Genomic DNA, 144,179 nt, shown 5'->3' on the forward strand with positions numbered 1-144,179 from the left:
GGATTGACTTTATGCACTATTCACATAATTTGTTTTGACTTCGTTTTGTAATTTTCGTATTGAGAAAAAGTATGGTCATGTGGGGTCTTGTTAGCATGGTCCACGGATCTTGAGCAAAAAAGTTGAAGGGGGCAATGTTTGATCTTCCAACCTTTTGCTTACAAATAACAATATTTAACCGCTATGCCACAACTTTTTATATACAATTATTAGACATCATATTACTTATAATCTATACTATGTATTAAAAGGCATTTCTTTTAAAGGAACGGTGCCACGTGGCACTCTTCAAAGTATGTGTGCTACGTCACAGTGCCACGTCATCATCGTAAGTTAGCCACTTCATTTAACAAAATAAAATATGCTTTGAACAAGATTCGAACCCATAACCTCCAATACATGTAAGTAATACATTCACCATCTCAACCAATTATTATTAATGTTTCAAGCTGCACATAATATTATATATTCCTTTCATTTATTAATTAAAATAAAGGTTATATAATTTATTTATTTTTCACAAGATTAGAATATAAACACATATGATGTAAAAAAAAAAAAAAAAAAAAAAAAAAAAAAAAAAAAAAGACATACGAGGCAACGCTCGAACCACTCACACACTTACTATACAAATAGTCGAACATAATTGCTAAATTAAAGCAAGAAGTACACAAACTAACAACCCGGGGCATCGCCCGGGGCACACACTAGTTAATAATTAAGAAATGCTTAAAGGGGGTCAAGCCTTTACCCGTCCAAACAAAGATCTGCTCCTAAACATGCCTAAATAGAGCATGTCTTCTAATGTGAGACGGAAGAAGTATATGTATACCACCTACCAAGCCGTCAAGGTGACAAGGACTTAAGGATTACCTTGTTGTTTAATTCTAAAACGACAATATGAAGCAAACCTGATATGCACTTAAAATTGTACTACCTCCGTTTTTTTTAGTTGACACGTTTTGATTTTATCACTATTCACACACTTCCCTTTTACCGTGTTTTGTGATATATACGCAATGAAAATTATAGTCATGTGGAGTCTTGTTAGATTCATCACAATTCACGATATATATTTTCAAAATATCAAGTTTTTATAATTTTTGCTTTCAATAATTAAAGATATTAACGGTAGAATATATGCATTGACAAACGTAACTAAAGAAACGTGTCAACTAAAAAGAAACGGAGGAAGCACACCGCAGTAGTAGGCTATATTTAGCAATTGGATTAAGTGGTTCAAAATAAAGTGTTGGCTAAAGATTGGCAATGAGTTGGTTCAAACATAACACACTTTACATTGGCCCGTTAACCTCAAGTGGCCCATTCAATGGTAGGGTCGACATTGGACCAGTCCAAATCTACTGATTTGAAAGTGGGTGGTTTAATGTTAGGAATTTAGGATAGTAAGTTCTATTTTGCACTTTTGCGCCTACACCACACTTGGGTACAGCCGTATGCCCGTATGGGACTACTAATGAGTCATGAACCAATAACTTATAAATTATGGAAATTCTATGATTAAAAAGACTTAACTGGAAACATATACTACCTCCGTTACATATTATTTGCAACTATTTGACATAAAGTAGAGAGGAAAAATGTCTAATCGTTGCACATAACATGTAACGGAGGTAGTAATAGAAATTTTTATAAGTGGATATCCCTTGGATTATAGCTTTTGGTTGAGAGGTTTCATCTGTAAAGGATAACGATATTATCAATATCATTATCCCTTTATTTACCCCTTGATTACTCACTTTGATAGTCAAAGTATATCCCTTATAATTAGGTAACATACCTAGTCATATATTCTACCTAGTCTTAATTTGGTATGTTCAATGTTCACTTTTGTATATTCATCTATATAATCTAAAGTTTTCAACATTTTTTTTCTCATAACTCTATCATCATCGAGCTTATTCGGAGTAAATAAGTATATATTTCCTCTGTTCATTTTTACTTGACTTGTTTCTTTTATCACGGTTGCCAATGCAAAACTTTAACGATCAATAACTTAAATTCTCCATAAGTAAAATTATAAAAGTTATATATTATGATAGTACTTATTGAGACGAATCCAAAAAGATCATACATGAATATATTTTTCCTTACATGTTATTCACAAAAGACGGTCAAAGGAGGGGTAATGAACAGTGTAAAAGTCAAAGCGGGTCAAGTAATAAAGAACGGAGGAAGTAGATATTGAAATTTAAATTTATTTTTCGATTATATGAAAGAAGAAAATAGGCGGATGTATGGAGGAGCACATACATGACACCAAAATTGAATATATTTTTTTTTAATAGAAGAGGAATTAAATTAATTAATTAAAAAAGTTCAAATACATGAGTACACAGGCCCAAAGCCTCAAGCCAAAGATGAAGGTTCACTAAGAAAAACATACAACTAAAAGTAACTAACAAGGGAAAATTCTCCTCTTTCAAAATGTGCCAAAACCAAACAGCAGCACTGTTGGGGTAATCAGAAATTGCTGTCGAAAAGATCCTCCTCATAGGCCCCTCGAGCGCTAAAGGGTATGCTGTTATGAATAACCTCATCCTCCTCCATTTCAATAGCAAACTTGGCTAAGTAATGAGCTACAAAGTTTGCCTCCCTTGGGATAAAACTGAACTCAACCTCTGCTCCCATCTTTATCATTACCTCTAAGTCTTTAAGGATGACTGCCATTTCATTTGTTCCGTAGTTTTCCACTTCCTCGATGATTTCTTTTAGAGCTACCGCATCAGATTCCACAATTATTTTTTTGTATTGAGCTCCCAAAGCTGCTGCAAGACCATTACGCACAGCAATTAACTCGGCCTCACTAGCATTTTTGGCATTTGTCTTCCAAGACCTCCCAAAGATCCATCTGCCATCAGCATCTCGAGCCACGCAACCCACCCCATTGATATTGGTGGTTTTCCAAGCCGCATCAGTGTTGATTTTGATGAAACCATTTCTTGGTTTACTCCATTTCAACGGACTAATAGCCGTAGCAGGCTCCTTACCCTTGCTTTGGAAAGCATTGACATTGGCCACTAAATCACACATGAACCTGTTAAACAAAGATATAGGATGCAAAACTGCAAACTGGAAGACCGTGTTGTTTCTGGCTCTCCACAAATTCCATAATGCTACGATGAAAATTGTTTTCCAATTCTCACCTCTTCCTAGATTGTAGTTTAGCCACTCCTCCCAATTAAGAGTAAAAAAAGTGAAAATGTCAAAATCATCTTCAAGTTTATTACCTCCAAACACCCTATCCCAAAAAACTCTGGAATTAATACAATCTCGAAAGAGATGTAGATGGTTTTCCGAGTCCAACTCACATCTTGTACAAATAGGATTGAAATTTTCAATTTTTGTGGCTAGAATAGAGGCAACTGGAAGAATGGCATGACAAGCATTCCAAACTAGCATTTTGTATTTGTATGGGATGTTAAGGTGCCAAATTTTTTTCCATTTGATCTGGGGAAAGGTAGAATGGGCAGCAAAATTAGAAGCAAGGGAGTAGGCACTACTAATTGTGAAACGGCCTTTAGAGGAAGGGTGCCAACAAATTGAGTCTTTTACTGAAGCAATAGTAGGCAGAGGGATATTTTCTATCATAGCACATAAGTGGGCAGGAATGATGTGCTTTACCCTGTGCAAATCCCACCTACCATTTCTAATCACACTACTAACTCTCCAATGAGCGAAACAGTCTGGAACTTCTTTATTAATGACCAAGTAAAGGGGGGCATCTCCCACCCAATGGTGATACCACAAGCAAATATCTTCACCATCCCCCACCCTATAAGATATACCTCTCATAAGCAAATCTTTCTCTTTTTGGATATCCTTCCATAAGGGTGAGGCACTAAGAGGAGCATAGCTGTTAAGAAAAGAGGAACGTTTAAAGTATTTGGCTTTAAGGATCCTAACCCACAACTTCCCCGGCTCATGAAGAATTTTCCACCCTAACTTAGCCATAAAGGCCAAATTCCAGTTTTTGAGATTGCGGATGCCAAGCCCACCCAACCCCGAGGGAAGGCAAATTTTCTCCCAACTCATTCTAGGAAGATAATGAGACCTATCCACCTTATTCCACAAAAATCTTCTGCAACTTTTTTCAATCTCATTGAGAATAGAACTAGGAAGAAGGGAGGTTTGCATGACATAAAGAGGATAAGTGTTGAGAACGGCTTTGATGAGAGTGCACCTTCCAGCCATATTTAAAATTTTTGACTGCCAACCTCGGATTCTATCCTTGGTTTTTACAAGGAGGTCATTATAATCAGCTTTTTTCAATCTATTTGGGCTAATGTTGACTCCTAAATATTTTCCAAAAGAAGGAGCACCCTTAATATTTGAAGCGTTTAGGATGCTTAGTTTTAGGGAAAGACACATTTTTGGAGGAAAAATGATTTTAGACTTAGAGGGGCTAATGAACAAACCCGAAAGGTTTCCAAACTCCAAAAGGGTATCCTTAATGACCTCAAGGTTGTCAAGGGAAGCATTAGCGAAAAGGGAAACATCATCGGCGTAGAAGAGGTGGGATATATGGATATCATGATCAATTTTAATCGGGCACCAACCTCCCTCACTCACCTTTTTTTCTATAATCAAGGAAAGCCTTTCTAGGCAAAGAACAAAAATATAGGAAGATAAGGGATCCCCTTGCCTTATGCCTCTAGAAGGAGTAAAGCTCTCCGTCCTCTCACCATTCCACAAAATGGAAATGGAAGGAGTAGTGATACAATTCAAGATGAGTTTAATCAGAATATCCCGAAAATTTAAGCCCATAAGAGTTTCTCTAATTAAGCCCCACTCTAAACTATCATAAGCTTTTGTAAGATCAATTTTAAAAGCCATTATTTTCTTTTTGCTTTTCCTTTTAAACAAATGAGCCACCTCTTTTATGACAAGAACATTTTCCTCAATCAACCGACCCTGAATAAAACTTGACTAGACTGGATTAATAAGATCATTTAGGAGAGGTTTGATTCTATTAGAGATGATCTTTGTAAGAAATTTGTAGATCGAGTTACACAGACTAATGGGTCTAAACTCATTCATACTAGACGGGCTATCGACTTTAGGAATAAGGGCTATGAAGGACTCATTTAAATCAGGATGTATGACTCCTCTACTAAAGAAATCAGAAATGATGGAAGTAATGGCAGACCCTACAACTTCCCAGTGTTTTTGGAAAAAAATAGGTTGAATGCCATCCGGACCCGGGCTTTTCATGGGCATCATAGAATATAAAGATTTTTTTATTTCCGAAATGCTAACTGGAGCAGAAAGATGGTCATGATCCAAATCATTGATGACAACATTAGGAGAAAAATTAATGTTCCTAGGTTGAGAGGATTGAGTGGAGGTGAGAATTTTTTTAAAATAAGAGATGCAAATTTGCTTTAGCGTCTCCTGATCACTCACCCAATTGCCCTGCTCATCTTTCAAGGTCAGAATTTTCCCCCTACTATTTTTTATTTTAGCAAGGATATGAAAGTATTTGGTATTCCAATCTCCGAATTTTCTCCAATCTATACCCGCTTTTTGAGCCCATTTTATTCTTTCCATTTTGAGAGTGATATCCAACTGCCTAAGAAGATCTTTTTCTAAATTAATTAGAAAAGGGGAAATTTTTTTACATAAAGCCTTTTGCACTCCCAGAATACGAGCATATAAACGCTTTTTATTCTGGAAATCCCTTTGAAACACAATTTTATCCCAGACTCTAACATCATTTATGAAAAAAATTTTACTGGAAATAAAATCACCCCCTCCCCTTTCGACCATGATTTAGTGAAGAAATCCAGAAATTTTGAGTTTTGCAACCAGTATTCCTTGCACCAAAATGGATAATTACCCCTATTTAAATTAACATTAGTTGTAATTAAAATAGGACAGTGATCCGAGTATGTTCTCGGAAGATGATATACCTGCGTTTGAGGGTAAGAGTTGAGCCAGGCAGCATTTGTTAAGGCCCTGTCGAGTCTTTCTTTGATGTTATCCTCACCTTCCCTACCATTATCCCACGTGAAGGCTGGACCATTGTAGCCTATGTCAATAAGCCCCACAGCATCTACCCATTCGGAGAAACAGGTACCCTGCGAATTTGTCACCGGACGACCCCCAACTTTTCCCTGTTGATTAAGCACCTCATTCATATCTCCCACCACGAGCCAAGGGGTATTCAAAGGAGGGGGATCGTTTTTGAAATCGTTCCATAGCCTATTTTTGTCATTTGAGGCGGAAGGAGCATGAATACCAGTAAGGAGAATTTCCGGATCATAGGGAGAAAATTTGAACAAAGAGTGAAAATGGAACTCTGAGCCCGCCGCAAAAGAAATTAGGCTAGATGGCTTTTTCCACAAAAGCCAAATACCGCCTTTTAAGCCCTTTGCCCCGATAGTAGTGCTACTATCAAAACCCAACTTTTTACACACTTCTTGTGCCCTGCTGTCTTTAGCCTTTGTTTCTAGAAGGATAAAGATTAGAGGCTGGTGAATTTGGACAATAGTCAACGCGTGAGAAAGAAATTCTTTACAGGATGCCCCTCGAACATTCCACACTATTATCTTCATATTATTGATTGGAAAAGGGGGAATGGGAAAATGTCCCAAAGGAATCGGAGCAGAATTAAACATTGGTTCCACGAACTGCTCCCATTCCTTCCATGTCTCTTTGCTCTCCATCATCTCTACTTCGTTCAACAGGATTGGTGACATTGTCAAGCTGATTTCCGGGATCAAATTTCCGGTTGGAATGTAATCCAGGGATAAATTGAATCCTATCACTTCCTTCTTTGATACAAATACTGCTAGCAAGTTTTGTACTAATGACAGATTTACTCTTATACTTTCTAATTGCAGGGGATAAAGAGTGGGGTTTTCCGGAGGGATTTGAAATTGCAGAGGCATGCCTTCAAACTTTTGATGAGATTGGGGGATATGAGAAGCCATCAGAACTTTCAGAGATAGGTTTAGCCTGGCTAATTCCTCCAGGGGAACCGGTCGTTCCGCTAATATCGGCCACAAAGGGGGGGTTGGGAATGTCAGGAAGAGGTGGTGGATATGAGAATTTTGTGGTGGTGGTAGAGATGGAAAGCTGAGCGGTGATTGGGGTAGGGGTTTGTTGGGGATCGAATTGATTTGTGATGGGTGGATAGTCGGTGCAATCGGTAGGGGGGTAGGATGCTCCGATGCTCTTAATTTTTGAACATGAATTAACTGGAGGTTCGCTATTTCCTGGCAAAGTTTGCTGTTCACACTTCTCGGCGAAAGATTGTTGTTCGCACCGCTGGAGTTTGCCATTTTCAGGAGACAGAGGAGGTCTCACCGGAGAGGGAGTAGATGAAGAGGCTAAGTGTTCAATTGGATTTGCATCTAGAGAAGGCACGGGCGTTCTCTTTTTATCTTGAGATACTATCCTTGGGACTACAAGATTTGTAGTAGCCTTCATTCCCAAAATATTGTACCTACTATAGGCATTATTCTCCTGTCCTAATTTATTCTGTGATGCTTTGCTTCTAGGAATGTTTTTTTCCTTACCATTTTCACTTTCTTCTCCCCCCAATGACAATAAATTCCATTGAGTGTTTTTATGCTGCTGTTGGCGGCTCGCTTGTTCCCTAAGAGCTCCTTTTTTTCTATTTTATTTTTCTGATGTGTTTCTCTCCCTCCAACATTCTGCTTTCCTTCCCATTTTTTATTAATTTTCTTCCTATTTGCAGCAATAATCCAAGGCCCATATTCTTCCTTATATTTTAATTCCCCTGGCCCAACTGTCTTCTCCCATTGCTCCCTTTCTGCTACTGGATTTTGTTGCTGTCCTTGCAGGTTCATTATCTTAACATGCTTTTCCTGTGTTGCAATGCTTTTTTCAGACATACTAAAAGACTTATCCTTAGTAGCATCCTCTTTCTGAAAAGCAACACCTTCCCCGCATTTTTCTTTTGCATGGCCTATCCTTCCACACGCAAAGCATAAGCTATGGATCTTTTCATATTCTATGCGCTGCCAAGACCCTCCCACCCATACTTTGGATATTAGTAGTTTAGCCAAATCGATCTCTATGCAAACTCTAGCATATCGGCATCTATTAATTTTATCAGTAGAGTAGTCCACCCTGATTGGTTTTCCGGCCAATTGAGCTATGCTATATAGGGCTTCTTTCTCATAATACTCGACTGGGAGCTCTGGAAATCTAATCCAGACGGAAATATATTGGAAAGGATTGGTTGAAGGACGAAAATTTGGTCTCTAGCTTGATATCATAAGGTAGTGATCCAAAATGAACCACGGTCCTCCGAATAATGCTTTTTCTAGATCATCTTTCAGAGTAAAACGGAAGAGGAAGGTTCCATTTTCCATTTCAATAGTTTCCAATTCTCCCTTTGGATTCCACATTCTCTGAACCCGTTGTGCCATGAATTCAACCCTGATTTTCAACCCCAAACATTTCCCCGTTAAGGTGAGAGACCAAGGTTTTCTTAGTTCCTGCAGTTTTTCTTTTGGGAACTTAACAACCAGTGCATTTTCTGGACTGCATTCCTCTTCATCTTCCCATTCCTGGGAATTCATTACGATTTTCCTGGCTTCCGTAAACCACTGGGAGGACTTCACCACTGCCTCTCTGAATGATCCAGTGGACTTACCAGGAACATGGGAAGATTTGGTTTCCATTGACTCTATGCCCTTATTCTGGGGCTCCACTACCATAATTTCAGCTTTGTTGGAAGGTTCCAAACCTACCTGCATTGCGCCTACCGGCCCATCTTCTTCCATTGCATCAATGTTAGTACCAGTAGCAGACACTACTGATAAGTCCCCTGAAGGGACGTTACTTGGCATTGGAAAACAATAGAAAAGAAGGAAATTATTCACTCTAAACCTAGAGAATGAAAGCAACTAAATTAGAAAAAGACTAACAACAAATGCTCAGACAAGAGAATGAACATAAGCAAAGACTCGCACTCCACTAGGAGCAAGCTCCCAGGGCTCAAATCACCCAAGTGATTGAGTTAGTCCCTGATGACTTAAAGTCCTAGAGAGAGAAAATCTAGAGAGGTAATGCATTTACAACAAAGATGAACACTTCTCTTATTTCTACCAAAATTGAATATACTTCATATGATTTATGTAGTTTTGGACAAATGTGTTGAATGACGACTAGCTAGTGTAAGATTTGGTCTGTTAATCTATCTATACTTGAATTGATTGTTGCAGCCCTCGTTAATCTAAAAATAAAATCCTTAATTAGTTTTGCATGGCAATTCAGCCCTCATAATATAGATGCCTTGTACAATTAAAATTAATAAGTTTATGATTATGAATCGATCAATTCACAACTTTTAAGAGTTGAGAATTTTATCGGATATCACCAAACGATTTATCATGACAAATTATTCACATTTATTTTATAAGTCTTAATCTTTTTTTTTAATAGTATTTTGTTTTTGAGGGAGAGGTAAGGGTGGTTAGTTAAGATAACCATTGCAACAATATTAAACCTCATAAACAGCTGGCCAAAGACGTAGTCAACTTAAGGATGATGTAAATTAGACCTGGCAAACAGGTCATTCGGGTCGGGTTCGGGTCGGGTCAATTCAGGTCGCGTCAAGTTCGGGTCAACAAATGTTCGGGTCGGGTTCGGGTCGAGTCGGGTCAACTCGGGTTTCGGGTCAAATTCAGGTCAGCACTTCGGGTCAAGTTCGGGTCAGGTCAAGTTCGGGTCGGGTTAAGTTCGGGTCGGGTCAATTCGGGTCGAGTCTTTTCGGGTCGGGTCAATATTTAGGATCAATTTTCGGGTCAATTTCGGTCGAGTCAACTCGGGTCGGGTCTATTCGGGTCAAGTTTGTGTTGGGTCACCAATATAAATTCACTTTAAAAAAAATAGTTGGAAAATAAAGTAAAATCGTTAAAAAAAAAAAATCGTGAGTACCTATTACTTAGAAAATAAAGAAGTCTTAAAACAAGTAATTAACCATTTCATCCTATTCTCTTATTATTCGGGTCAATTCGGGTCGGGTTGATTGGGGTCAATCAATTCGGATTAAAATTGGGTCGGGCCACTTCGGGTTTCGGGTCATTTCGGGTCGGGTCAAGTTCGGGTTTCGGGTCAATTTCGGGTCAGGTCATTCGAGTCGGGTCACTTCGGGTCATCGGGTCATGTTCGGGTCAACTCCATTTCGGGTCGGGTTCAGGTCGGGTCGGGTTAGTTCGAGTTCGGGTCATTTTCGGGTCAATGATTTCGGGTCAACTTCAGGTTACGGGTCGGGTTATTCGGGTCGGGTCAATCGGGTCGGGTCAGGATTGCCAGGTCTAATGTAAATTTAACATTGTTGGAAGGAACTTCGTTCGATCATCATAATAAACGTGTGTATAATTCAAAATGTAAATACTCTTCTTTTTCATTTACTCTTGTTCCCCTTTCTCTCTCACACTGCTCTCTCTCGATCTCTCACTTATATATATGTTTTCTTTACACTTACATGTTTAGACATTTGTTAAATGATAATTTACGTAGTCAAACTAGTGTTTGACCTCCATTCCCAAAAACATGCATGCATGTTTCTACATCAACTTTGTAGAAAATATAGAAAATACCAAAAATTATCTATTAAATTGTAAATTGTAATAGTTTCCTCAACTGGCTGAGCAGGTTGAGGTCGACAAGTTTATATAATCTGCTCGATCAATCATGTTGATGCTTCACATGTGGTAGATATCCTGGACATTTAGTAATAGTTAAGGTTTTTAGTATTTGCTGTACTCATTTATATTTTAATCTAAAAGTAACATGTATATCATTTACTGTAAACAATGATATGTAAAATGTAATTTAATTACATATTTAGGTTCTTTGTTGTAAGGAAAGTTTACATTAAATCTTGCTAAGGGCATGTTCTCCTCGGTTTATTTTCATTTTAGCTCAGTTCACTTCAGCTTCAATCAGTTCAGTTCAGTTCATTAGTTCCTAATTTAATTTCCTTCTCTCATAAAATATTCAGTTTTGTTCAGTTCACTTAAGCTCCAATCAGTTCAGTTCAGTTTATTTCATTTCAGTTCACTAAATCAGAACAGGCCCTAACTCTATTTTTTTTTTTTTTTTTAGGAATAGAGCCATACATTCAACAGTTGTATTTTGGGTGATTAGTAAAGACATTGGAGTATATATATATATATTTTGGGTGATTAGTAAAGACATTGGAGTATTTGAAATTTTAGTTTAAAAAACATACCAACATATTCTAAATGCACATATGACTATATTTCATGAAAATCCTACCTTGATAATGTTATTGATTACGGCCGAACAAGTGTAAACTATGAATGTGATACAACTAGTACTCCATAATCTATAGCTTGAAAACAAGCTAGAAAATGGCCAAAAATCTAGCACCCTTGTACCGTACGAAAAATCGTTTATTGTAGTACCTTTCAGGCACCAAGTTTCCGGCCAAAAGGATAAATAAGCATATAATTTAATTAGTGGAAGATTCGACCTAAAAATTCATGTAATATTTATAAAAAAATAAATAAATAAATAAATAAATAAAAAAATAAAAAAAATAAAAAAAATTAAAATTAGTGGGGAAAATGAACACTTTAAAGAAATGAACTTTTGGGGCCCAATGTCATATGTTAGGTTGGATCTATAACCCCACCTCATTCTTTGGGGAGATTTTTGGATCACAAAAAGTCTACACTTTTGACTAATTTGCGCTTATCTTAACATAGAGATTAAGAAGAACTATTGATTACCCTAATTATGAGCCTTTAATAGAAAACTTAATTTATTGATTAATTAAAGTTACATCAAATTTTATGTAACGTTATATTATTAATTATGGCATGATGATCTATTCATTAAAGATATGCTGTGGTGCTACGGAACCTTGAGTCTTTATTTAATTGTGTAATGATTTAACATGAATGGAAAAATCTTTGCTTTTGTGAGTATATGGGGACACATGTTGTTTGAGAACTTGACAATGGTGATCCTATTTTTCAACAATTACTTGTATATAACTTGTGTAAACAGTCTGGCATCCTAGGTGCATAATCAATTGATATATAAAAATCGATCTTAGAAGACTTGACTTATAAGGTCTTCTTTCGTTCGGAATTGATCGCTTACTTCCTCTGTTTATTACTATGTATTTGCTATTACGACTTAATACGATATATGGGGTACGAGTCATGTAAATTAAGAAATGAGAAAGAAGATGGAGATGATGAGTCCTCGATGATCACCTACTTAATAAGAAGATTGAGAACATAATTGAAGCAATGTCGAAAAATTAAAAATGCTGCAATTTGGTGTGAACTTTTAAAAGAGTTATACGTTGCAACAAGAAAAGAATGGATGAAGTATGTTGACAGTTCTCTTTGTGATGTATATATGACATATTTGGTAAGGCGACTTACAATTCCATATGAGAATAAAAGAAACTAAGTAAACTCGCCATATGGATAGATAGTTTATTTAGAGCTACCAATTTGAATTGTTGGTAAATTCCCTTTTGGAAAAAAAACCATTAAAAAAACGATGATGGTTCATGAAAATTTCCATAGAAAGACCCCTTAGTGCTAACAAATGAATAATGAATTCAACACTAGTGCACTTGAATTCATTTTGGATTACTTGTGATGCACGGAGTAATTAGTACCGAGTTAAATACTTGAAACACAAGTAGTACGTACTACTTATCGTATAGTATAAACACTTTGCGTTTGATATAGGATGATACATCTAACTGATGATGAAATGTATTTTCAAAGACTTGTGGAAAGTGGTGTGGGTAACTCTTTCTTTGTACGTCAAAACGCATCATGCCAACTGCCAAGGTAAATTCCCCTTGAAATTCTTAATTTGTAAAAGTAAAATACAGAGAAATTCAATGTTAATTTTTAAAAAAAGATGGCATATATGTTGAATTCAGTCATATTAAGGCTATTTTTTCACCTTAAATTATTTCCTAGTAATATTTAGTAAAAATAAAATAAGTTAAATAAAAATAAGTTCATTTTAGTTAAATAATTCAAATTAGTAAGAATAAAATTTAATCCGTGAAATTCAATAAATGACAAAAAAAAAATAGTGAATTAGTAAATATTAATATAAGTTCAGTAAATATAAATTAAATAAAAAATAAGTTAATTTTAGTAAATAATTAAAATTAGTAAGAATAAATTTTAATCCTTAAAATTCAATAAATGACAAAAAAAAAAAAAAAAAAAAAACAATAGTGAATCAGTAAATATTAATAAGTTCTGCAAAAATAAATGAAAATTGAACGAGCCTAAGGGCTTTTTCCAATTTACTAAAAACAACTGAGCAGAACTGAATTGATTGGGGCTCAATTGAACTAAACTGAACTGATTGGGCTGAACATAACTGAACTAAATTAAATTGTTTAGTATGAAAGAAGGATATTAGGAACTAAACTGAATTGATTGAAGCTGAAATGAGCTGAAATGAACTGAAATTAAGCTGAACATAACATACCCTTATCTTTTACGTCTCCCCATACATTATATAATCAATGAAATTATACTACGGAGTAGAAAATAGAAACACTTTATCTTCCTTCAAATTATACTCCGTGGCAAATATGTAATGGATAAAAGCTTATATAATGATTATTATTGGAATTAGAATAATAATCTAACATACCTTGCATCAAACGGATATGCTGTCAGAAGCTTGATCATTTACGCATATTGATGACTTCTTTTTTTTTTTTTTTTTTTTTTTTTTTTTTGCGTAAAATAAATATGCCATTTTCTTGGGCGCACAAATAATAGTAGCCATTGAAAAATAATAGGAACTTTTTCTAAATAGTTAGTACTGTATATGCTATGCAATTTTACTTTTTAACAAACGCTTTAATAATCATTAGTCATAGGAAGATAGAGTTTGTTTTAAGGCAGTGATTATCCCCAACATTATACTATTGTTAAAATACAAACATATTTATGTACGGATTAGGAGTACTAAACTTAGCTTTATATTGAATCAATCTTTGTTTATTAGCATCAACTTTCGTACTAATTAAATTACAATCACTTAACCTAGTCTTTTTAGCAGATAGCAAGAGTAGAGTAGCTAAATGTTCACTTTTTCAATTGGAATAATAGATTAATTAAGAATTTAACACATATAAATTAGACAAATCAAAGAATTAAAGAAATTTTACAAAGTTTTTTATAATCTTCCAAATACAGTACATTATCATCTTCCTAATCCCTTCATGTACAATTCCCAATATACACATTCTTTTTCATACAATTAAATTAAAATAATTTAGCAGAAACAAAATAAAAAGAAAAAAAAGAAAAGAAAAGAAAAGAAAAAGACAGGTCGACATACATACCAATATTTTAATTAAGCTCACTATTATATTCAAGAAAATCACTTTCACAATCACCCACTCCCCAATCTTACTTGATTTTCTCCCCTACTTCTTTCCATAGCTAATAGCACAAAAATAAAGTAAAAAATAATAAAAATAAAATAAGATATCTAACTAAGCTAATTAACTAACTAATTAAAATTGCTTAATAATTAATTAAGCTCTTAATTCACCACCTTTTTTTGTATCTTATTTTGTAATTTTTTTTTGAGAGTTTTACAAAGTTCTAGCAATTAATTCTTGGTATCTTCTGTAAGATTCAATCTTCTCCAACCTGAATTTCTCATGACAATTTGCTATAAACAAATCAGCAAGTTTATCTATTTCATTCTCAACATTTTCTAATTGATCTCCTTCATTAAACTTGTCATTTTTGCCACCTTTTTCTTCTAACCATTGAAGATAACTTGAGAGCTGACCTTCCTCTTCATGTATCTTAATACCATTACTCTTACAAACTTGATCATCACCTTCCTTATGAAGATCACGAGTTTCGTTGTCGGTGGAGTAGACCGAGTTCCACGTAGAATCATAGTAGATATGGCTAGTAGGGGTGTTGACACCCTCTAGTATGGTGGGTGAAGGGATAGGCAATACGTGAGCCGAAGAAGAACACCAATTGTAATGAAGTCTAAATGAGCCAAATAGTATTTTCTTCCTATACTTGTTCTTCTTCTTGGTTTGTTTCAAGTACATGAGTTGATTCTCCCGGAAAATCTCTAGGAAGATGGATTTGGCCTTGGAGAGTGCTCGAATAACGCGACAAATGTGGGAGAAAATTAGGTTGTGGATTAGGGTTTTGACCTTCATGGTTGTAAGAGAAGATGAAGTGGTAGAAGTTGAGGAAGATGAAGGTGATGATGATTTGTTCATGTTGTTAGAGAAAATGTGAATAGAAGAGAGAGGGCTTTTAGGGTGTGAGAGGCTAACCATATTATTAATTTTTTGGTGTTTATAAGAGAGAGGGGTGTTATTGAGTGTTGTTCAAAATGAGATTTATAAAGGGACTCGTTTACCAATATGCCAACAAAATGGTGGGGTAATTTGATTTTTAAAATAAAATTTTTTTAAAAAAAAAACTAATTTGTTGTTAGCCACTTTTTTGCATGAGATGTTGTTCATATCTTCTTTTGCTTTCTTTTTCACTTTTTTCAAGTGTTTGATTTCCCTCCATGTTTGTTTTGATGTTGAGGGGTAATATGATTGTTTATTAAAATATTCGTTTTTGTTAGAATTTGAAACTATTTAGATGCTTTACTATAGATAGGTATATATACTTTCCTTTTTAATGATGAGATGAATTTTGATAAATCAGTAGAATTGATATTAATTTCTCCCTTTGTGTGGCGTGTTGCATTAATAATTACGTTGATAATGTACTTTATTTGAACTAACTAGTAATATATACGATGACCCAAATTTGACACTAATGTATATCTTATTATCTTACAATCAACATTTAATGAAATATAAAAGGATCATTGACAATGACACAGTAATCTTAACAGTGTTAATTATTATCAAATTATCAATACATTTTTCCCTTAAAATTAAATGACATACCGAATGACAACTTATAAACGTAAATTCAAAGAGAGAAATCATCTTATCGATTTGTGCCTATAGGAGTATTACAAATCATATCAATAACAAAATAAAGTATTTAAACATGAAAGGCCAACCATGTTCATTTGATGTGTTACTTCTACATGGAAAGAAGAGATTATTAACCGAAGTAACGGTGGTCCTAACTTTAGTTAATCTACTTGATATTACATTAATAATAGATTAATAACAGTAATTATAAAAATTCCCTTTGGTGTAACGTTGAAGTTTTATTAGGACTGTAATAAAAGCTAAACACATCCCAAGGGCAAAAAAAAGTAATCAAAATTACTAAAATGTGAATCTCTGACACTCGATTTAACCGCTTTAGTAGGAGTAAATTCAATAGTGAGGTTAAAATGGTAATTTTAATAGTTGCTGATGCACAGCCGTTTATGCATGTAATTCTTGCTTCATATGCATATAGACATTGACCGAGTCTCCCGCTTCATCAGTTTATCAGCTAGTATTTGGCCTTTGCTCACATTGGGATTAATACAAGTTAAGTAAGAACAAAATGAAGATATATTAAGTCAATTTTTTCCACCAATCTAGGGATTTTTTTTTTTAACCTTTTGAGATATATATATGGAAATTCATGAAAGAATGCATTCACTCTCATGTCTCCATCTACAATTTTACCTTATCAATCAATCAAGAAGTCCGAGGTATAATCAGTTGTATCATGCACCATGTTACAATCAATGCTATTTCTCGACTTATTTATTCAATTATAGATCTCCCAAATAAGCAAAATTGGGTTAATAAGTAGCTTTGGACCTTTGGTTGTACCTTGCACATTGTTTAACCTGTTGTATAGATAGATTGCCCAATTCATAGCTAGTTGATCGGAAACTTTGTCACATTTTCTTATAAATATAAATAACGAATGTATTTTCAAACATACTTCTATTTCAATGAAATTGATAAAAAAGATGGGGAAAAACATTTATAAAAATAGATATTTTGTAATCATCAAATTTTCATACAAGCATATGAGATACAAACACATTGCCTCGCTTGGTAAATGTACGACTCTTCTTTAAATTATCGATCCAAACATATTGAACAAGGGTAACCCATATCAAAATTAAATCGAATAAATTGTACCTAATACAATCTTATGTATCTTACCATACATATTTGAACTACTTTTTGACCGTTTGTCTGAATTAATTATTTTTGGCGATTGCAAAACTTATTTTATATGAACCTAACAAACTTATTCTTATGGTTTAGCATAGTACTTTGATCTCTTCAGTTTAGAATATATGTACAGTTGAATGGTATATTTGTCACACCCTCTGATTATCAACAAAATACCCTAACTACAAACAATTTTTTTTTTTTTTTTACAAAAATGACATGAACTAATCAAAAGTACAAAAATCAATTAATGAATACTAAACTTTGATGATGTTACGGAAAATCATGAAGATATAATCAGATCCAAAAGAAATGGGTAAAAGGTACGTGTTCCAACAACATAAAGAATCTTGGAGTGTCACATTTTGATATTCCCTCGATTAAAGGTGGAAATTATTTTTTATTTTACAAAAATGTAAGATAAAAAAAAAATTATAAATAACAAAATATAAATTAAAAAATAAAAAGGTTTGTAAGTCAGGACAGTGGTATACGCAGTTGGATAGGAGAGGCAGCCGAGTCTGTCGCCTCTTAATCCGGCGAGCCAAAACTCGATGAGGCAAATAAGCCCGATTCTACGCCGATCATTTTTTTTTTTAATTTTGGCTTTAATCTACAACATAATGACAAATTATCTATGTATTTCATTTTAATTAACTTTTTGTTAATTGTATTTGTTTCATCTTTTTGGTATGTTATAGTTTTGGCACTAGTCATATTCTTTTAATAAAAATGTTACTATGTATTATATATTCAAGTATATTGTAATCTAATCTAATCTAATGTTATTATTATTTGTTAGAAAAATGGAAGATGATGGATAGCGTAACATATTAACATGCATGTTGATCGATGATTGACCTATGTTTGCAAAATTAATTATACGTTTGGGTGTGCTTAAAGAAAGGTTAGTACATTTAGTGGAGCTTGTTGTTAGACACTTGCTTTAAATATCGCTATGGTAGGATAATCTATAGCCCTATTTATTTCAACGTTTGATGTCTAAGGGCTTGTTCTTTTCAGCTTAATTTCAGTTCAGTTCAGTTCAGCTCCAATCATTTTAGTTCAGGTCAGCTTCTAATTTCCTTCTCTCATAAACAATTCATTTCAGCTCAATTCAGTTCAATTCCAATTAGTTCAACTCAATTCAATTCAGTAAATCAGAACAAATCCTCAATTTCTAAAATACTATTGCTAAAAAGGATCAATGCCATTCACATGACAACAAGAACATGACATGCATGCATTAGACATGCATGCATTACTACAAGATGCATGCATATCGTTGAGTGCAAGTTGAGATGTACTATCGTTACTTGACCTGATTTGAAACCAATAAAATCTAGTACATGATACAATAATACTAATAGAATAGGGCTAGAGTTTATTTGAACTTGATCATTTATGTTGTAGCAAAGCTTCAATTATTTTGTCAGAATTTGAATTGGTCATGAATCTCACGATATATTATGACATTATGAAGTGTGTCGAAGTAATATGTGAGTAATTGGTCATATATGACTGAAATTCTTTCAATGCTTACGAAATTATTATGTTTGGAAGAGTAAAGACTTGTAAATTTGTAATACTTCATACCTAAGCTAATTAAATTATTATTATATAGACTTTCTAAGTTGCTTCAGAAATGCAAATAGGACACGTAGACAAGGAGGAAAACAAGTAGGACGAAGTAAGTATAAGAATAGGCCAACTAGAAAAACGACACGTAACACATACACGCCCTAAATCTCTCCTAATTACGAAGTACGGAGTATTAAGTAGTGTGGTATTGTGCTTGACTGCTTGAAGCAAGAAGTCAAAAGATTTTCTACGTACCATAAATGGAGTTTGGAGTGCTTAATAAGTTGTTTCATCATAGTAATGACCAATTTAATGTTTGATTAGGTAATATGCGACTATTCCTTTAGGTGCTGCTACAATAAAGGGCTTGGTTTTCTATCAATATGCATCTCAAAATTAATTAAGACCTGGTATAGACTTGTCTCACGGAAAATGGCGATATAGAGTGGCCTGGATCGGTGTATCAAGATGTATGCTTAATACTGAATTTCATATGTTATGCTTTAGGCCTTGTATATAATCTCACTCGAAGATAATACCAGAGAATATGCTAAAAATCTATATATATCACGATTCGAGTATTTTGACATTGGATCTATGGGGTGCGCTTTTGTCTTTTGACGACGAGGACATCAATCAGGTGCAAAGGACACTTGTGGGCACAAAGCAACACATGCAAGAGGGAAACAATTTTAAAGGATATTCTTGTCATTTTAGGATATCTTATAATTAAATTTATCTAATTTTGAAGTACTTTAAAACATGTGGCGACATAATATCTATAAATTCTCACAACAGCACACAAAATTATCAAATTAATAAGAGCCAACTATGGGTACATAGGTTGGGTTTAATTAATCATTTTCCCTCTAAAAAGCGTACTTTTGGTTTTACAATATTCTCCTAGTGAGCACTAAATTTAAAGTAACAATAATTTCTTCAAGGACCTATAAAACTAAGTAAAAGACCTAAAAAGCTTGAAATACATTCAGAGGGAGTTGAATTCTAACACTATGATATGACACAAAAACAAAGTTAATGACTCCATCAATCATGATTCATTAGATCATTAAGGTTAATTAGGCATAAAAATCCAATCAACGTTCGTTAATTTGGAGGTTAGTAATATATACTTGGTACATAAGTTTATATATATTGAGTAGCTTGACCGCTTGAGGTCGAGTTCCAACATTTAATTTGGTACACAAAATTAAAAGTAGCATAACAAATAATCTTATAATGTTTCCTAGTATACTCGTAACTAATAATTGCCATGATTATGTATTTGTTACTCAAAGCACTTCTCATCTACTATACCTACTTTGCCGTGAGAACTACCAGTAGTGATTAATACCTAGAGATAAAGGAGTATGTTGTATTCATAAATCATAATGGTTAACTAACTTTTAGCTTTTACGCACTTCATGTAACTAGATGGCAAATGATTAATAAGAAATGGATTGCCAAATTAACTGTGGGAATTGAACTGTAAGACACAATAATGATGGAAGTATTGGAAATATAGTAAATCAATCAATTTTCAAGTTATTGTTAAGTGTATCTTCTTAGACAATACATGTACGTACTTTACCCTACTGTTATAAAATAGGAGAGAGTAATATTTTTTATAAGTCTTGAAGGGATGTGACACTTATTGCCATATAGTTTTGGAATAAAACCTCCACACTAATATTGTGAAGTGAACTCGCACTTGATAATGGGTATGGCGCACATTCGTATGTAATACAAAGTATTGGGTGTGACAAGCCACACTCAATATTTCGTGTGGCAACAAACTGTACGTATTCTCTATCAATTAATAACACATATCCTCTAATAAGTTGTACAGTTCCTCTATCAAATAATACATATCCTCCACAAAATACTACATATCATATATATTTGCCGCAAAAATTCTTGGGTGCAGCTTACCTTACCCAATACCTTCTCTATTAGTATTTAATACGGTATCAGAGGCATGCCATGATTGGAAATATCCGTTTTTTTCAGAGAGACACAAGGGCGAAGGTGAGAATCGATTCCAGAATTTCCTGGAATCGGGAGGAAAGCTCTAACCACTTGACCTATTTTTCACTCTCTCAGCTCTTATTAGAATTAGGGGCCGTTTGGTTGGAGGTATTCATCAAAGGGAAAGAAAACCAATCACCCTGGTTCCCTTTGTTGCTGTTTGTTAATCGTTTTTTCCCATTCCCTTTACCCCCTCCATTCCCCCAAATCCTTCTAAGTTCATTCCCCACCCCCTAGGTATTTCCATTCCCATTCCCTAGCCACCCCAACACCACCATACCACGCACCATCCTACTACCCACACAAACCATCGTAAAACCTAACCACTACACCGCCGCTCGTCTCCCGCCCTTCGCCGTACCTCCACTACCCCTCGCCGCCGCTCCCCGCGCCTGCCCTGCTCTCCTCCCCCGAAAAAACCACCCCTAGCCCCGCAAAACCCTAGAAACAATCTCCCTCTCCCCCGAAAATCGTCGCCTGGCCCTCCCACCACCCTCGAAACCCTAGCAGCTGGGCCAGGCGACGGTTTTGGGGGGAGAAGGAGATCGTTTCTAGGGTTTTGTGGGGATAGGAGTAGTTTTTTCGGGGGAGGGGAGATCGGGGTAGGCGTGGGGAGCGACGGCGAGGGGCGAGGGAGGTGCGGTTAAGGACGGCGAGTGGTGGAGGAGGTGCGGCGAGTGGTGGAGTGGCTGGAAATGGTGGGAAGTGAAGCAATGTCGTGGTGGTGTGGTGGTTGGATTGGTGGCAATGTTTCACTTTCTTATTCAAAACAAACAACTCAGCAAAATTGGGGGATTTTCATTCCATTCCTTGTCTTTCCCTTTGTTCATTCCATTCCGATCACCTCGTGTGAACCAAACGACCCCTTACCATGTAATAGCTTAGGAGTCATCGTAACTCGCATGTGTTGTTTAAGAAGATTTGTTTAGGGTAATTTTACCCCGCCACGTGGTCTAATCAGAGGACGACACGTGTCAGCTTCAGGGTGGTCCAAAGTGGACCAATGTCTGCCTGACACGTGTCGCTCCAGAAATTAAAGGGAAAAAAGGCGGCCTTCAGGCCCAAATCCCGAGAAAGCCGCAAAGCGGCGCAGCCCACCAATGATTAGGGTTAGTGACCTAATCAGGGGCACAAATCCCAAAGACCCTATAAATAGGGAGATGTCCCTCCTTTTGAGGGCACGTTTTATCATTTATTACAAAGTCCCTATGATAGAGACATTTGAGCTTGGAATCCGAACAGATACCCACCTAAATTTCCGCATCTTTTCCTTTCTCTACAAGTTACTAACTTGTGCGTCGGAGGCGGAGCACCACCCAACAGGTGTCTCCGTTTGTTTTGTAGGTACAGCTTACGCCGGATCAGTCTTCGTGTTGTAACTCTCTCGAGGGACAAAAACACCCAAAACATTTGGCGCCGTCTGTGGGGAGAGTACCTCGAAGATGGTTCAAGAGTCTGTACCACCCCCTAACCGTCTGGGCGATGACCCAGAAGTCTTTACAGACCAGGAAGATGAGGATCCTCAGGTCGAAACCTTTACAGCTGATGATGGCTCGCTCAGAATCAAGAGCATCCGGCCTAGAGATATTCTGGAGCGGGGTGCCTCCCAGGCGGGTACAAGTCGACCCCTTGGGCAGCCGGAGGGGGAAACCCATACGGCCGCTGGATCAGCACCTGCCACCCGAGACGAACTCATGAGGTTCATGACAAGTTTCAAGGGTGAGATTAAAGAGCTGATCACCTAGAGCCGGGCTGGCCCAAGTAGAGGTCAGTCGGCCAAGAAGGCTCCTCTGGAAAAGGGGAAGTCAGTCAAAGATCGGCAGCCAACTCCCCATCCAAAGGAGAAGGCAGCCGGGACCATTGATTGGTCCAAGATTCTTCTTCCTAAGAGGAATAACAGTAATACCCGCCGGACTCAACAGCCGGTGGGAAGTAAAAAGTCATCTCTTGATGCCCGGGAAATAATCAACTGGAAGAGAAATCAACAGCTGTCTGAGTCGGTTTCAACGTCGAACTTCCCTGACAGCTTCAACAATACTTCTGCAGGGAATGCTCTCTCCCTGCATGAGAGCCAGACGGGTGGTAATACCGTCCATTCTGGCCCTCAGATGATTGGAACTGTGCCGTATGTACCTACTCAGGCTTACGGTCAGTATCCCCCTCACTTCATGCAGCCGACCCTCTTCGAGGGTCAGGCGGCATATCAAAATGTCCAGCCACTGGATTGGCAGCTCCGTCTGCTACGCCTGGGTGAACAACCTTCTGCGTTCACCCGGGAGATAACCGAGGCGGCACAGCCGGCCAAGGTTAAGAATGTATTGGTGGGGACCTATGATGGTACCACCAACCCGGAAGATCACCTTATGGCATACACCAACCTCATGTACCTACAGGGGTTGGACGACGCCACCTGGTGTTGATGCTTCCCGGCTACATTGAAGGGCATTGCCCAACAATGGTTTGGCAACTTGCCAGCCGGGTCCATTGACAATTTCAGGAAGCTCGCCTTCCTGTTCGCTTCCAACTTCTCCATGAACATCCCTGCTAAGAAAACAAGCCTTGATTTGAGCACTGTTAAGCAGGGGGAGAGAGAAAGGTTGCGCTCCTATGTCAGGCGGTTCAATCTGATCAGAATTCAAATTCAAGGGCTGTCTGACGAGGTAGCTTTTACAGACTTCTTCAAGGGTCTGAGAGACGGGTCGACCTTTAAGTTCGACCTAGTCAGAAAAGGGGCTTTCACCTTACAGGCGGCCCTGAGGGAGGCGGAAAGCTACATTCAAGCTACCGACCTCTGCTCGCCTGGTAACCAGTCGGACTCCAAGAAGTCCGACAAGCAAAAAGACAGCCGGTCTGCTCAGCCGGCCAAAAATAAAGAAGAGAGCAAGAAAAGAAAAGAAATCTGGGCGGTTAATGACTCTGACCAGCCGTCCCAGAAGAAAAAGAAAGAGTTTAAACCGTACATTCCTAGGTACAAGTTTAACAAGGACTGCAACTCCATCCTCATGGAAATCAAGGACCGGCCGTCCCTAGAGAAGCCGAATCCAATGAAAAGTTCCATTCAGTCAAGGAACAAGAACAAATTCTGTCAATACCATGAGGAGGTTGGCCATGACACCAACGACTGCTTCAGCCTACAACGGGTGTTGGACCATCTGGCTGACAAGGGGATGTTGAAGTCTTACATTTCCAAGTCCCCAGCCGGGGCAAAGAAGAAGAACAAGGGTCAGTCATCCAAGACTACCCCCCAGCCTGCTAGTAGCTCGGATACCGACAAGGATCCGGTCTACACAATAGCAGGCGGGTTCTCCTGTGGTGGCCCTACCATCCGGGGCACCAAGAGCCATCTTCGAAAGATGGACAAGGATGATGATGAGCAGGCGTCTGCAAGCACCTCCTTCCCAGACGCCTTGATCACTGAGAAGGACAGGGGCAGTGTTCGCCGTCCGCATGATGACCCGGTTGTTATTGAATGTAAGGTTGCCAACCAGCTGGTTGGAAGAATCCTTATTGACACCGGCAGCTCATCAGACATCATCAGCCTCCGGTGCCTGCAAAAGCTGAAATACATCGTCAGCAGCATGCATCCGGTCACCCACCCCTTGGTTGGTTTTGGGGGTGGGATGGTCTACCCAGCCGGAAGAATTGACTTACCCATCCGGCTGGGAGAGAAGGGCCAAGGACGACATATTATCGTCAGATTCTTGGTCGTTGAGGAGTTGACCGCCTACAACATTATCCTTGGCCGGCCAACCCTCAACGTAGCCAAGGCAGTAATCATCCCGTCTCTCATGCTCATCAAGTATGAGAGGGATGACGGCACTGTTGGTTCCCTGAATGGGGATCAGAAGACGGCCCGAGAGTGCTATCTCTCAGCCGTCAGAGACACTGTGGCCCCAGGCGGCCAGGAACCAATAGACCTTGACAATGTCAAGGATGTCGACCCAGCACCTGCCCCACCAGCAGCTGGGAAGAAAAGAAAGGCATCTCTGCTGGTGGAGGTGAAGAAAGAGAAAAAAATAGCAATCACTGATCGGTGAACGGTCAAACGAGCTTCGTCCCCAACCGGCTGGTGAAAACATTGATCTCGTTCTGGATGACAGCCGTCCAGAACGTACTGTAAAGGTTGGGACGGTTGCTCATGCTACCTTGGGTGCAAGCTTGCACCTTCTACTGGAGGAATTCAAAGACATTTTTGCCTTTGAAGTGGAAGAGATGCCAGGCGTCAGCCCGGATCTCGCTGTCCACAAACTCACCGCGGACCCCAAAAAGAAGCCCATCCGGCAAAAGAAAAGAAACCACGGCAAGGAAAGAAGTCAGGCAGCAGCTGCCGAAGTCAAAAAGCTGCTAGACGCCAGGTTCATTCGGCCCTGTAACTTTCCCGACTGGGTGGCCAATGTGGTCCTTGTTAAGAAACCGAATGGGACTTGGCGCATGTGTGTTGATTACACAGACCTCAACAAGGCGTGTCCAAAGGACAATTACCCGCTTCCAAAGATCGACAGTCTGGTCGATTCTACAGCCGGTCACGCCTTGATGAGTTTTATGGATGCCTACTCCGGCTTCCATCAGATACCCCTGTAGAAAAAGGATCAAGAGAAGACGGCCTTCGTCATTGATCAGGGGTTATTTTTTTATACTGTGATGCCATTTGGCTTGAAAAATGCGCCTGCCACTTTCCAACGAATGATTAATACGGTCTTCATTAATCAAATTGGGAGGAATGTGGAGGCGTACATAAATGACATGATAGTCAAATCCAAGCTACAGGCGGATCACCTTGCTGATCTCCGAGAAACATTCACCACCCTCAGGCGGCATAAGGTCATGTTAAATCCAAAGAAATGCGTCTTAGGTGTTGAGTCTGGGAAGTTTCTCGGATTCCTGATTGATCAAAGGGGGATAGAGGCTAACCCCGAAAAGATACAGGCGGTGATAGACATGAAGTCACCCCGTTCTGTCAAGGAAGTTCAGAGACTCACCGGTTGTCTGGCCGCCTTGGGGAGATTCCTCAGCCGGTCAGGCGACAAATGCCTTTACTTCTTCCAAGCAATCAGGAAGAAGACCAGATTTGAATGGGGGGATGATGCTGAGGCGGCATTCCAGAGGTTGAAATAACATTTACATTCTCTACCTAGGTTAGTCAGTCCTTTGCCTAGGGAGACGTTGTACATGCATTTAGCCGTCTCAGATCATGCCCTTAGTGTCGTTCTTCTTGCTGAACGAGACGGCGTGCAGCTCCCGGTTTACTTCATTAGCCATGTTCTCAAAAATGCTGAACTCCGGTACCCCATGGTTGAAAATTTTGGCCTTGCTTTATATATGGAATTCAAAAAGCTGAAGCCCTTTTTTTTGGCACATTCGGTGGTGATTTACACCGACCAGCCACTCAAGCGGCCAATGTCTACATTGGAGTCATCCGGGAGAATGTTGAAATGGGCTATTGAAATGCAAAGCCTTGAAATCACTTACAAACCAAGAAAGGCAGTGAAAGGTCAGGCGTTTGCTGACTTCATTGTTGAAATGACTCATCCGGTGGCTCCGGATAATCTTGACCAGGTTTGGAAAGTGTACGTAGACGGGAGCTCTACAAAGAACGGCTGTGGTGCAGGCGTAATCTACGAGTCTCCTGAAGGGGACAGATTTGAGTATGCACTACGCTTCAAGTTTCAGGCCTTTAACAATGAGGCAGAATACGAAGCCCTGCTAGCCGGCATCCGTATGTGTAAGGCGGCAGGGGCCATGAAAATTGACGCCTACTCTAATTCCCAATTGGTCGTTAGCCAGTATGAGGGAAGCTATGAGGCAACTCATCCGACTATGATCAAATATCTTCAGGCAGTCAAAGAAGAGGCCGGGGCACTTGAGGAATTCCGGCTGAATCAAGTGCCTAGGTCGGAAAACAACCAGGCAGATGCATTGTCAAAACTGGCGTCTTCCGCCTGCCATGATACGTCTTGGTCAGTGTTTTGGGAAGTTCTTGAAAAGAGAAGGATCTATGAAGATCCCATTGGAATTCTGGACCGAAGCTCTACCTGGATGGATGGCATCCGGGCCTATCTTTCAGACGGTACACTTCTTGATTCGCCACAGGAGACAACCGTCCTGAATAAGCGAGCTGAAGCTTCGAGTTGAAAAATGGAGAACTCTTCAAGGCGGGATTTCTTAAGCCCCTGTTGAAGTGTATCACACCAGAAAAGGGGAAGAAAGTTCTCGAAGACCTGCACTCGGGATTCTGCGCCTCCCACATAGGCGGCAGGTCCCTAGCCGTCAGAGCCAGACGACATTATTTTTGGCCTACTCTTGAGGCAGACGCCAGGGAGTTGGTGAAGAAATGTGACAAGTGCCAAAAATTTGGCAGACTTATTCACCGTCCGGCTACTGATCTGACGGCCATCCACAGCCCTATCCCGTTTGCAAAATGGGGCATGGACATTCTAGGTCCTTACACGCCTGCTCCAGGTGGAAAGCGCTACATCTTGGTGGCTGTGGATTATTTCACCAAGTGGGTGGAGGCTGAAGCGGTTAAAAACATCAAGACCTCAGACGTAATTTCCTTCATCTGGAAAAACATTATCACCCGGTATGGGGTACCTATATCTATGGTGTTTGATAATGGTCCTCGGTTTGAGACGCCTCAGCTAAAAACTTGGTTGGGAGATCAGGGGATCTCAAGCTGTTTTGCATCTGTCGGCCGGCCCCAAGCAAACGGCCAGGTTGAAGCCTTCAACAAACTCATCTCAGACGACATTAAGAAGAAAATTTAAATAGCCGGTGGTTTATGGGCAGAAGAGTTAATCCATGTCCTATGGGCCATCCGGACAACAACAAAGGGGGCAACCGGTGAAACCCCATTTCTCATGGTTTACGGTGCTGAAGTCGTCTTGCCCATCGAACATTACGAGCCGACTCTCAGAGTCATGCTATATGATGAAGAGGCAAACTGGGAAGCAATGCGCCTGGAATTGGATTCACTCCCAGAACGCAGGGGCAATGCCGCCTTGCGTCATGAGATTTACCGTCTGAGAATGACTAGAGCCTACAACAAGAAAGTACACAAGCGTCCCTTGAAAGTTGACGACTTATATATTGTTACAAAAAATGGAGGCAACCGGTAGGGCCAATGACCTGGGGAAGCTAACTCCAAATTGGGAGGGCCCCTACCGGATCTATGAAGAAGTAAGGGACGACACCTATCGCCTGGAAACCCCAGACGGCAGACGCCTGCCTAGAACTTGGAATGTAGACAATTTGAAAAAGTACTACTTCTGAGAATACGGACTTTTTGTTTAATTAACTGAGTTCGATACTTAGTTTAATTCAATAATGATCGACCAATGCGCCGATTAAAAACTAAGCACAAAAACGCTTAGTGGCTATACAACCGGTCTCAAAAAAGACCAAAGGCTAAAATGGCCGGATGGTTGCTCATTTTATAAAATCGTCTGTCCCAACATGGACAAAGGCGTCCGGCGACACCCCTCCGGGTGCAATCGTCGCAGAGAGCAGACTATGTAACGGCTCTACGTACCTATGCAGACGGCAGAAATTGAATGACCCAGTTGGTCAACTCATAGCCATCTGACCAGAATGATCTGAGAAGAGCGATAAGTTACCGCATACCGGATGCCCTAGGGCATTAGTCGATCACCGGCTGAAGTTCTCACTTAGGTTATTTATTCCAAGTTGCACTTTCTAACCCCTTTGGGACAAAAGAATTATGCAATGGCTACGAAACCTCTACCAAGACGGACAAACTCCGTCTGGTTAGTGACTGGAACGCCTGTTGGTGTACGGCTGTGCACTTGGTTTGGGGCAATCACTATTGTGATTTATTAACTTACAAACGTATCATGCTCTTTGCAGCATCAGACGTTCCCAAGTCAATCAACCAAATCCATTTGAAACCAACCACACAGTCATCCAGGGGCAAGGACAACCGGCTTTTAATAAGTTAGGCAAAAAATTGTCGCATGCTTTTGATAAGTTATGTAAAAATGCAAAAATTGAAATTCAAACGCAAACGCAAAATGATCAAAACCGACTCATTCGGCGCATTCATTAAAATTCCACCCAACCAAATGGTGGTAGTGGATCAAATGTTAACCGGACCCCGTCCGGGAGAAAAGAGAAATTGTTAATTAACCCGGCTCCACAGCCGGTAAATACAAAGATACTCGGCACGCAGGCCGGAAAAGTAAGTTTTGGCATACTGCCGCAGCATCAAAGAAAAGATAAAAGAGATTGACATACTGCCGCTAAAAGATCACTTCTGGCCTGCAGGCGGTGCCCCCTGGTCCTCTTCCTCATCATCTGAGGGAATCTCTTGTGCTACACCTGGACCAGGTAGCTTAGGCGCGGGGAGCTCATTGTTGGAATTGACCCAGGCATCAAAGGACTCAGGCTCTGGCTCACCTCTGTCTCGTAAGTACACCACGTACTCGGCATAGCTGTGAGCCAGTGCCCAGATGCTGTAATCCGCGTCTGGGTACAAGGCAGCCCAGGCGATCTTCATACGGGCGTCATTGTTAGCATCACTCTCAGCAACCAGGCGGTTTTGCTCCGCCTCCAGGGTTGCCGCAAAGTTTGTCTGAGCCTGAGCAGCCTCCTTCTCCAGCCTCTCAACCTTGGTCTTCATTTTGGTGTTCTCTTCAGAAACACCTTGAAGTGTTCCAAGGTCCGCCTGGGCCTTCTTGAGCGCCTCATTAGCCTTCTTGAGGCTCTCATCCGCCTTTTTCTGGGCCTCCTCCGCTTTCTTCTGGGCCGTCTCAGCATCGCCCGCCCGTTGGTTGGCCGTCTTCAGATCCGCCTCCAGCTGCTGGATTTTTGACGCCTGTGTCATTATGATTGCTTTAGTTTCAAGTTCATTTACGATAGTTGAGTATAAAGCAACATTATCAGCGTCTGTGGCGGACTTCTTGGCCCTTTTAACCTCTTCCCGTTTGCAGGAATAAGGACGCTTGAGCCCGTCTACCCGCAGCATAGCCTGCAAAAAAGCAAGCGGTATGAGTATTGCAGGCGGGGTAAAACACTTGGAAAAAATAAAATTGTCAAGTCTCCAACCTCAGCCAGAAGGGATAGAATGCGTTCCAGATTGAACGTCTCTATCCCAGGGATGTTGTCTTTATCCCTCTTTCGGACGGCGTCAAGCATGGCCTTGGCATGCTTCTGGACGTCTGGCCAGCGGGGAGATTGATCTGCACCATAATCAATACGTGATGAGTGCGAAACTAAGGCAGCACCTATCTGTTGCCGACCGTCTGAAGATGACGTCTGTTGAGAGTGGGATTTCACCCGCAAAGGCCACCCCAGCTCAAGCGGGGATTCAAAAGGGTTCTTACCTTCAGAGCCGGCCAAGCGGGAACCACTTGCAGGCGTGGTGAACCCCCCGGTCGCTGATATGGGGTTGACGAGATCGAGGCCCAGGCTGCCGCCTACCCTCTCGTTTTTCCCCGCTATCCGCATTTGTTGATTCCCGGCGGAGGCGCCAGAAGTTGAGGCGGAGGTGGAATTTTTGGTTTTGTTGAGAATGGAGGGGATTTCCTCCCTAGCCCGTTTGAGATTTTTCTCAAACGTCTTCCCAACCTCCCCCCCTGCAAAAATAACCAAGTTAAAGTTAGCATCCGGGGAAAATAATCGTTGAGACCAATCTAAGAAAGGGTCAGGCGTTTTTACCTTGGCCTTGAGTGCGGCCGCAGCTTTTTCCGCAAGCTCCTTGCGGATGACTGCAGAGGACCGCTTGGGAGTCTTCTCCGTCTGCAACATATCTAAAGCTTCTTCTGCAAAAAAGAGAAAGATTGATCAATATCATAAATCAATTCCGATACGAAAGCACTACATGCGGATATAAATGCAGGCGCATACGTTTGGTAAACATATTTCCTAGCCCGCAGGCGGCTAGGAAACACTCATCCCTGAGCCAGGCGCTCTTGGGGATCCAGTTCTTGGGAACTTTTATTGTTTCCCCGGTTGACAAGGTTGCGTCTGTGAGGCCGAAAAAGTCTGCCTCAATGATCTTGTCAAAATCCTCCTCTAGGATCTGGGGAAGAGCGCACTTCCTGCCCATCAGGTCGGGGTTCTTATTGTACTGACGGAATTCATAATTCTCCCGCCTGCTGGGAGCTGACATCAGGTAGAACCTGTGCTTCCAGCCGTCGAATTTCGAGACCTTGTCCAAGGTCATCATGTATTGGGGATGTGTGGTTAGAGTGTACCACGCCCTCCAGCCGCCTGGGCTTCTGCTAAGATAATGCATACTAGCAAAAGCCTCCCATCCGGGGTTAAGCCCCTGGAACTCGCAGGCGGCAACATACCCCAAAATGTTTGCCCAAGAATTAGGGGTAAGTTGCCAGACTCCGAGGCCATAGCCTCTCAATATTGCCTTCACCGCCTGATGAAGGGGGAAGCGAAGACCAGCCTTGAACGCCGCCTCATAACAGCCGAAGTAGTTGTTGGCGTTCTCTTGATCATCCTCCCAGGCGATGGTGCCTTTCTCAGGCGGCACCCGGATCCTATACCCGTCTCCTAACGGGTGCATTTGCGTAAAGTTCTTTAAGTTCTCCTCCATTTGGATCCGGTCCTTGGCGGAGACGTGGATGTTGAAGGGATCGTCCTTCTCATTCCACTTCTTCCTCTCTTCCTCCTCGCTATCCTCAAGCGGGGGTAAATCGTCGCTGCTCTCAGAGGTGGAGGCGGAGCTGTCGCTCTCCATCTCCTCCTCATTTTGGGTCAAGGGGGCTGAGACGACCTCATCGCCGCCTTGGTCACACTCTCCCAAAAAGGAATCAGCGGGAGTTGAAGGGACGCGCGGAGGGGATCTCTCCAAAGCCGTCTGGTCTCCCTGACCAGACGTTTCTCCCTCAGGCGTTTGGCCGCCTGAGCCTTCGCTTCTATTGTTTGGATCGGTGGCCGTCTGCATAGTCCAAGCCATTGTGTCCTGCACAAACACATAAATGGTCGGAATCCAAGGCAAAGGGTGGTCCCAACACCCCGAGACGGCACTCCCAGTCCTAGACTCAGCCGTCCCAGGTGACCGGCTGGACTCTAACCTTGGTTGTGCCGTGTGTGTTGGTGATGCATCCATTTATTGCAAGAAATATGTACAAGCGGTGAAACAAGAAAAAGAGCTGAGAGAGGCAGAGACGGTACCTTTGGATTTGATATCTGAAAACGGACGGGTCCGGCTGGGTTGATGGAGTACGAGCTTCCTTGCTTGCGCCTGACTCAAACGGACGACTTCTGCTCTCTCAAAGTTCTTTCTCTAGAAAATTTTTTGTAAACGTACAAAATGATGAGGGTGAACGACTATTTATAGAGGGTAAATACAGGGGCATTCCCGTAATTTACTCGGAAGGTGAACGATTACTTCTTGATGGTAAAATTACCACCAATCGGAGCGTGACACATGTCACAGATGCCACGTGGCGTGCCACATCACATCTGTGAGGGGCAAATGTTTAGGGTAATTTTACCCTGCCACGTGGTCCAATCAGAGGACGACACGTGTTAGCTTCAGGGTGGTCCAAAGTGGACCAATGTCTGCCTGACACGTGTCGCTCCAGAAATTAAAGGGAAAAAAGGCAGCCTTCAGGCCCAAATCCCGAGAAAGCCGCAAAGCGGCGCAACCCACCAATGATTAGGGTTAGTGAACTAATCAGGGGCACAAATCCCAAAGACCTTATAAATAGGGAGATGTCCCTCCTTTTGAGGGCACGTTTTATCATTTATTACAAAGTCCCTGTGATAGAGACATTTGAGCTTGGAATCCGAGCAGATACCCACCTAAATTTCCGCATCTTTTCCTTTCTCTACAAGTTACTAACTTGTGCGTCGGAGGCGGAGCACCACCCAACAGGTGTCTCCGTTTGTTTTGCAGGTACAGCTTACGCCGGATCAGTCTTCGTGTTGTAACTCTCCCGAGGGACAAAAACACCCAAAACAAGATTAACTTTGCTACACTAGTAGAAAATACATAATGGCAAGCGGTTCAAACCCCCTAATGGGAAGCGGTTCTGAACCGCATGCCTTTAGGGGGCTTGCCAATTGGTCTTTAAAATGGCAAGCGGTTCAGAACCGCTTGCCAATTGTAGTGAAAGGGCAGTGGTTTGGTGCCAAAATCGCTTCCCATTAGGGGTATTAAAAATAAATTTATTTTTTTTGGTTTTTTTCAATTAAATTGATACATAATCAAACCAAATGTAAAAACATTAATATTTTTATTAATTAATTGTTATAATATTACAATTTCTGATTTTCAATTACAAAAAATAAATTAACAAAAAATTGAAATAATTATAATTTCTGATAGCTCTTTTGTAAAAAAAAAAACAAAAAAAAAATTACAATTTGTGATTTCCAACCACCAAACACCACCAGCCACCACCCTCAACAACAGCCACCACCAAACAACAGCCACCGCCCCACACCACCAGCACCAAGACCCCCTACGCACTCACCCACCACGACCCCCCACCCAAACCATGACCTTAACTGACCCTACCAGACCGAAACTACAACCCCCACCCACCCTCACCGAAACTACAACCCCCAACTGACCCCCACCCACCAAACCTTCACCGAAACCCACAACCCCCACCCACCACGACCAAACACTAACCCAAACCACAACCCCCACCCACCACGACCAGACCCCCACCCAAACAACGACCAGAAAACGCCGATTTGGACAAAAAAAAATTCGACCCACCTTAAAAAACACACCATCTAACCCACCACGACCTCCACCCAAACTAGATCCCCGCCATGAAAACGCCGATTTGGGCTTGAAATTATGGTTTTAAAGGTCAAATTCGACTATAAAAACTCTAGATCTAGAGTTTTCATGGTCGAATTTGACCTAAAAAACTTGAACACCCACACACATGCACAAATTTGCTTGAAATTGTTCGAAATTTGCTCAAAATATGGTCGAAATTTTACTTGGGGTTTTGTTCAATTTTGCTCGAAATTACCCGGTTTTGGTTCGAATTTAAGGAGATGAGAAAGAACAAAGAAAAAGAGAAAGTGAGAGAGAAGAAAGGGGCGAATTAGGGACGAAGAGAAGAGGAGAGAGAGGGAAGACGGGAGTAAAAATGAAAGAGGAGAGAGATGAAAAACGGCGGAAATGAAAGAGGAGAGAGAGAAATAAAAGAAGGGGAAGGGCGCGCTGATTTAGGGTTTTTTTTTTAATGGCAAGCGGTTTAGGGTTGAACCGCTTGCCAATATATCTAATGGCAAGCGGTTCAACCCCAAACCGCTTGTCATTATATATATTGGCAAGCGGTTCGCGCCAAAACCGCTTGCCATTTAAAATTACAAGATTTTTTTTAAAAAAAAGGTAAATGGCAAGCGGATTTTAAAAACCGCTTGCCATTTGGGGCTTCTGTAGACACATAAAATGTCTCCCCAAAACCAAACCCGTTGATGAACACCTTTCACCGCCATTATTGGTCGAGTTGAGTATTTAATCTTTGGAGTGCTTAAATCCATGTTCTATCCAATATATTTCATGAACCAATCCAATTTCTAGCTCATTTCCCTAAACCATAACCTATTTTCCACTTTTCGTGTCCATATCGCAAAACTGAGAGAAACTGATTTTATGGCTATACAATTTTGATCCAATTATTATTTTGTTGGATAGGACTTTAAATAAGATTTCCAACCATATATCATAATCCCAATTCCGAGCTATAACGAAAAAGATATGAGCAAAACACTAAACTCGGCCTAAAACCGACACCCTTCCACTAAAATGACCATATCTTAAAATTTACATATCATTTTTACTTGATTATAATTGTGTTGTAAAGTAGACTTGATAAGCTTTCCAATGATATATTATATGCCTTATTCCGAGTTACGGATCAAAAGTTATGATTATTTTAAAAACGGGTAAAAAACTGAAATTACCGCGCAGCAGCAAAAATGCCGCGACGCGGCAAAAGCTGACGTGTCATGGGGACTTATTCCCGTGACACGTTGCCCATTTTTGTAATTCTGCACAATTTTCTCCCGTGTCACGGGATTTTGCACCGTGTCATGGTGCAATTTCCCGTGTCACGGTGCCCATTCCGTGACACGGGGATATTCCGTGTAATTTCCGCGTACTTTTTACATCGTGACACGGCATACTGCACTGTGCCACGGTGGACAATTCCGTGTCACGGCATTTCTTCCCGTGTCACGGTGCACATCCCGTGCCACGGGATTGCTCCGTGTTTTCTCCGCGTAATCCCTAAACGCGTTTTCATTTCCCGTAACTTAATTATTTCCCGTGTCACTCAGTTTTTCCCCGTGTCACGGGATCTTCCCCCGTCTGACGGTGCCTGTCACCGTGTCACGGTGCTCTTTGCCGTGACACGGTATTATTTTTTAGGGTTTTTATCTTTTTAGGGTTCCGCGTGTTCCCTATGCTCATTTTCCCTATAAATAGGACCCCCCTTTCTGCAGTTCGGAGCAGCAATAATCATTCTCTCTCACCTGAAACCAAAAATCATTCTCTTCTCCCTCTTTTACCTAATTTCTAGCCTTCTTATTCTTCCATAACAATTCCCCTAAGCACTCCAAGGAGTCTATACTTAACCCAAGGTTCCGTCCTTAAACCAAGGCGTGAAAGGTACAAATAACTGAGGGTTTGGACCAAATCAACTCTACTTTTAATTTAATTTAATTTCCATTTACTTTATATTTTTTATTGAAGTTACTAACAGTTTATTCATGATGTAGCAATTCAAGGAAACGCGGAAAGTGAGTAATTAATCACTTAATTACTCTTATTTTTATTTTTATATTGCTAGTATCATGATTAGGTTATTTTATATTTGATTTGACTAATAATTATTGTTAAATTGCTTTCAATATTAATGTTTATTCTATTATTATTTATTGATCGCTATATTGCATGTTTAAAGGGAATATGTAATTGAAAATCACGCCTAATAAGATAATTTGGACAACCGGTTTAGGTTCCTTTTTAATCTTGTTATTAATTCAAGTGATCACTAATATTTTAGAATTATGTGTTGCATTAATATTAAACCAATTTAGCCTAATAATAGTTTGGAGCGAATTGAATATTTTATTTGTATGCCTTTGAAATCGCAGGAATCACTTTTCACTATAAGAATCGAGTAGAGGCCAATACGGGCGAATGTGACTCCATGACTCACTTCGTACCATCATCCCCGATCCTCCTTTCGTGGTTTCGAACCATATGGAGTTAGTAATCTCATGGATTATGAATGAGGTGTAACCTTCACGGGTCAATCGTTGTTGCCTTCGTTGTCCCTTATCGTGGTTGCCTATTATGATCCGTGAACGGTTTACAAGTTCCTTAAAAACTTGTTGGCGACTCCCTACTTTATTTGTCCCTAATCGTATTGTGTCAATTCCCACTTCCTATGAGTGCCAAGCATATTCACCACATGTTTTTAATGTAGGCGCACTTCGAGCGACGCCTACAGCTTCCCATCACTTATTTTCTACTAGTGCTACTTAGGTGAAACTGGAAGACTATTTAATGGCTACAATAAATTGTAGCTATTATAATTAGTTTTAATCTTAACCCTATATTTTTAGGGATTAATCTTCTCCATTCATCCAATTGACTTTGATTGTTTTTTTTTTTTTAAACAGCTTTCTTCATAATGATTAAAAAAAAACCAAAATAGTTTTTCAGTTTTTAAATGATTAAATTGAACTTTTCCATTGCGGAAAATACTTGCAAATTATAAGTTTAATGATTCTCCAATCTCCATTAAAAGCTAACATGTGATACTCCCTCTGTCCCTATTTCTTTGCTCCATTTGACTATGCACGGTCTTTAAGACGTATCTTAAAACGTCTATATCTTTATTTCCATACACGTAAAAATTACAAAAACGTGATATTAATAAAATATACAATGAGACGAATCTAACAAAACCACTCGTGACTATATAATCTTTTATAAATTAACGGAAATTTATGGTCAAAATTTTTAAAATTTAACCCAAAAAATGGCAATGGGGCAAAAATAAAGGGACGGAGGGAGTAATAGTTTATTCTAGGACAAAACGGAGTGTGTATTACTAAGCTCATAATTTTTGCATCATATTTATCAAAAAATGATTCATCTATCCTCCATCAAAGAAACCAGAGAAAGGAAGGATAAAATTTGAGAAGAAGATAAATTATTGTGAGACTTGCCTTTAAATTTCACTTCTTAAGAAACCAATCATATGACATTAAAGATTTAAAAAATTGAAAACATCAAGTAGGATAAATCACAGTAAGTTTTATCGTTGAAATTTTTTTTAATCTCATTTAATTGTTTTTTTTAATAAGGTTTAATTTATTTTAAAGTCAACTAAATAGATGGATATGACAAATTTTATTAAATGGAGGGTTTGAGATTCATTCAGTTACAATGACCACAATTTTATTATAGCCATTTGAAAACTATCCGGTGAAACAACTCACTTAATTATAAACTTTCTTTCACATTTAATTATTCTTGACCATTTAGATGTAGCAAGATATGGTACAATTTCAAATATAGTAATTGAAATATGATCGTACTCAATATCATTATTTCACCCAAGTTAATCACTATTACTCGACAAATATAGTGTCTTGTGTTGTTGTGTAGCATGGAATATGATTAAATAAATATAAATATCTATGCAAGTAAACATCACCGCTTTATAATTTAACCGACCTAAGAAAAACACGCCATTTGTATGGATAATAAATTGATATAAAGAAATATAAATATAAGTCTCGTCATGCAAATCGGATCATAATCCTCGTAGAATTAAATTACCTACAAGCAAAATCCAACACCTATATCAAATGGTCACTTTCAAGATCACACGGATAGGGAAGGGAATAGAAAATGTTAGCCTTATTTGGAGCAATTATCTTTGTATTTTGTGCTTTAACTTGTTTATAAGTAATAGTTAACCTAAATTAATCATACAAAAGTTATGTTTCACCTAATTAAGAAAAATGCAAAGCTCTTTATCACTCTTCTCCTTTTTATCACGCCTAATTAAGAAATACAAACCTCAATAGGCTAGGAAACATTATTAGAAAATGTATGTATCTCATTTTTATTGGAAACCTAATCGAATGGAGACGCAGATTGAATATTCTATGCTAGTAAGGTGTCTCCTATCCCTAACCACCATGTTTTGTAGAGTTGAATTATGAGCTTTGTGAATTAGTTTCTGTTCTGGTTGGTACATTGTAGTAGCTTTTATTATTTTCGGTTTGATTTTCATGTAAGAAAAAATATACTTATGGGGAAATGACAATTATAACTATATAAAGAGCATTATCTAGTTAAAGCATTGAATTCAAATACACCATAAAGTTGAGATGTTATTACATACACCCCGGTGTATCGTACACCCATGATTATTTGTTCTCGTTTTAACGATTGTTTTTCATTTATCATCAAATAAAGAGCAAAAGCGAACTAACCATAAGTTAGTTGGGTGTATGGTACACCCTGGTGTAAAGTTTGTCACAAATAAAAAAAAAAAAAAAAAAAAAAAAAAAAAAAAAAAAAAAAAAACATACTAGTATTAAACACTTTAACTCAAGTTGCGAATCCTATATGAAGTAGGTATATATATTTTTATCGTGATGGCTCTTATAAGAGCATCAACACTCGTGGTATAATTTTATACCACGGTGTAAAAACTCATAAAAACTTGTAATTTTTCACTACATTGGTGGTATAAAAGTATACCATTTGATGGTATATATCATCTCATGGTAAACATTTGCTTCAATCCCCGTGCAAAATGGCAAATGCCACCGTAAGACAAATCCTATAATTTTATACTAGTAATCCAAATTTACAAATTGACCAATTGATTTAAAGCAAAATATCATTCCCAATCCTCTGATGGATTGTCGCCCTCTGATGCTCTCCGTGCAGTGCTCAGCGAGGGATCAGAGTGTTCACAAAAATTTAGGACAATATATTACCCTTAAATTCCCTAATTTTTTGCTAATTTTTTATTTCATTTTTTAAGCTAACATGCAATAATTTCCTATTGGTTCCCCTATTGTAGGGAACAATCAGAACAGTAATAAGATTAATATATCTTGTAAAAAAAAAAAAAAAAAAAAAGAAGAAGAAGAGATCCCCCCGATGCTAAGAAGAAGAAGAGATTAATATTAATAATGTAATGAATCGATGAAATTAATATAAGCTACAAATTAAAATAATTTTTATTAGGCCCAAAAAATGCACATAAGTTTAAAGAGACCAACAACTAGTTTCTAGTTTAAGCCTCGGTTTAATCTAAGGATTACCAAGATGTACGGCATGTGTTTCTATTTCGGGCTTGTTCATATTTTCTGAACTGAACTGAACTGATTAGAGTCGAACTGAACTAAACTGAACTGATTAGAGCTAACTAAACTGAGCTGAAATGAATATTTTATGAGAGAAGAAAATTAGGAGCTAAACTGAACTGAACTAATTGAAGCTAAACTGAACTGATTAAAGCTGAACTGAACTGAAATTAAGTTAAAGTGAACAGGGCCTTTAATAAATTATTTCTGGTATAATCATTACTGCTGTTATTATATCGATGACAACATAAATTTGGATATATTTGCCTAGCAATCTAGCACGTTTTGATTTTTTCAATATACTTCACATAATTTTTTATAATTTGCCTAGCTAGAAATCTTATTAATTTTTTTTTACAAGAAATCTTATTAATTCATCGGCATATATGTCATTATAATTTATTTATGTTACGAATTAAAGATATAATTACTTGTAAAGATTTGATTTTAAAACTGTGCATTGACTATCATATGTAAAGTCCACAAATATCAAACACAGTAAGAAAAGTAAAATGGATGTACATTGTATTATCCCTCTGATTTCTTGTGTGTGGCTGGGCACAACGTGTGACCACTTATACAAGAATAACCCCTATAACACTGACCAAGTAACTCCTGCAACACTGACCGAGTAACTCCTATAACATTGACGAAGTAACCCCTTTAACACTGACCAAGTAACCCCTATTACACTAACGAAGTAACCCATATATTGGATGGCCACACCGTATGACCAACCACATACAAGACTTTGTGATATTTATATAATAATATTTTTTGTAGTTTCGTTTGTAAATAGATATCTATTGTATTATTGACTTGAAATTATTTTTAATGAACTTCAATTATTTAATTTTTATTGAACCAAAGTATTTTTACCAAATTAAAATATTTATTTTTAACCACACCATCTAGCCGGACAAAGTAACCCTTATAAATTTGACCGAGTAACCCCTGTAATACTAACTGAGCAACCTCTAACACTGACTAAGTAACCCTTATCTATAATACTGATTGAGTGACCTATATATATATATATATATAACACTGATGAACTAGCCCTGTAATACTAAGTAACCCTTATAGCACTAACAAAGTAACTCTTATAATAGTTGGTGATACGATTTGGCTAGCTACGTATAAAAGTTTGTAATTGAATATATTATAAATGAATATTAGTTTAAAGAACTCTTTAAAACGAGTTTAATAATGAAAATAGAATTGAGTTATAGGATATTTATTAAAAAAATATGATTAATTTTGTATATTTGAAATATTAGAATTTTATCGATAATAAACATCTATACAATAATTTTATCTTAAAAAAATTATCCAAAAATCGCTTATTTAGCGTTATATGTGTCACAATAATACATATTTATCTCCTACGTAGCGCGACACTTGACGAAAAACTGAAATGTCAAGTGTCACTATCTCTTAACCTGATTGCGAGACCGACTTTATATATTATTGATATGATATATCACTAGCAATATTAATTTATATATACCACTGTTAATTTAATCTAGGGCTTAAAATCAGAGTAGAATTTTTAAAGAAACTTCTATAATTTAAGTTGCACCGTGCAAGGCATCAAGCAAAGTTTCAATGAATTTCCAAGAATATCACACGTTTACATTGCAAAAGAATTGTAACTTTGTGCTATAATTAAATCATTATATTATTATGTGACCACGTAATTAAAGAATACGTACTACTTCGTACGTTTTATGGTATTTAACTTACAAGGCAAGTTGAAACCAAAGGGAGAAGGATAAAATTATTACTGTAATACGTAAATGACAAGTAAATTACCAAGAGGCGTGTACTTTAAATAAATAAATAAAATAAAATAAAATAAAAAACCTAAAAACTAGACACTAATAAAATTAGGCCTTGCTACCTTAAGGGAACCAATTGGTCTTGTATGGACCCGGTCTACAATAAATTATTGTAGACCCAAATTTGACACTTTTAAATAATATAATCACATTCTGGATGATATAATCACTTTTTTTAAGATGATATAATTATCTTTTTGTGAGTCATATTTTGATCTCATATTAAACCATTTAATGAGATTATATAATTATCTTTAGGATGATAAAATTTAAAAATCATCTTAATGATGTAATTTACTATTTGATACTTTTTATAATGATAAATTCACTTTTTGACTGATACATTTACATAATAGTTTCAAGATGATATAATCACTTTTGTAATAATATAATCACATTTCGTATGATATAATCACATTCGTATGGTACACTAGAAGGTTGGGTCTACAATAAGTTATTGTAGACCGGGTCTATTATAGTCTTAATATAAGGGAACATATCTTGCTATTTCATGCATTGGTTTATTGATTGAATCCCAGGAGCGTGTGAAATGATAATTTTAAATCCCATGTAATAGAAATGTAGTTTACGGGTAATTTGAGATCATCACTAAGACTTTAACCAACTAATCTATTTAAGGTTAATATTTCGTACTACATTGAAAGCAATTAGCAAATTTTTGTATGTATCGAAAAGTTAAAGGAGTCATTAGTCATTACAATGGTAAATATAGGGTTTCATCAAATTATCTAGCTTACTCATGAGATAGAGTAGATTAGATCAGATTAGAATATAACAAGCAAACTATCGAAATGACAAATTAGTGAACTCAATAAGAACCTACCAAAATCTAATCCTTTTTACAATGATCTGTCAAGTTACAATAAGCAAAAATTAAACTTGGATACATTTTTTTCCCCAAAAAAAAAAAAAAAAAAAAAAAAAAAAAAAAAAAAAAAAAAAAAAAAAAAAAGGGCATAAGGAATCAAGAACAAAGTAAAAAACAATGAAAAAAGCATAATCATAGAACATAAATAGGGAGGAAAAACCCACAATCTAACTTTAGACCAAGGACCTTCAAGTCTAGTAGATTTTGGAATTTATCAACTTTGTTTCAAATATATTTTCAGAGAATATAGAATAATTATTAGTCAGCATCACAAAAAGAGCCAAAAATAGTTCACTTTTCTGGGTTTTAAAACTCCAACAGTAGTTTTATCTTTCCTGTTCAAACTTCCTTTGATGCTTGCTACTCTGCAGATAAACTTAGCTTTCAAAAAAGAATTTGTTCCTCATGTTATGTACCTGCAGCATCATCTTCACTTTAAACCAGACATGTATCTCTTTAGAACGTGCCACAGCAGAAGCCAATTGTTATACTGACATAGCGCGACAATAACTTATCACCGGTTATCAACATCTGCTGTCCATCTTAAATCAACTTCTGATGGCAACCCTTCATTTTCTGCAGGGTAGATGTATCAACATAACAAGTTTAAAATTAATGGAACTGTAGGAGTATAAAAATATCATAAAAAATTGAGTATGTTTGAAGATGCTGCTTTTAATCGCGTATCATTTGTGTTACACTTTGAATGATTTTAGGATTGCAAATTGTTGCATATATGTTCCTCCTCAGAGCAGAAAGAATGATACTCCCACTTGTATGTTCTGTGTACCTACAATGCACGAACGTGGATGCACATTGTTACAGAATTATCCAGCATGGGTGTGTTCAAGATTTTTTCAATATATTCGAGGGATCAAATTCATGTACTCCTGTCCAATCATAGGCTCAACTGCCAAACCCGTGTTCAATAACCAAAAAAACAGCAGCGCAAAGCAGAGTTTGAAAGTGCATTTTGATATCATATTTGTTCTCAAAGAAGTGACAGCCAAATATAACAATCAACAGATACAAACACAATGACTAAACTAGTCAGGATACTAATTTAGCTGATCAAGTCTGCATCATATGACGCGACAAGCTAATATTATGCAAATCAATGCTGATTTACTGATTCTGATTCTGGAAGTTCATGGAAAAGTCTAGTAAAATAGCCGACTGATTATGAGACTATACTTTTGAAACCACATAACAGACTTACAAGTGCTTGAGTAAGAAATTTGGTAAAAAGTTTGATTATGTAATGAAACATGATCCGACTTCATTCCAGCCTAGCTGTAAAGATTAAATAAATCATCTTTAATGATGCAGTGCAAGCTGTGCTTACATCGAAACACATAAAATTTAAAGAGTCGTAACAAGCTTCATACCAATTCAATCTCAACAATCATTGGCACATGGGAAGGCAGGACATTGATGGCAGCATGACATGTTCCAAGTCCAAGTTCAGCCCCAAATTGATTTATATAGATGCAAGCGTAATTAGAATGATATCAGTATCGCCTTATGACCTACTTTGTAACACCCACAGGCATCATGATTATGTTAGCAATCTGACCAAATACTAACAGCTTACTAATTACGCTACACAGTCCATGTTGGTGTTCATATTACTCTCGTCATCTTGAAAGATGTATTGAAATAGCAATTCACCAATGAAATTCATCTGTTGATTACAAGTCAAAGAAAATAAAAATCATCATCCAGAAGCAATCAGAATACGAAGTATTAGAAATCAGTATACTTTGTTTAGAGGGAAAAACATGATACAATATAGTCAAGGATGACAAACTTTTACCATCTTAGGTAATATAGAGGACTCCAAAGAGTGGACAAAACCAATCAACAGTTGTACATGTCCTGATTTTATACTAAGTGATGAAAATTGAAATTGATGTAAATTGGACAAAATTTAGACAGAAGAATATGAACTTCCAAAGAGGCAGTTCTACTGAGCCGCAGAAACAGCTCACATGTATCATACAACAGCAATACCAAAATGCTTATGTTCTTGACTATGAGGTTACAGATACTAAAGGGTGTTGCTCCTATTTGTCACCCAAGCACCATAAACCTGGATAAAAAAGAAACTGATCAAGCTAAGAAAACAGTCCTAGGCTCCTAGCCAAGTAACAATTGCTTTTACGAAATACTTACCCAAAATGCTGTGCTTCTAATCTCCCCTTATCACACCCAAACCAAAACCTTTGTTATCTGGTTCTGGAACTCATACTGAACACAGTTTAGCATCTAAGTTTCAGACTTGACTATTTGGCAAAATAGGCTATTAGTCTCTGATGAAATTTTGAGTTTTCATACAATCATACCCATGTCAGAGTGTCTAGGATCTGAAACTGATAGCTGAGGTGAAGTATAGCGTTGTCTGAGCAGCATAGCTGAAAACACTAGGATGGTGCTTTATCTCAGAAATATAATTACAATTATTTTCATAAAGCAAGTAAGATCCGAAACATGATCTGCATGATCTGAAGCAGTTAGCAGGGGTGCAAAACAAAGAGTCACAGAAAGCATCAGGCAATTTGCACGTTCCAGCCTATATTTGAGTAGAACACATTTTCTATGTCTACAGAAGGCTGTAAATTAACAAATCAATGAAATCCTTGTACCAACCACAACCCCAACACAATAAGCCAGTAAAGAGTGATTTTACAGCGTAATAGCTCAAAGCTTATAGTCTTCCCTCATTTACCTCCACCTAAGCCTCAAGAAAAATCCATTTCATAATGCCAAGATGGTGCTTTTCCTGGGGAACCAAATTACAGTGTCCTACAGCATGAGTAAAATCCATAACATTACAAAGAAGCATTAAGCAAGGGTGTTCAACAAACTAACAAACACACACACAACACGGAGACAGCACAAGGCAACTTGCATATTTTCTGCCTGTAGTTTAAACACAAAAATTACGGCTATAGAAGGCTGTAAGGTAACAATATCAATAAAACTTTGTACTCATGCTGTCATGCATATCCCTGAAGCTTGATAAAAATTGCAGGATCACCTTCAGGGATAGAAATTGCCCGAGTACAAAGTTTTATTGATATGCTGTAAGGCAAAGCATCAAATATGTGTTACCTTCGTTGTTTGAACTTTCAAACTGTCTTCAATCCATGGAATGGAGGAGGTAGAATGGGATAGTGGCAATTAATCAGTAACATTCAAAGAAATGCATGGATCTATTTGTAAAGCACTTGACTAATAGTCCATTACTTTTGAATCATAATTTTCACTTATAAACTTAAAAATGATACATTTAAAAAAAAAAAAAAAAGAAAAGATCCAAGCTCAAAGAAACTGATTTCTACAATTCTCAATTATCAACAGCTACTCATAACAATTAAATTTCACAGGAAGTGCCTTAGACAGCACAGTAATTTTATTGCCTTAACGCTCATATCCAATGAGAATTATTATGGAGATAAACATCTCACAGATTAGTTAAAGCGCTAGCGAGCGCACACACACACAAATCTTTAGTGCCTCAGAACTCAGAAAATTACACAAGATTTCAAGAACAGGAAAGCTAAAAGTGTGCAGAGTAATACCATAAAAGGTTTCTTGGACAATTATTGTGCTGTAAACCAGAGAAATAGGATAAACTTAAGAAACATCTCCAATCATGCAAAATTGCAAAGTAGATTAGGCAAGCCCTCATTTAGTTATTTAAAATTTTAGACAATGCCAGACTAGGGTTGGTTGATTTTTGTTGGTAAAATCATGAAAGTGAATTGTACTCCTGACCCTCCTGTCAACAAAAGAACTGGTGATGAAGATGGGAAGCAGACTGTACTCCAACCTTTAGTTGCAACCCCTTCTCATCAGAGACTGGTCTCCTAAAATGTAAAATCTCAACCCCCCACCCCCTCCCCCCGCTGCTTTGCTACTAAAAAACGGAGGAAGTATATTTAAATTGTAATAAATGATTTCAGAATAAATTGTCTCCCCACAGCCCCACCATTCTTTACTGGTCTAAATGATTACAGCTTTGTACTTCTTCAATTCTCATAGCACATTTCTTGAAATCTTCCTGTAGAATTTGTGCCATCTGGTAGTTAAAAGATAGTTTTCAACAGGAGTAATAAAGATACTAATACAGCTTATTATCTGCAAGAAACTGGAAGAAATTTTCAAGAAATTCAAACATTGATAAAAATTCATCTTTGTTAAGTCCGAGGAAAAGGTACACTGATTATAAGATTCGTCCATAAATCAAGCTTCCCAATACAAAAAGATATCCAATAATCTAATCCATAGCATTACTAATTTCAAATGGTTTTAATCAATAGAATGATTCTAATAATTAACAATGATTGAACAAAAGCCATTGAACAAAAATTTAACAGAGAACATTACCAGTCTGTACCATGGTCTACTAATCATCATTCTCACACTCATTTCCAACAGAAGACATGGTCTCTTTAGTCTCCATACCATTAAATTCTATAAATCTGTCAACGTAGTTCTGCCCTAAACATTCTGCAACTCTTAACTTCATCTCAGTGATTAGTTGCATCACAATGCCAAGTGTCTTGTCACACTCCATTGCTTTGCTGCAAACATCCTCGAATGCCACTTGCATCTTATTATACCTTTTCAATTCTTGTGTGCTAGAAGGATCATAGTATGCAACCTTAGTCCTTGAATGCTTCCTATGTATTTCTTTGGGATTCTAGGCAAATCGTGCATGAAATACAGAAGTATACAGTGCCTACACAATATTCCACTGTGCTCAAATAGCTTGCATTCACATGAAACATCATTTGTTACTGTGTCAAACTTAACTCGGAAAGTTCTTCTGTCTTCAGTTATGATCCTTTCACTTCTTCCAGGCACCTCAACCCATACTCTATCTTGTATGAGATGCTCTACTTCCGTGTCTGTAACTGTTTTCTTTTCACGGCTATGGCAATAAACCACACCCTGGCACTCAAATTGCAACTTCTTGAATTTGGCATCCGTGTATATCTTCTGGAATACTATCTCTGGGATATAGGCTGTGGCCAAACCCCTTACCTGACGTGCACAGTCCTCATCTGAATCCTCTTCTATTCTCACCCTCTTCTCCATGAGTCCATGGCAAAGCAATAACCCTTAACAAACTCACATAATGTGGTGTGTTTTTCAACAAATCCATCAAACAAACTTTGAAACCGCTCCACCCTCATAGTTGACCAAATTCCAGCAAAAAATAAGTGATTGGTGTAAGCAGGAACCCACATATGCCTCTCGTGAAACAAGCATCGTAACCATTCATTTTCCTGAAGCTGATACTCACTGATCACACTTGTCCAATGCCTCTCAAACTCCTCAACTGTATAGGAGTTACAAATTGCATCCTTTAACTCCTTGTTAAAATGCTGATACCTTGGAACTGACCCCAAGTTCTGAGGAAACTTCTGTAACATGTACCATAAGCACCATGCATGCCTAGTCTCTGGCATCGTAGTTGCCAAAGCCTTCCCCATGGTGGGAGATTGATCAGTTAGAATGACCTGAGGTGCTCTATCATCCATGCACAGCAGCCACTTTCTAAACACCCACTCAAATGTCTCTTCTCCCTCGTGTGAGATCAATGCACATCCCAACAAGATTGTTTGACCATGATGGTTGATCCCAACAAAGTTAACCAGTGGCAAATCATACTCATTTGTCAAATAAGTTGTATCAAAATATACCACATCACCAAAATCCTCATATGCAGCCTTACTTCTAGCATCAACCCACAACACATCTTTTATACACCCATATTCATCATGCCTAATAAAATGGGAGAAGTTCTGGCTACCGCATTGCATTCTCATGACAAAACAGAAGATTGCATCTTCATCTCCATCCTTAAGCTTCGATCTTCTTTCCCCCATTGTAGCCGTAGCATAGCTCATGTCAGTTTCTCTAGATGTTACATTATCAGATGCATCTTTCTCATTTGCCAGATAATTGTGCAACTTTCTTTTAGCAAACATTCTCCTCTCCAAATCTGGTAATACCTCCTCATACTGATTTATGTCCTTCCATTTGCTAGGCTTAGGATTGTGGTTCGTGTGCTCCAAAACTACTTTGCTCAGAAACCAATTTCCTTCAGGAGAGGACTTTGCATAAATCATTGCACCGCAACCACATTTCTTTGACTTTCCTGGCTTACTGGTTACTTCTACTAAAGACATATCACTTAATTGAACCATCTCAACAATTCCTTTCCTTCGTTTCCTCTGACTCGTGCCTCGAAGATCTGCACATTCACATGTCCATGTTATGCTTCTTCTTTGATCTTTGTTCTTCTCACTAAACTGAGACGAAGCCCTGACCACACCAAAACCCTGCTGCTCTCCATATTGTCGGTAATACATATCAATATCCTCCCACTTCTCAAACACCATCCCTACTGTAGGAGCGTCAATAGCTGCATTTTGATCTGGTTCATTTTCTGGACGTAAAATGTCTATGCCTGCATCAATCAACTGATTTGTTTCATTATTCACATCAATGTTAACAAAACTCCCATTTTGGAGCATGGTGTTTGCATCTGTCAAGGAAGCGTGTTCATCTCGTTGCCCCACATGATTTGCCATTAAACCTTCATCACACTCTTTCCCTATCATCATTTTTAGCTGTATCTTGCTACCTGATCTGATATCGCCCCAATTTCCTGTTCTGCTTCAAGCTATGTGTATGGTTGTCTAAATGCAGGTAACCAGGTACAACTGCTTCACTTTCTACCCAGCCTACATGCAAGTATAACTCGTAAACACAACATATTTTGTAACTAGCAACGTGAGTATAATGGTTACTTGCCTAGATTCAAATAAATATTTGCACCAACCTACAAATTAAATCACTCAAACTTTTAGATGACTATTCACATGATAAAGTGTTTAACTTACAGTCTTTATAGGGTTAGATAAAAAAAAAATGAAATAACAGAAGATCAGATACAATAAAAAATGGGCAAATGCTAGACTGTAATTAAAAAAAAAAACTAAGAAGATAGTATAACTTTCACACAGATATATTTAAGAAAACTTAGCAAGGTTGTGGAAAGTAAATAGTTTACATCTATATAGCACTAGAGAAACAAAATGAATTTCTCAGTAAATGTATAACATGAGTTGGAAGGCCACATTAGGAATTTTGATTACATAAATTGCATTCAGCCAAATGAGCCAACGGTTACACAGTATGATGAGATAGCCCAAGCAAGATTTTGACTTTAGGCTTGTCTAATGCATAAATCTGGATGCATAAAGAACTGAAAAACAAACTGGTGAAATATTGTCATCGACTCATGTACAAACAACAGCTCCATACTCTTGACTAATTTGTTGTCTAAGCCAATGCAATTTGCATTGCTCCTCCTATTGGGAAATCTTACGGTCTTAGCTTATAATAAATGGCATTCAAAAGTCCTTCAATAAAAATCCCATTGCTCCTATAATTCTTGTCTCTAATTAAACGTTCAATTTCTCATTTGGGTGCAGTTCATCATCCGCTAAATTCTTTTTTATTCACTTTTAATCAACAAAATTTAACTCCACTATATTTTCTCTTAAAAAAATAATGATTCCCACTACTTTTTTGTATTCAACTTTAATGACAACACACTACATTCCCTCTCCCATAACTATGTGGGGGAGAAATGAGGCTTTTATTTAAAAACAAAGGGAGTACATCATATTACCAACCAAATAGCATAAAGATTAAAGACTCCTACATAAGTTCCGTTTCAAGGGATGCTTAATCATAGAATTATCCTCATTACATCTCTTATAACCATAATTTCATATTGCTTGCCAAATAAATATATCTATGTCTAAAAATCATAATTGTTCCAAATAATAATTCAATAAATTAAAAATCATCACACAACTTCCATCTTCAACAAGTACACTTAAAAATTACTCATAAAGTCAAACATAGATGGGTTTCAAAACCCACATTAACTTATAAACAAATGTACTACCTAAGCTACTTCATATCCATTGTAATTGCAAGTTGCTATAATCAACCCTAATGGTCATAAAGTTGAACATAAAAATACCATTTTCTAGGAAATTTGTAAGCATTGTTCATTCCCTTAAACTTAATTAACCTTACCAAACGCACCAATTGTTTGGTTGATTATAAAAAGATGAGAATTTCCACTTACTTAGAGGTAACCAAGTAAATAAATAAGTTCTTTGGGAAGCCGAATATCCTACAAAGTGCAAAAACTAATAACTTTGTCAACCAAACAACTTTTCATGGTTCGAGTTCTTGTGCACGTCTATGTTAACCAAACAAGTAGAAAGACATATACCCATTACCAAAACCCCTACCATTTCCGAAATTCCAACATTTTCGTGCTAATGAAGCCCATATACCCATTACCAAAACCCGAGCCGTTTTCGTGCTACATAGATTGATGATAGATAATTAACCCCAAATTAAACCTAGTGTAAGATTAAGTAAAGTATTAAAGAAAATACCCCATTAGCCCAATTGCTCAATATACCAATTATCAAAATTCCTAATGCATAACACTAATCAAAATAACTTCATTAAAAAAAATTAAAAATCAAAAATTGAATAGAATTAGAGGTAACCTCACCTAAAATGATGGAATTATGAGAAACAGATGATAATTAGCCAAATTATATGGTGTTGTTGGGTGATAAGACCATGATTACTGAAGATTAGTAAAGGCGATCACTAATTCAATATTTAGGGTTTGCAAACCGTCTTGAAAAGTGTACACATTTTGGCGCGCCCACTTGCATTTTGGCGCGCAAATTGTGAAGCCTTACATTGGCATTGGCAACATTGGTGCTAACATGCTTGTTACGACTTACGAGATTGTTAAGAATTAAGCCCGACCCGAATTTTTAATTTTTTTTGTGGGCTTGGGAATACATTTTACGCTATTTTAGTTTATTTTTTGGCCCAACTTAAAAAGTCTGCATGGCCTGATTATTTTGGGTGGGTTTGGGTATGAAAATTTTAATCCAAGTCTAGCCCGGCCTTAGAAATGGGCATATATTTTTATGCCTCGGCCCGACTCATTCATTGATCATGTCTACCTGTTATTTCGTAAAAGTTGTAAAACTAGTTATTGCATAAAGCTTTAGGAAAATTATATAGTGAGGTCAATGAAATAATCACTCTATCCATATTTTATTACTTGACTTCTTTTGACACAAATTTATTACCTCCGTCGGTGGCCTCCACCCTCACCGCCCATCCCCTCCCTAACCCCAAACCGCCAAAAACAACCCTCCTCTCCCGAAACAACCCCCTCCCTTCCCCCCACCCTCGAAACTACCGGTGGTTTCAAGGGAAGGGAGGGGGGTTGTTTCCGGAGCTTAAAGTTGGGGAGGGGAAGGGGCGATGAGGGTGGAGGCCACCAGTGTAGGTGGCTAGTGTTTTTTTTTATTATTTTTTTATACTTATTTTGTGTTGACACGAAATAAATATTTTTTTAAGAAAATTTTAACCCTTCCATCATGCTACGATTTTCAAGACTGAAAAAAGAACATGCACCCAGAGTACTCATTTTTTTAAAGGAAAAATTGGTTTTAGTAATCTCAACTTTGCCTGATTCTCTTTTAATAATCCCAACTTTTGATTATTTTGAAATAATTCGAACTTTGAGGGATTATTTTCTATTTTCAATCCCATTGACCGATGACCGATTGAATGAGTTCTTTTTTTTTTTTTTTTAATGACACCTGTCACAACTTAATTAGTTAAAAAGTTAATTAAAAAAAAAAAAAAAGAATCACACTCAGCCCCCCAACTTTGTACAGTTCTCACCCTAACCAAACATCTAGCCACCCAACCATTAACGCCTGTCGGCCGCCCCCTTTCCTCTTTTTCCGCCTTTCCACCAACATTAAAAACCACCCAACCTCCACTTTTAAACTCCGTTGAAATCCCCTCCCTACTCTAGAAACCCCCCAATCGTCACTGCCCCACCACCGAAAACCCTAATCGCTAGGGTTTCGTGGTGAGGGAGGGCCAATTGTGGGTTTTTGGGGATGGGGGATCGGGAGGACTTGGATGAGTTTTCTTGGGGTTGCGATTGGGATTGGGAAGGGGTTTTGAGGAAGAGGGGATAATGCTTCCGATGGAAGGGGTAGCCGACAACTGGGGTTGGTGAAGGGCGGACGAGCGATGAGACTGGGTTGGAAGTGGAAAGTCTTGTGGGCGAAGGGTACTAGGGCTGAGCAAAACAACCCGAAAAATCGATCCGTAACCGTTCCGAAAATTAGGATACCCGTTCCGGTAATTTGTTTTCGAGTGTGGTTATTGGTTATCATTTTAAAATTACCAGTTACCCGATCTGATCCGATAAACATATTCTTGCTGTTGTTTCCTACTTAGGTCTTATTTTTAAATCTAAACTCTTACTTTACTCCATAATCACTTTATAATATCAATTATTAGTAATATTATTAATATTTTGGTCAAGATCATATGGTATTGTTGTTAATTAGGGGTAAATGATATTGTATCATAATAACTACATAATTAAGTTTAATTATCATTATTGGATATCTTATTGGATACCCGATAACCGATCCGAAAATCCAGGTACCCAAAGTCCGGGTACCCGAACTTATCGATTCGGGTTATGGATATCACTTTTAGTGATTTTGGTTATCGGGCATCCGAACCGTCAGTGCTAACGAAACGGGTACCCGTCCCATGCTCACCCCTACCGGGTACATGTTTTCAGTTTTTTTTTACAATAAAATATTTCTTATTTATTAATTTTTATATATTTGAATCGATTACAATTTGACACGTATTAAGTAACTGGTATGAAAATAAAGAAATTAAATACAAAGTATTTCAAAATTCAGATTATTAAAACAAAAATCAGACGAGATGATTAAAACCAATTTTCGAGTTTTTTTATTAGGAAAAATAAACTTTAATAATCCCAACTATGGACGATTTACCTATAATAATCTCAACTATCGATTATTCTACAATAATCCTAACACTACTGGAATTTCCGTGTATTTTCGACGCTTTAAAGGCCTATTTTCGACGCAAAAAAGCGTCGAAATTTTTTTTCTCGACTTTTTGAAAAAGCGTCGAAAAAACGTGAGTCGAGAAATTTGTAGGACATCAAAAAGCGTCGAGAATCTCGAAGCTTATTTGCGTCCAGATTTGGATTTTTCGCGCATCTTCTAAAAGTTCGCGACGCTTTTTCATGTCTCTGATTATAAAGTTGTCGACACTTTTTACTGTCCTTAACGCCTAGTATATAATTTATCAACTTGTATATATTTTCCAAGTTAGCGACGCTTTTTAGCGACCATGTCATTAAAAAATGTTCTATACAATGAAATGCTTCGACAATTCCTTATAGAATATTAGGGCAGGTGGTTGGAGACATAAAAAAATTCCAAAATAATTTTTTTTAAAAAATCTCATTTTATTGTATATAAATTAATTAGTAGCTTCCCTAAGACTCAAATATTCATACAAGAGCAAAAATACCTAGCACAACAATGTTTCTAAGAAATTAGTTCTGATATTACATTCTTTGTTATGACTAACAGTTCGTTTAATTAATTCCGCAAGAGAGTGGCGATATTGGAGGCAGCTTCTCCTTGGATTACATTCACAAAGGCGTTCCCAGTGCTGCAAGACAAACAAATTAAACAATCCAGGTTCTTCAAATAGTACATAACAGATGTTTTGACAAGGCCCTTTTTCCAAAGCTGCTCCATCCCATTCTTCTCTTTTGTAAAGACCCTTAGTAACTTCTTATTCATGTAAGGTGCTACTTTAGCATCACAAACAATCTGTTCATATCACCAAAATAATTAAAAGAACTAGGAAAACACATCCACACACAACAAAGCTAACAAGCAGAAGTCAATAAAAGTGGAAAAAAAAAATTGGCATCTTAAGATCACCCCCGACTCTTCATTTCAACTAAAGGATGTGTATAAGATCCTCAACAATCTGACATATATTATTTAATACCAAGAACATATTTTCACTCATCATGTCAGAAAATTAAACACTTCTGTGCCAAACACAAGCACCAGTGTCACATTCTTTAGTATATACACAGAATTATTAGCAATCATGTTCTCAGAAATGACAGGCCCCATATAGCTATGAGAAATATGTTTGTAAAGAAATTCCAATTATTAACCAAAAAACAAACACAACGAAACATGGATTGTAGGTGGCAAAGGTATACTGCTCTTGACAAGAAAAGAACTTATCAAAAAGGGAAAAAAAAAGACAAATACTGACTTAATTATTACACAAAACTCAGCCTTCTTATACTCCTATATTGTTGAAAACAAAATAGTCAACAAAAGGACCCTCTTGAAGTAACAAGATGTTCCAAACAATAAAAATTAAAAATAAAAATAAATAAAAAATAAACCTAGTGAGTGGTCCACTATACAGACCATACCACACTAAAATCTTAGCCTCAACGTAATATATATATATAGAGTTCATTTAAGTCAGCCAACCTTAACAGCCACACAAAGCAGCTCCTCATGAGAAAGTACAGCAGGCTTATGATACAGTTGATAGAGTTCTGATCCAAACCCTCAATGAGTAGGAGCAAAATTAACAGCCTCAACACAGTTCAAGCCTGAAATATCAAATGACTCAATATTTTTGATCTTAAATCAACATAATATATATAAAAAAAACTATAGTTTAATCATGTATATTCTACCGTAATTGCTTACCAAGACTGAAACCTCCCATGATAAGATGATTAAGATCTAGGAAATGTAATCACAAAGTTGTCTGGCTCCTTGCAGAGAGGAAGCACCCAAGGAAAAAGAAAAAGGCAGTTTACAGCATAAGCAAGCCATTGAAAAAAAGACAATATACAAGAAATAATCAAAGTAATTCAAGTGATGAAGATTAAGCAAGCTCAAACAAATATAATCAGAACCACAAACAATATGATACCAATAAAGGTTTACAATAATCATCACAAAAGTTTAAATAAGCCAGGTATTAAAAGAAAAGGTATGAGAGCACAATTGCATACACTCTAAATATCCAAGAGCTGAAATTTACATAGGAAGATAAAAAAAATGAACACTAAAATGTAGTTGTTGATAACTATATAATCAAAAGTATATATAGTTCATTTTAGCACCCCACTAAACACCATACACCGAAATTGGTGCAGTGCTTAGCACTCAGAGACTATTTAAGTGCAAGTTGATCTGAATTTTTATCCATTTGATAGCAGCTTATTTGATTAACTTGTTGATAGCAGCTCGTTGCCATTGTAAAAGATGCTACAAGCTAGAAAGCATAGGAAAAGTCAAATATTTTTTCATTTTCTACATAATTTTGTAGGGGGTTTAGAACTTTCATTTCTTGTAAATACACAAAGCTGACATGTATTCTGTAAAGTGGCCGGTAAAAAACTTACATGTATCTTTTAGCGTGGTACAACCAATGACTACACCTTAAGCTTCTTAAAGGTATTTCTTTCGACGATGAATGTTTGGCCACATGTCCATGTCATGATCATAGACCATAGTGTGAGAGCCACCTGAGCCAGAGATATAATTTACAAATTAAAAGAGAAAAATATCAAAGAATGTTTTTTACCAGCTTCAAATGCAGAACAAAAAGCTAAACTTTCAAATTTGAGATAAAACAGAAGCACAATGAAACATATTAAAACCAAGTACAGAGGTCTTCCAAACTAATGTGACTATTATAAGGTTACAAGAAGCTAAGCTAGCTAGCAGCACAAGCATACTTTCTAGAATAAGCACAACAAAAACAATCTTGTTCTCCCTTTTTTTTATACTCCTTAATAAAGATATATAGCAGGTTAACAATAGAAAGTAAGTTGTCATAGAAAAAAGAAATAAATAATTGACAAGCAAAAAAGAAAAGTTAAATAAATATATCATCCATGTTTAAGGGTAGAGAAGTCCAACTAGACTATAATAACTAAGCAATTAATAGTAGTCATATTCAGACATACTAAGAAAACAAATATAAAAATGCAATCATATCTTGTATCTAGAGACTGATATATAGAAACTTAGCATGAGTTGACCAAAAGTAGCAATATAATTTAGACAACATTAAGAATCAATAAATCATTACCTTCATAAGATATTCACAAGTGATACCTCAATTTGTAAAGAGATGCACGAAAGTCAAGTAAGTTATGTAGGATTTGGTAATACAAGGTCTTCAATTTAATATCATACTAGCATCAAATAGAGAGAGATTATGCACTGTGGGGCATTTTAGGATAAAATAGATAAACACGCAGAGCTTACTTAAACCAGGCACCACAACAACAGAGGTAACAAGTGCTATATATATGAGCTGTCAGTTCAGTTAAAACAAAAGTAATATTTGAACAAAATTAATGCAAATCAATATAACCAAAATTATGAAGCTGAGTATTTTAGAAACTAATACTATTTTTTTTTTTTTTTTTTTTTGAAGCCTTTAGAAACTAATACTATATCTGAAATAAATCTGCAATTGAAAAAAAAAAAAAAAAAAAAAAACTAACACCAAGAACTTTTCATACCCAGAAAAATGAATTCATCTCAGCTAAGTTGATAAATCACTAATAATAATTCACATCAAAGAAACAAAATAGAAATCAAAGTTTCATATCAATTTTATAAACCACAAATTGCAAAGAGACATATATTCAGCAATTTTCGCCTCTGTTGTTATAGACCCGGCGATTCTACTGCCTACCATTTTCCTTGAATATAATGAGAGGGTGATCTTTGGTTTCAAAAACCCCTTCTTCTTCTATTTGAGGGCCAAACTCTACTTTGGTCCGACCTATAACTCTGAAAGAATGGAGTAATAAAATCAATGTCAAGTTTTACATGCCGTAATGAAATAGATCTAACAAATGAAATTAGCAATCAAATAAATCACTAATGTGTAAGAAATATCCAGAAACTAAGAGATTCAATTGTAGAAATAGAAATTCAACAAGATCTATAACCTAGGGTTTTACAACGAGTAAAATTGGGTAATTGCGACTTGCAAGTATCAATTAAAATCACACAAAAAATAAAAGAAGCAATTTATATCTATTAAGAGTTAAGAATTAACAAAGATATATGTAAAAATGTAACCTGTGAGGAGAACGAGAGCAATAGCTATCAGCAAATCAAATTTCAATGCGCACCACTAGATCTGATAGAAAGACAATATTTTTCGGCATGATGTATAAGTTATTGTGATAGAATTACGAGAAACGCAAGGAGAAAGATGATCTGAAGTAAAACTCTAGGCCATGACTTCATGAATCTCTGTAAAGAATTCAAATCGAATGAATGGAAAAAAAGAAGAAAGTAGGTTTTCGCGATGTTGGGCGGTTTTTTGAGTGCAGTACAACTAACTAAGTTCACGTGCAGGCCACATGTTAGTGTTCTCGACACTTTTTGTAGTCTAAATTTAATTTCGACTGTAAAAAGCATTAAGGAAATGCGGATATTGTAATTACCTGCTGACGCCGCTGTTCTAGCGTCGAGGCTATAGCGTCGAAAAAACACTCTTTTTGTAGTAGTGTAACTATTAGGTCAGTTTTCCTCCAGCAGTCCCAAACCGGTCAACAACCTATTATTGTAGGTTATTTGACACGTGTCAGTGGTTCCAGAAAAAAAAAAAAAATCCGGCAGCCACCATTCCAACCCTAACCTCCACCTCTTGCCGCAACCCTAAAACACCACCTTCTCCAGCCACCCAAGCCGGAAACGACTCCCACAACCAACCGCACCCCCAAAACCAGCTAAAACACCCAACCCTTGTCCGTGAAACCACCAGCACCCCCAAATCACACCAAAATAACCACCTGGAGAAGGTGGTGTTTTAGGGTTTGAGGCAAGAGGTGGAGGTGGCGTTTGGGGCTAAAGAAGGTGGCTATTGAGGTCAGTTTTAGAGGCGGAGGATACCGCGGTGGTTTTGGAGGTGGTGGATTTGGTTGCAATTGGTGACTGGGTGTCTGGGTATGTGCGGCTGAGTTGCGGCAAGCCGACAACGATTTGGCAACGAGCAGGCGGTGAGGAGGGGTCGTGGTTGTGTCGGCGTCGCTGGCCGTGCAGGAGGATCGGAGTAATTGGCGTCGCTGGCCGTGCAGGAGGAGCAATTGGGGTTGGGGTGGATCGCGGCCGGTGCTCTAGGGGATTGGGAGGGCATGCCGGCTATTTTTCGATGGTTTGCGAGTTCGCCGGCCATTTTTCGGTGGTATGGAGGTTGGCCGGTTAGATTCCCAGTTGGCTAAGGGTGGTTTCCGGTGGGCTAGGGGTGGCTGGGATGGTTTTTGTTTTTTTTTTCCTTGTTTTTTTAAAAAAAAAATTATTGTAATATTAGGCCACTCATGTACTGACATGTGTCATTTAAAAAACAAAAAAAAAAAAAAGTTTACCCTTTCCGCAGGTAACCGATTTTTGGGACTGCTGGAGGAAAGCTGAACTTCTAGTTAGGATTATTGTAGAATAATTGACAGTTGGGATTATGCTAGGTAAATCGCCTATAGTTAGAATTATTAAAGTTTATTTTTCCTTTTTATTTTGAAACGAGATGAATCAAAACTCAGAAATGGCCTTATCATTCCAAATTCTGCAGCAGATACCCAGTGAAAAAAAAAAGAGAGAGAATTTGAATAAGTAAGATTAGGTTTTAAGAGTATCGAATTTTGTAAAATGCAGAAAAAAGGCAATTTAGATTTGATTCGAAAACAACCTATTGTTAATGACATTAGTGTGTAATATCAAACACATTAAACACTCAATTATTTCCAATCTACGATTTTTAATTATTGGTGGAACCAATTGCAGTAAAGTCGTCGTTTCGGCGATTCCAATTATCTCTAAATCTCCTCTTTTTGTGATCATGGAATGGATTCCTCCATGAAATGCAGTCAGAGCTCCAATTTTACATTCCCAGAGATTTATTAGGTATTTTTTTTAATGCTCTATCTTTTAATTATTTATTTGTTTTAACCTTTTGACATTTTTGATATAAAATATTCTTAAATACTTTTATAATATTAATACGTATATTTTTCCACCCTAAATTAGTTTTGACACTCATCAATATGCATAGTTTGTGGTACTTCAAGTTGTTGTTAGTTATCAATTGCTAATTAATTGGAAAATTATTTTTGATTGAAGATTGTGGGTACATAAAAATGGTGGGATCATATATAATTGGTATGAAAGAAAAATTATGGCAACTAAGAATGAAAATTTAGGGATTAGAGGGTTGGGAATAAGAATTATGGTTGAAAATTCAATCAAATATTGACAATCCTTTATTGGGAAGAGAATTGATTGAGAATAAATAGCAACTTTACAATAATACCCTTACTAATGTTATATCATTATGCTTTCATTAATGGCAAAATGGTCTTTTCCTCTTTATTCTCAATTTCCATCTCTATTACTTGCCCCCTAGGTAATAAAAATCACGGGAATAAAGCAATTTTATTCCCAATCCCAATCTCACCTACAATTCCCCTTCCCACAAACAAAACAAGGAAATATATATTCCCACGGTCTCACCTCCTCAGTTCCCATTCCCAAGCCCCAATTTCCACATACCAAACACCCTCTAAGAGTCCTAACAACCAAAACTAGTAAAGTATTACTCGTAGATTTTAATGATTGTACCAAAACTAGTAAAGTATTATCTTTTCTAAAAATAAGAAAGGTCTAGTGGGAAAGATTGCACCGGGGGTTCAATCTTCACTAGAGGCAATTTGAGAGTGTGGATCACTTACCCTTCCCCCCTCACTCTCAAATTGCCTCGCCAACAAATACCGTGCAAAAAAAAAAAAAAAAAAAAAAAAAAAAATGTGAGGGTTGAGGTTCGGTTAGGGTCCTCCTTACCTTATATTTCCTCTGTTCTTTTTTACTTGACCCGTTTCTTTTATCACGCTTGCCAATGCACAAGTTTAACCATCAATAATTTACATGAATATGCTTTTCTTTACCTATAATTCACAAAAGACGGTCAAAGGTGGGTTAGTGAATAGTGTAAAAGTCAAAGCGGGTTAAGTAAAAAAGAACGGAGGAAGTATGGAAACTGAAACATTAATATATCCTCCAATTTGTTTTACTTGCAACATTTTTGACCCGTGCACTATTCACATACTCTACTTTGAATATTGATGATTTATAGTTGATGAAAATATAGTTTTGTAAAATCTATATATATGCTTTAAATTTCTACTTTCATGATATCAATATTTTTAAATTGTTAATAACTAAATAAGAAGCGCAAGACTGGAAGTAAAAAGAAACTGAAAAAATATGAGATAGAGAGAGTGCTAATTTATTTGAGTTAAGCACACAATTAGGTACTCAATTCTTTAAAATTTCACCTTTTAGGTACTCAATTCTTTTTACTTTGCTTTTGGGTACTGAGTTAAGAATTCAAGCCAAAAAAATTAAATTAGCCAAAGAATTGAGTACCTTGGGTTAAAGAATTTAGTACCCTTGGTTAAGTATGTGGGCCCCACCCGATTAAAAAATTAATATTATAAAAAAAAAAAAAAAGTATTTACTGAAGTAAAACTCTCTGCTGTAGGTCTAGATAGGCATGCAAACTGATGCTCGATTGCTCACCCTCCATGCATTTCTTGAAGGCGGAAGTACTCGGCGTTCCAGGTGCCAATCTGATGTGAATATGCAGCATCTAGACATGTCATCCTTTCAGCTTGTAATAAGAGATGGTTCTCTTACTGCTAGAACTATGACCAATTTTAACAGTTTAACTGTTGTTTTTTTGTTGCATTTGCAAAGAACCAAAAAGGTTGATCATTTGAAGTAGATTTGCTTATTGTTTTTGGTGATGAGATTATGAGGTATTGGATTCTATTCTGTCCTTCCTATTAATAAACTCACATTGGCACCTTACATCTAAGACACTTTTATGAGGTAATAGACACTTTTCATAACTGCTAGTACTGCTACACCTTGCATAAGATTTTCTAAATGTTGAAAAACAATTAGACTTGACCTTATAAGAGAATTCAATCAAAGCATGGCTAGTTTGTTTGATGTTTGTTGCTAGTCTAGAACTTGTAATAAGGTAGCTGTGAATGATATTCTAAGCAAAACTTTCCCTCAATTTGATTGAGGAGCAGCTGTGGATGGAGGACTGCCCATCTGTTTCTTTTAATCGAATGCCTGCAGGTTTACACTAAAATTTTTTTTGATGAATTTTCTTGCTGTTTTTGATGAATTTTCTGCCAGGTTCATGCCTAATTTCTTGCTGTTTTGGATGAAACCAACGGCTAGTTTCTTAGTCTAATTTAATACATTTTTTTTATAAATATTAATTTTTTAATCGGATGGGGCCCACATACTTAACCAAGGGTACTAAATTCTTTAACCCAAGGTACTCAATTCTTTGGCTAATTTAATTTTTTTGGCTTGAATTCTTAACTCAGTACCCAAAAGCAAAGTAAAAAGAATTGAGTACCTAAAAGGTGAAATTTTAAAGAATTGAGTACCTAATTATGTGCTTAACTCAATTTATTTTGTATGCAATTTTGAAATTGTCTTCTCTAAGCATTGATATGTATTAAAAAATAATAAGGATTTGTTTTGTATGTAATCTTGTGCTTCAAGTTAACTGTCAAGGGCCGTTGTTTTAAATATACGAAATGTTAATTAGATGATAGTTTAATTCGAAGAATGTCCTTAATTACTTGTTTTCTTCATTGTAGATTCTTGTTCTATTTATATATGGGTTGCTAGTTTGAGTAGTGTGCCAAGCTACAAGTCTACAACGTTAATATGTTACTTAGCTAGTACCCCTCCTGAGTTCTTCTTGTGGAATGGGGACAGTAAAAGTGTAGAATCACTTCAATAGCCATTATTAGCTAAGGGATTTGAAACATTGGAGATAGCTCATGAATTATAACCCTTTAACAAGTGGCAGTGGAGTTACTTTTGCTTATCTATAGTAGCCGCTCCATGTTCATATGTGTATTTTAAGGGGAAGAAGTATTTGAAAACTTGAATGTAAAAGAGAAAATGCGACGTGATAATCAGAATTAGTCGGTTTATATGCACTAACAAGTTTATACACCTAGTAGGTTAGTATTCCTGGATTATTTTTCATTAGAGGTCAGCCTGAAAATTTGAAGTCATGAGGCATGGAGGGTGGAATTCCTTTAACGACCACAACAATTCAGTATAAGTCCCAGCATTCAAGCTTTGAAAACTTGCAGAGGCCAGAGTATATTCTAGGGGCAGGCGAGTAAGGATAGTTATAAATTTAGAGGGCAGGCGAGTAAGGATAGTTATAAATTTAGAGAGCAATAGTCATTTGAGGTATCACCACACAGCCACACACACACTCCACTGGGGATATATGACCACAATCATCCGAAGTACCATTACAAACTTATATCACTGTAAATATATGCAAAATACACCACACCTATCCAAAATGCCACTGCGCCTGTTCTCACTTGGGAGAGGATTGGATTGCTTTGCACCTCTCTGGAATTAATAAAACATGTCTTGTTGTTGCGTTACTTTAACTAGGACGAGCTAGCATAATGGACTGTGTCTGTTTCTAAACTACTCTTTGAAAAGTTTACTTTATCACTATTAATGTTTAACTTAGTAATAGATTTTCCAGAAAAAAGTAGTTACAATATTGATTTGAAATGGAAAGTGAACAATGAAGTTTTTCCAGAAAGTATTTACAGACTTACAGTATTGACAATTGAAAGAGTATTAAGAAACATTGGATGGAATAAAATATTATGACTCCAAGATCCATGCCAGTTACCAAACTTCTATCACTTTTTGTTTTTAAAATAAAAGTATTGTGAGGTAACTATGAAAGCAAGTTTTCAGAAGTTTGGGCTTTATTAACATGTTTGTTACTTTTAGTTCTCTCTTCCTTTTTTTGATTGTTGATGGAGCTCACATCAGGATTACGTTTGTGTATTTTAAGGGGAAAATGCATTTGAATGTAACATATTTTATAAAACACTAAATGAAAAATACAACCTGATAATAAGATTCATTAAGTTTATGAATAGTGATATTACATTATGGAATGTAATTCTTACACAAATCATGGAATAGAATTGGGATCAAGGATTATATTCTAATACATGTATTTATTTGAAATAGGCTTACAAAAAAATGTTTATTTCAATTTTTTTTTTTTTTTCTCTGTCCTTAATTAACATATACATTAAGTATTTGTACAGAGATTAAGGAGAGTGATAAAAAAAAAAGTGGGCGGGAGAGGCCCAACTTTTGAGAAAAAGTAAAGCGGAAATTTTATATAAAAGAGTGTATAAATTAATATGGGCTATCCATAATAGGAATATGTATAGACTAATATGGGACGGAAAGAGTATTAAAATAAAATTCTATGTCCCAAGCAATTAGCTTATATATTAATCTTTATCATGCTATTTTGGCAAGTTATATTAGGAATGGCACTTATTCTTGTATTTTTGAGCTTTGCAAATGCTGTACACGTAGGAGATGGACTGTGTAGTTTGAATTAGTTTTGGCTTTGTTTCATTGTTTATTGTGATGAACCTTCTCAGTCTTTCCATTATAAAAATGTCTCCTGAACAAATCTTGAAGATAATGTAGCAGCGATTCTATCAAACAGTACATGAACATCTTTAATATGCATTACCATTTCAGGCGTTCAATTGTACTTCCTTTCCATTTTAGCTAAATAGTACTCACTTGTACTTACCATTGCCTTGAAATTTTCAGGTATTCTACTTTTTTGAGGTACAAAGTTTCTGGAAAGCAGGACAGTTATTATATTCATGACTTGAAGAATATGTGGATTTTATTTATATTACTAACAAAGGTGGTGGTGGTATGCTTTCTCTTTTTAGGAACCATATGCTCCTATATGTTATATTTTATCCTCTAAATTTCCATTATCGGCTGTTATTATTTTTCTGAGTATCCATGATGGGCATAATCATGGATCGTCGATAGGTGTGAATTTATGCCAGTATCTCCTACAACATTATCGAAATAATGTTGGCCCTGTAAAGATTCTTCGACCTTCCAATGCTTAAAGACTTGACTTTAAAATGTTATACTAGTATACTCCCCCTGGCAGCCCATATTCCCTGTGCTTTTTTAATCTGTATAATTTTTGTTAGTATCTTCCACTTTATTTTTTTTATTTTTCAAATTTATTTTATATTGTTGATTGAGATGGTTTGGAAGCACAATGAAACCTTCTCAATATAATATTGAAAACCTCAACACCATTAGCCAACTTGTTTATCTTGTATAGACTTGTATTTACTACATATTGACAAGGACCATTGCTCATTGGCCTTCCTTCAGGATATGGTCTTGGTATATAAGCTGGCAGAGCTTCCATTTAAAGTTTTGCGGAATAACATATGAAATTTTTTTGTGGCAGAAACATTATTACAACTTTATCATAGTGGCGTTGCTTATCTTTCTGCTTCATTTTTTTAATTGATTTTGCGTGTGTTCTGCGTATGGCTCCTTTTTAAATGTAATTCACAGACACAAGGATTGATATTTACAATCTGTTTTGTTATATTAAGCAGTTTAGAGATAAAGAAGTTCTTGGCGTTGTCTTTGTTTTGAGGAGGTGATTTTTTTTAGTTCTTTCAAGTCATTATAAATGAGCAATCAAAAGATTGACTTTCGGGAACAAGTTCAGCAGACTAATGGGGTTATTAATGATTGTATGATAGAAATTGGGAGCCGGGATTCCCAGTTTATTAGTGTTCGGCAGCCTTGGAACATGGGTTCTTGCATGGGAGGAGGAGGGGTAGAGTCGCAGCCTCAGAATATTTTGCCTGCTAATCTTTCAAGCACTGTTATAAGCCGCTTTGGATCACCAGTCCCTGATTTCTCTTCAGCTGAACGATATGGTAGCCTTCCTTATGCTCACCAAATCAGCAGCCCAACCTTTTCTTCTCAGTGCTCAAAGAATTATGATTTGGATTATCGATCATTTCCATGTTCTACAGAAGGATTTTCTGCTCAATTAGCAGAACAAGACGCGAATGAATTACAATCCAGAACTACGTTGGAAACAGCTGCAAAATCTCTACTTTATGGTGATCAGAGTCAATTTTATGCTTCGGGTAAAACTTATGCTAGTCCATGTGGCAACTTCCAAGAAAGTGAGCATATTCAGCAGCTGAAGAATAAGTTGCTTGTTGATTATGCTAATTCAGATGGCAGAAACTATATTTTTCCTATAAATGAGAAGCAGGATTTTAGAGTAAGCTCTGAATTCTATTTATTTGGCTGTGATATGTTCTTGATAACTCTTATTAATTATCCTTTTTCCTTCTTGCAGATATTGGACAAATCTTATGAATCTCCTCATGGTCATTTCAGCTTTTCCTCTCAAGGAGAAAAACAGGTGCTTAGACCTCTAGGGGTTTTGCCCTTGAATTCTGGCAATTCTTTCTCGTCTGGAGCTGCTATTTCAAGCAAAACGCGAATTAGATGGACAACAGAACTTCATGAGAAATTTGTGGAGTGTGTGAGCCGTCTTGGTGGGGCTGACAGTAAGTCTTTTTGCTTTATTTACTCATCCATTAATGATAAGAATGCATCATTATATTCAGTTGATTGCTTTGATTTTCAGAGGCAACCCCAAAGGCAATTTTGAAACTAATGAACTCTGATGGATTGACCATCTTTCATGTCAAAAGTCATCTACAGGTATTAATACTTAACAGAATGCATTTACGATTCATGATCAATCCACAGATAATTAGATATATACTTCCAGGATTTTGACTTTTTTTTTCCTTGTTCCTGCAGAAATATCGAATTGCAAAATACATGCCCGATTCTACTGAAGGTAAATATTGTGTTCTTCAAGATGATATATAACTTACGTATGTATTGTTCTAGTGTTAGGTTTGTATATTCTTTATTATTTTTATGGTTGTGAACAAGTATGGTGATAGCTTGAGTTATACTATATGCTTATTCATATTCTGCTGTTTAGAAATGAAAAATAGAGACAATTTGTCAATCAAAGCCCTTAGGCTTGTCACAGGCTAGGAATTTAGGGTAGAGTTGACACTCATCAATTTATTTTTTCCATATTTTGATAATAAATGACTAATAAGATCAGCATATCGAGACATTGATTGAATAAGTGAAAAACTCAATGTATGTATGGACCAAGAGCTTCAAAGCGTGTTTGCCATGTGCCCACTCACGCAATACGCTTTTTAATTTTTTAATTTCTCTGATTTGGCATCCTTGCCTTCCAACAAACCCAAAGTTCGGTCAGGATTATCTTATGTAGAAGTAGTGCTCATTGTAAATGAGACATGATTCATATTTAAGGTGCCATTATCCGGAAAAAGATGCATGCATGTTAGAGCTTTAATATTTGATTAGCAGATTTAGCACCTTGCGGAGTTTGCTGCTTGTGTTTGAGCACTAAACTCATTCCAGTCGAAAAAGAAACCAATGAGTCTATTCAAACGCCTGTTAGTGTTGTTAGCCTGTTTCCATTAGGTTTTTAGAAATCCTTAAGACAAAATTGATTCTTTGCTTTTAATGGCATCAAATAAGAATCTGTTGTCTTCATTATCTTCAAAAATTTTATTATTGAGACACTTCCTAAGAGTATCCATTCCTATTTTTAGTTACTGACCCACTCCGTATTCTATTGCTTTAGATACTGATATGCTTAACCTAGCCCCTTATTGGTGCTCACCAACCATTTGTGAAATCTTATATGCTCACTAGTCGCTACAATTATATTCTTATTTAGGAAGAAACTAGCTAGTGGACTCTGATATTGACCTTGCATTACAAATGTTCTTTTGCACGTTTTTGCACTAGATTCAAGGATTTTGAGGTGAAATTGGCCATTTCACTTTCATATAGTAGAAGTGACTTGTAAATATCTTAATCAAAGTTATCCTGAAAGTCTGAAACGAATTTAGTCTGATCAGAACAGAATCAAACTGAAATCCAATATGAGTAATAGTGATTCTGCTCTCATATTAAACTTTTTGACAGCATAAGTATGTATGGAAGAATCACATTTGAACCATATGTCTCGTATTCTGAATATTACGTGAACTGAACCAGTTCTATTTGAAACTACTTGTTTACCAACTCTAAATCAACCTAGAGTAGATTATCTAAGCTAGTTGGTGAATGTTCTTTTATTTTAATTTCCCCTGTATATTGCAGCACTCACATGTTATCTTACATCTGATGAATAATGTGATTTTTGGAGTAAAATAACATACTGAAATCTCTTCCTAAGTATGCCTTGTAATTTCGAGATCAAGCCTTTGTTTATACTGCTTGATAGAATGCATTTCCGATGATCTGCCTAGTTCCTGCTATACATGTTATGTACTACATTATCATCCCCATGTTATTGTTTTTGGTAATTGCAATTTGGTGTATGTATAAAACAATGATTATAATTATTGGAGCAGTTTTATATGAGATAATGCGCGCATCATGTATCCCCTGTGTGAGAAATGGCCAAAAGGAAAGTGACTAAGCTAAAAGAGGAAGTTGTGGATAATTTAATATTGAAACTTTCTTGAACCCATCTGATAAGGTCAGGAGGTTGCTATCAATTATAGTAGTTTTGGAAAACACAGATTCGCAATTAGTTGGCAATGCACCATTCTCCAGGTTATTTTAAAGGTCAATTTGTTCCAGGAGTTGAAATTGTTATTTTGTCAGAAAGAATGCTTAGTTAATTATTTGCCTACTTATGCAACTAGTGCTTCCCACATCACATTGTTTATTACTAATTGGAGCTGGTTAATCTCGTAATTAAGAATGGAATATAATAATATCATGGGACCAGTTCATAAGTATTTTTTTTTTTTTTGTGTTTTTTGAGCATACGTGTCGGACATAGGATGCTTGATGAACGGGTGATGTTACCTGAAGGCTCATCTGTTAGAGGAAATATCTAGTATGAGACGGTCTCATAATAAGTGATTGTGTGATTGAGTTGAATTTCTATCTTAGGATAAGACTTGTACTTTTCGCATCTAAGTTATTGTGAAACCATCTCATCCAAGACTTGGTCTCTTTTTCAAATTATAGTTTCTTGGTCACTTGGTGTTTATCAGTTGGATGAATATTGACTTTCTCCATTTCGTTCAAATTTTAATTACTTGTTGTATATCCATTGGACTTGGATGAACATAAGGAGATTCACGTTACTACGATTAGCCTAATTCTGTCAACTCTGTTGCAGGAAAATCAGGAAGGAGTGGTAGCAGCTTGAATGATGTTTCTCAAATTGACATTAAAGAGTAATCCCTTCAACTAATAACCTTAGAACATTTTGAACTTTTTATTATTATTTGTAAATGTTTTGCTTAGCTTATTCCTTCGTACTTATCATGTAGTGGCGTGCAACTCAAAGAGGCCTTATCACTTCAACTGGATGTCCAAAGGCGTCTCCATGAACAATTAGAGGTGTAGCTCCTAATATGATACTATCTGCCTTTCATTTCTGAAATTCCTGAAATGAGTTTTTGTTGCTTCTAATCTAACTGCTTGTAGCTGAAAAATGAAATTGTATACCATAAAGTTACTGCTCAATGTGATTTTTTTTTTTTTAGGACTAAATATGCTGATGAGGAAATTATTTATGCTAATTTATTTGGTTTTGCAATGTAAATCAGATTCAGCGGAATTTGCAGTTGAGGATCGAAGAGCAAGGAAGACAGCTGAAAATGATGTTTGATCAGCAACAGAAGACAAGGCAGACTCTTTTAGGAGATCAAAATTCAGATAACATGTCTCCAAATGGCCCCACGTTTAGCCTCGACGATGTTCAAGTTTCAAGTGAAGAAGGTTCGGGATGTAACAACTTCCAAACCAAGACTAGTTAGCTTATTAACCAACCTAATGCAGCCTCATTTTCCCATTCCTCACTCTTAAAGGATTGAGAGCCATGCATATTGCTGCTAAAGGCAGGAGCTACGATTTTCAAATCGAGTGGATTCAAATGCTTTGGAGGTGGAAAAGTAGGGGTCGCGCTACCTATGATCAAAGTGGCGATGATGGCATGCTTTGTACTGTGTTGCTGAGTGTAGCTTAGTGCTCATCTTGTCAAGCCAACATGTTTTTGTTGTCTTTAGTTTAACTTTCCCCTCTTTCTTTACTTTTGCTTCATATTAGGGTACCTTTATTTTTAGTCACAAGCTTAAGTTTGACATAAGAAGTACAGAATTAGTTCCTTTTCGATTTAAGGTAGCAAAATGTTTGTGACAGCCAGTTCTTTTATTTATTACATAATGATTACTTATCTTTGCAAAGTATTTTTCAATCATGAAAGAATACTTTAGGAATTCGATTTGTAAGTTCATTATTCTGTATTTTGTGTAAGGTGATTGTATAAAACTATCTTGCAAAATGATTAATTTTCTCCTTTGAATTTGACTATATTTTTTTTTTATTAAATTCGACTAATTTGCTTAAATGAAGATGGATTTATTGAGACTTTAGATTTTCATAACCCTTGAAGTTATACATAATAATTTTTCTATGATACTCACGGTTTAGTTTTGAACGTTTAATTTCTTTATCATTTTGTATACTTTAGAACTATATTGTTTAACGCTGATGCTTACATGCAACATTGCAACCAACTCAATAAAGTTGACGATAGGCATGCCATGTTTGTGTTTGGTTTCATGTTCATTTTTATGTATAAAATGTAACCTAATTGCTTATTTTTCTGTGTTTATATTGGGTTCATGTCGTGTTGATGACTTCGTGCATTCTCTCAGTATTTTCATATTCGTGTCGTGTCAATTTCAGTTATGTTGTGTCATATTGATTTAAATTGTGTTCTTGGTCGTGTTAGAGACTTGAAACTCTAGTATTCAAGTCTGTCTTTGAGCTGGGTACTTAACCTCAAAATGGAAGATACTTTGTTGGCTGGCCATTTAACATTTTCATAAACTGCAAAAATAAAATTTGTCAAGTAGGCGTTATAGCGCGGATGCATATTTCTCCTTGTTCAGAAAGAATTTTATGCTTCTAACACCAACCACTGACATAGTGAATTAGACAAATCGAGAATTAATTATAAAAAATTGCCGAGGAACCAAAGTTATTAATAATATGCAGCTTATATCTTCAATAGGATAGGATTTGCTATAACTGCAGCCTAGAGGAGTGGGGGTTCAGATTGTATCTCGGCTTCCCACTAATTTTTAGGTCTCAGATATAATAATAATAATAATAATAATAATAATAATAATAATAATAATAATAATAATAATAATAATAATAATAATAATAATAATCCATATGATTAGTATTATTTTAGCTAATGGTTAATGTGTTTACTTTTAGCTTTTTAAATTTAGACAATTAGCCCTTAAAGTGTATAATTATTTTTTTAATAATTATTATGTTTGATTATATGCAATCCATAAACACCTTTAAAATTACTGATTTTGTCCCTATTTCCTACCCTAGATTCAGTCCTAACGTTTCGTTAAGAAATATTTTTTAATTAAAAAAAGAAAAAACGAATCGCGCGGTCCTAAACCATCACTAAAATCCTACAACTAACCAAATGATAATAATAATAATAATAATAATAATAATAATAATAATAATAATAATAATAATAATAATAATAAAATTTGTGTGGTCCATTGTCATTTCTGTTTAATAATTTTGTGGTTTGGATGTAATATGTATGATATGATTATTAAAACCATCATTGATTTTATCATAGTTAGTAGCTAGTAGTTTACAATAGGAATAATTAAGTAATACTAATTAATAATTAATATTCCTTGATATTTCTAAAATTAATTAATACTAATTAAAAAACAATATTTCTTACTAATTTTTGTCTTATAGAGAAGTGATCAATCAAAGTCACAATCAAAAAATATGAACACAAGTTGCGATGTCGACGTTGGACATGACAAGAGTTGAATACACTTCCAAAATGTCATTACTATTTAATTTAAATTCAAAATTACAAAATAGTCCTTTGAAGTTCCACAAATCTTATTAAATAGTAATTGTTTGTAAATGGAAGTTTACGTAATTGCTTTATATATTATGGGAGTAATCCACATGATGAGTAGTGATAGTGAAGAAAGCGGCGAATTGGTAGAGCATCAAATATTGAAATATATTTGTGTCCTTTTTTTTGCTTTTACTTTTATAATTCCTTTTGTTTACCCTAAATATTCGGTTTAAATAATAGAGCCTAAGAAACATTGTTAGCTAGGTTAATAATACTATAATAGCATTATTATTATTGTTGCATGCACTTAATTTTTCGTGGGTAGAGCCGTAGAGTAGATGAAGAGGAAAGTTGATGAAATCATATGTAGTGAATGAAAGAGTTGAGTGATAATTCTTTATATAGCTACCGCGTTCAGGTCCTTGATCCGTTGTGCACCGTCAAAGGGATTGAATTTTGCCACCAACCATGAGAGAGTAGAGGTATAAATGAGCCGATATGTTTGTGAACTACTCGTGAACAAGCTCGGTCAAAACTCATTTGTTAAGCTAACAAACAAGCTTGAACAAAAATTTTAAGCTCGTCAAATAGGTGAACAAAGCTCGAACAGCATCATGTTCAACTCGGTAATGTTCATGAACAACTCCTTTAAATCAATTTATAAGCTTTTTCACACCTAATTAAAATTCGAAAAATTTATATTTCTTTATACATATTTGTAAAAAGTACTAATAATTTTATGATGTAAAAGCATGAAAACTCCGTCATTACCTTTTTTTATAGAAAGAATATAAAAATCTTATATAAAATTAAATAGATGTGTTAAAATTTGAAAGAAACCATTTTTTAATAATAATTAAGGCTCGTTTATTTAATCAAGCCCGATTTAGACCAGTTCAATCTCAAACTTAAACTCGAAATGCAAACGAGTACGTTCGTGACCAAAGCTCGAACAAGCCAAATTCTTAACGAGCCCAGCTCGAACAAGATTTTTAAAAGCTCGAGATAGTTCGAACACGAATATTTCTTATCAAGCTTAGGTCGAACAGACTAAAACTCAGCTCTCAGCTCAGCTGGATCATTTGCAGCCCTATGAAAGAGTGAGAGAAAATGAAGAAAGAGGATGATTACGAGACAAAGAGGGGTTAAAAGTGAATCAAGAGAGAGATGAATGAGGAAAAGAGTTGTTTGGGGGTTAATTACTGAGTGAGGGATAGGGATGACATGATTTAGCTGCCTGTTGCACTAAATCCTCCTACGCTACTCAACTGAGTTGGGACTGAAATTGAATAACACAAACCCCCCAATAATTGGCAAGTTTAAAGCTGATCATGGATCAGGCTCTATACTGGGGCAGTAGCGCTGGAAACAATTTCGGGCAGGTAATTCCTGCCCAATATTGGTAAAATCGATCCAAGTCAGATCAATGTACACATGACTAAACAACTAAAAGCCAAGCATATGAGCCGATATATGTTAGCTATGGCAAATTAAAAGTGAGATCACGGAGGATAATTATCAATCAATTAGAGGAGAAGAAAACCTAAATGCCGAAAGAGCTGAAGAGGGATAACATAGGCAGCCATATATGATTATGAAACTGGTTTTTTCACCAAGAAGCCTGACAGGAAATTTCTAAATGCAAGTTCTTCAGTAACAAAACAAGAAGCCAAAGCCAATTAACTCAAGGTTCAAACAAATATGACCTGTTGTGGCCCTCAAAGAACAAACTAAAAATCAGACAAGATTATAGAAAATGTTTATAGTGTGAATTACACCTAGAGGTTCAAATTTGAATGATATCATCAATGAAGATATATTGACAGTTACCAATAAAGATAAAAATAAAAAAAATGGTTGATAGTATACTTGATCAACTAAGTTGTTCCAGGCGCTTTGCAGTATTCACAAATGTTGCACTTTTATTAAAACCTTCTAGCAAAAGTATCCGAATGGCCTCCAATCCACCTTGCAATGTCATATCCAACTGCACACAACCAAAAAATCAGCCACCGATAAAAATATCCCATTATCCAGTAATGTTGATTGCCACACCACATGCAATAAGAATTGTAACCAAAGGATCAAAGTTCTAACTAGTTGTTGAAGATTTAGCTCGGTACTGTAGCTATCATAGCACTAAAAATACCAATCATGTAGTTAAGTTTGGTTTCATAGAGAGCTCCTCATGGAGCTCTTTCTAGTTTATAAAGCTCAAAAATTGAGATAGAACCAAATTTGACTTTATAACAATTCCCAAATAATAGAACAAAAAGGCAATTTTCTTCACCTGAAAGTATACTCACTAAGCCTAGATGCAATTTGGAGCATATATACAACCATACTGAATAAACACCAGACATTTATGCAAATTTATGCAGTACATTATTTTTCGTTGTTATCCTGTGGGAAAGTCCAAAATAAACTATATTATGTACAATATATTATGTTTGCAAATAGAGTTGATAGGCACATTTATGCAACATCGAAACAACAAAAAAGAATGCACATTTTTATAGGAAAATTGTACATAATACATTTGAACTGCTATGTTTGAAATTTTCTTTCTATATTATGTTTGCAATCTTTGCATGGTTAAGTACTTAAGTAAACTTTGTGTTCCCATATTTAGTTCAAGTGCTTTTACACCCAAAGGGTAATAGGACTAGCGTCAAACCACTCTTAAGAAGTTAACGACAAGTTTGACCCAAGCTGTTAACCAACCAAATGAGGTGGAAAATTCTTGTGGGGAATTTAAGAGGTTAGCTGCAGCTAAAGAGTTTGACAAACTCTTTGATGCCATCAATTGCCTCGAAAAAGCCAATTTGAGTCAACAAAAGAGTAAATTATTGAACAAGCCTAAATTTGGGTGGGCAGACTTGAAAGAAGTGAGAGCTAAGTTCTATCTGGCGTACTTAAGGAAACAAAAGTGTATGGAGTTCACCAACCTTAGAATGAGGACCATGACCATTAGCGAGTAGACTACTACTTTTGAAACCTTAGATGAAGTGTATGGAAGAGCAGCTCACCTATATGGGATTAGAGGAAGGAAAATCAAGAAATCGGGAAAGAAAAGAAAGAGTTTTGAGTCTTTTCACAGGGTGAGAAGCATAAGCCTAATGGAAATTTCTATGAAAGGAGGAAGAACAAGGGGAACTTTGGGAGAGGAAAGAATTTTCAACCATTCAATGCTCGGGGAAATGGGAATCAAAGAATTGGTGAGAATCAAAATAGAACCTATTTTTTACAAAAATGTGAGAAGGACCACCTAGGGTAGGATCATGACCTGTAGGTAAGAAGTTGGGGCATCGTGAGTACGAATGTTTTGAGAAGAGCCTAGTATGAATGTTAGAAAAGGTGAAAGAGTCTAGTATTCCAACCAAGCCACCAACCCAATGGACCTACACCTAAGATTGGGACTAGTAGCAATGCGGGTGGTACTCCCAAGGGCGTGTATTTGTGATAAACAGTGTGAGGCTTAACTAGTGTTTAAAAAAGCGCACCTAAGGCGCTGAGGCACAAGGCGAGGGTAAGTGCTTAGTTGGTCTAGGCGAGGCGTTTTTGATTAGGCGCAGGTTAGGTGCACCTGAAGAAAATTTCAGCAAACTTTTTTCACAGTTTATATAGTGCACCTCACTTCAAAGAGGCGCCTTAGGCGCACTCAGTGCTGCATAACCCTTCTCACTTCAGTGCGCCTTGAGCTTTTTATACATTGGGCTTAAGGGCTTAAGCTTCTCATGATGTGGTAATTGGCACTTTTCTTATATGCTCTCTTTCTGTGAAAATTCTATTTGATTCGGGTGCATCCCATTCATTTGTTTCTAAGACCGTAGTAGAAAGTCATAAACTAGAGAGTATCGAATCACTCTCTTTAGACATTTCTATTCCGTCGGGAGAAGTAAGGAATTGTTTTAAGTTGTTTAGAGTAGAGGTAATCATTAGTAGCCCGGCTTAGCAGCCGGTCCAACCCGCCCAAAAAAGTTTGCATGATCCACACTTTTTGGGCAGGTTTGCATGACTTTATGTACAAGCCCGACTTGGCCCTCCCATTTGATCACCTCTTTTAATTTCTGGGGTAGAATTGACTTTGGAAGAATTGGATGTCATTATGGGAATGGACTGCTTAAGAAAATATAAGGCTCAAATCGACTGCTCGGCCCAAAAGGTTACTTTGTATAGTCCAACAAGGACTAAGGTGACATATAAAAGGGAAGGCAAGAGCCAAGAGTTCATGGTTAAGAATTATTTTCGCTTTGCAGCTTTAAAATTGTGTTAAGAAGGGCTATCCATTGTACATGTGTAGTTCAAATAGATGTGGTAACAATTTGCAAAAAAAAAAAAAGAAAGTAGACTTTTCACCTCTTCACGTTCTTGTTTGTTGAATGGACGAAGAACAAAGCTTGCAGGGTCCATCTTTCCAGGAGGCCTCCCAATACCTAAATTTACACAGATTATTGACATGAACAAAAAAAGGATAAAACAAAAACAGATGTTTCATTCTTAATTTGTACCTATCCTTAAACGAGGAAAGTCACGATTTCCTTTGAAATGATCAATGATACTCCTCATCCTACAAGGCACAAGCACATTAAATCAACAGTCGCACAAAACCTTCCTCACATCATTGTTCATAAACTAATAACCTTTATGAGTCAATCTTCATGTTTCACCAACATATAAGCTAGAATTTTAGCATGCCGACGAGACTAATAAGCTTGACTAAATACATTTTCAAAAGGTCAGAAACTACTTGAGAGTTTTATCCGAGTCCCATAAGTTACCAAATCATGTTAGTATATATTCTATATAATCCAAAAATAAAGAAGTTTTTGGCAAAAGCGTTTGACAAACAATATTACATTCTTTTCAATTAGGTAAGTCCAAGTGACCAACTACGTAGAGTGGTGAGCTAAGTTTGATGTGGTTCCTAGCCCCTAAGAGTTTGGGTGAGTAACTTAAAGGGAAAAATTGACTTAGCTACAAACATGTCTAAATTTCGAATATCATAGCATCACAAGCACCCAACAACATACTTCCTCCGTTTCGAATTACTCTTTACACCTCTAAAATGGCACTTCTAGGCAATTTTTGGAGAAAAAAAGAGAGAGAAATAAAAGAGGGCCCACATGAGAGGAGAGAGATGCACAGAGTTTTCTGCCCAAAGAAGAAGTGTAGCAAGTAATTTGAAACATCCTCAAATAGAAAGTGTAGCGAGTAATTTGAAACAGAAGAAGTATAACAAAGGAAGTGCTAGAAGGTAAATACCCATTGTGTCCTCCATGACCACCCTTGGGCAATAGCCTCAATCTTGCAAAAGGCAAATCCAAATCATCGTATATCTGCAAGATAGTCGATCATCTATTTAAATATGAGGCTCGAGATTTTGAAATACAACACAATAGATTGAGTATGTGAGTAGTATATTACCACTAATACTTGGTTCAATGGGATCTTATAATATGAAACCATAGTACCAACCTTCATAAAATATTTCAAAGTTTAGTTACCACCAATTGTAACATATAACAGAGTTGATAAGTTAGCTTTTAACATAATGATAGATATTTCAAGATAAGCTACTTACAGACTCACCACTGACATTCATAAAAGTTTGTGGCTTGGAAAGGATAACTGGAACTTTTCCAATGTAACCTGATAAACACAACTAAAGTAGATCAATTAAGCAACACGAAAAGCCAAAGTTAAGAAGTCCAAGAAAATTGAACATCAACAATTATTCCTTGTTTATGAGGGTCATTTCAAATATATCTTTAATCTATTCCATTATGTGCCTAAAAAAATTTATGAATCATAATGTTGGTAAGTTGCAAATGTAAATGGGGACTAATATTTTGGGAGGGGGTGTAGGAGACTAGGAGGCTTAAACTATACGAAAAGTTAAAAAGTAATTAATATAATTTTCAAAAATACAAAGTATATTTGCAATTCACATATAAATTACTACCGTAAATAGTTTCCTTAAAAGCTCCTCTCTCCCTCACCAATCTTCAACAACCTTGGCTGCTAAACCCTCTTCTGATGACATTTCTTCCCAAATTCCTCACAATTTGCATTTTGGAAGTCCATTTAGTTACTAAGAACCTCACTTATTAACTCCACCTATCATCATTCATTGAATGAGAACAAAGCTAGTTTATATATACTAATAACAGAACAAACAAAACCTATGTCTAGTGTGGATGATTAGTGGGCTGACTATGCAACCAAGCTCCAACTTTCACTTGCTTCAATTGAAAATTTTGCAACCAAGCTTTCACTTTGATCAGCTTCAATTGAGAAGCTCGATTCCTTGACACGGTGAGCAGGAGAGAATTTGTTTGTTGACAGAATAATGCTGCCAAGCATCAAAATTGGTTTCTCTGCCAATTGACTTGAATGGATAGGCAAACTAGATGAAAGTATACATATCAGTTTTCCAACCATAAATAGCATAACTAGTACGGGGGCAGAAAGAGTATGTTTTCTAAATCATTTAGTAGTGTTTATTAGGGAACAGGGATGTATACATTCATACTATTTTGCTTTAACATTAAGTAAATGTGTAACCCTTTCGCACAACATTGACAAATTCGCAGAATCCTGAGAAAAGGCAAGCTGTTTATAGATAGTTGATAGTTTGATACCAACTAAAGCTCATGCCCATTGCCATCCAAATTCAATGCTCTTCTGCTATGGCGCTATAATATCCTCTATGTTACTTGAGAATGTTTAAATTAAAACAGAGGACAAGAGTACCTTTCCCAAACATGGCTTTAAAAGATACACTATTCATTGAAATTCCCTCTGCTTCTGCAATGGCGTCTACCATCTCGAATCCAACCTGTAGAATAGTGGAAAGGAATACATTCACTGCCTCTGTAGATAAATAAATCCAACTCAGCAAGACCAAAATCTTAGCACATGCTACAATTAATAATGATTGAATATTACGATAATTCATATGAAGCACAGTATCTTGCTAGGAAAAATCAAACTCCATTAAACTTGTATGATCATTCTAAATGGTAATGTTAAATTGCAGAGAAACATCCTTCTTCGCGACACTCAAGGTAAAACCAAAATGCTGGATGATATGAAAGGTTTCTCCTAACTGCATTTCAATGTTCCCTAACTCCAACATCCATATTATTTTTAATTAAATTGGTAACGTTTCAATGTTCCCTAACTATATTCAATTTCTAAAGGTTTTCCCTTGACCCAATTGACTCAAACTACAAAACATCGAAATTCTTAATCACACATGTACCCAATTCTGCTTCAAGAGTATTAATTCTGATCAACAATAAGATGAAAAAAAAAAAGTAACACCCAACAAACTCACTAAAACTGAAAATTTCTAACACAATATTGCATCAAATATTACAATAATCACCAAAAAAATAATGCTCTTCAAAACACCCAGAATACAAAAAGGCACAAAATTCAGCCAAAAAAAAAAAATACAGTATAATTGGAAGAGAAATTATACATTATGACGAGTGCCGTTGTACTTTTTGCCAGGATTTCCAAGGCCAACAACAAGCCACGGTTTAGGCTTAGGCTTAATAGATAACGAAGTCGCAACATCGTCAGAATTAGAATCAGCAGATAAACAAGCAAAATTGGTCATTCTCCAATTCGAAGTGGGAGATTTTAGGGTTTTGCGAAATGTTGAAGAGGACAAAAAACAACTGCAACTGCTACGAAAATAGCAGTAATTCAAAGCTGATGATGAAATTTGCATTGGAATTGAAGTAATGTTCATACTTTTTCGGGGAATTAGGGTTTTATTGAAGATGAAATTCAATTGAAAAAAGATTTGAACCAATTTCTGAAGTTGTTTAAAGAATAAACGAGAAAAAGAAGGGAAAAAAATAGCAAAAAAAAATATATGTCGCCGTTGCCGGGGATCGAACCCGGGTCACCCGCGTGACAGGCGGGAATACTTACCACTATACTACAACGACTTACTGAACAATACATGAGTTGTAATTTATTTATTTTGAAAAAACCTGTTTAAGTTTAACAAATTCACGAAAATTTAAGTGCTTGGGTAGTTTTTTTTTAAAAACACAAAAGGTAGCATATATTACTTGGGCATAGCCCTAATAATTACATCATAAAATTCAAAGTAGTGCGTAAGGCAAAATGCACACTTTAAAAACCATAGTAACCAGAGTTTAGCAAAACACTACCATAGGAATTATCCACTGAAACTAACAGATTATATATACAAGCAAGAAAACTAAGGAGCTATGCGATCCTGTAGTCCTTTGAGATCTTCTTCATATGCAGCTACAACACTGGTGGGGACTACATAATGAGGAGTATGACCTAAGCTCATGGTCATAGCATACCTTGCCAAGTAATGAGCCAAATAATTCAGCTCCCTTGGAACAGTGTTAAGCACAATCACCATTTTGTTGTTCTTGAGAGACCTGGCTACATCAATAACAACTACAGCCAATTCATTGTGCATATAGTCCCCTTCCCTGTTGAGAAGGCTTCTTATATTATGTGCATTTGTCTCAACTTCTAAGAACTTTAGAGGCATAGCTTTGACAAAGTTCAACCCTTTTATAAAAGCATATAGTTCTACTCCCAGCGCACTAGGTGAATTATATTTGCTTGAGTAACCAAAAAACCATTCTCCCTTATCATTTCTGAAGACTCCACCACCCCCACCTTCATCCTTGGAATTCCAAGCACCATCAGTGTTGAGCTTCATCCAACCCTTCTTTGGTGGGCGCCAGCAAGGGATTCTAACAACTGAGGGTCTTGCTCCATCTGAATGATTACTTCTGCATCCCCTGGTGCCCTGTTAAACAAATGAGTTGATATGATAATCTATAATGAATCCGTTGAAAACGAAATTACAATTATAGACTTCATCATTAAAAATGATCTCATTTCTCAGTTTCCAAATATGCCAAAGCCCCATAATAAAGATGGACTTCCACTTTGGAGTTTGAGTGAAGTTGAAACGAAGCCAATCATTCCAATCTGAATTCGTAAAGATGGAGAAATTGAAATTTTTAGGTGGCTTGATCTTTTGAAAAATCATCTTCCAAAGAATACTAGAAGTGCAGCAGTCTCTGAATAAGTGAATAAATATTTCCTGATGTGTGGAACATCTTGTGCATATGGGATCAAAACCAGGGAATTTAGTGGCAAGAAGTGAAGCAGCAGGTAAGATAGAGTGAATGCAATTCCACGTGAACATTTTATACTTGAAAGGCACTCTGAGCTTCCAAAAAGTCTTCCAGATAAAGGGGAAAGGAATAGAATAGGGGGAAGGATTTTTAGAAAGAAAATAGATTGTCTTGATAGTGAAAACATCATAATCATGCTGTTTCCACCTAATGTGATCAGGAGAAGAGGTTGAATCATAAGTGGAGATAAGAGTACTTAGGATAAGGGAACAAATATGAGCAGGCAAGAGATGTCTTATATTATTATCAATACACCATTTTCCATCCCTAATGATATTAGAGACTCTCTAGTGGCATTTTAATTTGATTGAGGAACATCTCTTGGAATTATCTTGTAAAGAGGTTCCTCTCCAACCCAATGATGATACCATAAGGAAGTGTCCTCACCATTGTCTATTCTAAGGATGAGATGAAGGAGTTATGTCTTCGATAAGTGCAATTACTAGACATATTAATGATCACTATTATGGAGATAATAAGTTCATTCTTTTGGGTCGTCATTGTTTGTTGCTAGATATGACAAATGATCTTTGGGTTAGTTAAATAGTCTAAAGCCCAATAGAATGGATCTTATGAGGTCACATAACAAGAGTATTGGGTTAAACAAGTAAGAGGCCCATTAATGGGCCTCATGAGATTATGACATACCATGTAGAGTGTTGGGCTAGAGTAGTGTGTTTAGGATAAGGTGTTTGGGCTTGACATGGACTCTTATTTAGAGATATGATCTATAAATAAGATCCATGCCTAGGGTTGCAATAAGTCATAATTAACTTACAGTAAACTAGATAAAGCCCGTACGATGCACGATTTGTTAGTATTTTTTAAAAAAAATATTTTTCATATTTATGTGATTTTTTGTTATTATATTAGCTTTAAAATATTAGATAAAATTTCTAATCTCAAAAGATAATATTTTGTATTTAATTAGTTTAAACTTTAAAATTTCATTCGTCAATTTTGCTAACGTGGCATTTGAATTATTTAATTGTAAAATAAATTAATAATATCTTATTTAATTGGCTACAACTTAAATTCATAATCCTACCTGGCGCTAAGAAAAATAAATCCTATGTGGCTCTCTAAAAACTCGGGAAAAAACTCCCCTTTATACTCAAAAGATAATATTTTGTATTTAATTAGTATAAACTTTAAAATTTCATTCGTCAATTTTGTATTTAATTAGATGAAGCCCGTGCGATGCACGGTTTGTTTGAATTTTTTAAAATAATATTTTTACATATATATATTTATGTGCTAAAAATTGTTAAATGTTTAGATAAAATTCCTGATATTAAAAGATAATATTTTATATTTAATTAATTTAAACTGGATAATCTCATTCACCAATTTTGCTTACATGTCAGTTAAATTATTTAATTCCAAAAGAAATTAATAATCTCGTATTTAATTGGCTACCACTAAAATTTATTATCCTATGTGGCGCGCTGAAAAAATTAAATCCTACGTGGCTCTCTAAAAACACGAGAAAAAACTCCCCTTTATATATATATATTAGACTAGTTGTTGGCCCGCGCGCTACGCGCGCGGTCCCCCAACGTGATTTTGTTTAGGTAATTAGTGTGTAATTAGTCGTAGTGTATTTATTAATGTAAGTGAATTTGCTTATAGTATATAATGTGTAGGTAAAGAAGTTAGAGTGGAGATTATTAGAAGGCTTGCATAAGGCATATGCACATGTTAGTAAGTTTATGTGCATTGGTTAATCATGGAGCATTGAGTTGGCTCCAAAAGCAAACTAAAAGAATAGATATTCGACTTCCAACAGTAGGAAAATTAGGTGCAGCACAATCTCTAGTACAACTTTGTCTATTAGCTATTAATATATTTACAATGTTGTAATTGCTTTATAATTACTTAATTATTGATCTATGAGAATCAGATTACATAATTACTGCTAAATACTAATCTAAAGGGTGCAGCTATAACGACTCCTCGTTGTTCATAGCTTATCTTCTTCTTATGCCCTACTCAGTACTGCCTGTAAATTCTGCTCCTCATGATACTGCAACCACAAACAAATACAACACGATGAATTGGTTGTCAAAGATCAATTTTTAATAGCTCCAAACAATGACCCCTACTGAATTATTTGAACCAATCTCAAACAATATCCAAAATTACATGGCTCGAACAAAAAATGACCCAACTTGAGCTAAAAGTTAGTAAGTATATCATTGATAACCAATCATAATAATCTACTTAGAAAAACGAATATGACCTGGGCCAAAATTAAACAAGGTGAGTAAATCACCAAAATTTGCCCCAAAACACAGTGCCTACGCTAAATCATCCCTTTTTTAGCATTCTAGTTCTAACAATCATAACTCATGACAATAATGAGGCCATCAAAAACTTTTCTAATTGGAAAAGCAAAGGGATTACCTGCTTTGCTTCCTTTCTTTCTCAATTACATCCTGTTATAATAAGCAACAATTGTTAGATAAATTATAGGTGGGAACTATGGTAGTAAAAATACGCGCTTGAAGAGAAAAAAAAACGTTGAATTCAACAGGATACACAAGTTATTAACAGGACCAATCATTCGGAACAAAACCACATTGTTTATAAATCATGTCAATATCAAGATTAAGTACTTGCTAAAGCTAGGATTTGAGAAAAAAAAAAGTATAACTGGTGTTGCCAAAAAAATTAAAATGGACATTATTCACAAAACAATTTGACTATCATTATTTTTATTTTTATTTTTTTTTATAGAGCACATATTCACAACCAGAAGTATCTAAATTAAAATTGGGTCGCGCAAGGCATTATGTTTGATGAAAAATTGATAATTCACAGCAACTGCTTACATAAACATTATGCTTAATGAGAGCTCTGTAGTCTGTACAGGGTTAGGCTCATCATTAGTGAATAGCATAGCATCATAATCTTCCACTAAGATGAGAGCAAAGAATAAAATTGGGTAATTTGATGACCTTCATATATATTTGATGACGGGTAATTTTTAGACCTTTGCTACTTACTGTGTGAGTATGATTAGTGTCGAATCCATATCACTTGATTTTGAGAAAGTTATATGTTACTACCACTTTCATCTAACACACAGAGAACACTTATACACTCCATATCACTTGCTCTCCCTACCAGCTTTACTTCTCTTTCCCCGTACTCTTTCTATCACTCAAGTCTTTATGGTGTTGCAAATTTTAAGTCTTTTAACACTTTTGTTTATTGCTTCCTGGTTATATAATTGACCTCCTCAAGTGCTCCTTATCTCTTTGCCTTCTTTCTCTCACATTGTCACTGTCACATATTGGGCCCTATCTCCCTCTACTCCTTTTGTTCCCTCATCATCAGCTCCTCCCTTACCTCCTCTTGCTTCCTATTCTTCTCTCTTCTATTGTGGTCTTGATAATTGAGTTCGTCCTAATTGCTCCCTCAGCCTTTCTCGCACCTTTTTTTCATCTCCCTCTCATTTATCTTATATGTCGTGGTTATTAAAGTTCGTCCTAATTGCTTCCTTATCCTTCCTCATCGCTCCTCTTATTTATCTTATATTGTTATTAAGATATTCACTTTTATAATTTATATTTTTGTCATGTCATTAAAAAGATATTATATTGTATAACAGTCTCCTAAAAAAGTTGTAATTGTCACGACTTTTCTCTGCCTAGTATCCTTGACGACCTCGAACTTTCTTTAACATCTTAGCCATCACATAGTCACCATTTTTTTTTGTTTTTTGCTCTCTTCCTTATTCCTTTCTCATTCTCTTCCTTTCCTGTTTCTCTTAATCCTTATTCTTCTCCCCCCCCCTCTCGCCCGCTCTTTATCTCTGTCACACTCTTAAATGGTTTTAATATTTTTTTTGTAATCATAGTCCTACGCCCATATCACTTGATTTTGAGAAAGTTATATGTTACTACCACTTTCATCTAACACACAGAGAACACATATACACTCCATATCACTTTCTCTCCCTACCAGCTTTACTTCTCTTTCCTCGTACTCTTTCTATCACTCAAGTCTTTATGGTGTTGCAAATTTTAAGTCTTTTAACACTTTTGTTTATTGCTTCTTGGTTATATAATTGACCTCCTCAAGTGCTCCTTATCTCTTTGTCTTTTTTCTCTCACATTGTCACCGTCACATATTGAGCCTTATCTCCCTCTACTCCTTTTGTTCCCTCATCATCAGCTACTACCTTACCTCCTCCTGCTTCCTATTCTTCTCTCTTTTTTCACTCTTCTATTGTGGTCTTGATAATTCAGTTCGTCCTAGTTGCTCCCTCACCCTTTCTCGCACCTTTTTTTCATCCCTCCTCTCATTTATTTTATATGTCATGGTTATTAAAGTTCGTCGTAATCGCTCTCTCATCCTTCCTCATCGCTCCCCTTATTTATCTTATATGGTTATTAAGATATTCACTTTTATAATTTATATTTTTGTCATGTCATTAAAAAGATATTATGTCGTATAACAGTCTTCTAAAAAAGCTGTAATTGTCACGACTTTTCTCTCCCTAGTATCCTTGAGGACCTCGATCTTTCTTTAACATCTTAGCCATCACATAGTCACCTTTTTTTTTTTCTTTTTTTGCTCTCTTCCTTATTCCTTTCTCATTCTCTCCCTTTCCTGTTTCTCTTGATCCTTATTCTTCTCTCCTCCCCTCTCTCGCCCACTCTCTATCTCTGTCACACTCTTAAATGGTTTTAAAATTTTTTCTGCAATCATAGTCCTACGCCCCCACCCCCCCACCCCCCCAATGAAATGAAAACCCCTTGTATGGCATGGAAATTGAGCTAAATGCACAGAAAATTTCAGTCTAAGTGTATAAATAAGCAATACTCGTACTATTTAATGGTTTTAACATTTTTAGTAATCGTAGTCCATCGTGACATCGTCCCTCGCCTCTCAATGAAATGGAAACCCCTTGAATGGAAATTAAGCTGAATTCACATTAAATATTAAAAGCATCGGTCTAAGTGCATATATTAACAATACCCAAATCCCAAAATGCAAAGTCACCAAAATAAATACAAAAAAAAAAAACAAGATTAATGGACTAAACATAAATAAACAAAGTAAGATACCTCTCAAAGTATTCAAGGATACCGAAAACTGAAGGCCTGAAGAACAAGAAACTCGCCTAATGCTGCTCTTTCTCTGGCTGTTAGCCTTTTCATTTCAGCTCTGAACCTTTTCACCTCAGTTTCCATTTACTTCCCATCTTCCCTGGTTATTCTTTTCACGAACAAAGCAAAAATCATCTGAAAAAAACAATCATAATTGGATTTTTACATGAAAATAAATCCCGCTCAAAATAAGTGACCTTTGTATAATCAAATACTCCCTCCATCCCCAAATGATAGTCTCTTATGGGCGAAAATCACGGGAATTAAGAAACTTAAATAAAAGTAGTAAAATTACATTGAAAAGATAAATATAGTATGTAAAATAGTAGAGAGAGAAAGTAATAAAAGTATATTGAAAAACAAAATTTACATGGGAAAGTTAAATTTGCACAAATATTGTTTAATTGGAGGGAATTTTCATAAAAAAATTATATTAATGGTACTTGAAAAAAGCAAATGGGACTATCTTGATTTCCTGCACAAACATATTATTATTAACCCAACTTATTATGATAATCTTATATCTCTATTATTTCAGCTAAAAAAAAGGTAATTCAATAATTAAGCAGGAACAGTCAAAAGGATAAAGGATGTCATCAAATCATCATGAGATTTAAAAATCATCAGGTTCCTGCTTCTATAAGAAGTGCAGACAGTACAAAACACACAAACAATATAAGTATTTGACATCAAAGGTGAGAATATAATCCTAAAACTTACTTAAGTCTTTCTCTACTTGTTTAGTTTTCCCTTCTTCTTGCAGCTTCCTATATCTTTCATGAGCCCTCTCTATTTTTCCAACTCCTCCCTAAAAAATTGAATACATATGATAGTTATAATATGAATAGTGTCGCCATCTTCTCTCAAACTAACTCAAAATCATGCATTAGATATAACCAACTAATAACATCATTTTAAGTTAAGCAGATTTTCTTTCCAACCGATAAATCTAGGCTGGTTGCTGCAAAGTGTTACAAACATGCCAAGCTTCATACACGAGGTGGTATTTTATATAACCACACAACATTCTCATGAAACTTAGTCCCAATCTTGTATATGAGATGCCTACTTCAATCCAATTTTGATCGGACAATGTCATTCAAAGGATAAGGTGATAAGCACATGAATATTAAAAAATATATATGACTTGATTACATAGACCACCATAGGACATACCTGCAAGGCTGCAAATTCCTGTCAACCAATTTAATGGCTTTTGATAGCCTAACTTTAAGATCAATGGAATCCAACATACGTAGCCGCTCCTCGAAGCTTATTTCAAACGGAAATTTCATGAAATGCCCCTGAGTTATTTTATTCACCATATACCCATGAAAATTTTCAAATTCACCATATGTCCCTGAGTTTTAAAAAAATGTCACCAATTGCCCAAATGACTAACGGATGTTAAACTCCGTTAGTCATTAGGGTTAAGTACGCCACGTGGCTAGATCTAATTGGTTATTTTTTAAATATTATTTAACTAAATATTATATATATATATTTCAAAAAAAAAAAAAAACAGCTTTAACCCCAACCTGCTTCTGCCGGCGAACCCTAAACCCAGCCACCTCCCCACAACCGCCACCCACCAGCTTCCCCACTACACAGTGGCGCCGCCGGTTCCACCAATCTCGCTCGCCGGCAACCCAATACCCTCCCCCACACTACTGCTGCTCACCAAAGCCGAAAACCACCACCTAAAAACATTAAACCCCAAAATCAAAACCCTAGGTTTCAGTTTTTGGGGTTTTTGATTTTGGTAATCGACGCGGTGTTTCACGATGTTGGAGATGGCAGGGGGAGGGGGGTTTGGGTTCGCCGACACTCTTAGCCAAAAACCACCACCCTTAAACACCAAACCCCCAAAATCGAAACCTTAAAAATCAAATCTAGGGTTTTGATTTTGGTTTTTTTTAATTTTTGGGTCCGGCGTGGTGGTTCACGGAATGGACACGACTGGGAGGAGGTGCGGCTTGGGTTCGCTGGCATGGGGATAGGAATTCGGACACCGACGCGGTGGGGAGGGGATTTCAAGGAAGAGATGAAGGGGCGGTTTGGGGAGTAGGTGGTTTGCGTCGAGTTTGGGTAGCGGTGGGGTGGGGTGGCAGCGTGGGTTGGTTTGTGTCGGGTTTGGGGTGGCGCTGGCGGCGCTGGGGTTTTGACGGAAACTGGCGGGTGGTGGCTGGGGCTGGGTGGTGGTTGTGGTTATGGTGGGTGAGTTATTTTTTTTAAATTTTTTTTATAATTAATTAAATAATTATTTTAAAATTTAAATTATATAAATAACAACCAATCATAGGTTGCCACGTGGCAAGTTTAGCCTTAATGATTAACGGAGTTAACGTCCGTTAGTCATTTGGGCAATTGGTGACATTTTTTTAAAACTTAGGGACATATGGTGAATTTGAAATTTTTCATGGGTATATGGTGAATAAAAAAATAACTCAGGGGCATTTCATGAAATTTCCGTATTTCAAAACTTTGCAACAAATATATCTGCCAGTTTGTGTTCAGTGACAGATTCTTGAAGAACTTTTTGTCTCCCCACCAGTCTTTTGTTTCTGAAGACATGAAAGCATAAGTTTAGCACCTAACTGCATACTTTTTGAACAAAAAAAAAATTTAAAAGGAAAAAAAAAACAGATTCTATCTCCATAATAGATTTTACTGACTTATTAACATGATTTTACATAACACATGTGTATGTATGATTCTAATTTAATATTATATGTAGAGGTATAGTTTTCGTATCTTGTCTATGATGGATGTTGAATTATACGGTTTCAATGTGGTTCAGAAATGGACAAAGCAGAGCAAGACCCTGATTTTGTCTCATTAGCTCACCAGTTCAAAGCGACTACCATAGGTGAAGTATATGGTTAATTAGTTATGATATATTTTGGTTTGTGAAAACTTAGAATATAGAGAAAAGGACAGAGAGAAAGTGAGAAAGGGAGAAAGAGAGATATGGAGAGGAAGGAAGACGGGAAGAGAATACGAACCAGGGTCAATGGGGGCAACTGTTGTCACTGAAATCGTACGAGTATTAAAAAATCAGCAAATTTTGCCCATATCTAGGAGCTATAGACCAAACCTAATCAATCCCAAACTGCTAGAGCTATAGACCAAACCCAAAAACATAAGACCAAACCTTAGGAGTAAAAAAAAGAGGGAGTTAATAGATAAATATGATAATGTAAAGCTAAAAGCATCTAATAATCACTAATAGTAGTAAATTTAAATCTAATAATTGCCGCAAAATTCCAGACCAATGGGTGCTTTAAATTTGAAGAAAGAACAATAATATTAACAGAAAGTTGAAGAGCAAGGGATTCTACCATTATAATTTCCACCAGTTAACCTGCACAATTATCAGAACAGTAATAGGTTAATGCTTGGCTACATATACCAACTTTGCTACTACAACATCCAAAGACAAGTCTGATTGATTTCACTTAGATTTTAGAAAAAGAACAATTAAAGGAGGAGAACCCCTTCATATCATTGTGACAACATCATTACTTGATGACTCACACACTCACACTACTAATTTCTTTTTTGAGGGGGTGTATGGTGGGGATGAAGGGGCCAGCAATGGAATAAAAAGTCCAACTAAACAAAAGGATGCCAAAATAATTATATGCATAAACTAAATCCCGGTCAAGGTCCAATCCCAAAAACAAAAATGTACAAGCAAAATCAATTAAAGCAACCAGAATTCTTCTTGATTTGGATAAGAGCATGTAAGCCAAAAAGATAAAATCAAACCTTCAAGACACCCATCTCAAGCCCTTCTAAGTGCCTGAATTCAAGTATTCTTACTCAAACATCAATCCCTTCTCTATAAGACTACTCAAGCTTATGGACGTCTTTATCAGCCACGTCAGAAATCTGTAGAAATGAATCACCCTTGGCATCCAATGTATACATAGATAGCTTTTAGAAATATAAGAAAAAAGAAATACATACCGTCACATATGGAGGTGTAGGAGTCGGAGACGATGGGATTCAAGCAAAAGGCCCCAATCTTTATCTACTCTGATTACTTTCAAGTGTTCATAAATCTCTCGTGTCCTGACATGCTGCATACCAGATACAAAATTCAATAAACAAACTCATATAAGAAATGTTTATGAACATCATAAAAAATCCTACACTTGTACATTCCAAAAAGGATTCAAGTCTATAAAATCTTGGCAAAGAAGATGCTATAAATAATATTACTACTCTTGAGATATGTAAAAACTTCTGAAAACAATCACTTTAAATTAACCAAATAGCAAAACTAAATAATCTTTTTCGTACCAAACCTAGTACATTGGTGCACAATATTGAAAGCAGCAGCAAGAAGAAGCAAGTCAGAAATGAATTTTTCCCAAAAACAAAATAAACCTAAAATGTGAAATTCATATTCAGTGATTAAAAAGAACTGATAATTAGACCAAAAAGCTAGTTATTACTGTAGGGAATTATAGGTACTACGCAGCGGAAATAAATATGAATCATATTCATACAGTACCTAATCCCAAGATCTAATGCATAACACATAAAGAACATATAATCGTACCTTTGAAGCGTGATTCCACGTGCGATCGAGCAAGAACAATGGGAGATAAAGAACCTCAAGCGTGATTCCTCTACTTGGTCCACGGGCACAGATTAAGACCTCCACTAATCTAGTTAGTTGCAATTGAACCATTCAATTGACCTTCTATGGAGAAGTGCGAGCAACGAAACACCATGAACCACCACGAACCACCACACGCGCCACCAAGGTGGCCGGCCGTACGAACGAGGGGAGGAGAGAGAAAGCCGTGAGTTAGAGAGAGGAATTAGGGTTTTGGGATTGGTTGCCTTGATGTCAAAATACACTGTGTGTGAATTATGACTGCTTGCTTGCAACCCTAGGCATGGATCTTATTTATAGATCTCATCTCTAAATAAGAGCCCATGTCAAAAGCCCAAAATTGAATTCCAATCTAACTATGCTAGCCCAATCCATTTCATGATTAGTTAAATGCTCATGAGGCCCATTAATGGGCCTCTAATTTGCTTAACCCAATACCCTTGTGTGTGACCTCATAGGATCCATTCTAGTGGGCTTTGGACCATTTGACTAGCCCAAAGATCATCTCTCATAGTCTAGCAACAGATGATGACGCCCCAAGAGAACGAACTTATTATCTCCATAATGGTGATCCTTGATATATCTAGTAATTGCACTTATCGAAGACACAACTCCTTCAATCTCTCACTTGTCCGAGACAAGTGCGCAATATTCAAATTCCTTAAGTCAATGTGTGTCGATTTGATGATATGATTGCATCTCATGTCGTGATCATATTAGTCTACAAATCTTTTCTTGAAAACTGAGTGAGAATTACAAAACAAATGGTAACTATGTAATCCATTTGAGCACGGCCATGCATTTTCTGAATTCTCCCTCTTCAAGAGGCCAAAATAAGACACATTCCTAATTAAATAGGTAGACTCAATCCAATCTTGTGGCAACCAAAGCTCCCACTCAATTTCTGAAATAACCGGGAAACACCCTTTATAATCTCCAGTTACGGGCAGACGTTTGAGTGTACCACAACCATAACATCCATTGAATGAAATCAATGTTCCACTCATGTCAAAGGAATCCACTAATATATCCGGAGGCTCTATACTTGAACTTTAAAGTAGGTCTATAGTTTGATCATGCATCATTCATGCATATCCATGTGATTGACCGAGCTTCACTACGCTCATATAGCCCATGAAACTGCGCTATCCAATCAATATTACATGCTAGTCCATTAATTGAAATCATTTATGTCCAGTTTAATGATTTCAAACTAGGAACTTAAATAATATATGAATTTAGTTCACCTGTGGGGTTTCATTCACCAGGTCATCAACCTGATGAGCCCATCAATTCATAATTATTTTGGACATTTTATTTAATCTTGAAACCATGATTAAATAAGATTGAAACTTTGTTTCAATTGATAAACATAATTCTGCAAATGAATGTATTACACATGTAACTTGTTTTTCCCCAAAAACAAATACAACTTATAATTACATCATTTGCCTCAATCCAATTTCATTAGCATGTTTCTCATGCTTTGGAAATGGAAGGGGTTTACTAAGTAGAGTTCATGAGACATTCTCATAAACATGAATTTTGCAATTTCTAAATCTTATAATAATTTTCATCTCCATACACTAAGAATTTTCCTTCGTCCTTTCACAAGGAACTTAGAAATTTCTAATTTGTATTCCAACGTAACATTGGATTTCGACTGAAATCTATCATCACTTGTTCTTAAAACATGTGAATCAAATAGACGAGTATAGTCCATGACATGCATGATGCATCCTTTGCAAACTGCATAAGGATCATCCCTCAAGACCTTAATTTCATCAACCAATCTCAAAGTATTGAATCATAAGCAATGTGCCATGTTACATGGGATTGAAACTCCTTTCAATATAATGTTGAACCTTATAAGAATCTTATCAATATAAGCTTCTTAACCAAACTCGAACATCCTTCGAGACCTATCACTATAGATCTTGAATCCCAAATGTACTCATCATTCTTCTTCAAGATTTTTCATACAAAATGCATCAACCATTACTTGACCCTTTAAGAAATGAACAATTGCTCTCTGTACTAGACCAAGAAGACTTCATAGTTCCCACTAAACATCTTGTACACACAAGACCTTTTCTTCATTTTACGAGAACATCAAACGATTTGATTTACTCACAAAATTAAGAACACTAACAAAATTAAGAACACTAACTCCAAGAATCTATTTCAGATTTCCTGGTGTTTAAACCACTTGGAGTTATAACTTGTCAAATCATATTTATTACTTGCATTATCATCATGTTCCAAAATGAATATTTTAGAACTCTTAATCAATATGAAATCATATTTTTTTGACTAAGTTTTACATATGCTAGTCATCATTGTGGGTTTTGATGCAACAATTGAAACTTATACAACAACTTTGTTTAGTTTCAATGAGAAACGACAATTGAGGATGTGCACTTGGAATGTACTACCTTCGACACATGGTTATTATTCCCATTACACTTAATGAGACCATGCGTTGTCACTTGTAACATGAGGTGAATCATGCTCATATTGTTGCTTTGATTCGATTACTTCTCAAATTTCTTCAAGATTTTCGAAATCACTTTTCTTGAACTTTTCAAGGCTCTCGAATTTTTCGAGATTCTTATACTCCCACCTGCCTTTTTGAGGAGGCACTTTTTAGCATAGGGTGAACCAACCATGGTTTGAGCCATGTTTGTTTGTTGCTTTTCTCGAACTCTTTCGAGATTTATACTACTCCCACTTGACCTTTTGGAACAATTTCCATAAGGGCACCTACTTGAGCAACAAACATTTTGTGCTAAGTATGATTTGTGTAGTAGTACCCCGTGCTCTGCATAGGAATTGATCGTGCATTAAACGATTTAATACAACTATTATTCCTTGCTTTGTAGAAAGACTTTATAAGAACTCTTCTTATCCATATCACATATGAAGCCTTTGCTACAATTTGATTTGACCTATGTAGTTTGTTTAGTTTTGTAGCTTATCTTAAAAGTATATCCCCTGAATAATGGTTGGAAGATAGGTAATTTTATCCATTATCAAAATATATCTCATATAGATTGATAGCTCCCTTCATAAACACTTCACAAGGTTTTCTTTCGGAGTTTGTCGTAAAACGATTTCACAACTCTTGGATGTTCATCAAGGTCTTGGCTTAAATTTTCATTATTACGATCATATCGCAATATTTTGAATGTGTTGCCAAGTAAATGTCTTGACTCAAATTTTCACAATACAATCATATTGTAATGCAATTATTATCTTGTCAAGTTGATACTGAACTTCATACTGAACATTTTGAACTTTTCAAAAATTTTCACTCTTATGCTTCAACTAAGCACAAGTAGTGATCGTATCACAAATGAAGTTTCATTGTCCGTCTCTAGCCTTTGAACCTTTGGTTTTCTTACATCGATATGTATTCGACCTCGAGTTCGCATCATCATTTCTCTAAATGGTGACTTTGTCAATACTTTCAAATTAGAATGATATTTACATAAATAAATGGATTCATAATCCAATGATATTGAAAGTCCATCCCTTTGGATCTTTCGCATGCAATGTTCATTTTTCATTCGAATTAATTGACATTTTAGAGACAATTTATATTTAGAAATGGTTTAATTTTTCTATCATATAGAACTTTGAACCTATTTAGCAACTCAAAACACATTATGACTCAATGAAGCATAGAATAACATTTATTCCACATTTTTGAATCTTCTATGCGTAGTCATTACTAACATTGAATGGTGTTTTGATAATGGCAAGAATGAATAACATTTATTTAATTCTAGCCAATAACAAGGTAAGGTGAAATATAGGTTCTACTTGTAAAGTTGCAACTTTTGCTTCCAGACTCGTAGATTCTACTTGTGAAGTAGCAACATTTGCTTCTAAACTTGTAGATTTACTTCTCCTTTAGCCATACTTCTTCATTTAGTCTAACCTCATTCTCAATAAGAGAGAACTAAACAAGACATCATATGTCCAAGAAGTAGCAATGTGCTAAATTAATTTCTATAATATACTTCTTAAATTGGAACATTTCCATTCTTTTACCTTCCAACTATATGAGGTAGTTTTTAATCAATTGGAATTAGTCCATTTAATTTGAAATATTTGCTGTTCATAACAACTTTTAGCATGTAAGCGGTTCTAGGTTTGAGAAGTAGCAACTTGTTTGCATTTCTTGGCCTATAACTTCTTAATGCAATCCTCATATATTCCTAAACCTTTCCCATTTGAGCCATTTAGAACACTTCTCTTAGGTTCAAAATGATGCTTTGCTTAACTACTTTAAGCACTTTTCATGATTATGCTAAGTCTATTCAATCATTATTTATAATAGAGTTTAATCAACTATTTAACTCTTATATAAAGTGGATGAAGAATAGCGTCATTTGATCAACTTTTGATCATAGAGATTTCCAATCACTTTCTTATATTCAATCATATTGAAGATAAGAGATTTTATTGGATTTCTATACTTGTCTTTTAGAGGGTTTGTTCCTCCCATCTCATTATATCCCTTGAAACACTTTTCAAAATGAAGATGAGTTGGCATTTTACTCAAACATTTTGAATAAAACCAACCCTAGACATGTGACATGGATTTCTAAAACTTGCCTTTTAGAACCATCTTAGCAAAATTGGAATATAGGTTTATGGATAATCTTTTAAACTTTTGAGAACGTTTCTCAACTTTATTTTCAATCGAGGAAATTATATATAATAATAAAATTAGAACGACATGTTACTTGTAAGTAAACGCAAAATTCAATTATGTTTAATAAAAATTTAAAGTGCCATAAGCGAATTAAATTGGCAACTTTAAAGCATTTATTCAATTTTAATTGATCCCTATTGAATAAAATGATTCCAAGATCCTTTATTTGTGCAATAATTGACCGGACTGAGGCCCTACCATCAAGTATTGCATTTTCAAGGTGAGTAAACTCTTTACTGATTACAACTCTTTGTAACTCTTGGTTGAACAATTAACCATCACATGTTTAATGATTACCCTTAGCTTCAAGGTTCTAAACTCTTTAGGTAACCTTGTTGAGTATAACCAATTAAAAGTGTAAAACGTGATTTACCCCCACTCCCCTAAGATATAGTATGACACCCAGCTGAGGCATGACCTGTCATAAATATCGAAGGTTTCATCGGGTTTTTAATTGGAAAAGCAACCTCAATATTATTGGGACCTAGATTTATTATGTTGTGATTAAATAGTGAACTCTAGCGCATCATCACAAAACATCAATAAAATCTAACATGCATAATAAACTGAATGCATAAACAAGACATAGCATGGCCCCTAATCCTAAGAAACTAATAAAGCAAAAACTTCCACTTGAACCTTCATGGATCTCATCCACCTTGCTCCTTTGGGCCTTCACTTCATGGGCTTCTTGGATTAACTGCAACCTGTAATTTTACTCTATTCTATCTACTACTTAAATAAAATAAAATTACAAAAATACTTTATCGGTACGTAGACCGTACTAAGATTACAAAAATACATCACGATGCGCAGATCGTATTTAGCAATCTACTGGGCCATACTAGTCATTATATAGCAGTAAATAATATCATATATTATAAAGTGCCACATAATAAATCACTCATCATGCTTTCCTAAACTACAACATCGAATGTTCATAATTAAGGAAACATGGCACCAAAATATCTCATATTTTTAATTAATGCAATTAGATAATATCAGATACTATTCATGACCATCAATAAAATATCATATATTCTAAATTAGTCATGAGATAGAATCAAATCTTATTTTAATCTTAAAAGATAAATCATATTTATCCTCAAAGATTATCCTAACAAAGTTAGGAAATTCTATCCTAATTGCTAGCCAATCACAAAATTTTAAATCAATTATTATCCAAAAATAATATGGGATAATCACATTATTTAAATCAATCTTTATCCTTTTGGAATATGCTCAAAATATTCTAACAAACTCTATCCAAAATTAACAACTTTAATTAAGGATAATTATCAAAAACAACTTTTGAAATTTGATTTTATCTCCAAAATAAAATCAGATTTTATCTTGAAAATATTTTTTTAAAACAAAATAATTTAATAAAAAACAAATTTTTTTTTTTTGAAAAATTGGGAAACACCGTGACTTGGCTTGCTGCCAGTCACGTCCCAACCACCGCAGCGGCCAGACCAAAGCCTGACCACCGCAGTACCCTGCCGCAGCAGCCAGGCGTAGTGCCCAGCCACCGCTGCTCCTGCCGCAGCCAGGCCGGAGCCCAGCCGCAGCCAGGCGCGTAATCAGGCAGAAAAGCCCAGCCACTTGCGTAAGTTGGCTGCAGCAGGTGGCAGTGGAATAGTTCCACTACGCTGCTACAACCAGTCCGCCGCCTGCGCCTTCCTTGCTGCACCCTTTTCGATCATCTGGGCAGCCGCCGCGGCCACCTGACGGTGGTTCATCCACCCAGCCACGGCTGCCCCTTCCCAAAATTGATTTTGATTTTTTTTTTGAGAGTTTAATTTAATTAAACAACTTTTGCAAAATTAAATTAAATTAGGTCTATTGAATTTAAACATAACATTTATGCCTAATTCAATTTTGAAATCGAATTCACAATTCAATTTCAAATCTAGGGTTCTTCACAAAATTAATTCAATTTTAATCTAACTCTTAAATTAAAATATTGATTATACAAAAATCATATTTTATGTATCAAATCAATCTAATTAAAATTATGAAGCATAAATTATTCGAAAATCATCAAAATTAAGCACAAAAATCAAAATTTAGGGCTTTATTTCAATTAAAAATTTTCGAAAAAACTAGGGCCAAATTCAGATTTTGCTAGAACAATTGAGCAATTAAATCATATTTAATCATATCCCAAAAATTAAATCTCCATTTAATATAAAGATTGAACCATAATTAATTATTCTCCCTCCTAATTGAATTAAAATTGTGGACTATCAAAGAATTATAGTCAATATGCGTAAATGCAATAGGCTAACTGATACCACTGTAGGGAATTATAGGTACTATGCAACGGAAATAAACATGAATCATATTCATACAGTACCTAATCCCAAGATCTAATGCATAACACATAAAGAACATATAATCGTACCTTTGAAGCGTGATTCCACGTGCGATCGAGCAAGAACAATGGGATATAAAGAACCTCAAGCGTGATTCCTCTACTTGGTCCACGGGCACAGATTAAGACCTCCACTAATTCTAGTTAGTTGCAATTGAACCCTTCAATTGACCTTCTATGGAGAAGTGCGAGCAACGAAGCACCATGAACCACCACGAACCACCACACGCGCCACCAAGGTGGCCGGCCGTACGGACGAGGGGAGGAGAGAGAAAGCCGTGAGTTAGAGAGAGGAATTAGGGTTTTGGGATTGGTTGCCTTGATGTCAAAATACATTGTGTGTGAATTATGACTGCTTGCTTGCAACCCTAGACATGGATCTTATTTATAGATCTCATCTCTAAATAAGAGCCCATGTCAAAAGCCCAAAACTGAATTCCAATCTAACTATGCTATCCCAATCCATTTCATGATTAGTTAAATGCTCATGAGGCCCATTAATGGGCCTCTAACTTGCTTAACCCAATACCCTTGTGTGTGACCTCATAGGATCCATTCTAGCGGGCTTTGGACCATTTGACTAGCCCAAAGATCATCTCTCATAGTCTAGCAACAGATGATGACGCCCCAAGAGAACGAACTTATTATCTCCATAATAGTGATCCTTGATATATCTAGTAATTGCACTTATCGAAGACACAACTCCTTCAATTACCTCAAAACTACCCTTCGATGGAGGAGAAGCTAGAATTTAATGGAGAGCTCAAACACCAAGTAAATTGGCGATGAGCCCTAGATTTATATCATCAATCACCTGCAATTCATAATTAAGGGTCATATGAAAACACTAAAACCCCTAGATTAAATGAGAAAATACCCACAATCTATGTTCATTTAAGCGATTCATCGAACACTTTGAGATCGCATATTTACATGACAAAAGCAAATAATATAACATTTAAAGTAGATTCGAATGAACTCACCTTGGCACATACATTGACAACTCAATCAAGAATATCTTCTTTAATTCAATCTTGAACATATGGGTTTCCTACAAAATCCCCCCAAAAATAAAATCAGAAATGATCAAGCTTAGAAGAACACTAAATTGACAATAAAATTAATGATGAACCCTAAAATAGGTATTTGAAAAAGAAAAATCTTACCTCAGAAGCTGTTGTATTCTTTTCCGATCAAGTTCATGGGCTAAGGGCAAGGGCGTCAAATATAATCCTAAAATAGGTATTTAAATACTAAGTACGCAACTACACCACCATCAGCTCCTCGAAATCGCGCAACTACACTACCACCAGCTCCTTGAAATTGCGCCATCGACACAGCCGCTGCAACACCCATACACAATAAAAAAACAACAATTTATCTACTAAAAAAGAAAAAGTAAAAACGAAAAGGAAATACTTTAGCTTTATAAAAACAAAGGAAAAGAAGGAAGACATAGCTAATCAGGAAAGAAAGCAGGAAAGAAAGAGAGAGAGTAAGTTGCAAGAACACCGACAAAGAAAGAGAAATAGCCACGCGTCAGCCCGCTGAGAGCACATGCAATGTAAAAGGAAAAAGACCGAAATAGCCCAGTCAACTTGGTCAATCAGAGAAGGGTGCTAAGGGCCAGGGAGGGTAAAATCGTCAATCTTCTGTTCATAAGGAACAGTAAAATTGCTACAGTAGGGGTGCTTGGGGATTTTAGAAGGGTTATAGATTTGACATCAAGGCAACCATGTTCCAAAAACCCTAAACAATCTCCTTACTCACGGCTCTCTCTCTCCCCTCACGTTCGTACGACCGGCGCCCATAGGTGGTGGTTCGTGGTGGTTCTTGGTTAGTTTGTCTCTCTTCTCCATTGAAGGTTGATTGAAGCGTTCAATCACAACTAACTAGCATTAGTGGAGGTTTAACTTGTGCCCATGGACCAAGTAGAGGAATCACGCTTGGGGTTCTTTATCTCCCATTGTTCTTGCTCGATCGCACGTGGAATCACGCTTCAAAGGTACAATTATATATGTTCTTTATGTGTTATGCATTAGATCTTGGGATTAAGTACTGTATGAATATGATTCATGTTTATTTCCGCTGCGTAGTACCTATAAACTCCTACATGAGACCCTTAAATAATAAATCTCTTCCTTTGAAAATATCCCTCCACATTGATGATTGAGAAGAATTTGGGTTGCAGTCCTAAAGGTTAGTTCTACTAGCATACTTATCTTTTAGGGTCTTAACCCATAACTTATCTAGTTTAGTTATATAAATCCATCCCAGGCCAATTTAGCCATTAAAGAGATATTCCATTTCCTTAAAGATCTCAAGCCCAAACCTCCCATAGATGTGGGAATGGTCACATTGTCCCATTTAGTTCTAGGGGTATACTTTAGGGAATTTGTTCTATTCCAGAGGAATCTTTTACAATGCTTCTCAATATCAGTCAATATAGAAACAGGCAAAAGACTATGTTGCGTAGAATGAACAAGATAAGAACTTAAGACAGATTTAATTATTAAGGTGCATCTACCAACCATGTTTAACAATTTAGCTTGCCACCCCTTAATTTTATCTAAAGTCTTTGAAACTAGATTCCAATAATCCCCTTTCTTCAGTTTATTAGGACTAATGTTAACTCCCAAGTACTTCCCAAAAAGAAAAGATGGATTTAAAGTTATAGAAGGTCACAAGTTGATGCCTAACATTATAATCCATTTTAGAAGGGAAGACTATACTAGACTTTAGATCATTAACCTTTAAGCCTGAAAAAAAAACCCCAAACTCCTCTAGAATATTCATCTTGTTACTCAGATTCTGGATGTTGGCTGCCCTAGAAAGAAACACATCATCAACATAAAAAGAGATGAGAAAGGTTATAGTGTTTGAAATTTTTAGAGGTTATAGTGCTTGGGTAGTATACTTGCAAAGTTGCAAGTTACAACAATTGCAAGTCCTAAGTAAGTTTAAGTTCGATCGGGCTAGCACATAATTGTAGGGAATATTTCAAACTCTCAGAACTATCAATCTTTCACGTTGAGATCTAAGGCAACTTCGAGTTTAGCTAGGTGTATTTGAGTCTCGCGAATGAAGAATGGTGTGTGTTTAGGAAAAGGTTTGGAAAATCAAGAGGGAAAGAAAGAATACACTTTATCTTAGAGAGAGAAAGAGAAGATGATTAGTGGTGAATGAAAACGGAGGAAATCGTCTATATTTATAGGAAAACGACCAAAAAGATCATAAAAGAGTCAAAATTCGAATCGCGGCGCGATACAAAACAATTTTTTTTACGCTTTTTGTTTTTATCATAACTTTTGATCCAAAAATCGGAATAAGATAAATAATATGTTGTTGGAAAGCTCTTGAAGTATTATTTCCTACCCAATTGAAATTAGATTAAAATCGTTTATAAAATAAAAGATATGGCCGAAATAGTGTGACGGTGTCAGTTTTGAATAAAGTTTAATATTTAATTCATATCTTTTTCGTTTCGAATCGGAATTGCAAATATAATAAATCATTGGAAAGCTAATTTCAAGGGCTATTCAACCATTTAAGATTTGGATAAAAATATGAGACACGTGTAGGGAATATTTCAATCGTTAATCCCCTAGCTTGAACCCCACTGTGATCATACACTAAAGTATGGTGGCGTCCAAAAGGGAAGAAGATAGAGCAAAAGAGTCGCCAACAAGTTTTTTTAGGAACTTGTAAACCGTTCACGAGGTGAAAGTTACACCCCTTAACGATCCAAGAGATCGTCAACTCCATAAGGTCTTGAACCAAATAGGGTTCGGGGATGAAGGTACAAATCCAACCTAAAAGAGATTGAACCTGCCCTAATAATAGGCCTCTACTTTATTCAGATCGTATTCATGTGCGCTTTCTGATTAACATGCAATCAATAGGATTACCCTAAACCTGTTTATCTATGTTGGTTGAATATTAATGCACAAACAAAACAATTATTGGCGATCACTTGAATTATAATCAAATTAACCCTAAACAAGATTATTAATTATCTTATTAGGCGTGATTACAAATACAAATTCCCTTTAAACATGCATAAAAAGGTGTGATCAAGCAATAACAATAAATATCAAGCAACAAAATAATAATAATCAAAACAATCATATTAAAGCTAAAGCATAATAATAGAAAGATCCTAAACATGATACTAACATGATTAATAACAAACCCTAGCATGTCACTAAGCATCAAAAAATCAAAGCTTTAACCCTAACATGATACTAACAATCATAAATATTAGGAAGAACATAAAAGGCATCATACTTTTAATCATACTTAGTTCTAAATTTACCCTAGACATGATACTAGGAATATCATAATAACAACCTAAGCATGATTTCTACATAATAACAACAATGTAAACAATTAAAGCACTTACTTGGATGTCTCGTACCTCTTTCTAATAACAAAATACACACGTTAGTAACTACAAGGAAAATATAATCAAAACAATTAAATCAAATAATTGAAAGAGAGATTTGGGACCAAACCCTCAGAAATTAAACCTTTCACGTCTAGGGCGAAGGCAACTTCGAATATGGCTAGGTGTATCTAAGTCTAATGAATGCGGAATTTTTATATTCGAGAGAAGGCTAGTTTAGAAAAGAGAGAGAGAATAATCAAGAAAATCTTGATGAGAGTTGGTGAATATTGGAAAGAATAAGAATTGATGATTTAAAACGGAGTTTTTAGAAGGCTATTTATAGAGAAAATCAGCCAAAAAGATATAATATCAAAAAAAAGAGTTCTGACGCAAAAAACGATGTTGGCGCCAAACGCTGACCTTAGCGTCAGACGCTAAGGTTAGCGCCAGGCGCCAAGGCTAGCGTCAGGCGCCAAGCGTAGCGCCAGGCGCTACAGCTGGCGTTTGGCGCTGACTCTGAAATTCACGCGTTTTCTTAAAAATCAGATAAAAATTGCCGTACAGGAGGATAAAATCGTATTTTCCTTAAAAACGTTCTTTGATCCTAAATAAAACTCTAAAAGTCAACAAAAGACAATTTATCAATGCTAATTGAATTAGGAATGAAAAGAACCTTCTAGAAGAATCTAGAAGACTAAAACCATTCCTAATTGCATTAGGAATGATAAATCCATATCAGGCCCTCCTCTAGATCATTGGGCCGCATATAAGGCTCAAACCGGGCCCAGTTCAGTAATTAGGCCATAACTTCCTCAATATTCATCGAAATTGGGCTTATAATATATCGTTGGAAAGCTCTTTTCAAGTAATTCTTAACACCTACCCCCTAATGTAGCTTCCACTACCTACACCCCCCCCTTAAACGCTGCATATCACTCCACTAACCCACAGTAACCACTAACCCCCCACTAACCCCACACTAACCGCAGTAAAATACTAACCGCACAGTAACCGCCCCTACCCCTTCCATTTATATATTAAAAAAAAACCCCAGCATTTTCTCTATCTAAAACATTCCTTTCTGTAGACACCCATTTGTGTCTCCCCAAAACCAAACCCGGTGATGAGTGCCTTTCACGTCGAATCATAATCGAATGAAACGAAAGTGTGGAAAGGTCTAGTGTTGCGGGAAGTTTTATTTCTTTTCTCTTCTCCCTGTTTTTGAAAACTTTATTTTAAGAAAACAGCCAATCCAGTTTGGTTGGTCCATGATATGGGTCCAATAGTGGTGTAGTTGGATGGGCTTGCAAAGACCTTTCCAACGATATATTATAAGCCCAATTCCGATGAATATTGAGGAAGTTATGGCCAATTTACTAAACTGGGCCCGGTTTGAGTTTTAAGTACGGCCCAATGATCTAGGGGAGGGCCTAATATAATTTATCATTCCTAATGCAATTAGGAATGGTTTTAGTCTTCTAGAACATTCTAGAAGGTTCTTTTCATTCCTAATTCAATTAGGACTCTTCAGAGTTTTAATCAAGATCAAATAGCATTTTCGACTGAAATTATATTATTTTATCTTCCAGTACGGGAAATTTATCGGATTTTCGAAAACGTGTTAAAAATCAATTTGGCGTCCAACCCCAGGCCTTGGCGCCTGGAACCAGGATTGGCGCCAGGAGCTAGCCATTGGAGCCTGGCGCTAGCCACTGGTGCTGGCGCCAACTAGCCAGGGCTGGCGCCAAGGTTGTTTTTCGATCTTCAGACTCTGTTTTGTTAAATTATCTTTTTTGGATGATTTTCTCTATAAGTATCGTATCAAAAACTCCGTTTTCAAGGATCAACTCTCTTTATTCACGAATTCTCATCAACAATTAGTTTTAATTAGCATTCACCAATTCTCTTCACTCATCAAGCTTTCATTCATTCTTTAGCATTCTTTTCTTTTCTAAACTTTTACTTTTTCATACAAAATTCCGCATTCGCAAGATCTTGATACACCTAGCCATATTCGAAGTTGCCTTCGCCTTAGACGTGAAAGGTTTTAATTTATGAGGGTTTGGTCCCAAATCTCTCTTTCAATTATTTAATTTAATTGTTTTGATTATTATTTTCCTTGAAGTTACTAACGCGTGTATTTTGTTATTAGAAAGAGGTACGAGGCATCCAAGTAAGTACTTTAATGATTAATTGATGTTATGATGTAGAAATCAGGCTTAGATTGTTATTATGATATTCCTAGTATCATGTCTAGGGTAACTTTAATATTAAGTATGATTAAAAGTACGATGCTTCCTATATTCTTCCTAATATTAATTCATGTTAGTATCATGTTAGGGCTAAAGATTTGATTTTTATTGCTTAGTGACATGCTAGGGTTTGTTATTAATCTTGTTAGTATCATGCCTAGGATCTTGTTATGTTTATTATGCTTTAACATGATTATGATTATAATTCATGATTATTATTTATTATGTTGCTTGATACATTATTTTATTTGTTATTGCTTGATCACCTTTTATTGTATGTTTAAAGGGAATTTGTACTTGTAATCACGCTTAATAAGATAATTAATAATCTTGTTAGGTGAACATTGATTATAATTCAAGTGATCACTAATAATAGTTTATTTGTGCATTAAATTCAACCAACATAGATAAACAGGTTTAGGATTAATCTATTGATTGTATGTTAATCAGAAAGCGCACATGAATACGAGCAGAATAAAGTAGAGGCCTATTGTTAGGGCAGGTTCAATCTCTTTTAGGTTGGATTTGTACCATCATCCCCGAACCCTTATTTGGTTCATGACCTTATGGAGTTGACGATCTCTTGGATCGTTAAGGGGTGTAACCTTCACCTCGTGATGGTTTACAAGTTCCTAAAAAAACTTGTTGGCGACTCTTTTGCTCTATCTTCTTCCCTTTTGGACGCCACCGTACTTTAGTGTATGATCACAGTGGGGTTCAAGCTAGTGGGATTTTAAAGGCTTGAAATTATTCCCTACAGTTTTTGGCGACTCCACTGGGGAGGATTTCTATTTTAATTCCTGAATTTGTTTCGGCAATGATTTAGAATGAGTGGATGAGACTCGAAAAGTTCTAAGTATTTCATGTGCGTAATTTTGATTAACATTATTGTCATATGCATAAAAAGGTTCTCATTGGAAAGACCATCCGTAATGAGTAAAAAACATAGGATTTTACACGTAGGAAATTTGAGAAATGTCTTTCACAACTAGGACTGAAATAACACCGCGCGAAACTGATGATTTTATTAAGCACAGAAAGCTGCTGAGGCATGTGGGAAGTAACGTCAGGGGCCAGAGCTTGGCGCCAAAGTTTTAGACGTAGCGCCAGACGCCAGTATTGGCGCCAGGCGCTACAGTTAAAAGTTGGCGCCAGTCTCTGTTTGCTGGCGCCAATTTCCCCCAATACCGAGCCAGAAATATGCGTTCTAATTTCGATCGGTTTTTCTTATTGTTTGCTCGATCCTGCTTCCTGATTGAATTTTTTCTCACTTTTCTGAAACCCATATGTGTTCTACATATGGACATAACCCTCTGGGAATTCATGCTCTATCTACCCGATTGAACGCTCCTGGCAACAAAGGGTACATCTGAGAGGTTGAATTCACTAAACCATGGAAGTGAGTTTTTTCTAAAAACTCGCGGTGTCCTATCCACACGCGTTAACCCTTCACGGTTAGGGTTCTACGCGGTGCATCTGGACAATTAACCATGGACCCTATTTGACTAAACCATATCCCGAACTTTAGAGAACTAGAGCCATGGTTAGGTTGCGAACTCATTGCATCATATTGCGCCTACTTGACTAATTGTGCATTATTTGTTGTGCATATATATTCTATGCTCCTCTTAACCGTTTGTTGATTTGTGTTGAGGTTAAAATTAATGACTTAAAGAACTTTTCCTAATTAATTAATTAATTAATTAATTTGAGTCAATAAAGTTTCTTTTTAATCGGAATGGACCTAGTACGACTTTAGGCATACCCCAGTTGACTAATAATACCGAAAACAGTCCCAAGCCTAAGCTCCAATGTTGGTGCCAAAGTCTGAGCTGTAGCGCCACTGTATGGTGTGTAGCGCCAGACATTTACTAAAAAGTCTGGCGCCAATCACTATGTTGTGACGCCAGTCCTGTCGCTTGGCCGACAGTTCGGATTATTTGTCGAGTCATCACCTAATGTCTAATTAATCAGTTTTCTGTTCAATTCGGTTAATTTTGCTGACTATGATGCTTAATTAAATTAATGTTCGAGTCTAGGCACTAAGTCCCATGGTCTTACACAAGAGTCCAAACATGTCACTTACACTCAACAACACACACCAATGCACATGTCTTGACCATGATTAAGAGAGTCTTGTGTGCGCGCGTTTTTTTTTTTTTTCGTCATTTTTTTTAGGGGGGTAAGTCGGATATTGTAGACACCTAAAAATGTCTCCCCAAAACCAAACCTGATGATAAATAACCTTTCACCGCCACTATTGGTCGGGTTTAGTATATAATCCCGAGAGTGCTTAAAAAATCGTATTTTATTAAATTCTTATTTTTGAAAGGTCCATGGATTAGTCTTGGTATTTGGTAAAAGCATAGTTTTAATTTTAGCCCAAGCTTGTTAATTAATTTTAAGCCCAAACCTTTTTATTTTATTATTTTATTATTTATTTTTGGCCCAAATATTTTATTTATTTTTATTTTATTATTTTCTTATTTTAGCCCGAATAATAAAAGTCAGAAAAAAGCCCGAAATTATCAATCGGCACTTAAAAAGCCGAAAGAAATTAGGGTTAAAAATGAATTTAGACGGAAAAATGGACTGAAACTGACCGTGTCACGGTACAGCCTGACCGTGTCACGGGAACCCCTCCCGTCTGACGGTGGGACTTCCCGTGACACGGGAGGTCTGCCGTGACACGGAGAGTTCCGTGTCCTTTCCGCGTAAACCCTTAACGCGTTTTCCGTTCCGTTTTCTGAAAATTTCCCGCGTCACTCCAAAACTGACCGTGTCACGGGAACTTGTACCGTCTGACGGTATAGTCTGACCGTTTCACGGTACAGTCTGACCGTGTCACGGGATACTTTTTTAGGGTTTTTATCATTTTAGGGTTCTGTGTGCTCCCTCAGCACATTTCCCTATAAATACCCCCTCATTTCTGATGTACGGGGCAACCAGAATTCTATTATTCTTATTTTTCTCTCTTCTATGCTCTTAACCTAAACACTAGCCTACCCTTTTCACTTCAAAATTCCTTCTTCAAGCACTCAAAGGAGTCCATATTTTACTCGAGGTTCTGTCCTTAAACCAAGGCGTGAAAGGTAGAATCGTTTGAGGGTTTGGCCCCAAAATCAACCTTATTTTATTTAATTTAATTTAATTGTTATTTTATTATTTCCTTGAAGTTACTAACTCGTTTATTATTTTGTAGTTGCAAACAAACAGATTCAAAGTAAGGATCATTCTCTTTTTATTATTATTATTTTTTCTAACGATTTTTATGTTGTTGGAATTATGATTAAATTGGTTTTATATTAATCTTGATTCTATTATTTATTTTGATCACCATATTGCATGTTAAAGGGAATATGTAATTGAAAATCACGCCTAATAAGATAATTTGGACAACCGGTTTAGGATCCTTTTTAATCTTGTTATTAATTGAAGTGATCACCAATATTTTAGAATAATGTGTGCATTAATATTAAACCAATTTAGCCTAATAATAGTTTGGAGCGAATTGAATATATTGTTTGTATGCCTTTGAGATCACATGAATGCTTTTCAATATAAGAATCGAGTAGAGGCCAATACGGGCGAATGTGACTCCATGACTCACTTCGTACCATCATCCCCGATCCTCCTTTCGTGGTTCCGAACCATATGGAGTTAGTAATATCATGGATTATGAATGGGGTGTAACCTTCACGGGTCAATCGTTGTTGCCTATCGTTGTCCCTTTATCGTGGTTGCCTTTTATGATCCGTGAACGGTTTACAAGTTCCTTAAAAACTTGTTGGCGGCTCCCTACTTTCCTTGTCCCTAATCGTGTATGTCAATTCCCACTTCCTATGAGTGCCAAGCATATTCACAACATGATTTTAACGTAGGCGCACTTCGAGCGACGCCTACAATTTGGCGACTCCACTGGGGAGGATTCTTAATTATTTATCGATTTGAGTGATCGGTATTTAATTAAGGTGAGTGGATGAGACTTGAAAGATTCTTGAAAAAAATATTCCTGTGATTAATTTGGCATTTTTGCATCTGCATAGACGTTTTAACGTCGCATTCAGGTCTGTCTCGTAGGAAAAATTGGATAACTTGGTTGCGCGCGAAGGAAAATAGGGCACCAGTCAGATTTTCTGACTGCCGTTTCACGGCAGAGTCTGCCGTGTCACGGCAGTCCTAAAATCAGTCCGGTGACCTATTTTCTTTTCCCACAGTCGACTTCCTTCGATTTTTCTGAAAAAACGTATGTGTTCTACATGCGTCTTAGCCCCGGGGAATTTAAGCTCTATCAACCCAAAAACGCTCATGGCAATAAGGGTTCATCCGAGTCATTAAATTCACCCAAACCATGGAGTCGAGTTCGATTTCATCACGAACTCGCGGAGCCGCCCGTTGGCATACACCCTCAAGGGAGGCTGCCTTGATAACGTGTCCAAACTCTTAACCATGGTACCCTTTTGACACCCAAAGCTTGACCAATAGTTGAACATAGATCTTGACTTTAGGTTGCGAACTTTTTTTGCATCATCGTGCCTAAATGCTATGTGTTTGTTCGATGCTAACCCTAATGTGTTTGCTCTTTTTGTTTGACCCATGACCGAGGGTTTTTATTCTCACATAGTAATTAGTACGGACTTAAAATCAATTAAAATCTAAAAAAATCACAAAACTGACCTGGAACTGCGTACCGTATCACGGCATGTTCTGCCGTGTCACGGTGAACAGTGCCGTGACACGGGAAAGTCTACCGTCTGATGGTAGACTGCACCGTGTCACGACAGTTTGCACCGTGACACGGTGCCCAGGAAAGTGTCCTGTCAGTCTTGTTCTCGATTTTTGTGCGAATGCTGTGTCCAGTTTTGGGTCGTGTCTAGCTATACGGTCAAAACACGCTTCCATAACCTCACTTAATCACTCACATGTCGTGTTTACACACTTTTTTGCTTTAAGTCGTGCACCACTTTTTTGACCGTATTTTAGGGAAAGTCTTGTTTTTATGTCTTTTTTTTTTTAAGTCGGATGGTATCCTCCCTTTAAAAACAAACAAGCAACGTTTCAAAATTATTATTATTATTTTTTTTTTTGACCGTTTCAAAAAAAAAAAAAAAAAGAAAAAAAAATTTGACCGTGACACGGGAATTTATCCCGTCTGACGGGAGAAGTGTCCCGTGCCACATCACCTTTATTTTTTTTTAAAAAAAAAAAAAACTTGACGTGACACGGGAATTTATCCCGTCTGACGGGAAAGGTGTCCTGTGCCACGTCACCTTTTAAAAAAAAAAAAAATTTGACCGTGACACGGGAATTTATCCCGTCTGACGGGAGAAGTGTCCCGTGCCACGTCACCTTTTGAAAAAAAAAAAAAAAAAATTTGACCGTGACACGGGAATTTATCCCGTGCCACGTCACCTTTAAAAAAAAAAAAAAAATTTGATCGTGACACGTGAATTTATCCTATCTGACGGGAGAAGTGTCCCGTGCCACGTCACCCCTTTTCAAAAAAAAAAAAAAAAAAAAATTTGCCGTGACACGGGAATTTATCCCGTCTGACGGGAGAAGTGTCCCGTGCCACGTCACCCCCTATGAAAAAAAAAGCGTCAGTTTAGTCTTCCGTGTTAATTTGGTCCTCGCGTCAGTCATTTTGGTTATTGTTCACATGTCTAGCCATACGATCATACCACGAGTCTTATAACATCACTTGATCACTCACGAGTCAAGTATAGTCCACACACTTTCTTTATGTTCCGACTCGAGTCGTGCACCAGGTCGTTTATGATCGTATATTAGGTTCATGCACCCTTTTTTCGTCATAATAAAAAAAAATGAGTGGAGTTTTCTAACCTGTTTTCAAATGTCTATTTTTTCCTTCCTTTCCTATCTTGAGCAATGAGTCAAACAATTAAGTGAATTGTTTTATTTCACAGTACTTGTTCAAGGAACAGAAATAGATCAATACGGTTCGAGTCATTACCGCAACAATCTCTCAGATCTAATAGGCCTTCAAAGAGAACTTTGTCATCTCCGTTACTCATCACCTTTCAATGGCCACTAAAGAAGACATTGAGAACATCAACAAATCCATTGAGGCACTGTCTTCCATGATGCAAACCCTTACCACTAGGGTCACTACCATGGAACAAAACAAGGTCACTGTTTCCACCTTTGACAAACTGAAGGAACAAATGAGTAAGATTTCTAAGGATTTCACTTATGTAGAACGGCCTCCCACTCCTTTGGATGTGAAGGATAGACTCCCTGAAAAGTTCTCCACTGCTGATATTCCAAAGTTCAAGCCTACTGACAATCCAATATTCCATTTGAAGGCGTTCTCTGCAACCATGGCTCTTAAGGGATTGGACGTAACACTCTTCCCTACGGTGTTCCCTCTCTCCTTAGAACATGCTTGCCAACAATGGTTCTATTCCCTAGATGCCAAGTGTACTGCGACTTGGCAAGATGTCACCGACAGTTTCATGAATCGTTACAAGTGTAACATTTAAACTAAAACTTTTGAACGTGAACTCTCCATTCTCAAACAGAAAGAAAATGAAGGCTTCACCGCTTACCTGAACAGGTGGAGGGAAACAGCTTCACTCTTGGTAGATCCTCCCAAAGAAAGAGAGATGGTTCGCCTCTTTATTCAAAATCTGACTCATAAATATAGGGAACATCTCAAATTTCTTCCATTGAACACTTTCGAAGCTGTATACGACATCGGCATCAATATCGAGGATGGGCTAATAAAGACTGCTGGTAGTAACAATAATAACACTTGGAAAAACAAGAAGAACGACCATCCTTCTTCTTCGTCTTCTAAGCACGAAAATACTACCAACAATATAAGCCAAGTTGATCTCAATGAAGTGTTAGCCCTTGATACTCCATTGCCCAAGAAGAAAAGAACTTACACTCATTTAGGAATGACTTATGATGCGGTCTTTGATCGCCTTTACGGTCAAGGCTTGATCACGCCTATTGGACCATTTCCAGAGCCAAAACCTGAAGAAAGGAGCGCCAAATGGAATCCCAATGCCTATTGCAAGTACCATCAAGGAAGGGGCCACACTACAGAGCAATGTTGGAATTTGAAGGACGTCATTCAAGACTTGATGGATGCAAACAAACTTCCTGTCCCTTCAGGCGGCAAGAAGTAATAAATACAAGGCACGCAGATCCTTTGTGCAAGATTTCATGATTTCTTTCTTTATCATTCTTCTCCATTCCCCCATTCATGTCTAGCATAGGTTTTCCACTTTGAATTTTTTTTTTTTTACATGTTTCATGTGTTTCGTTCACCTTTTCCATTAATAAAATGAGCAATTTTCCTTTACATCTCGATCATAGAATTTTTCATTCATTCATTCTCAATAAAAAAAATAAAATAAAAAATAAAATAAATTTCCGAACTAAACACAAGGTACACCAATGATTTGAGGCACCTTTGCAACCCTGTCATTCCCCATTAACCACTCAATCACATATCCAGTTCTTCATCATCCACTTTGAGCCTCGTCTAACGTTTGACCTTCATTTCTTCAACCCACATTCACTCAACCCTGGGATTTGAAGATGTGTAATTGTATAACATTCAAAAAAGCAAGAAAAAAAAAAGTAGCAAAGCAAAAATAAAACAATGTCTAAAGGCAAGTGTTCCAATGTCTTTGATATGAACACGTCTCAAATTGCGTCTCTCATCGAGTGCTCGGTACCGTGCCTGAGAAACATGAATGCTAAGTGAGTGATGGACCGCATGATCTGAGATTGCCTACATTGATTCAAAAGAATGAAATTCAAAAAAAAAAAAAAAAAAAAAAGTTCAAAGCAAAAAAAAAATGTGTTGAAAATAAACTTGCAAAATTCAAAATTTTCAAATTCACAATTACACATCCTGGGGGCTTCTCTCGGGTCTTGAGCCTTTTACCCCTTTCTCCCTTAAACCATCAACTTAACCACATTACAACCCTTGAAAGACCTCTTTGAGGTGTACATACACTTGTGCAAAGTTCGGTTAGAGCTACGTTCGGCCTGATTCCTAACGGATACGTAGGCAACCTCACATCGAGGTGCGGCCACATTCATATTCATATCCATGCATGATCGAGTCAAAGAATATCCAATGCTTATCTCTACCCATTTAGAGCTAGACTTGGGGGCTTGAACCCAAATCACATTAGCTTACCCAGCCTAAAGAGCCATCATCTTTGACTCTTCTCACATCTCTTTCCATCGCTATAACCCTTGCAGCCAGCCTTAGTATCACATTCACACACTTCACTCACACATTCATATCCAAATCATCCTTCCCTTTAAGAGCCCTTTATCATGAAATCTTGTTTCAACACTGTGCATGTTTCATCATATTTAAAGACAACATTCAGTAGAAGAAACATTGTATACTTGCTTAGCTTCCTGACCTGAGCAATGTTCATTGTTTTGCATAATGTGCTAAGAAACATTTATATATCAATGATTTTTAATCATACAAAGCATATCGTGCTTAGCTCCTTGACCTAAGCAACGTTCATCACTATACGTGCTTAGCTTCCAGACCTAAGGGACGTTCAAAATCGCTTCTTTACACCATATATGATGCTTAGCTCCATGACTTAAGTTCATTCATCTATCGTGTCACATGATGTAATTGTCCTTAGCCTCCTGGCCTAAGAACATGCATCATGCATACATTATTTTCAAGACAAACAATTCAATCCATACGAATCATTTCGTCTTGAGCATATCGTGCTTAGCTCCTTGACCTAAGCAACGTTCATTATGCAATAATCACTATACGTGCTTAGCTTCCAGACCTAAGTGACGTTCATAATCACTTCTTTACACCATATATGATGCTTAGCTCCATGACTTAAGTTCATTCATCTATCTTGTCACATTATGTAATTGTCCTTAGCCTCCTGGCCTAAGAACATGCATCATGCATACATTATTTTCAGGACAAGCAATTCAATCCATACGATTTATTTCGTCTTGCTCAAGGAGGAAGTTCAAAACTTCTTTCCTTTTTCATTATTTTTCTTTTGGGGAAGTTCAAAAACTTTTTCAAAATTTTTATCGAGGGAAGTTCGAAAACAAAACTTCATTTTTCAAGTCTTTCTTTTTCGGGAGAAAGTCGGTACCCTCCACTCATGACAAAAATTGACGGAAAATTTTTGCTTTTGCATCTTCGTTTGCTTGTGTCTGCATACACACACACACACACACTCACAAGTCATACACATGTCATGTCACATCAAGTCAAACTTGGTCAAGTTAGTGGTCAAGTCAATCACAGTGTATACGAGTCCATTGGCAAATTTATTTTTGCAGGTCTTATCTACAGCCCACGTCCGGGGACAATCGGACCATTTACAGCCCACGTCCGGGGACAAGCGGACCATCTACAACCCACGTCCGGGGACAAGCGGACCATCTACAGCCCACGTCCGGGGACAAGCAGACCATCTACAACCCACGTCCGGGGACAAGCGGACCACCATCATTTCATGACGCAAGGTTCTCGATACACAGAGACTTGCAATCTCATCATCTGTCGACTTTCCTCAAGCATAAAAAGTATTATCCGGTGGATTTCTTCAAGCATAGAAAACTGCCAAGTCGGCTTTCCTCAAGCATGGAAAGCGTTATCGGTGGATTTTTCTTCAAGTATAGAAAACCGCCAAGTCGGCTTTCCTCAAGCATGGAAAGCGTTATCGGTGGATTTTTCTTCAAGTATAGAAAACCGCCAAGTAGTCGGCTTTCCTCAAGCATGGAAGGCATTATCGGTGGAATTCTTCAAGCATAGAATGACACCAAATTCATGCGTCGACTTTCCTCAAGCATGGAAAGTGTCATCCGGTAGGTTTCTTCAGGCTTAGAAAGCTACCAAACTCATATGTCGGCTTTCCTCAAGCATGGAAAGCATTTCAACAAACATCACTCGGTAGATTCCTTCAAGCATAGGAAAATACCAAACTCGTTTGTCACCGACACACTGGTGCCAGATATGTATTCTATCCCTTTACTCTTTTATCTGTGGAATTAACATTTTTATGCAGGTATCGGCGTATACAGAGTGATTTAGGATCGCAGAACGTCTTAAATCATTCTCCGTCCCTATCGACTACTTTGACTATCGTTTTCGAAACTGACGTTTCTACAAACTCAGTCAAAGTGGGGGCTTCTGTAGACACCTAAAAATGTCTCCCCAAAACCAAACCTGATGATAAATAACCTTTCACCGCCACTATTGGTCGGGTTTAGTATTTAATCCCGAGAGTGCTTAAAAAATCGTATTTTATTAAATTCTTATTTTTGAAAGGTCCATGGATTAGTCTTGGTATTTGGTAAAAGCATAGTTTTAATTTTAGCCCAAGCTTGTTAATTAATTTTAAGCCCAAACCTTTTTATTTTATTATTTTATTATTTATTTTTGGCCCAAATATTTTATTTATTTTTATTTTATTATTTTCTTATTTTAGCCCGAATAATAAAAGTCAGAAAAAAGCCCGAAATTATCAATCGGCACTTAAAAAGCCGAAAGAAATTAGGGTTAAAAATGAATTTAGACGGAAAAATGGACTGAAACTGACCGTGTCACGGTACAGCCTGACCGTGTCACGGGAACCCCTCCCGTTTGACGGTGGGACTTCCCGTGACACGGGAGGTCTGCCGTGACACGGAGAGTTCCGTGTCCTTTCCGCGTAAACCCTTAACGCGTTTTCCGTTCTGTTTTCTGAAAATTTCCCGCGTCACTCCAAAACTGACCGTGTCACGGGAACTTGTACCGTCTGACGGTATAGTCTGACCGTTTCACGGTACAGTCTGACCGTGTCACGGGATACTTTTTTAGGGTTTTTATCATTTTAGGGTTCCGTGTGCTCCCTCAGCACATTTCCCTATAAATACCCCCTCATTTCTGATATACGGGGCAACCAGAATTCTATTATTCTTATTTTTCTCTCTTCTATGCTCTTAACCTAAACACTAGCCTACCCTTTTCACTTCAAAATTCCTTCTTCAAGCACTCAAAGGAGTCCATATTTTACTCGAGGTTCTGTCCTTAAACCAAGGCGTGAAAGGTAAAATCGTTTGAGGGTTTGGCCCCAAAATCAACCTTATTTTATTTAATTTAATTTAATTGTTATTTTATTTTTTCCTTGAAGTTACTAACTCGTTTATTATTTTGTAGTTGCAAACAAACAGATTCAAAGTAAGGATCATTCTCTTTTTATTATTATTATTTTTTCTAACGATTTTTATGTTGTTGGAATTATGATTAAATTGGTTTTATATTAATCTTGATTCTATTATTTATTTTGATCACCATATTGCATGTTAAAGGGAATATGTAATTGAAAATCACGCCTAATAAGATAATTTGGACAACCGGTTTAGGATCCTTTTTAATCTTGTTATTAATTGAAGTGATCACCAATATTTTAGAATAATGTGTGCATTAATATTAAACCAATTTAGCCTAATAATAGTTTGGAGCGAATTGAATATATTGTTTGTATGCCTTTGAGATCACAGGAATGATTTTCAATATAAGAATCGAGTAGAGGCCAATACGGGCGAATGTGACTCCATGACTCACTTCGTACCATCATCCCCGATACTCCTTTCGTGGTTCCGAACCATATGGAGTTAGTAATCTCATGGATTATGAATGGGGTGTAACCTTCACGGGTCAATCGTTGTTGCCTATCGTTGTCCCTTTATCGTGGTTGCCTTTTATGATCTGTGAACGGTTTACAAGTTCCTTAAAAACTTGTTGGCGGCTCCCTACTTTCCTTGTCCCTAATCGTGTCCCTTATCGTGTATGTCAATTCCCACTTCCTATGAGTGCCAAGCATATTCACAACATGCTTTTAACGTAGGCGCACTTCGAGCGACGCCTACAGATATTAATCCTCCAATAAATAATAATACTTAGTTCCCTAAACACATGTACATTATTGCTCCCCAAAAATATGCATACTTTTTCTAAAAAATAAAAACCATAAAGTCAAATTGATTCGAGTCAAGTAATTAAAACGCAAATTGGCTTAATTTACAGCGCGTGGTCAAGAAAGGAAGGACGATTAATCAAAGATAACCTCTTCGTACAAATCCAACTTTTCGACAAACCTATAGCCCGCAAGAGGAAAGCAAGAGTCATAATGGCAACTCAAGAAAAAGTTAATGATCTCAAGAACCAACTGGCTACTGTAACTGAGACACTGAAGCTTCTCGCACTTAAGATCGAGGATCCCGTGAAACAACAACAAATGGACCTCATGCAAGAGAGCCTAAGCAAGTTGTCCAGCGACTACAAGTTTCAAGAACTCACATCCCAAGGGGTCTCGGTGGATAAAGATCTTCTTCCGCAGAAGTTCAGTGCCAACGACATCCCAAAATTTAGGGCAATCGACAACCCCTACTTCCATCTAAGAGCATTTGAAACAATAATGAGTATCAAGGGTATCGATAAGAAAGTCTTCCCTTCTCTGTTCTCACTATCTCTCGAGACCGTTTACCAACAATGGTTCTTTTCTCTTGAAAAAGAAAAGACCTCTACCTGGGAATCCATAGCAAACGCTTTCGTCGATAGGTACAAGTGCAACATTCAAGTCGAAACTGACCATAGAGAACTTGAAATCCTCAAAAAGAAGGAGAATGAGGGCTTCACTGCTTTCTTTAACAAATGGAGAGAAACCTCAGCTAAAATGATCGAGGTACCAAGTGAAAAAGAGTCCGTGAGACTGTTCATTAAAAACCTCCAAGAAAAATATTCAAAACATCTTAAATATCAAAATAACCTTCATACCTTTAAGGCTGTTTATGATATTGGGATTAATATTGAAGATGACTTGGCTAAATCTAAAGCTGCCAACAATAACTCCAACAGTGGCTGGAAAGGAAAGAAGAACGACAATCCTTCTTCTTCCAAAACCGCCCACTCAAATAATGTTAGCACCTTTAATATAGGAGAAGTCCTCGCCATGAACAACCAAGGACAAAAGAAACCATTTAGGAGAAACTTCACTCCTATTGGCATGAGTTATGACACCGCATTTGATCGATTAAGTGCAAAAGGTCTTATAACTCCCATTGGACCATTTGGAGATCCACCAGTTGAGAAGAGGTCGCCTAACTGGAATCCCAACGCACATTGCAAATATCACCAAGGTAGGGGTCATTCTACTGAAAACTGTTGGAAGCTTAAGGAAGCTATCCAAGATCTGATTGACAATAACAAGCTGCCGTTGCCCCCTGCCAGTAAAAAGCCAAGCATTGACAATGCACCTCTAGCTCATACTTTGGCTATCTCCGATGAAGAAAGCGATGTTGACCCCTCATCTCTCATTAAGCCTGTCAAAGCAGCCAACGTCGAAGAAGGAGAAGAAGAGATCTACTTCGATGTCAAAGATAACCTTCTAGAACCAGCAAACGAGAAAGACATACGAGTGCTCACGCTGTTTATGAGGGAGACATCGCAACTGTTACGTGAAACTCTCAAAATTATGAACGAACTTCACAAGAAATATGACGAACTTCCTAAAAAAGAGTCCACACCAGTGAAAACGATTTATGAGGCAAAGTATTTTCCCTTACAAATCACCGAAAGACCCAAGAAGAGCAATAAAGTTTATACTCCAATTGGGATCCCGTATGCACAAATGTTCGAAATGCTTTCCGAGAGTGGCAAGGTCAAACCTCTCGAACCGAGACCATTTGAATCATTAAAAAGGACAGATAGATATTACTGTCAGTACCATCAGTCAGGAGGGAACACCCTAGAAAATTGCTTCAAATTCAAGGATTTGGTGCAGAAAATGATTGATAAAAAGGAGTTAATCCAAGTTCAACAAGAAGAGGACATAACTGTTAATGGAGTATGGGACAGTGATGAAGAAGATGTCTACCTAAAAGACATAGTAGGACCTTCACCTTCCGTATCATACACCACGGACGACATTTGGGCTGAAGAAGATTCATCAATAGACGTCCTCACAAGATCCGGGAGAATGCAACCTCCCGTTTCAACACAACCTATGCCTACTGTACAACAAGCTCCCATACCTATCATCGAAGACAATGACATCGTTAAACAATTCAAGAAGACAAAAGTTGAGATGAATGTATGGAAGCTTCTGGCAACATCTCGAGAACATAGGTTGGCTGTGATGAATGCCTTGGATAAAATCGGGATAGATTCTGACACCACTCCCGAGGGACTAGCTAACTTCCTCACGAGTGACCTCCCTAGTCCAATTAATCTAATCACCTTCTCTGACAAAGATTTACCCCCAGAAGGTGACAAACACTACAAGGCGTTAAACCTCACAGTAGTCTGCAAAAGGATGAATGTTCCCATGACTCTTGTAGACAATGGATCGGCTATTAACGTCTGTCCACTTAGGACTGCAAGGATGCTCGGCATAAAGGATGAGGATTTAACTCCGTCCACACAAGGAATAAGAGCTTACGATAATACTCGTCGTCAAGTTCCAACATGATCATCAATACCATGCTGAAGAAACAAGGACACTTCCCTGGAATGACCTTAGGAAAGAAGAAAGGGATAGCAAAATCGATAGAGTCACCTGGCCTCCCTAAACTAGATACTTTCGGACTTGGTTTCGAACCGACTCGGAAAGATCTCAAGCGAGCCCAGGACAAGTTGAAAGCACGTAGGGACGCTCACATTCAAAAGAAAGCAATTCCAATGGATCAGTACCCTCTTACGCTTAATGGACAGTTTATAAAAGAAGGAGAGGATTATCCATGCCATGAATTTCCCGAGCCATTTGTTGTAAATGGCATATGACAACCAAGATTCGAGATTTTCTTGGATTGATACTTCACTGATGAAATCCCAACTCCCGTCCATAAGGAGAAAGCACCCCCATGCTTTGACTTTAACGTCATGGGATTACTGTTTGGGCGAGAAAAGAATGAGCCAGCTTATGAGGAAGATAACTCCTCACTCATTCAAACGGTCCTACAAAGCGAAAACTTCGACCCCTCGAAGCTAATTACTCCAGCTGAAGGATTATTTCAAGGGTGGCGCAAGACTATCAAGGTGACTACTCCGAGTGGAAGGAAGATATCAATCACGACAGGGCAAGGGCCGATGTTTGAAGAATCGTCAGAGTCAGAGTCAGAGTCAGAGTCTTTCCCTTTAGAATCTTCTAAGTCTTTAGCTATAATGCCTCCCCTTCCTATTTCTTCTCCTAGGATAGTTAGTGATCCAGTCCTTGAGGACATATCACTCTTTGATGTAATGATCTCAGAGTATAATAATATCTCTCATTCTCCTTACTTGTCGTGTTCTTCCCTAACCCAAGATGACGAACATTGCTTAGCTAACGACGAAAAAGATAAAGAAATTATTAAAGCAATGGAAACACTTGAAAAGAAAACGCCAGTAATTGAAGAGACTGAAACAGTTGACATCTCGAACGATTCAACTCATAAAAGAGAAGTTAAAATCGGACTAACATTGAATAAACAAGAAAGAACCGATTTAATTAACTTGCTTAAAGAATCTATCAATGTATTTGCTTGGTCATACGAAGATATGCCAGGCATTAACAGAGAAATAGCTCAATACACTATACCATTAATACCAGGGATGAAACCTGTAAAACAAAAGTTGCGTCGAATGAAACCCGACGTAGCACTTAAAATAAAAGAAGAAGTTCAAAAACAAATAACTGCAGGTTTCATCAAAGTATCCAAATACCCCGAATGGGTCGCCAACGTCGTCCCAGTTCCAAAGAAAGACGGAAGGGTAAGGATGTGTGTCGACTATCGAGATCTAAATAAGGCAAGTCCAAAGGACGACTTCCCTTTGCCACACATCGATATTCTGGTAGACAACACGGAAAATCACGCGCTTCTCTCATTCATGGACGGATATGCAGGGTACAATCAGATTCTCATGGCAGAAGAAGACATGGAGAAAACGACCTTTATCACACCATGGGGCACTTACTGTTACACGGTAATGCCATTTGGGTTGAAAAACGCAGGTGCTACTTACCAACGTGCAGCAACTGCCTTACTCCATGACATGATGCACAAAGAAGTTGAAGTATATGTCAACGACATGATTGTGAAATCAAAGGACCGTCCAGGCCATCAAGTAGCCTTAAGGAAATTTTTCGAAAGGCTAAGAAAATACAATATGAGGTTGAATCCATCAAAATGCGCTTTTGGAGTCACCTCAGGCAAGATCTTGGGATACGTCATAAGCTCTAGAGGAATAGAGATAGATCCCACCAAGATTAAAGCAATCATGTCGATGCCACCGCCCAAGACCGAGAAACAGATTCGAGGATTCATTGGCCGGTTGCAATACATAAGTAGGTTCATATCAAAACTGACAACGATACGTGAACCAATCTTCAAGAAGCTCAAGAAGAATGTACTAGTAATATGGGATGACGAGTGTCAAAAAGCCTTTGACATGATCAAAGCCTATCTCGTAAATCCTCCCGTATTAGCGCCAGCACTTCCCGGAATACCTCTAAGGTTATATTTGACGGTTACCAAAGAGACAATGGGAGCCATGCTAGCACAAGAGGTAGAAAACAAAGAGAATGCAATCTATTACCTAAGTAAGAAGATGCTCGAATACGAAACACGCTATACACCACTCGAGAAATTGTGCCTCGCTTTGGTGTGGGCCACAACTAAGTTGAGACATTACATGTTGGTGCATACCGTTTTCGTAGTATCCCGATTAGATCCACTCAAATACTTGTTCGAGAAATCAACACTCAATGGACGTATTTCAAGATGGATAGTCAACTTAGCCCAGTTTGATGTGCGGTTTATGCCACAAAAAGCTATTAAAGGATCTGTGGTGTCAGACTTTCTGGCAGACTTTCCAATAGAAGACTCGACACCGATACAGGACAATGAATTTCCAGATGAAGATTTGATGGTCACCGAAGATGATACTTGGACCTTGTATTTCGACGGAGCCTCAAACCAAAAGGGATGTGGTGTCGGAGTGCTACTAGTATCACCTAAAGAAGAACACGTCCCAATCTCAATAAAGCTTGATTTCAACGTTACCAACAACGCTGCTGAATATGAAGCATGTGTGGTAGGCCTTGAAACAACCCTGGCATTGGGAGTAAAGAAGTTAAGGATATTCGGAGATTCCTCTCTAATTATCAATCAAATATCTAAAAGGTGGAAAGTAAGGAGCGAAAGCCTAGCCCCTTACCAAACTTATCTGGAAACTCTTACCGACCAGTTAGAGAAGGTAGAATACACATATCTACCTAGAGAAGAGAACCAATTTGCTGATGCCTTGGCAAGATTAGCCTTGATGGTTGGGATTCCCACGGATATCGAGCAAATGCCTCTAACTATTGAAAAAAGGCACAAACCAGCATTTATACAGGCTATAGAAGACGACGACCCAGTCCAAGACGAAGAAGAACAAGAAGAAGAACCATGGTACACAGACATTCTCAACTATGTCACCAATGGAGAATACCCTCCTCATGCTAACAAAAGAGCAAAACAAGCCTTGAGACTTTTGGCTTCTCAATATGTACTCATAGACAGCGAGCTACATAAAAGGGTACCTAAAGGTCGAGCTCTCCTATGCGTAGGAAAGGTGGATGCACAAAGAATAATGAGACTGGTTCACAAAGGAATATGTGGAACTCATATAAATGGCAAAATAATGCGAGAAGGGTATTATTGGACTACCATGAATAGGGACTGCCATCAATATGTGAAAAGATGCCCTAAGTGTCAAATTTATGCCAATTTACAACACGTTCCTCCATCTTTGCTCTACACCTACACATCACCATGGCCATTCTCTACATGGGGAATTGACATAATCGGCAAGATCACCCTCCTAGGAACAGGAGGCCACGAATTTATTCTAGTATCAATTGATTACTTTACGAAGTGGGTTGAAGCGCAATCATATGCTAAACTCACCGCAAAACATGTAGCACTCTTTATCGAGAGAAATATCATTTGTCGATATGGGGTCCCACATGAAATGATAAGTGACAATGGAACTCACTTTCAAGCCGAATGTGAAGAATTGCTATATAAATATGGTATCCAACATCATCATTCGTCCCCTTATAGACCTCAAGCAAACGGAGCAGTCGAGGCAGCTAATAAGAATTTAAAGACTATCATCGAGAAAATGACAGAATATTATAAGGATTGGCCTTACAAGCTCCACTTCGCACTGTGGGGTTATCGCACGTCAATCCGTACGTCAACAGGAAATACACCATTTTCTTTGGTATATGGAATGGATGCCGTACAACCTGTCGAACTAGAAATACCATCTCTACGCATTGCGCTAGAGAGTAAACTTGATGAAGTCGAATGGACTAGGGCATGATATGAAGAATTGATCTTACTCGACGAAAAACGACTAGAAGCTCTACATCACACTCAGTGCTATCAAACTCGTATGGCTAGACATTTTAATAAGAAGGTCAAGAAAAGAAATATCAAAGTAGGAGATTTGGTATTAAAAGCACTAAGGAAAAATGTTTTAGATCCAAGGGGAAAGTTTAGACCCAATTGGTCTGGCCCCTACATTGTCAAAACAATCCTGTCAGGTGGTGCAGCAAAATTAACTGACATGGATGGCAATGAATTCTCAAACATGACCAATCTTGACCAACTTAAAAAATACTACCCATAATTACTTGAGTAGGACACTCAAGAGAGCTACGTTCGGCCTGATTCCTTAGGAAAGGATACGTAGGCAACCCATTACGGGTGCGGCCACTTTATTTTTCGACATCCCCGCGTTCCAGAATCAACAAAAAGTCAACAAAAAGTCGGAAAACTATTGGCGTCGCAGAACAGAGTCTGGCGCCAGCAATAGGTCATTAGCGCCAACCGATGGTATTGGCGCCTGGCGCCAAACCTCAATAGCTGGCGCCAATTTGTAATTACTGACGCCAATTCAGTCATAAAATCTGGGCGAATTTCGATGTTTTTCGAAAAATTTTCGACTTCCGTACTCGAAGAATTTCTGGAAAATTAATTTTTTTCGGTTTTTCATTGCTTTAATAAAATAAATTTAAAGTAGCAATTTAATTGAAAGCTGAAATTTCATTAATAAAATAAAATAACATTGTTAATGGAATTTAAACAAGGCTGAAATAAATAAACTTTAAATAAACAATCTAATAAATCTAAAGCCAAGCAATGTTTTAATCTTTCTTCTCCTTCTTTGCTCTTTTCCAATTCTTTTCCGTTTCCTCCTCTTCATCCATTACTTTAGCTAGTAGGCATCCTTTAGAGGACCTACATTCAATTTTAGAATAGGTTGTTTCCCCTTCAGCTAGCACCCCATGCTTCTTTTCCACCCAAACCTTTTTGTCTGTGGTGGTAGCTTTCCTTTTCCCCTTGTCTTTAGTAGAATTCTTCTTCTTAGGCATTGTAGGTGTTTTGAATTCAATTCTTGCACCTAAACGTTCTTTGGCCGGTGTCACCTAGACGATTCTTCACATCGATTCTACCCTGATCAATTGAAGACTTCTTCAACAACCACTTCTTTACATCATTAGGTAAAGAAGGGGGAACCTTTTGGGTAAGCACTTCCCATAAAGGTCTAGAGCTCCAGTAAGTGTCAAATTTATCCACTTCTTGAGACACGGGATACTCATAGGGAGGACGAAGATCCCCGGAAGGAATATTTTGAAGCAAGCCATATTGTCTCTTTACTCTGCAGGGATAATAATATGTTACACGAGACAAGCTTGGGAGACGGAAAAAAGGTTGCTTGTTAACACCAACCATCCTTTTTATTTTCCACCATGGGATGACCCACTTAATAGCAAAATCACGTGATTCAAAGACTTTTCTCCACCCATGGCGCCCAATCTTAGGGATGCGCTTCTTCCTTCTCACAAAGCAAGTGGGAGTATAATTTTCAATGTCGTCCGGAGGGATAATTAATCCTAGCCTCTCCATTAGCCACATCTGTAAAAAATTGCAATACAAATAAATTAATATTACAATACAAAAATATATTTTTTGATTTCTGTAATTAAAAATATTATTTTTCTACCTGTAATAAAATTGGAGAGCCGCGAAGAGGTGCTTTTGGGTCCCTTTTCAATTCATCTAGACTAATCATAGTCTCTCCAACTATCAATGGCATTGGATTTCTCCGTGATTCAATTTGTTCTAGCACAGTGGTTATAATTGATTGACCCTCGTTAATTTTACCACTACTAAGACAATATTGATTAAGCATGCAGAATAAGAACGCCCTTCTTCTATATATGTGAAAAGATCCAGAAAGCGGTTTATCAAAATAATAGCGTGCGAATTCTTTCAAGTTAACTACATTGTCGTCTACTATTTCTGATAAATCCCTTTCCTTCAAATTAAAGAAGCGCTCAAAATCCTTATAGTAATATGCATCTACTCTAGGGATTACTACTAGGTCTATTGCAGGGAAGCCTAAGATAACACCAAATTCCTCTGGCAAAGGGCTAATTTCATCATACCCTATTCTAAAACAATGCGTATCGGTGTTCCAAAATTTTAAAGCGGTATGTATGAAGTCTATGTCTAAATCTTCCCCTTTGATGCCATAAATTCCCCCCAAGTGAAATACATCCAATTCTTTTCTTTCTCTAGCATTAAGAGATCGACACCATTCATGAGAGTATTGGGTGAAGGTTTTAGTGGCTAAAGACATGATTATTATTTTTTCTAAAGAGAAGAATAATTTTTTCGCTGGAATTATGTGAAGAATCGGCTGAGCAGGGGGCTATTTATGTACAAATTGCGAGGAATTTCAATCCGACTGAAATACGGAGTCAGCGTCAATTGGCGTCGCAGCCTCGACATTGGCGCCACCCATCAGTGCTTGGCGCCACACGCTAAGTGTAGCGCCTGGCGCCACGCGCCACAGGCTGGCGCCAGCTGGCGCCAAGTCAGCAGAGAAGTCGCGCGTGCTCAGTCTGCGTTTTGATATTACACTTGAGTCGGTTAATGACTTTATGGCCCCGTTTTAAATTTTTTCTAAATAATCTTTTCTATCATTTCCCATTAATTAATTAAATATAGCAATTATTTTTAATTAATTTTATTTCTTTTTTGGATTTTATATTAATTTTCAAAAAAACAGCACTTTTTTCCCTTTTTATTTTTTCTTTTGGGGGAGAGAGTCGGATTATACCCTCCATCAATAATAAATGACGAAATTTTTGCGCAAAATTGTTATCACACTTGCACACACTAACATACACTAGCATAATAATAGATAGTAATGAATTTACAATAACATAAAGTACAAAGTGTCTAAATAATGAGTCAAAGGCAAAGTTCTATAAAAAGTCAAAATAAAATACATATACAGAAACAAACTACGGCGCCGGAGGACGTAGGCCCATCATGCCATAAAACTGCGCCGTCCGAGGAGTCACCTCTCCACCAGCTCCCGCCTCAGCACCAGCTCCAGTCTCCGTAGGAGGAGGAAAACTCAAGACAGGACCGCTCCAGCCAAGGTCAACCTGAGGCTGAGATCGCGGAGGCTGTTGCGATGACGAGCCAACCTCGTACATCCCACCACCTCTGAAAGCCGAGGTAGCCTCTCCTACCGGTGCAGCAGGAGCACCCTCAGAAGAAGATCCTGAACCCACAGCAACGTCGGCTCGAGCAGCCTTGGAACGACCACCTCTACCTCCTGACGAAGTGCGACGACGTCTCGAGCTAGACCTCGCCGGATCTCTCCGCCCCTCAGGCCTCGTACGGGTGTGAGAAGCGATCGGCTGACCCTGCAAAAGGACCTAAATCAGAAACAAGGTAAAACTGAAGCCATAATGCAAAAATAATAAGTGAAGAAAAGTTACCTCTCGGACAACGTCGTCCCGACGACAGGTAGCCGCGTTCCTCATCAGGACGAGCTGGCTCCGAAAGGCATCTATACATCGTGCCATAGCCGAAACCACCTCGCGTGAGAACTGTCAGAAAAATAAGTCAGTGGAAATACATGATAACTGAATATAAAATTCTGAATTAAAACTAGGCCTACCCTGGTTTGGTGGCAAGGAATCGACCGCTCCACGAAGCGCTCGCCCTCGAGAGCCGGAGAAATCATCTCCTCGATCGGCCCATAGATCCCCTGGTAGTGAATGGACATATGGGGCGGCACAAACTCAGTGGGTCAATCCTGATAAGACAGAAAGAAGTCAGTAAGGTATTACTTGGGGGCTACTCAGCGAAAGATAAAAAGCTAAGGATCTTACCCTCACATCCTTGGCCGGTACAGGGGCTGGAGCCAGCAAAGGAAGTAGCTCCTCAGCGTAACTCCGCCCAAGGATCACATGGGACCGCCAGAGGGAACCAGACCCCTCAGCCATGCTCGACAACTCTCCCTCGTCGAACATGTGACATGGTGGAGGAGCAGAAACGACAAAAACATCGGAAGAATGTTGTTTAACAACTCTCTCCCCTAAGTATACAACCGCTCCATAGGTCCCCAGAAAGTAGCGGCGCTCATCAGAGTACTGTGCGGCTAATCCAGGGACTGTCCAACCGCCCCACGGTCGGTATACTACCTCAGGTCCCTATAAAAAGCACCAATCGGGTAAGAACATGTCCCAAAACATCACAAAAGAGCAAGATAAACACTAAAAGTCGTACTGAGATAATCCGACTCCGGACACGTGCAGTAGACATGTCCACATGGTGGCCGCCCCAAGAGGCGCTCACCGGATATCCCCTCGGCGATGGTCTCGCCGGCGCAATGGAAGGAAAGTACTCGTAGAACCAGATCTACAAGAAGTTAAAAGCGTGAGTAAATGCTAACTAACATGTAAGGCTAAACTTTATAGGGAATAATGTTTACCTCTACGACCTTCCAGAAAGCAGACAAAGCGACGTTCGTCCTAAAGGATCGGTGGCGACACGAGTCCCTCAGCGCGCGAACGAAGTCATTGTAGGCCAAGCTGGCCCAGTCATAAGTCCCGATCCGCCGGAGATCGCGAGCAGCAGGGAAGTAGTAAAGCAACGCCCTACTACCCCTATCAGGGGAGAATGTCCCTGAAAACAACATCAGCACGAAGATGCGCACCCGCTGCTCTCGGGTGGTCGCATCGTCATCAAGAGCCGCTGCCAGCGTTGAGCGGCGAATTCCCCTAACACTGAACTGAGTCGTCTCGACCTCAGCTCGGGCCCAAACAGAAATCGGCCCTAACAGCTCCTCGACCTCTGGCGAAAAGACGTCGATCCCACCGTCGAACGGCAGCGGCACAAAAGTGAACTCCAGTCCTGTGATGAGACTGAAGTCTGTAGGGGTGACCATCATCTCGCCCCAGGGAAAATGAAAGGTGTTGGTGGTGTCCCAAAAGAACTCCACCAAAGCGCGTACTACGTGGTGACCCCCGCTTGAGGCGACCATAGCCTCAGAGGTCTCAAACAGAGCAACTAGTCCGCAGGACTCCCATAGGAGCCTCGTCTCGCGGTCTCTGGCGATGTGCATCCTATACAAATTGCCTAGACCATCACAGCCAGAGCCGTGATGCCGTGTCCTCCCAGGCTCGGTTCCCCGTCTCACCCTCTCGGAAATGTGGTGGACAGGGGCAAAGAACAAGGTCTGCTCGTCCCACTCTGGGAGCCGACCAAGCGAAGTGGTCGGTGTAGTGTCGTCCTCTACGGGCTCATGCTCCCGTCTAGTGTTTCGGGACCGTGAACCTGAACCTCGTTGTCTAGCCATGCTACATTGTGCAGAATCATCATAAATTAAGGTTCTATAGTATCTAAGGTTCGCCTAGCCGCATGATACTATGTTCGCAAAATACAGAGTACGTAGTACTAAAACAGAGCACAAATTAAAATTGAGCATGACAACATTTTTCAAGCAATCAAACAATTTCTTGCAACACTATAGTGATTATTGTGACAAATTGAACAAGAATTGCTAGCAAAAACATCAAGAACAAGCTACATTGTTCTTCACGACCTTAAGAGGTCCAACAATGGCGGATTGCTCATTTCTTCGCCAAATTGAGTCAAACAAGTCTCAAATTACTCCCAAGGCAATATACAAACATAAACAAGCAATTTCATGGCGTAAAACTTGATAAACAAAGCAAATTGAGCATTGTAAATTTCGAATTTTCATGAAATTCGTGAATATACATGCTAAGAATTCATAAAAACCGGTGTGAGTTTGAGGAAAACTTACATAGATTGGGAATATAGATGAAAAGAGCTTTAATTTGCAACAAATTTGAGCGAATTTGGTTGAGAAACGAATGAGCAACGATCAATTGAAGTTTTCGGACTTCTCTCGGGCAGTTTCGCGACGAACAGAGCAAGAAATGAACGAAAACTGGAATTTAAAGAAGATTCCCGTGCTGGCGCCAATCCCTAGGCATTGGCGTCACTTTCTGTGCTTGGCGCCTGATGCCAACGTCAGCGCCTGGCGCTAATGCCATATGGCTGGCGCTGATGGATTTTCAGCGACGCCAAAGCAGCCAGCCACCTGTTGGGGTTGTGCTAGCTTTCTGCAATATATTTTGGGTTCCTTGGTACGCCAGTTAGCCCCTCTAAGCAATTTGACATGATTAGGTAATCGGCTTGATTACGTAAAGTGATCGACCTGATGAAAAGATCGTCTCACTTAGCTTAAAGCGCCTAAGCATTGGCTCATTAGCTAAAGGCACCGACATATAGGTTCAAGAGCAAAAGGCACCGACATATAGGTTCAAGAGCATAGGGCACCGACATACAGATTCAAAGCAAAAGAGCGCCGACGCACAGGCATAACAAAGGCAAGTTCAGGCGAACTTTTAAAGATCGACAGGCGTGGATCTTCGGTGATTTCCTTTGGGAAATTATCGCATCAAATGAGGATGACTACAAGAGATGGTGTCTTCGGCATCATTCCCTAGCTTGCGGAAAGTTGTCACAAACAACTGAAGGTAATTTCGGGCGAAGTTGTCTTCGATCATAGTTCCTGAGGCATGGAAGATGATCAATGCGGATGAGAATTATTTCGTGAGAAATAATTTTCGATGATGTTCCCTAGGATGTGGAATATTATCATTGCGGGGAAGATAGTTTCGGGCGAAACAATCTTCTAATTTGGAAGTAGTTACAAGGCGTAGCGGTTTTTCAAGCGGGATGGCATTCTCTGGCTTGCAGGAGGTCATCAAAACAACAGAGCAGCAACAATCGGTTACCTTTAGAGACGTGTGCTCGACGGTGCAAGATACGCGTTTCTTAACTCTTTTATCTGTTTAACTAATGCTAGTTTTGCAGGTATCGGCGTTACAAAAGTGATTTAGGATCGCAGAACGTTCTGAATCATTCTCCGTCCCTATCGTTACTTTGGCTTTCGTTTTCGAAACTTACGTTTCTCCGAACTCAGTCAAAGTGGGGGCTTCTATAGACACCCATTTGTGTCTCCCCAAAACCAAACCCGGTGATGAGTGCCTTTCACGTCGAATCATAATCGAATGAAACGAAAGTGTGGAAAGGTCTAGTGTTGCGGGAAGTTTTATTTCTTTTCTCTTCTCCCTGTTTTTGAAAACTTTATTTTAAGAAAACAGCCAATCCAGTTTGGTTGGTCCATGATATGGGTGTAATAGTGGTGTAGTTGGATGGGGCTTGCAAAGACCTTTCCAACGATATATTATAAGCCCAATTTCGATGAATATTGAGGAAGTTATGGCCAATTTACTAAACTGGGCCCGGTTTGAGTTTTAAGTACGGCCCAATGATCTAGGGGAGGGCCTAATATAATTTATCATTCCTAATGCAATTAGGAATGGTTTTAGTCTTCTAGAACATTCTAGAAGGTTCTTTTCATTCCTAATTCAATTAGGACTCTTCAGAGTTTTAATCATGATCAAATAGCATTTTCAACTGAAATTATATTATTTTATCTTCCAGTACGGGAAATTTATCGGATTTTCGAAAACGTGTTAAAAATCAGTTTGGCGTCCAACCCCAGGCCTTGGCGCCTGGAACCAGGATTGGCGCCAGGCGCTAGCCATTGGAGCCTGGCGCTAGCCACTGGTGCTGGCGCCAACTAGCCAGGGCTGGCGCCAAGGTTGTTTTTCGATCTTCAGACTCTGTTTTGTTAAATTATCTTTTTTGGATGATTTTCTCTATAAGTATCGTATCAAAAACTTCGTTTTCAAGGATCAACTCTCTTTATTCACGAATTCTCATCAACAATTAGTTTTAATTAGCATTCACCAATTCTCTTCACTCATCAAGCTTTCATTCATTCTTTAGCATTCTTTTCTTTTCTAAACTTTTACTTTTTCATACAAAATTCCGCATTCGCAAGATCTTGATACACCTAGCCATATTCGAAGTTGCCTTCGCCCTAGACGTGAAAGGTTTTAATTTATGAGGGTTTGGTCCCAAATCTCTCTTTCAATTATTTAATTTAATTGTTTTGATTATTATTTTCCTTGAAGTTACTAATGCGTGTATTTTGTTATTAGAAAGAGGTACGAAGCATCCAAGTAAGTACTTTAATGATTAATTGATGTTATGATGTAGAAATCATGCTTAGATTGTTATTATGATATTCCTAGTATCATGTCTAGGGTAACTTTAATATTAAGTATGATTAAAAGTACGATGCTTCCTATATTCTTCCTAATATTGATACATGTTAGTATCATGTTAGGGCTAAAGATTTGATTTTTATTGCTTAGTGACATGCTAGGGTTTGTTATTAATCTTGTTAGTATCATGCCTAGGATCTTGTTATGTTTATTATGCTTTAACATGATTATGATTATAATTCATGATTATTATTTATTATGTTGCTTGATACATTATTTTATTTGTTATTGCTTGATCACCTTTTATTGTATGTTTAAAGGGAATTTGTACTTGTAATCACGCTTAATAAGATAATTAATAATCTTGTTAGGTGAACATTGATTATAATTCAAGTGATCACTAATAATAGTTTATTTGTGCATTAAATTCAACCAACATAGATAAACAGGTTTAGGGTTAATCTATTGATTGTATGTTAATCAGAAAGCGCACATGAATACGAGCAGAATAAAGTAGAGGCCTATTGTTAGGGCAGGTTCAATCTCTTTTAGGTTGGATTTGTACCATCATCCCCGAACCCTTATTTGGTTCATGACCTTATGGAGTTGACGATCTCTTGGATCGTTAAGGGGTGTAACCTTCACCTCGTGATGGTTTACAAGTTCCTAAAAAAACTTGTTGGCGACTCTTTTGCTCTATCTTCTTCCCTTTTGGACGCCACCGTACTTTAGTGTATGATCACAGTGGGGTTCAAGTTAGTGGGATTTTAAAGGCTTGAAATTATTCCCTACACTTTCAAACATTCTTCAATTTTCTCTCACATAAAATTCCAAAAAATCGAAGCATTTACAGCAAAAAATTGTTCAAAATTACTTGAAAATTAGTACAAATGTCTGAAATTCAAGGTGATAAAGCAGAATCGGAACAAGATTTAGCAAAAGAGTAAGTAATTTTGTTAGTTTTGTTCATTTATTTTTGCAATTGTAGTACGATTTTGGATATGAAACCTAATTTTTGGTTCAATTTCTTGCGATTAAAGAGTAATTTCGCAAAAGGAGACTTCACAGAAGAACATTGAAGTTGAAATTGCAAAATTGGAACAAGAGTAAGTAATATTGTTAATTTTGTTCATTTTCTTGCAATTATAGTGCGATTTAAGTATGAAACCTAATTTATGTTCAATTTATTGCGATTGTAGTGTGAGTTTGCAGAAGAACATTTCAGAGAAGAACATTTTGCAGAAGAACACTTCAGAACTGAGTAATTCAGAGAAAAATACTGAAGAAATGTATGAACCCTAATTTAGTTCAATTTCTTGCGATTTTATGTGTGAACAATAATTTTTGTTAAATTCCTTGCAATTATAGTGCGATTTTAACAATTAATTAAACAAAACAGAGATGATGATGAAATACCTCTTTAGTCAAGAATAGATAAATTGAATAAAAAGCGCGAAAAAAGTCCAATTGTAGATCCTGAAATTTTAAAAGATATTGAAAAGTCAAGTGGTACAGATCTAAAAATGTCTCCAATTCCAAGGTATATAATCATTTACAGAATATATTATGTTCATTTTTAATATACTATTTGTATCTGATCATATGGTTTTATAATTGTTTAATATGTTATTTGGATTTGATTATTTATAATGTTATCATGATATTAGTTATATAATCGTATATGATCATATTTGATACTCATAATGTTCATTTATAGATATAGTTATGATTTATATTTGTTCTTTGAATATTCAACGAGGCTTAAATGCACATTTAATTGAAACTCCATGCACATATAGAAATATGATAATAATCATTTCAGTTGTATGCATTCAAACTAATACCATGTAATTCATTTATATTGTAGTGATGTACCGTTTAGAGTGATACACTTGCTTCAATTTAGAGATGGAAAATCTGAACCATTAACTCTAAAGAAAGTTATTGAACAAAATGAATTTGGTAGTAGTTATCAAAGATACACTCTAAAAAAGTAAGTTTATATGTATTAAATAGTTGTTTTTATATGCAATAATTCTACATTGTGTATATATATCAAACTTATTAGGTAATTCTTAAAATTTTAGTGAAAAAAAAAGGTTCGAGTGAAATTTATTATGTCAAAATCAAGACCACCAGAGACAAATCAACAAATGAGGTATAAAAACTTTATACCAAAATAACTAGTGCTCTACTTCATAATATAAATTATTTATACTTCAATGTCATATTATATAAAATAATCCTAATTTTTTTAGTGAACAAAGTGAGAATGTCTCTGCTACTCAAAATGAGATTGGAAATCAATCTGCACTAGAGAGTAGGGATCAATGGTATGCTAATGCTAACTTTTGTATTAAAAAATATTCATTTTACATATGATACTTGTTCATTTTTTTAACAAATTAGAATTAATAAATATATTCAATATTCAGTGACAAAAATGTGGAGCAAAAACAGGATACAATTCCATCTGAAAAGGACAAAGATAATGTTGATCAAAGGTATTAATAAAAAATGTTCATTTTATCATAGATAAATGTCCATTTTGTGTACCATTTATGTGCTTTTTTTTTTATTAAAAGTATTACCTAATATTGATTTCATCAAGGTAAAAGAAGTTGAATCAGAGGGGAAAAGCAATACAGAAAAGATAACTACTGGGCCAAAGTAAGAAATATTAAATGTTCATTTTATATAGACTTTATGTTCATTTTTTATAGATTAAATGTTTATTTTATAATTAATTAGTCAAAATTATATATTCATGTATGTTTTTAATGAATTATCAGAAAAACCAAAAATGATGATCAAAAGAAGCCAAAAATAACAACTTTAAAGGAGAAGATGCAACAAATACATATAGACATAGAAGAAAACCCAAAGTATGTTCAAATTTGAATAACTAAATAAAATAAAATAAATAATGTTATATAAAATGTATAGATAAAATGTCTATTTTGTGTACCATTTATGTGTTTTTTTTATTAAAAGTATTACTTAATTTTGATTTCAGCAAGGTAAAAGAAATTGAATTAGAGGGGAAAAGCAATACAGAAAAGGATACTGCTAAGCCAAAGTAAGGAATATTAAATGTTCATTTTATATAGACTTTATGTTCATTTTATATTTAATTAGTCAAAGTTATAAATTCAAACATGTTTTTAATGAATTATCAGAAATGCCAAAAATGATGATCAAAAGAAGCCAAAAATTATAACTTTAAAGGAGAAGATGCAACAAATACATTTAGACATAGAAGAAAACCCAAAGTATGTTTAAATTTGAAGAACTCAATTAATTTAAATAAATAATGTATGTATATGAATATTGTATTATAATATCTCACAATTACAGGAAGTACAGAGAATCCACAATGTTAATCATGAAAAATTTCAAAAAGAGGGAAGAGTTGATCAAGAAATTTAAGAAAGGTAAATGTTCACCTCTATAAAACACTTCTATCTAATGTTTATATTTATCAATAATATTAATCATATTTATTTTGCAGGTGAAGACAAACAGAAGGCAAAAGGGCCTGTACCAAAGAAAATTCATGATAAAGAAAAAAGCCCTGAAAAGAAAGAGTTGAAAGGTAAGAAATTAAAATGCACATATTTATTACATAATATGTACATTTTTGAAATGTGTAATTACTTATTGAATTGTTTAAAAAGTTTGATCAATTTCAATTTTGTTAAAAGGACAAGAGGAAAAAGGACATGAAAAGGAGAAGAGTCCTGAAAAGAAAACTGTGGAACATGATATTCCAAAGCCAACAGAATTGAAAGGTAAAAAGTTAAAATTTACATATTTATTCAATAAAATGTACATTTTTGATATGCATAATTACTTATTGTATTGTTTAAAAAGTTTGATCAATTTCAATTTTGTTAAAAGGACAAGAGGAAGAAGGACATGAAAAGGAGAAGAGTCCTGAAAAGAAAACTGTGGAACATGATATTTCAAAGCCAACATAGTTGAAAGGAAAAAGTTAAAATGTACATATTTATTCAATAAAATGTACATTTTTTATATGTATAATTACTTATTGTATTGTTTAAAAGTTTGATCAATTTCAATTTTGTTAAAAGTACAAGAGGAAAAAGGACATGTAAAGGAGAAAAGCCCTGAAAAGAAAATTGTGGAAGATGATTTTCCAAAGCCAACAGGATGAAAGGTACTACTGGAAATAAGAAGGGTAATATTCTTTATATAGAATGTTCATTTATATTGTATATAATAAACATTTGGCATTCTATTTATATAAATGTTTATTTAATGTTTTATGTTTGATCATTTTATTTGCAGCACAAATGGCATCTGATTATGTTGAAATTGAGGATGAGACTCATCTGATAGATTCAGATATGAATAATGAATCGACAAAATTAAGTGAGGAACCAGCTCACTTATCTCAACAGAGTGAACAGTCAACAAAAAAGAATGCAAGATACAAAATGGTTGCAAGAAAAAACAAAAACAAAAGCCCTATAGTGCCAAGTGGAAGAGTTACAAGAAGCCAAGGTAAAATTAATACTATTGTATTTAATGTTAAATAACACATTTTTAACTTACTAACATAAAATTTTAAAAAACAACAGATGTTTTATTAGATGAACCTGTTAAGCAAGGCCAGAAGGAGGCACTGATAAGCAAGGCCAGAAGGAGGTTTTGAATAGAAGAGTGTCTCCAAGGACTTCTCCTATGCAAAAGAAATTTGGTGCAGAACCTACTCCAATCAAGAAAATGGCAGGTGCCCCTGCTGAATATGTTGTAGCACCTCTTAAAACAAAAGGTAAATGTTCAATTCTATAAAATGTTATTAAATATTATAAAATCAAAGATTTGTATGTAAAATACAAAAATTTATAATTTATGTAGGTGGAAAGAAGAGATCTGCAGAAGAAATGAAGGAGAGTTCAAAGGTTGCTGGAAAAAGAAAAGCAGGTATATAATGTTATTATAAATGTTCAATTTCAATATATAAAATGATCATATATAATGACTTAATTATTCATTTTTGTTCAATTACAATAAATTAATAATTATATGAGATGTTCAATTTTCAGTGGTTAGCCCTGCCAAGAAAAATGTTGGGAAGAGGAAAAAAATACAAGAAGTACCATCTGATGAACCATCTCAGGATCCCTCTGATGAAAGTTCCACTGATAGTGGTGATGACAGTGAAGAATCTGTCTACAAAGGTGAACAAGAGCCTGTTAGTGAAGATGATGAAGAATTTGAGCAGGAGGAGGAGGAGGAGATTGAAGAAAAGCCAAAAAAGAAAAAGGCAAAGAAAGAAAAGCTAGTGAAGGCAAAGGCTGAAAAGGGGGAGCAGAAGTTGGTTGTATATAAACCAGAAGGTGAGGGTAGTAGGGGTAAGAAAAAACTGAAAACAGAAATAGTTGAGAGGGAGGAAGTTCAGGAAATTCCACAAGAGGAGTTTGAAGAAGAGAAGGCATCAACCAGAGGGGGGCATGTGAAGTTGATGCAGTGGATAAAACAAATGACTGAAAAACGGAAATCAAAGATAGAGGAGATTGGATTAGGACCCCTACTTCAAATCCAGTTACCTCAGTTGGATCAAACTTTCTGTTATTGGATTCTGAACAGTTTTGAAGAAAATTCACAAACTTTTGAACTACCTAAAAATCATTCAATTGAAGTGGAAGTAGAGGATGTTAGGATAGTGTATGGACTACCAATGGGGGAAATTCCCATTGTTGAAACAAAATAAGAAAAAGAAAGTGAAGAGTTTGAAAGTTTTATGAAGAAGTAGAGAGGAAAATGGAATGGAAAAATTCATTCTGTAAGCCAAATTGTGGCAAAATACATCGACAAAAAGTTTGAGAAAAACAGACCTGATGATGAAGATTTCATTACAAACTTTTTGGTGGTCACAGTGAATGCATTGATAAAGTGCATACAAAACGATCGATGCCATTACAAGTTTTTCTATTCGACGATGAACAAGGAAAGAATCAAAAACTTGAATTGGTGCCAATATGTTTATGATTCACTGATAAAGAATCATGTTGATTGGAGAAAACAGACACACAAAGGATTCTACAAAGGCCCCCTACAATTTCTGATGGTATGACTAAGATTAAGCATGTGTTTTGATAATTGTTCAAATCTGTTTTCATAATTGTTCAAATATATTTCAATAATTGATCATATATACTAATGTTCATTTGTTGATTGATAATGTTCAAATATGTTTGATAATCATATATTATCTGATAATTGTTCATTATTGTTTGTTTTGTAGTTGTTCTATTTTGATAGAGTTCAGAGATTGGATAAAAAGCCACAAAGAACAATCCCAATCATTTTTGTATGGAAACGGGACATGGTTCTTGAGAGGATAAAAAATGAATTGGAATTGGGACTTGGTAAAGGGAAAATACTTCCTAGAATTGTTGAGAAAGCTGAAATCAGTCCCCATGTATGTAAAATGAACACTTTCAAATACATAAATGCTCATTTCTATAATATGAAATGTATTATGTTAATAATAATTATTTCTTTATGATCAAGATTATCATGAAGGAATTTATGGATGTGGTGATGGAAACTGGTTGTTCCCTGTCAAAACTATCAAGCATACTATTGAAAGCAAAGGAAATATTCCATGAGAATGACTTGGTAAAAAAAGTTGATGAGGTTATGGGGAAAATGGCACGGGAGCCATCAATCTTAAGCCAAGATGAGGAGATCTTTGGCTCAGAAGATTTCTTGAATGCCATTGCAGAAATTGAAAGGGAGTTTTTTAAAACAGCAGAATTGGAGAAAAACAAGAAAGGAAAACAGAAGCAGGATGAGTACAATATCCATAAAGCATTCAGCTTAGGACTTACTCCTCCATCTCCACAAATTGGTAAGAGCAAATTATAAGAGTTTATATGTTATATTGAATAAGTCTTATAATTTGTTTAACTAACAAATTTAATGAAATACAAAATCAGATCCAAGTCATCCAACATCTACAACAATTGGAGTTATTGGCACTAAAGCCTCTGCTTCTGTAGCAGCTGAAAAGCCTAGTGGAACATCTTCTCCTACAGGTAAATAATATGTTCATTATTATATTTAATAATGTTCATATGTATATTTAAAAATGTTCATATTTATATTTAATAATGTTCATTTTTAAAAAATGCAGGAATGCCAAATCCAAAAAGTATTGATAAGCAATCTTCTGCTCCTGTAAATGTTGAAAATGAGCCTATTCAAGAAAAAAATGGAGAAGACATTCCAGCAGCTAGTGAAGTTATGAAGAACAAGGAGAGTGGACAAGAACAGGGGTAAAAAACAAAAACTCCTGTATTAGTAGTGATGCTCTATGTATTAGTACTAATAATGTAGTTTATTTTGTTCAATCAAAAAACAATTAAGGTTTATGTAACTCTGAAGAATGTTTTATTAAATCAAGAACAATTAAGGTTTATGTAATTTAAGAATTATGATGTGTTATTGTAATATTAATTATATTTTTATGTAATATAAAGTAATTTTAAATGATTTTTATTGATATTTGAATTCTAAAATTAAAGCATGACATTATTTTACTAATTTGATTTGATTTTTCAGAAAACAAAAGAAAAATCTAACAGTGGAGATAGAGAAGAAAATTCTGGCAATGAAGAAAGGTACATCTTCCTCAAAGATTGACCAAAGGTAAATACTTCCTCCGTTAATGGTTAATTGCAACAAAGGAATATTTTATATCTCATAAATAATACCCCTTAGTTGCAATTAACTATTAACGGAGGAAGTATATCATATATCATCCTCAATAAATAAATGAACATTTGTGTGAATCAATATGTTCATATATAAATTTCTTTTTGTTCAGGGAAGAAAATAAGGAAAAAAGTGAAGAGAAGTCAAATAAAAAACAACCAGAGAAGAGCAAAGAATTTGCCAAGAACAAAGATGAGAGGTATAAATTACAATCCTTTAAATTGTGATTGATTTACATGTTCATTTGTATATGCATATATGATCATATTAAATTCATTATATGTTCAGTTCATCAAAGAGGCCACATCGTCAACCACAAACTCTTCCTCTGGCTTTTAGGTCTCCATATATGGTCAAATACAAAGATCTTTTTAAGGATGAGAAAAGAATGAATCAACTTGTCTGTGACTTTGCTTATAGTGGAGAAGATCAAAGGTAACTTATTCATAATACATTAATTTTTTGTAACTTTTTTGGGAAATTACTCATTTATACATTGCTTAATGTTCATTTACAGTGCACTTTTATATCATGATGGAATCAATCTCATAAATAGAGCAGAAATGAAAACCCTTGGAGATGATGTACAAGTTATGAATTGTGTCATAGATTCATGGTCAACAATTCTAAATCATAAGAACACAAAAAACAAGATATATTTCTCAACAATGCCACATGTAAGTTTATACCAATTATTTTTGATATTTATTACTCAACAAATGTTTTATAAATTAATGTTTACTTTTTTAAATTACAGCAAATTATGTGCACAAATGAAGTCTGCAGAGAAGGGTCAACAATGGAAAAAAGATTAAAAGAATTCATAGTAAGAATAAACAATGAGTTGGAGATTTACAAAATCAAAAGCATTGTTGGATACAAACAGGTAACATAAATACATTTAATATATTATGTTCAATTATAATAAATTAAATGTTCAATAACAATTTATTATTTGTTCAGATATTGTTTCCAGTAGCAACATCCAATCATTTTTTCGTGTTGTGCATCAATCATATGAAGGATACCATCCATATCATTGACAATAGAAAGCTACCACAACATGTGTCAGTATCTCAAAAGTATTTGGACCAACCAAAAATGATTGTAAGTTAAAATTTTATAGCATTTTGATAATTGACTAATAGTTTATTATATATAATTTAAATGTTCATTTTCAGATAAATAGATACAAACTTATTCATTGATAAATGTTCAAAACATCTAAAAGGATTGGCTGCATACATGAAACACATTGGGTATGAAGATGCAAGTTCTATTAAGGATTATCAAATTGTATTGGAAAAAATGAAATGGCGCAGCAATGCAGATTACACAAACTGTAGAGTCTACATCATGAAGCATATGGAGACATTCACTGCTGATCCTAGTGAAGAATGGATTTGTGATCTGAAAGCAAATAATGTAAGTATATCTAATGTTCAATTATATAACATATAATGTTCATTTATGTACCATAGAATTGTTCTTAACTTATAATTCATTTTCATTTACAGCTGGAACAAATAAGGAAACTGAGGATGCAATACACATCTGAATTGATGCTTTTTGAAGAGAACACTGAGTCTAGGATAAACAGAAGAAAAGCAAGAAAGTTGGAAAAAAAAGTAGTAATATAGTCATATTTCATATATAGTCATATTTATACATAGTAATATAGTCATATTTCATATATAGACAATTTCATGTATAAACAATATTTCATATTTGGACAATTTCATTTACACAGCAGCATTATTATTTTACAAAGTTTGTATTTGGATATTTCTTTTTATAAAATTTCATGTATAAAAAAATTACATATAAAATGTTCATTTATTTAAGCATAAATGTTCATATTAAAATATAATCATTTATATGACCATTAAATGTACAAATACAAAATGATCCTATATATTAAAAAGTTGCATGTGTTGATAAAATCATATATAATACTATGCTAAATGATCAAATATGAACACATAATGTACATATATAAATAATAAAAAGAACATATTTTCAAAATATACATTAAAAAAATGGAACTGTTGATAATATTTGGTAGAAACACATTATAATATCAATAATGGTGTAAAAAAGATATATAATCTGACAATATAATTCTTAAAACAAGTATGAAATACTGATGAGCTCTTTTATTTACCACTATTAGCTAATTTCTTAGCTACATTAGTATCAAAAAAAGCTAAAAATCTATCATATTTGGTAGAAAACTGTCCAGAACCAACATCACCATTTCTTGTAACATTAGAAGCACTCTCATTATTAGCCCTTGAAGAAGTAGCACCAGCTTAAACATTCTTTTGAGTAGAAGGAAGAACAGTAGAATGTATTGGAACTGTTGGAGCCCTAACAGCGTAATGATCATTCAAAGAACCAACACGCACCCTTTTCGAAACATTTGTAGATGTATGTCCACTAGCATTGGCTTGAACACTCTTTTGCAAAGAAGGAAGAACAGAAGAACGTATGGGAACTCTTGGAGCTCTACCAGAAGCATTATCATTCACAGAACCAAAATGAACTCTTTTGGGAACATTTGTAGATATATGTGAATCCTTTTCCTACACAAGAAAATTAAACATTATGAGACAATTAAATGTTCAATTTCAAAAAACAAAATGAACAAATGAGATAATATTACCTTAGCAATAGCAGAAAAATCTGGATCAATAGATATATTGGATTGAAGAGAGCTTTCACCAGTAGCCTTTAAAAAAACAAATTTTAAAAATGTTAAAAATGTACATATAAAATGGAAAGTACAAAATGCAACTATTAAATTTTTTTTACATACCGGATCAACCTCATTTAGAACACTTTGATCAGAATCCTTTGAGCTAGAAGGAATATCTACAACCTACAATTTATTATTATAAATTAATTTTTATAAAATAATTATAATAATAATCATAAAATAAAGAAAATAAATAAATTAACCTGATGTAATGGGTTTTCAAGAACAATCAAGTCAGTAGGATCATTTACAGAATTGGCATAACTAATTGCAAATCCATTCTCATCAAATTCCTAGCAAAAAAAAAAAAAAAAATATTATGTTTGAAATATATAATCAAATATAGTTATATAAATGTTCATTCCTGAACATAATATTGTATGTAATGAATTAAATGAACATATATGATAACATAAATGATCATAAATACCTGAACAACAGCTTGACCTTTAGCTCGTATATAAGGAGTATAAATTGCCTTTCTCTTCCTCCAATTACCCTTTGCTTTGTTGCATGCTTTCTCTAAGGCACTCTTTGGCCTAAAATTCCTCTCACCAGCAGGCCTTGATTTTGGTGGATTCTTGACTTCATGATCAACAATTTCAATACCTTCGGCAGGCTCACTAAAATCTATAGCACCAGAAACACTCTCAACCTTTTCCTTTAAAAGGTTAAAATAACAATCAACCTCTGCCCTTGCATTCAATGAATTTTGACAACTTGTTACCAACTTGACAAATTTCCGTAGTGTTTGTGACCTCCACACACTTGTAGTCACAACATTAGTTCTCAAAGTTGGTTCTTCAATACCTTGACTACACATAGTAGCCTTTGTCCAGCGTTTCATTATGTACTCTTGTGGAATTTTGCGAACACAATGCAAATGATATACTTGTAGAGAATGAGAGCAAAGCAAACCAGTTTCAATAAAGAACATGCAAGTGCAAAAGATTGCATGTGTTTCTTTATTAAAAACAACTTCATGTTTAACAATGTCCTTCCCATGATGCCAAAGATGATACGAATATTCAGGAAAATGCAAACCAGAATCTCGATGATCATATGCAGTACCTTTGATGAACTGCTCTTCAAAAAGCACATAAGCTTGAATGGTATATATAGTTGTTGCATGAACTAAGATCCCAATGTTAGCAAAATCTAAATGTCTATTTCCCCTCAAATTATTGTAATCTATACCACCTTCTTTGCTTCTCCACTCAGAAACAACATCTAGAAAAACATGGTAAAAGTCACATAGACTTTGTGTCTTATTAAGTCTATGAGAAACTGACTTATTAGTAGTTTCATTACGTTGAGAAGATAGAATACCACCAGACCAAAACTTCTTAGAATAAGCTGGACACCACATCTCCTTTATTTTGTACAAATCACACAACCAATCATCATTTGCACAATTATATTTCACCAACATTCTATGAATCAGAAATGAACATTTATCATTTCAATAAAGAACATAAAGAAAGTAATTGCATGAACATTTATATAAATATAAATGTTCATATTTAAACACAAAATTTAAATAACATAAAAATGTATAAAAAATAAAAGAATGACAAATGATCAAATTTAAACAAGTAATGTACATATATGAATAATAAAATGATCATATTTTAAGAATTATTAAATAGACAGAAAGAATAAAATATAAAAATATTACCTTTTCTAGAAATACTCAAACTCAGCAGGGGTTTCACAATATTTCAATAAATAGCTGAACAAATATGTAAAACCATCCAAAGCTCTCAATGCTGCAATATGCTTCTTTGAATTTTTCTCAAGATGCCATGCACATAATCGATGATGGACAGTTGAAGGGAATATGTTTCTTATACCCGCAGCAATGGCTTGTGCTTGATCAGTCATAATAGTAATGGGACTTTTCTTTCCCATTGAATAAAGAAATGTACCAAATAACCAATCAAAAGAATCAGTGCGCTCATTAAGAATAAAACCCATACCAAACATCACATTTTTACCATGATGGTTCATCCCTACAAAAGGAGCACAAATCATTCCATATTTATTAGTTTTATATGTTGTATCAAAGACCAATAAATCTCCAAAGTAATGATAATCTCTGAGCATTCTTCCATCACGCCAAAAAAACAAACCAAGGCACCACTATCATCTTGCTCAAAATCATAATAAAAATCTGCCTCATCTACATGTCTCTTTGCAAAATACTTAATCAACTGATTGCTATCACATCCATCAAGTTTGGCAGCTTTATCACATGATAATGCATTATACACATCCGAAGCTGTAAAAGTAAGGTTAGGAGACCCACCAACCTCCTTCTTTAAAGCCCTCAAAGAATCAGCAACTTTTACTCCACTCATTTTCAATGTAGAAAAAAGTCGAAGTTGTTCATCATTAACACTCCTTTGAGACCTTATTAAATGCCTCTTTTCAACAGGAATCATATCATGATTATGAACCATTTCATGTCTTGAACATGTCCAAACACCATCATGATCAACAAAAAACTGTATAAAGGCATTACAGCCAGTTCGACAATCAAGCTTCTCATAAGCCCTACGATTCCTACACTTATCATCCTTATAACCCTCATTAGCACAAAGAAATCGTTTCTTCAATAATGAGCCATCTCTTCTCCACTTACACTTCCCAACTCGAACTCCGAAACCCTTCCTAAAAGCGTACTCATTATACATTTCATAAGCTTCGTCTTCAGATTTAAATTCTTTATACAATTATTCAGACTTCTCTGCCTCTTGATATACAATACCATCCTTTTTTCCCACTACATAAATATGTGAAATAAAATTATGATCAACATCAAAGCTTAAAATGTACAATAACAAAACAACAAATAATCAACTATAAATAAATTTAAAATCTAATATGATAAAAATGATCATGTACACAAATGATCATTTATCAATTTAAAATGAACAATATTTAAAATATATCAGTAACTCAGTAACAAACAATAAAACATATGATAATATTAAAATGATTATTTAGCATAATACATTTGATCAAAAAAACTTTAAAATGTTCAACAAATTAAACAAAACAAATTAAAACACATTACAACATATAAACAATTTAAATTAAGATCTAGCAAAACAAAATGTACTAAAATGTACTCCGATTCTTAACATGCAAAAAATCAAATCGATAACATATGAAAATAATTAGCGAAATACTGAACATCAAAATACAAACAAATCAGAATTCCTTGACGAATAATCAAAATCACAATGAACATGCAGAAATTATAAATTACGATATCAAAATCAATTACAAAATCAAAATCAATTACGAAATTAAAATCAATTACGAAATCAAAATTACAGAAAAAATTCATCAATTACAGAATTAAAGAACATCAAAATACAAACAAATCCAGAAATTATAAAAAATAAAGTAATAAAACAGAGCATAACATAAACACAAAAAAAAAATAAAAAAATAGGATCATAATAGCTCACATTGATGAACAAATGAATTAACCTATGGAACACCAGATGGAAGAACAACTTCACAATCTCGATAAAAATTAGCATT

General features: G+C 36.4%; 4 protein-coding genes, 2 long non-coding RNA genes and 1 other non-coding gene across 9 annotated transcripts; 1 reads left to right on the forward strand and 6 right to left on the reverse strand.

Moving 5' to 3' along the window:
• Positions 1 to 14,367: 14,367 nt before the first annotated feature.
• Positions 14,368 to 15,366, reverse strand: LOC145630934 (uncharacterized). The gene has a single exon (XM_081683055.1). It carries the CDS (start codon positions 15,344 to 15,346, stop codon positions 14,630 to 14,632), a length of 717 nt encoding a protein of 238 aa, XP_081539181.1. The 5' UTR covers positions 15,347 to 15,366; the 3' UTR covers positions 14,368 to 14,629.
• Positions 15,367 to 46,262: 30,896 nt separating this feature from the next.
• LOC145633071 (protein FAR1-RELATED SEQUENCE 4-like) lies at positions 46,263 to 48,402 on the reverse strand. The gene is made up of 3 exons (XM_081685365.1): positions 47,034 to 48,402; positions 46,658 to 46,980; positions 46,263 to 46,559 (listed from the first exon to the last, which is right to left on the reverse strand). The coding sequence occupies exons 1-3, from the start codon at positions 48,400 to 48,402 to the stop codon at positions 46,263 to 46,265; spliced, it is 1,989 nt and encodes a 662-aa protein (XP_081541491.1).
• A 4,904-nt stretch (positions 48,403 to 53,306) lies between these two features.
• LOC145630935 (uncharacterized) lies at positions 53,307 to 56,370 on the reverse strand. 2 transcript variants are annotated; one of them, XR_014112308.1, is made up of 4 exons: positions 55,302 to 56,337; positions 54,598 to 54,665; positions 54,373 to 54,497; positions 53,307 to 53,682 (listed from the first exon to the last, which is right to left on the reverse strand). It is a non-coding gene; the product is annotated as an uncharacterized LOC145630935 (long non-coding RNA). The 2 variants fall into 2 exon arrangements; XR_014112307.1 differs by lacking the exons at positions 53,307 to 53,682; positions 54,373 to 54,497; positions 54,598 to 54,665 and adding an exon at positions 54,800 to 55,171 and having other exon boundaries at positions 55,302 to 56,370.
• Positions 56,371 to 63,730: 7,360 nt separating this feature from the next.
• LOC145630936 (myb family transcription factor PHL5-like) lies at positions 63,731 to 69,258 on the forward strand. Of its 2 annotated transcripts, XM_081683058.1 has the most exons (8): positions 63,732 to 64,504; positions 64,611 to 65,146; positions 65,225 to 65,438; positions 65,519 to 65,595; positions 65,698 to 65,737; positions 68,132 to 68,189; positions 68,286 to 68,355; positions 68,565 to 69,258. In XM_081683058.1, the coding sequence occupies exons 2-8, from the start codon at positions 64,661 to 64,663 to the stop codon at positions 68,772 to 68,774; spliced, it is 1,155 nt and encodes a 384-aa protein (XP_081539184.1). In that variant the 5' UTR covers positions 63,732 to 64,504; positions 64,611 to 64,660; the 3' UTR covers positions 68,775 to 69,258. The 2 variants fall into 2 exon arrangements, with proteins under 2 accessions (XP_081539183.1, XP_081539184.1); XM_081683057.1 differs by having other exon boundaries at positions 63,731 to 65,146.
• Positions 69,259 to 72,538: 3,280 nt separating this feature from the next.
• Positions 72,539 to 78,714, reverse strand: LOC145630937 (peptidyl-tRNA hydrolase, mitochondrial-like). Its single transcript, XM_081683059.1, has 8 exons — positions 78,369 to 78,714; positions 77,636 to 77,720; positions 76,464 to 76,531; positions 76,307 to 76,357; positions 76,145 to 76,218; positions 75,391 to 75,449; positions 75,239 to 75,315; positions 72,539 to 72,866 (listed from the first exon to the last, which is right to left on the reverse strand). The coding sequence occupies exons 1-8, from the start codon at positions 78,642 to 78,644 to the stop codon at positions 72,753 to 72,755; spliced, it is 804 nt and encodes a 267-aa protein (XP_081539185.1). The 5' UTR covers positions 78,645 to 78,714; the 3' UTR covers positions 72,539 to 72,752.
• A 60-nt stretch (positions 78,715 to 78,774) lies between these two features.
• Positions 78,775 to 78,846, reverse strand: TRNAD-GUC (transfer RNA aspartic acid (anticodon GUC)). Its single transcript has one exon. It is a non-coding gene; the product is annotated as a tRNA-Asp (tRNA).
• A 3,005-nt stretch (positions 78,847 to 81,851) lies between these two features.
• LOC145632203 (uncharacterized) lies at positions 81,852 to 98,652 on the reverse strand. Its single transcript, XR_014112521.1, has 9 exons — positions 98,108 to 98,652; positions 97,925 to 97,992; positions 97,657 to 97,755; positions 89,184 to 89,296; positions 88,983 to 89,105; positions 88,553 to 88,575; positions 85,932 to 86,019; positions 85,170 to 85,346; positions 81,852 to 82,117 (listed from the first exon to the last, which is right to left on the reverse strand). It is a non-coding gene; the product is annotated as an uncharacterized LOC145632203 (long non-coding RNA).
• Between the last annotated feature and the right edge of the window lie 45,527 nt (positions 98,653 to 144,179).

This window comes from Chenopodium album, chromosome 5 (assembly GCF_948465745.1).
Source record: "Chenopodium album chromosome 5, dcCheAlbu1.1, whole genome shotgun sequence".
NCBI classification, from domain to species: Eukaryota; Viridiplantae; Streptophyta; class Magnoliopsida; order Caryophyllales; family Amaranthaceae; genus Chenopodium; species Chenopodium album.

Coding starts and splice junctions, on each gene's coding strand:
- LOC145633071 (XM_081685365.1), bottom strand. CDS start 48,402: ATGCTCCAAAATGGGAGTTTTGTTAACATTGATGTGAATAATGAAACA. Junction 46,981..47,033: donor GAGGGTGGAGCGGTTTCAAA/GTTTGTTTGATG, acceptor GAGTTTGTTAAG/GGTTATTGCTTTGCCATGGA. Junction 46,560..46,657: donor TCCGAGTTAAGTTTGACACA/GTAACAAATGAT, acceptor CGATTTGCCTAG/AATCCCAAAGAAATACATAG.
- LOC145630934 (XM_081683055.1), bottom strand. CDS start 15,346: ATGGTTAGCCTCTCACACCCTAAAAGCCCTCTCTCTTCTATTCACATT.
- LOC145630937 (XM_081683059.1), bottom strand. CDS start 78,644: ATGAACATTACTTCAATTCCAATGCAAATTTCATCATCAGCTTTGAAT. Junction 75,450..76,144: donor GGTCATGGAGGACACAATGG/GTATTTACCTTC, acceptor TGTGCCTTGTAG/GATGAGGAGTATCATTGATC. Junction 72,867..75,238: donor ACAAACAAGAACGTGAAGAG/GTGAAAAGTCTA, acceptor GGTTGTGTGCAG/TTGGATATGACATTGCAAGG.
- LOC145630936 (XM_081683057.1), top strand. CDS start 64,538: ATGAGCAATCAAAAGATTGACTTTCGGGAACAAGTTCAGCAGACTAAT. Junction 65,596..65,697: donor ATGTCAAAAGTCATCTACAG/GTATTAATACTT, acceptor TTGTTCCTGCAG/AAATATCGAATTGCAAAATA. Junction 68,190..68,285: donor TCTCAAATTGACATTAAAGA/GTAATCCCTTCA, acceptor CTTATCATGTAG/TGGCGTGCAACTCAAAGAGG.